The sequence below is a fragment of the Hyperoodon ampullatus genome (assembly GCF_949752795.1).
Source record: "Hyperoodon ampullatus genome assembly, chromosome: 15".
NCBI lineage: Eukaryota > Metazoa > Chordata > Mammalia > Artiodactyla > Ziphiidae > Hyperoodon > Hyperoodon ampullatus.
The window spans coordinates 86954187-87096720 of record NC_136928.1 but is presented as its reverse complement, the minus strand read 5'-3'; positions in this window follow the sequence as shown (position 1 = coordinate 87096720).

Below are 142534 nucleotides of genomic sequence, written 5' to 3'. Positions count from 1 at the left end.
CCACCCAAGAGGAAGATTCAGAGGCCGGCATGTTTTCCCAACGTCACAGAGCAAAGAGGCCAGCGTGGCATCCGTCCTCCGAATCCCTGCCACCTCCGTCCCCCGGCCCACTCCCACCCAGCCCTGCCAGGACTCAGCGGAGGCTTCGCTTCCGCCAGTGAGGCTAATCCGGGCCAGGGGACGTGGCCTGAGCACCTGGGGACCCAGTCTAGCCTCAGACCCGGGTGGAAACCCCCCGATTTCTGAGCCCCCTCCTCTCACTATCTTGGGGGAAGAAGCTCACAGAGCAGGAACCTCCCCTGATGTCTGCAGTCTCTGCGATCGTCACGGTGACCGCCGTGCCCAGCGGCCTGTGCCCCCCAGGCCCCCTTCGCAGTCTCGTCTGTGCCCGGACCAGTCACACCCACTGGTGTTAGTGGCACTGAGCATGGAGAAGGCCCGACGGCTCTGCAGCCGAACGGTCGAAACGCCGTCTTATCCCGCAGGTTCCTCCTCTGTTCACAGGGTGACCATAGCTCCATCTGCACGTGCCGACTGTGGCCTCAGGGGAGGGGGGATTACAATTTCAAAAAAGGGGAGAATAGTAGCAACTGCCCAGGGGCTTGGTTGTACATCACTGTGGGGGAGTGAAATGATGACGGTTAAGACTGACAACGTGATCTATTAGCATGTTTAAGTTTAAAGAGTCATTTCAAAATAGATAGGCTTAACAATCCAGGAGAAAATGGGCTTGAAGCAAAAAACCCAGCAGAACCAAAAATACAAAGATGGTGAATAATAAAGTAGGTCAGACTAACAGAGACTGATTCTATAAAATACAACGGGAAGAATGCAGCCGATCTGCCCATTTGAGTCAGAAATGTACCGGGGTTTGTACTGGACAGAGAACCAGCCATACCAGGGGCACCCGCAGCCAAGGTCTGCTCTGGAACAAGCAGTGGGGCTGGTGACCGGCAAGGCTCTCCGGGGCACGTAGGGTCCACGTGGGGGCCCAGCCCGGGCCCGGACCCCTTGCCCAGGGCGATGCAAAGAAACACTAGAGGACACAGAAAACAGTCCTAGCCGTAGGACAGGCTGGGGAGTCATTCCCAGGGCGGCGCAAGGACGGGGCCGGGGGTCGCTGCTCCAGCCCAGCTTTTCAGGCCATGTGAAGGGCTGAGGCAGGCGACAGGGCAGGGACACACAGCAGCACGGGCGGGAGCCTGGCTCATGGCAAGCGCTCAGACCCCATCATCCTCGTGCTGCTGTCCGTCTATGTGCTGTGAGTCTGCCCTCCCCGCTTCCAGCCCCGACTCCCAGCACCGGCCCCAAATCATCCCCAGCAACAGGAGCTCAGCTGGGCTCATGATTGAATCCTGTCCCCAAGGTATGACCAAGTCCTGGGCCCCGGACCCTGTGATGGGAACCTGCTTGGAAATGGGGTCCCGGCAAACGTAGTCAGGATAAGCCTTAGGGCGTGCCTGAATCCTGGGGCGCGTCCTTACGAGAGGAGGAGACATGGAAACATGCACAGAGGGAAGACGGAGGCTGAGCTGGGGTGACGTGGCCACGAGCCGGGAGCCCCTGGAGCAGAAGGATGCAGGAAGGTCCCTCCCACGGGGCCTCCGGAGTGGGCTCATCCCTACAGAGCCTGCACTGGGGACTGAGTCTGCCTCCCAGACTGCGAGGGAACGAACGTGTGTCTTGTCCCAGCTTCAGGCTCACGTGCTCCAGCTGCCGGGCAGCCCTTACAGACAGGGCCTCCTCGTGGTCCAGCTGAGGGTTTGCTGACCCTTCACTGAGGCCTGGCATTCCTGCCTCTCTGACCCAGGATTTAGCTCAGTAAAACCACCGCCCAGAAAGCAAGGCCTGGCCTAAATGCTGCCCTGGCCGCCTCTGGAGGAGACCCTTTCTCCATCCCCCCGTAGGGCCGTCGGCAGCCACCCTGGACTCCTTCGGCATGAGGAGGCCACTCCAGACGCACCGTCCACTTGGTGCCCTGGCGAGGGTGACGGCTCCCGCTTACCTGGATCCGGCCTCTGTCTCCGTCCTGCTCCCACCCCCAAGCGCACACCTGCGCCCTCCACAGAAGAGCCGGCTCTCCTGACCGTGCCGTCCCCAGGGAACTCACCGTCGGGGCCGCAGCCACCCTTCCAGTCTTTAGCGGTCACACCCTTATAGGGCAGGGGCGGCCCTGTTAGTGAGGCTGCCCCCCCCAGGGACCCACCCCTTGTGTGACAGGAGGTGAAACAGCTCAGGAGGGACCCACGTTCCCACCTGGTGATTCAGCTTCAACTGCTTGAGCCCACGAGGTGGGAGGCCCCCAGGGAATCTCCCAGGCAGAGCAGGCCTCCCCCATCCTCTCCTGGATCTTGAACTCCAGAGGCCACCTTACCCCGCTGCTGTCCCAAACCACTAGGCAGCCCTACCCATCCCAGAAGAGGCCACACCTGGGAGCTCTATCTCAGACGCTGTCCAGAGGCTCCCAGACCCTCCACAGCGCTTCCTGCAGCCTTGGCAACCCCTCCCCCTTCAAGCAGCTCCCCAAGTTCTGGAACCCTATTCAGGGGGCGGGGAGGGGACGAAGAGCTGCATTCAGCAGGACACAGATCGGGTCCCCTAGAGTCTCGGAGTCCCTGCTCAGAGAGGAAGTCATTTTCAGTCCAGTTGCCATCAGCCAGGACTTTCTCTCCTGACGCCCTGGCAGAGAGCTGGGGAGTCACCTTCCGGATCAGGAGCACCCCACCAGCGTCTTTCTCCCCATGGACTGGGGGCTCCCACGTGCCCATCCCCCTAGTGCTGCGCTCACACGGGTGGGAGGGGGTGAATACGGCTCCACCTGAAACACAGCACCTCCACTTTCTTTCAATGGAAATAAAAGAAAGTGCCCCCTCCATGGACCAACCAAGGAAGAGTGACTCGGATCAGAGCCGAGGACAGAGAACCTCCACCTGGGCACCGTCCCTGCGGGCCAAGCCGGTCCCCTCCTAAAATCTGAGTTGAATGTTGAGGAGGTGGGAAGGTCTAACTCCTCCATCACGGGCTCTCCCCAGGCCACCTGGACGTGCCCATCCTCCCATTGTTATTCATACTCTAGATTGTACCTGCTGCATCTCACTTATTTCCTTCTTCTTTTCTCCATTAATTTATCCTCAAATGGCATATTTTAGACACAGCTAAGCCACAGGAAGATTTCTATTACTTATCTTCCAAGATGTAAGCTCCAGATTCTCCCCAGAGCCAGATGTGGGGTGTATTTATAGCACACCCTGAATGGTCTGAATCTCAAACGGAAAATGTACGATACACAATCCTGCAAAGGTATCCCTCCTCCTGGGAGAGGGATGCAGGCTCCCCACCAAGGGTCTGGCCCGGTGCCTGACCTCGAGGACCACAGCTGCCCTCCTGAACTTGAGGTGCTTCTACCATTGCTGGCCTTTGGAATAACCATTAAGAGTCTGAGCTGAGACTGGCCCACTTCAGTGAAGTGTGGATTGTTGATTGAAGCAGATGGAAAGCTGAGTGTAAAAATGTGAACTTGCTCGATATTTCTTCTTCTTATCTGAAGACTACATGGAAACCCGTCTTCACCTGCGCATCCCCACACCCTTCAGCAAGGGCGTGCTCTGAACCCCACAGGCAGTCAGGCCACATCCAGTCAGGCCAGGGTCCTCCCTGGACACAGATGTCCAGTGCAATTCCCGACCCACATAGGTGCTCAGAGTCAGCCCCTGCTATGTAACTATGTGGCCCATGTTTGGGAAGATAACCCTGGAAAGTGAGAAACATCAGCTTTGGGGTCAAGGGATGTTGCATTTGGAACCTCCTTTCTGCCAGAGCTTCACCCCTCTGGGTCTCAGCCGTCTTGTGAGCCGTGAAGGTAAGCACCTCGCTCAGTCCTTGTTGAGATTAACCGCGAGGAAGTCACGTGCCTTCTGCACCAGAGAAGTTCCGTAAACAACGACTCCCTCTCCTTACGGAGAGCTCAGGTGAACACCTGGCCACTCTGGGCGGCATCCCGCTGGATAGAGCCCCTGTCTCAGACTTGGCCCCTTTGCACCATCCTGGTCCATTATGCAGCCCTGAGCCCCGCCAGCCTGCTTAGCCAAGCTGTCCCCTGAGTCCTGGCTGTGGTCCGGGTGCCAGGTGGCCCATTGTCACGTGAAGAAGAGTCTAGAGATCCAGTGAATTAAGTCCTTGGCTCTACCCAAGTCAGCCTATCACAGGCAAAGCCAGAAATCTCAAGTAAGTTAAAAAACAAAACCTTTAGAGGACCAAGATCTGGGAGACTCTGGAGCCACGCTATTAGTCCCTGCAGCTGTGCTGGGTACAGGTCCCCAGTCATCCTCCAGAAGAGAGGACAGATCAGGCTGAGGGCAGCTCAGTGACTCAGGAGTAAAAACTGAAGTCCTGATTAATTCCCCTCTCAATGCCCCTGAATATTTTGACAAGTGCCCCGAACTCTAGGTCATCTGCAAAACATGACTGGAGCCCCCTCTGAGCAGTGCCTGTCCCCGATTAAACTTGTTGTCTGGAGAGAAGCCACACAAGTGAAGAGGCTGGAGAAGCACCAAAAGGCCACCTGCACCATTGTCCACACCAAGGTTTTGTCAAGAACAGGGCTCTTCAGTGACAAAGGCCACCCTTCAGCTCAAGTCACGGTGCCCAGCCCACCATGGGATTTGCTCAGAGGAATCTCCATTTGTTCTAAAGGGTGGCCCTCTGGCCATCCTGACAGCATAAAACTTTTCCTAAAACAATGCCCAATGATCCCAAAGAGCCTGGAAGGAAACTGGTCAATGACTCAGTCTCCAGGGGCCTCCACGCCCAGGACCTGAAGTCACACATCCACCCAGCCCGCAGGGTCTGCCCTGCCTGGTCAGTGTGTTCCCGCACACACACCGCTGCACACACCCTGCCTCACCTGCCATTGGGCTGTGCGTTTGCTCTTACAGAAGCAGGGTCCTTGCCCTCCAGCTTTCCATCCCCAGTTCCCGCCCCGAGGCCGTGGGCTGCCGTCCCCACCTTGGACTCCACACGCCATCAGTGTCCTTCAGTCACACCTGCTGTGGCTCTGAGCTCACCCCAAAACCAAACCTGAGACAGACAGAGAACAGGCAGTTTGCGTGAGGCAAACACGGTGGACAAGCCCAGGGCCGCTGGACAGACCAGCAGGAAGGGGCTTCTGGATGGAAATGGGCATCTTGGCCCTGACCTAGTGTCCCCCTAGCCCTCATTCCAGGGACAGCCTCACTGTCGCCCCTAGGACCAAGGCCCACCATAGCCTGCCCTGTAAAGAGACACGTCCACCTGCCCACCACCACGCCTCCCTTGCTTGGGTCCCATCTGCCACCCGCGTCCGTCCTTTCACCACTGCGGCTGGCCAACCTCCCCACAAAGCCCCTCTCACCATCTTTACAGGCTCCCAAGTGTTCAGAATCGGCCTCAAGGTCACCTCTATGCCTTGCAAGGCTGCTGTAAGTCTGTATCTTCCCTGTGTCCACTCCCTCTCCCGTCACCCCAGATCGAACACCGTCCAACACTGGAGCCAAGCGCACCTTCTTGCTCAGGACACATCAGTGTGCATCACAAAGGTCCTGCCTCACGGAGTTGGTGACGTACTGGGGGTGGCAGACAACGAACCATAAACCAAATGAACATGAACATTACGGCGTTTGTTGGAAGGCACTTTGTGCCATGGAAAAGGAGACACAGAGCCGGCGAGGACCGGCATGCAGACGTGGGGTGACGGGACCCGTTAACTAGGGTGGTCAGAGCTTCCCTAGCGAGACAGCGACACTGGAACAGAGGCTGGGAGGGCAAGGGGCGAGCTGGGGGATGTCAGGACAGGGACCAGGCAGACAGATACCACAAGGAAGGCCCCATGGGGGGCGCGTGGCCTCACAGCGAGGCCAGGGACGAGCACAGAAGGTGAGGGCGGGAAGGTGAATGTCAGGGGCTGGGAGGCCATTACGGGGCTTTGGCTTTGGCTTTGGCTGAGAGTGAAATCAAGGCCATGGAAGATTTTGAGCAGAAGAGTGAAATGGTCTCACTGGCCTTTTAGGGAGCGGTTGCTGTGCTGAGACCAGAACTGTTGATGGGCCAGGGCAGGCAGGAGGTGGGCAGGCTGCTCCCGGGACACGGCATGACACGTTGGAGCCTGGGCCCAGGCAGGGCGGAGCAGGAGGTGGGGAGTGATGGGATCAGTTCCAGCCTGAAGACGGACCCGCAGGATCCCCTCCCGTATCGGATTCCAGGTGTGAGACATAGACCAGGGTGAAGGCAATGCCCCGGCTTTGGCCTGGGCTTCTGGGAGGTTGGCGGAGGTGGGGAGACTGGAGGAAGTGCTCGGGCGGCAGAGAGCAGGAGCTCCTCCTGGGGCACAGAGAGTGGGACACCCCGGCAGAGATGCTGAGAGACACTGGACTTGGCAGAGTGGAGGGTCATGGGAGCCCAGGGAGCGGCTCACGAATCCTGGTCAGAGTCGTCCTTTCAATAGGAGAGGCAGGGGTTGAGCCCGAGGTCAGGACAAGGTCAGAAGGTCCTAAAGGTCAGGAGGGACCAGTGAGGACCCCAAGAAAGGGCAGCGAGGAGGAGGAGGACGACCAAGACGGTCTGGAGTCCTGGGAGCTGGGGAAGGACGTGTGCTGGAGAGGCCTCGGGGCACGACCGCAGGGCGGGCGACCAGACGCCCCAGGGGAGTTACTCCTAGAGCCCAGAGTCCGGTCGGCCCCCAGCAGGTGCTTGGAAACGGGCTGAAAGAGTGACGCTCACGGCCTGGCAGCTTGTGAGGCCTCAGTTACCAAGCAGCCCAGCCCCTGCACCTGCTGCACGAGCAGAACGAACGGCAAGGAGTGAAGCAGCTTGGCTGAGCCAACACAGGAGCCACGGCTCAGACCCAGGCCCCGACCACAGCGTCACAGCTCTGACCCCAGCGTCACGGCCAGACAGTCAAACGCGCGGACCCTCGGCGCTCAAGTCCGACTCCTGGTGTGACGGCTGCTGCAGGGAGAAAGCCTCCCCGCGCTGGTTCCCTGAGGGGGAGGCCACCGCTTCGGACTCAAGGGTTCCTTTGGCCCCAGACTCTGGGGCCTTCGGAATTGGCTCCCCCATCCCCCGCTTCCTTGCTCATCACTTAGACAACGACACCCTCCCTGGCTACTCCCCAGCATCGGGAGAGGATGGACAGAGATAACGCATGGAAATGTCTTGCATATTGTGAGACGCAGAGATTTTTTGAACTGTCTTCTGTTCTCCATCTGCTTTATCTGTGTTCACTCCATATTCTCCTCGGCGGAAAGCCAGCAGTCTCCTTATTCATTTTTAAGTCACAGGAGCTCCTCTTTCCCGCCCCATCCCAAGTGGCTTCTGCGGACGGGACCATCTTTTGAACGATCCATGCTTGGTGACAACCCCGGTGCTCACCGGCTAGGTCTAGACACAGTTCCTCAGCAGAAAGCTCAGGATGCTATTTTCAATAAATGTGCTGATTTAGAAAAAGGACAAACATCAAATAAATCTTGTCTATAATGGCCCATCAAGTAATATTCGTGAAGATTAGCTGCTGGAACCCGTGAATCTCAGGACATGTAAATAACCCTGCTTTTGACAGGCAGCACAGATACATTTTGTTTAAGAGCTAAATGTCAGGAAATTCATTTCTGGGGAGTACAAGGAGACGTGCACGTCAGCATGCTGCTACCTCTGTCATAAATTTGGGGGTGTAAAATGCAGATCCTGCCTTTGAACTTCTCACAGCCTCCTCAGCAACCTGGAAGACTCTGAGAGGGGAGGGTCCTCACTTAAAATCAACCGGGGCAAATCCCTGCAAGCAGCTTCACCTCCGCTGTTCTCTCTCCCAGACCCGGGCCATGAGAGTGGGAGGGGAACGAGGAATGGAACCAGGCTCGGACTTTCACAGGCAAGCACTCGGAAAGGATGGAGGTGGCCTGCGGCCTGCACGGACTGTGAAGGACAATGACAGGGGACACATGGCCCGGTTCCCACAGGGAGAAGCACCAACCAGCATGTGAAGATTTTTCTATTGACCATGTTACCGAGTGCACATAAGGTGGATGTACTAAAAAAAAAAAACACCAAGTGTGAATCCTTTCACCTAACAGCCTTTAATTTGCAAGTCCAGATTCAAATCTCAATCGAAATGGACAGACATAATTCTCAACTTAAAAATTTGGGTAATTTCTAATTCTTCTCATTTTTAAACACTCTGAAAGCTCTAACATCACCCCTAAAAGCCTTGACGTCCCCTCCTTCCTTGGGGGAGTAAAAAGATGAAGGGAATCTACAGAAAGGCTTTTGCAAGACTCCCGAAAGGGTTAATATAGGGCACTTTTACTTTTAGTACGTAGACGTTTTTAAGAGTTGCTAACATGTGGCTTAAGTCACATAGCAAAAGGAAATTAAAGTGATGGATGAACTGGCCAGCTACCCTTCAGGTTTTGTTTGTTTGCTTGCTCTACTTTGTTTTTCTCCTATCTTAAGGAATTCCTTCTTACACATTCATTCATCCATCCATCCATCCATCCTTCTGTTTATTCATTTATCAAACACTTCTCCTACTACTGCTGGTGATAACAGTGCAATTGCCATGTTTGTTGAATTCTTATAACCAGACCTCGTGCTGGCAATTGTATGCAAGTGACCTCTGAGCTCGTGGCTCCTGGGAGTGGGGTCACATTCCCATCTGCTACACGAGGAAACCAAGGGTCAGGCTTGTAGCAAGGCTGCAGTGCAGCTCACCCAGGGCCCTGTTGGGTCACGTGGAAACACAGGGAAGAATGGGCCTGGGACAGCTGCTGGGAAGCTTATGAGGTTGGAAACCACGGCTGCCCAAGGTCAGGGTGGTGCGTGACTCGAGGAGTCTGACAAAGGGTCACGGAAGTGCAGAGGGACCTGCCAGGGCACAGGGGCTGGGAGCACAGAGAGGACGAACTGAGACTGGCGAATATGGAGACTTCCGACCCTGCAGAAGGCTCAGGATCATTTCATCCCGAGGAAATGATCAGAGGTGCAAACACAGACGTGGTCATGTCCGCTGCTTCACATTAGCAGAAACTACAAACAGCCAGTCGTCTGACCGTACGAGGAGAGTTACAGCAAGAGAACAACAGATTCATAGAGAGAGGTTATGTCACAGCACAGCGGCCAGGGGTGGGGGGCCACCAAGACAACAAGACAGCTGCAGCCAGAGGCGGGGGAGAGGCAGCGCGAGAAGAGCACGTTTCAAGGTCAGACGCGGTGTGAGGGTCGGCAGGACTGAGGCTGGGACACACCTGCTGTCTTTACCGTCGTCGAGGACATGGCGGGCTCGGCAAAACGCAGCAAGGGAGCTGCGAGGAGGAAGAAGAGGGTGGCTGGGAGGAAGCAGACAAGAGAGCAAAGGACCCTGCAGGAAACAGGGCTGCGAAGACCAGAGACGGCTGCAGGTGGAGAGGGCCCGGGGACCCAGAAAAGTCCTCAGCGTTCAAGGTGCTGGGGGCCCGTGAGAAACACGATGGGAGCTGCAGGGATGCTTCCGACCTGCGAGCAGGCAGGGCAGGGGAGAGCGAAGACTGGCCTCAGGAAGGCGGCCTGGTCCAGGACGGAGGGGATGCCTGCCCTCGGAAACTGCTCGCCCACCCACCCTCCTCTGCACTCCTGGTGGTGGAGTTAGTGTAGATTCTAAAGTGCATTCCACAGGTAAGCGCATCTGTCTCACACTCCCCTGACCGTTTCTAAGCCCTCGGGTCCGGCCCTCACTGGGCACACCCCTGAGAACCGCCTGCCCCCCACTTCTGAGACTGAAGCTGGCTTTCCAGGTGGAGCCCACCCTGCACAGAGAACCAGGAGCACGTGGAGGGCAAAACCCAAAGGAGGGTCTCAAGGAAACTTTCTTAACCAGGTGAATGAAAAAGAACTTTGGGACAAATGTTAGTAAATAAAACTAACAGAACGACCAAGGATAAACTTGTTTAAACTGGTTTTTCTAGGAGTAAAAGTCAAGAGAAACTAGAAGTTTTGAAATATGATATTGCAAGTAAAAACATAATCATGTGATTTGGATGACCCAGGTGAGCCTCACAGTTGTACCTTCTGGGCCATTTTGTGTGATGGGTGGGACCCTTGGCCCCAGCCCCTCTGGGTTCATGCCCTGTGAGACCCTCCACTCTACCCCATGGAAGATGCTGCAGGTGGGGGGACATCACCTGTGTAAGACTCCTTCTTTCTGGCAGACCCTCTGGAGGCTGACCTTGCCGACTTGAGGGGATGTGGGGAAGGGTCACGTGGCAAGGAGCTGCAGATGACCCCTAGAAGCTGCAGGTGGCCTCTGGGAGCAGCGGGTGGCCTCCAGCCAGCAGCCAGCGCAAGGCCAGGCCACTGGTCCTCCCACCACAGGGAAAGGAATTCTGCCGACTCCCCGAGGGAGCTCGGAAGTGGACTCTTCCACCGTCAGGCGTCGGGTGGGAATGCAGCCCACACACATCTTGGTGGCAGCTCTGCAAGACCCAGAGCAGGAGACCCAGCTACGAGTGGTGGATTTTTGGCCCAGACTCCTGATCGATGGACACTGAACAATAAACGTGTATAGTTTGAAGCCACTAACCTTGTGGCGATTCGTCACACAGCAAGGGAGCCAGGGTTCTCCAGAGCAACAGAACAAGGAGAGAGAGACAGAGAGGGAGGGAGAGAGGGCCCCAGGCACGGGGGATTAGATCATCGGTGGCTCTTTGCCGGGCGAGTGTTCCCTGGAGCACGTGTGTCTCTGCCGCGTCTGGTGCCCCGTCCCGGGAGCCGCACGCTCCTCCAGCGAGGCCTCAGCGCCAAGCGGCCGTGCCCGCCTCCTGCTTGCTAATTATTCTACAGCCTTCCTCCTCCGCTCCCCCCTTGACTCCAGCCGTGCCCCGCCGGCCCCCAGCTCAGGCCTAGTGATGCCCCACCCCTCTCGTGTCCTGCTAGTCTGTGTGACCCCGTCCCACTGTCAGCCAAATCATGGGTTAATATTTATTACTTATTCCCATGGTTCCTCCTAAAAGCCGGGTCCTGTGGGTCAGTGTTTGGGCGGGCAGATGCTCCTAACCCTCAAGCAGCGCTGATAAGTGTCCCTTCTGAGCACGGGCATTTCCTCCCATGTGTCCTTGTGCAGAAGCAGACATTAACATAGGACCTGAGATAGGCGGCGGTGCGGACGGAGCCCCCTGATCTACAAAGAGAAAGGGTTGTGCCAGGACCCGCGTGACCCCACTCGGAGTGGGTATTTGGAGAAAGGAATTACCCTCCGAACCCACCTGATGCAGAACTCCCATTGTCTGAATTTCCCAGACAGCGTCACCCAGGGCGTGGCTCTGGGGAAGGGGGCTGGCCGTGGACCCCAGGGGAGGGCCCACATCAGCCACCCCAGGGGGCAGCCTCAGAGCAGGGCCCTGCCTCCTGTTTCTGGGTTCAGGCCCCACGTCTCAGGGTGCAGTGGGTTTTCTTCCTGCCCCGTCGGTCTCCCCTCAGTGGGGTCTCCTAGTCAGACTGGCACAGCCCGACCCGAGGGTCCCCGATGGCTGATGGGGCCACACAGCTGCTTCAGGCCCCCCCGTGCTCAGGTGCAGACCAGGACGATGCGTCCTTGCTGGGGTCCAGCCCCTTGGACAGGCACTGGGTCGGGAGGGGAAGGTCCTGCAGGCAGGGCCAGGAGCCCCTCAGTGCTCTCGCCTGGGGAACCCAACTGCAGCCTGGGCCCCAATCCGACGGGTGGGCAGGCCCCAGTGCTGAGGTCTCTGGGCTGCCTGGCCCCCAACTCATCACACCCAGTCATTCACGTGTCCCTCTGCCCATCGGCTTCAGCAGCTGTCAAGGAGTTGGTGCTCAATACATGTCTGAGGGATGAGTTGCCACGACAACAGCCAAGGACACGGTTGGTTCTCAGTGATTTTTGAGTCCTTTTCAGTCTCAGCCTCAGACAGGGGGGTGGAGAAATGGGAGCAGTTGCCAGGACCCCACCTGAAACACTGTCTGTCCAAAGCCTTTTCCTTGTGTGTCTGAGCAAACGTCTCCCGGATAGAATCTGACTTCAGCCCCCTTCCTGGGTGAACAGGAGCTGCAGAGACCCCATGTGTGGCCCATCCCCATGGCCCAGAGCCCCGCTCTGAACACATGATCAGAACCTGGAACCCGGCTGACAGATCATTCAGGCACTGGGGGTGAGAACTCTCTGCTGTTAGCCTTCCTCCCCAGACTCAGGCCAGTCCACTGGGGAGTTCTGGCAATCTGCTGGACTGGCCTTTCTTTTCTAAGCAAAACAACGACCTTCCACCCAGGCACAGAAGGGATGGGGAGAAACAGCCCGCAGCGATGGCTTGGGTTTCTCTGCCTGTATCCCTTGGATCAGGAACGCTGCTGGGGAAACAGACCAAGAAAGCCGTCAGTGTGGGCTGAACACACAGGAAAGGAGCGCTCAGGCCCACACGCTCCTGCGATTCTGTTCAACACGTATTCACCGAGCAGCTGTTCTGCCAGGATACGGGCTTTTAGGAGACGTTGCTGCCAAGGCAGCTGTCCTGACACTTCCTTCAGCTCGGCCTCCCTGGGTTTAAAGCAGGAATCCTTCACTTGCCTCCTACACGTCTGTCCCAGAAGGAGAGATTATGTAACAGAACCAAGGAAGGAACAGGGAGGAAGGGAGAACCCAGAAGGGACCAACAGGAGCCAGAGACTTAGGCGAGGCCTCCTGGGAAATTCCTGCTGAGGCCTGGGCTGCTCAGGAAGGCGTCTCCATGGCAACGGGGACACCTCGCGGAGAGAGGGGCCCAACCTGGCCTGTCCAGAGCCCTCCCTCCTCCTCCCCTGGATGGATGCCCTCTCAACACCCAGACCTTCCAGGCCACCGGATGCCACGAGCTGCCAGAAGTAAGACACGGGGTGCAGTTTCCCGTGCGTACCTGTCCTCATCACCCGTGTGCCTTCAGTAACGGTGACAGGTCCCACCCTGCACACACATCTACGTACACACAGATGCCTAGCCTGATCCCAACTGGCTGAGCAGAGTTGGAGCCCAGCAGACACAAGGGCTCTGTCTTTACTCTCTCCCCTTGGTGAAGCACGAGTCCGGCCTCTTCCGCCTTGGGAGGCCCAGGGACACCTCTGGGTTCCAGTGTCCTTCCTCACCATTGCTCTGCTTCAGTACTCCCAGGGCTTTCTACAGCAGCAGAAGGTCCTCTTGGACGGATTCAGCCAAGTTTTCAGCTTTTGTGAAACTTTGTGCAAAATCATTGGTTCTCAGAACCATCCATCATCCAAACCATCTGCACTGTAGGTGGAGACACATCTTCGGCCTGGAACGTCCACTCTCACGTGGGATGAACTTGGAATGAGACGTGTGAATCTTCCAGCCCAGGGATGCCTGATACCAGCCATGGCTGCCGTGAATGACCGCCACACGGGGATGCTGCCTCGTGGCTCTGATGCAATTCTTCTGATGCGCCACTGAAACACTCTGCTGTCACACTGGCCTCTGTCACTCCCAGAGCACAGCTCTGCCCAGATCCCCTCCCACAATCTCCTGAGCCCCTGACCCCAGCCTGTGCCTCCAGCCCTGGACCCAGTGGCTGCGCCTGTCTCTGTCACCCGTATGTCTGAGAGATAGGGCAGCGTAGCTGTGATCACCGGGGCTGGGGTCCCTGCCCAGTTTCAGCACCAGATCTTAAACTGACGTGCAGAGGACAGTTTTCACCACATGATTTCTGATTTCTAAATCTCTCTCTTCACTTCCAACTCAGAATTAGTTGAGAATTTTTCTTCCTTAGATCCGAACTCTCCTATGGTTATAGAAGCCCATCTGCACAGGTAAGAAGTTCTGTGTAAATAACTTTGCATTCTTTTATATCCAATTTTTTCTCGAGTGGTCAAACGCCCTTTAAGAGCTTCATTTCTTCATTCTCACAACATTGCTCTGCATCAGCCAGGAGGAAACATTAGACTTGGATGCAGTCTAATGTCAGCCACTGGGGTCGGCCTGGCCTGTGTGTTGAGCAGACCTGTGACCACTGGAATGGACGAGGCTGGCAAGGCTAAGGCCTCTTGTCCTGAAGCCGAGCGGCTCAGCCTGCAGCCGTGATGTGGCATCAGCAGCTGAGTCCAGGGCATGCGTCGGGCTGGAAGAACAAACATGACCAGGAATTTCCAGTCCAAAGGGTCCAAGAGCACATGGTGGGGCATGAGGGGTGTGATGGAGCCATCCCTATGGAAACCATCCAGTGATGGATTCCCTGGGAGGGGAGCCCAGTCTTGGCCCTGGTGAGGGTCCCAGTCCTCAGGGGAGGGACACGGGAGAACTAGTCGAGGGGTCAGGGAATCGCAAAACGAACAGTGTCAGCAGTGGGGGCAAAGATTCAGTTCCGTGACCTTGGGCTGAAGGACACGTTCGAGGTGGGTGGAACAGAGACGTGTGCAGCTGGGATCTTGTCGCCTCAGATGTCAGGCCTGGAGCAGCTGGTTAGTTCCATGCCCACTGGCTGTGGGGCTGAGTCTCTGATGCCCTCCTGCCTGCGGGGGACAGAGGGCCCCGAGGGGGAGGAAGGGAAGGCTCGTGGAGCTGCAAAACCAGCCCAGGACGCTCTGGGACGAGAGCAGCGTGCTTTAAAAAGAGGAACTGTCTTCTTCACCAATCAAGTTAAAAAGAAGTAATAACACCAGTTGTCACCAATGAGAGTGTAGCAATAAAGACATTCTCGAACATCCCGGTGGAAGTGAAAATTTGAAATAAAACAGTATCTCTGGCAAACAATAGGTATCAAGGAACTCAGCGTTCATATCCTTTGGCCCACTCTTGGCAACTTTTCCTAATTATACAATCTAAACTGAGACTGTAGATAAACCAGGACATTTATCACAGTGCTCCTCATCGTAGTAAAAATAGAAACAATACAAGTGTCCACAGTGAGGGAAACGATTAATTAAATGACAGTACTTGGTGCCCCGATGGAGAAGCAGCCACTGGCTGTCCTGCGGTGGCCGGAGTCTCCAAGCCCCTGGGGATATGTCGGGGCTGGACCCAGACTGCAGTGCCCTCCAGGCTGTAGACACACACACCCACGGGAAACGGAGAGACAGCTCAACACACACCAGCATGTTAATCTCTCCCCGGTGCACATGTGCCCACGGCTACTTTGACTGACCTTGAGCTGGAAGTGGTGGCGTTGGTGGCTGTGTTGTCCCCATGTTATTTCCCGGGTTGGCTCAGTGCTCGGTGACAGCTTCAGACAGACGCTCATGGACACGATGGGGAGAAACCCAAGTGCAGCTCAGAGATTTCTAATTGTTTCCACCACGCCCTTGAGGGGCCCATCACGCTTCACTCATTCCAACAGCTCTTGCACGCCTACTGTGTGCCGGGCACAGTGCCAGGTGCCAGGAGGTGTGAGGCTGTGCCCTCTGGCTTCAGGGAAGCACACAGGGTTCGCAGCTGGCTCTGGTGGCCGGGGCGCCTGCCCAGGGGTCAGAGGAGCCTGTACCCCTACCCCACCCGGGAAGGGATCTGGTCCCTCTGCAGACAAGACGGCTCCTGCCCTCTTTGCACACGGGAACCACACACACAAGCAGGTGCTTATACTCTTGTAAGGAAAATAGACGCAGTCAGGTAAATCCCAGAAGAGCAGAAAATGTTCTGCTCTGTTACAAACCGGCCTGGGGACCCCCCGCGAGCCCCTCCCTGCTGCTCAGCCCTGGCACCCGGCACGCTGTCTGCAAAGAGCCAGGGGAGAGAGCCCTGTCCAGGCCGCTCTTCTCTCCTCAGGCCCCAGACGTGCTGGCCACTCTTTCTCTTCTCGCCAGGCCAGGGAGCTGGTCCAAAGGGAGAGTCCGGCGAGCGCGTCCCCGGCTGGCCCTCCTGTGCTCGGCGCCCACCCAGAGAAGAGCCTAGCGAGCACTGCCGGGACACACCCACTGCACCGCGGGTTCCCAAAGGACACAGTCAAAACTATGTGCAGCTGAAGTGGAATGATTCTCTTTCCTTTTTTCCTTCTGTTATTATTTTTTAATTCTACTCCCCAAGGCCGAGGGCCGTGTTAGTGAGCCGAGGGCGGGATCTGTGGTGGCAGGAAAGGCTGCTGGTCGCCAGGGAGAGGGGACCCCCAACAGCCGGAGCTGTGTCTGCACGTCCTGCTCTAGGGAGCTCCAGGGGCTGCAGCAGCCGAGAGCTGGCCTGGCACGTCCCTCGCCGGCCCGCTGGGGATGCAGGACCGGGAAGTGGCTGGCAGGAGACAGGGCCGCTCAGAAAGGACAGTGGGCAGGCTGAAACCCCCTGGATGCGGCGCAGTGAGCAGGGAGAGCGACCCCCCACGGCTGGCAGGCAAACGGCTGCGTCTGGGTCAAGTGAGGCTGCACTTCACCTCTGGGCGAGCCGGGGGGCGGGCAGCTGGGCCCAATCACAGAGGAGGTCCTTTCAGGAAGACAGCCCACCCACGTTTCCCGCTAGAGAACCTGGGACCCTTGGAGATGTGGGCCTCTCCACGCACGACGCACAAACAGCGTGCAGGCTGGAGAAGGCTGCCGCCCGCCCCCCAAGGATGCAACAAAGCTGAGCCCAGAGGTCTCTCTCAGAGGGTTTCGTGGCGGGTACTTCCTCCTCCACTGCTCCCTCTCAGTCCCGCTTTCTTCCGCCTTAGAGCTCATCTCTGAGCTGCCCTTAGATATGCAAAAAGGGCGATTAATAATTAATAGGACAAGAGCCTCTCGTCTGCATTATTAAATGCCCCAGCATTGGGACAGACCAGCCCAGAAAGTAGCTGGAAACCTACCGATCCTGCAGCTGCACTTAGAGCCTTCTTGAATTCTCTGCTCTTTCTCCTTCCGGAGACAGCGGTGAACCCAGGCGCCAGGCACTGGGGGGCTCGCAGGAGTGCTCCCCGGGAACAGTAAGGGCCTGCCAGGCCAGAGCACAGTGGGGGCCTTGTGACTGCCCCCCGGAGACCCCGCTGTCTGCCCACCTGACAGTGGCCACAGGGTCCCTCCAGCACAGAGGGCTCTCGGTGGGGGGGTGACAATCACTCCCAAAGGCTTCATGCCCTGGGAGACCACATCTCACAACCTGTGAGATCCACAGAGGGTGGGATATTGTTATCTCTCCCATTGAACGGATGACTAAATGGGGACCTAGCAGAGTCTACCCAAAAGGGTGCCGGTTTGCCCCAAAAGCGTACTGCTGGGGAGGTACTTCATCAAGTCCAGGGTGCACATTTTCTTTTCATAGGTTAACCTCAAAGGCATCTCCAGTTTTTGATGCCGTCTTTTTGGAGGAACATAAACTACGTATCTTAGGATTGATGGCGTGAACCAAACGCCACCCTAGGATCATGAGTGCGCCACCTTTCCCCTTCCTAATCTGGTGCTGCATTTACTGGAAACTAAGGAAGCAAGGAAACGTTGACCCTTGAGGTTCCCTCACGCCCTCTGCCCGGAATCCCCCTCCTTCAGGGAAACCACAGTCGGGTCCCGCTGCAGAGGCAGCGGGCGGAGGGAGGCTGTGAACGGAGGCTGTCGGAATCAGGCTGCAGCCGACCTTCCATCACAGGCTCTGTGACGTGGGGGGCTTCTGGGCTCCAGAATTAACAAGAGCGCCTCCCCCTTGGCGGGTGGGGGAAGGCAGGTCCCTCCACGCTGTCTCCCTGCTGCCCCCGGGGGGGCCTCAGGCGTGTTCTTAGGGCCCACAGGGGAGGCAGGCTCCGCCGGGTGGTCTCGCCTGGCCGTGAGCTCCTCGGCAGGGTCTTGTCCCTGACCCTGACGCCAGGCCGCCGTCTCTCTACAGGCCCAGGACAGCACTAACACACCTTGTCCTACGGCTGGGCGAGCAAAGGCACAGGGGCAGCGCTAGGACAGCGTTTCGTCCCCAGGACCCCGCAGCAGCCCTGCGGCGTGGCCTCTGCTCTCGGCGCTCAGCCCACTGCCCTGCCGCTCTCACTGGCACCATCCCCACCTCCACCCACAGGCGTCTGGGGGCTGGGCTGGCTCTGGAGGAAACGGCAAAGAGCTGCCTGAGACGACATCTCCCTTTCCCCGGGGAGGGGCCGGGTAAACAGCGGCCCTGAGGCTGCACCTCAGCCCAGGAGAGCCGGGTGAGGGTCCCAGCTGGTGACGTGGCACAGGTGACCCAGCCCTGATCTGCTCCAAGTCCCTCCTCCTCTGAGAGCGGAGCCCAGGCCCACCTAAACCTCACTCCCAGATGCTGCACTTGGCGCCCCGCTGCAGAGGCCCTGCAGCGGGGACCCGCCCCATCCAGGCTGCCTGGGGAAAGGCTCTCGGCCTGCAGCCAGGGACCCAGCTCCGTCCCTGAGATGAGAGGCTCTGCGCTCGGGAGAAGGGGAGGGCGATGACACCGCCCCGCGGGCAGCTCTGAAGATCACGTGAAGCTCTGAAGATGACGTGCCCTGGCACCTGCTCGGAAAGGGGGCGGCGCAGACAGTGGTGCCCACCGGGCCACAGGGACGGCGGGGCTGTCGACACCCCAGGCTGGGCCTCTGCTCAGCACACCAGACTCTGTGTGTCCCGGCAGCTAACTCGGCTCCCACTGGCTCCTTCCAAGGGTTCTCAGACCAGCCGTGACCCGTCTGAGGCGCTCTGAGCGGGGCAGCTAAGACAGGATGCAGGAAAGCGGCGGCCAGCCAAGCAGAAGTGGTCAGGGGCAGTGTCTCCAGTCCCCTCCTCTCTGAAGAGCCGGCCGTTCCTCTCCCTCCTCTCTCTCTGCCTCCGGTCTCTCCGCCTCTGTCCCTGTCTCTCTCTCTCACACACACGTTTAGTAACAGCTGTGTTGCCCCCAGCGGCTGGCATCTTGGCGGGAGGGCCTGGGGTCCCGGCCAGCAGGAGCAGAGGCTGGTTTGGCCGCTCGCGGGCGAGTATTTCCGACCCCCGTTCCTCTTTCCCCGCTGGGGTCTTCCTTCCTCAGCGTGTGTAACGCTACCGAGAACTAAAGATGAGCCTAAGGTGTGGGTGCAAGTAACATGCACATTTTTGAGTAATTGCCACACATCAGGCACTGCTCTGAGCACCAGGGACGTGGTGGGATTTAATGCTCCCATACACAGACGAGGAACCTGAAGAGCTGCTGAGGCCGCACATCCTTCGAGGAGGAACAGATCCCACCTGGGTGTCCCCACGGCCTCCCACAGGCCCGGCCACCCCGCCGGGACCCCTGATCCCTGAGCGCACTGAGGCCCGGGGATGGGGGCTGGAAGGGGGAGGCCGGCTGGTCAACACCGAGCAACCCCGTGGCTCACAGATTTCACTCTTCTGGCCTGAACCTCCTGCATTCGCAGCCCACGCCCTTGGGCTGAAATTCCCCTTTTCCTCCCTTTCTTTTCTAACATGAGACACCCTCCCTTCCCGGCTTCTTCCTCAGCAGGTGTCCCCTGGCAAGAGGGTGATGGCCCCAGGAGGAGGAGCACCTGACAGGGACCGGGGGGTTTCACCACGTTCGGGCTGAAGCCACCAGCCCTCCAGCACCTGCCTTGTCGTCCTGCTCAGCAGGCGTGTGGGTGCAGGGCCGGCCCGCACGTGGTTCTGGGTCTCGGGGAGACAGCAGGCGCCCTGACACTCAGAGAAGGTGGCAGCTGCTAAGGACGTAGTGTGAACAAAGTGCTCAGAGAGCCAAGCGGGGAGGAGAGAAAGAGATGGCTCGTCTCCCGTGTGGGCCCCGGGCTCCAAGGACACGCGTGTCCTGACACCGGCTCCTGGCACCGGAGCCCTGAGGGGACAATCACACGAGTACCGGCGCTGGGACCCCGTCGGCGGGGCCAGTGGGCAACAAGAGCACTAGTGCGGTCAGTGCCTCGGGGTCAGGGGAGCGAAGCCCCTTCCCCGTCCAGGGCACCACACACGGGTCTGTCTGCACTATTCTCCGAGCTCCTCGAGAGTGGGCTTTGGACGGAGGGTGGGCATCTGGGGGGAGCCATGCAGAGGGATTCTGAACAGGAAAGCAGGGACGAGAGAGGCGCCTCTGGGATCCAGACCTGAGAAGACGCCATGGGGGTTCCTAACGGGCTGGAAGGAGAAAGAGCCGTCAAACCAGCAGAAACTGGTCTTTTGAGAAGCGCTTAGGGAGAAGGTCAACCCCAAAGGCCCGGGTGGAGAGAGGGAAACGGGGAGTAAAGCCCCCAGGGCTAGTGATGGAGCAGCTCCACCATGGAGACCGCACGGAAGAGGTGGGCAGGCGTATGGTAAAGGGCCCCAACGGTGTCCACATCCTGATCCCCAGGACTTGTTGAATATGGTCACTTCTGCGGCCAAGGGGACTTGGCTGATGGGACTGAGTAAGCATCTTGAGGTGGGAGAAGAGTCTGGCTTATCTGGTACCGTCACGGGGCCCTCACGAGGGGGAGGCGAGGTGAGGATGGAGGCCAAGGTGAGAGACACAGAGAGGGAGGGAGAGAGATCTGAAGACACGCCTGGCTTTGAAGATGGAGGAAGAGGCCACAAGCCAAGGAAAGCAGGCGCCTCCACAAGCTGGAAAAAGGCAGGAAACGGATTGTCCCCTGAGGCTCCAGGAGAAAAACAGCCCTGCCAACACCTTGCGTAAGGACTGTGGCCTCCAGACTGTAAGATAGCTTGTGTTCACGTGCTACAGCAGCTGCAGGAAGGTAACACTGAGGGGTCACGAGCACGCTGCTGGGGGCTGTGTCCTGAGGCTGAAGCACGCAGACTGGAAACCCCGCAGCAAGGAGCCAGCACCGCAGCAGTGCTCCTGGCAGCGACCCCTCATAGAGATCCCGGCTGGTGGATGCAATCAGAAGCCCAAGGCCAGGAGGGCCGAGGCTCAGTTGCAGAGCAGGTGGACAGGGAGGCAGAGGTGAGACAGATGGAGCTGGCCGGCTGCGCAGAGAAAAGGCACCAGCGTGCAGAGGGCAGAGTGGGGGACCCACGTGGTCCAGGGGCAGCACCCACCTGGAGACTGTCTGGGCTCAGACCGTGCGGCTCCTTGAATGTGGGTAAGCGTTTAGCCTTTCCTCTCTCAGCAGTGGGACGGCCGTGCATCCTCTGCAGAGTGGGAGTCGACGCCCCACCTTGGGCATGCTGCAAGGAGACCCAGGAATTCCAGGAACACCACTTCTACAGCTTCTGCCTCTCCATGTCCAGCTGGCAGCCTCTCTCACCCAGGGAGTGGTGAGACGGGGAACAGACCTTTCAGTATTTCCCATAATAAGTAGACTCTAAGGCAGCTCCAGGAATCAATGGGCATTTCTTGCAAAGCCATTAGCTATTAGATTTGAGAGCTAAGGGTGGACACGGGGCATGTCTGCAGACAGGCAAAGCCAAGGGCACACTCTGAAGCCCCAAAGAGAGGACCGCAGAGCCGGGGACACTGCCTCAGCCACGCCTGGATCCCCAGAGAGGTGCGACCCACCAACTCTTCAACACCAGGAGGGCAGCCCCCCGAGGGCAGGAGGGATGAAGGGCTCTTCCAGCCACAGTTCCTGTGAGACCAGAGGGTCTGCGCCCTAAGCTCTTCTCCGCTGGTGGCGTGGCCTCTGGTCCTTCTCCAAGCCTCCCTCAGCATGCCAAGCTCGGTCCCCCTCCCCACGAGAGGACAAAGGGCGAGATGGGGCTTCTCTAGGCTGAGGAGCTAGAAACACAGGTGATGATTCAATGGGAAATCACACACACATGCACACGTGTGCACACGCTCATGCGCACACACACCGGCACACACAGCCCCGGGCTGCGTGTCTTCCTCCCCCGGGTCCTTCTCCCACCCTTCCACTGCGGGCGTCCCTATCAATTACTTATGTTCACAGATGTGCTCTCAGCAATCTCACCCTTTACTTGTCACGCTGGGAGAATGGTTAAACGACCCCAGGCAGCTTGGCAGGAAGTGGGGAGATGCTTTGAGAACAACCTCATTTGCATCACGCAGAGTGCATCCCTGTGTCATCGCAGAAGATGAAAGTTTGCCTCTCTCTGCTTCTGCTCCCCCATTCAGACATCTGACCAGGCACCCGCTCTTACAGGGAGGAAAAGAACTACATCAGCGGTCTCCCCCCCGCCTCTCTCGCTCGCTCTCTCTCTCTCTCTCTCTCTCTCGCCGTCTTGCCCAAATATTCTTTGACTGCATAATTAAAACCGAGGGAACAAAAATGCACAAAAGCAAGTGGCACAGATGTTTCCATCACAGGTACCTCAAATAACTCCAAAGGGCCCTAACTGAGTAGCGCCTGTGCATATATTTCATGCCTGGTTCGCTGAGAATTAGCATTGGAAGTCATCGCTGTGAACGCAGGGAGCTGGATGAATTTCAATCCAGCACAGAAACCAGCCGCTTCTGTTGCTGGCTGTCAGCTGCAGTCACATCACTGCAGATATCTTTTGCAAGACCAGCAGAAGCCAGCATGTCATTTTTGACATAGCTGCTTGTCCCTTTTCACCGCTCAGCTGACAGCATGCCTAGCGCCTGCCTGTTGCTCTGTACTGAACAGACCCAGGTGCCCAGGCTTGAAGCTCTGGGGCTTCCCTGGAAGATGTCAGCTCAGCTCTGTGTCTTGGGCAGTGGAGCTGCTGGACCAATTGATCTGCCTGCCAGCTGCACCAGGCGTCCAGGAGAGGGATGGCTGCGAACATCCGTGGAAATCTGATGCATCTTGCAAAGGACAGTCACACCAGTTCTGGGAAGAAGGCGGGTGATGAGGGGGGCGCGGCCTTGCCAACGCTGAGCGTATGTCCTACTGGGATGCCTCTCATCCCTCCTTATCCCCGGAATAGCAGTTGTACCTGGGGAACCTGAAACAGAGTTGCCATGGCTGGTACCTCCTGCTGCACTGTTTTTCACCCTTGCTATGTATTTTCAGATTCTAACTTATTTATCATCTTTAATCGTGTGGAGAAAACATCAGCACAGAGGGAGGAAAAACACTCACAAAATCAGAATCTGATCAAGGATTGAGTCCGCTGCTGACTGGCTGTGTGGCCTCAGGCACATGGCTTGGCGTCTCTGAGCCTCGGTATCTCCATCTGCACGGTTGAGGCAGTGCCTCTCCCTCCCCAGCCTCACAGCATCAGTGCTCTGGGGACTGTGCAGAGGACATGCATTTCAGGAGCAGGACATTTGCTGCCGCAGCCTCCCCTCCCCTTTTCTCCACTCCTGGGAAGTTCACGGTGCTGTCTTTTGCCCGGGCCCAGCTCGGGGAAGGTGCGGCTCGGGCACCGCTGTGCCTGGCCCTCTGTCTGTGCCCCTCCCTGTGACCCTCAGTGTGCCCAGAGCAGCAGCACCTTATCTCCACCTGCAGGGGCAGCTTATGTAGCTCACGGAGAAGCGGTGACGGCAGGTCTGAGCTGGGGGTCCCTCGTCCCATGGCACCGCCCCCACCCCGCCCGCTCTCTGCCCACAAGGCTGACCACACGGACAGCGGCGGCGATGGGCTTCCTTGTTCTCCGTCTTCTCCTTGGGTCTGACCGGTGAGAAGCCCTGGCAGGAGGCCGTGGGGAGAGAGGGGGTGGGGAGAGGGCTTTATCCCCTGGATGCATCCCTGCGAGGTCTCCATGGACACCGTCCCCCGGCCAGAGGCGCCCTTCCCTGTGAAACCCACGGCTTTGACACCTGCTCCTTCCCGTGGTCTCTCCAGGCCCGGCAGCGCTAACCGAGTGCCTTGACCAGCCCTGCTGGTCAACCACTGTCGCCTGCATCCCCCAACACCCTTCTCTATGGCCCTTGGTTAAACGTTCCCTAACGTCTGTGTGTTGTCTGTGTCCCGTCGGCCCCGAGGGACACAAGGAGGGGGCTGGGCCCCTGGTGGCCAGGGGACACTCAGGGACTGTGCCACCCCTCCAAGGACGTCCACGCCACCAGGAGGGCAGCGAAGGGGTCGACCGCGTGTCAGAGGAGAAGCAGAGCCCGGGGCTCAACACTGAACAGCCCGGGCAAAGCCGTGAGCACCTAACATTTCCCAGCCCAGACTCACCTCCCATCTCATCTGTCTCTGCATCTTCCGCAGCCACACCCGCTCCCCAGGCCAGCTCAGGGAGGGATAGCACGCTCAGCACCCCGAGTCCACTTCCCCGTCCTGCTTCCTGTGGCGTCGGCTGAAGGGTGGGCTCCATGGCCAGCCCTCAGGACCCGTCCCTCCTGCAGTTTCCTGAGCTGCAGCGTGCACCCAGCTGCTGCCTTTAGAGGGACTGGATGGCCTCCTTCCTGAGCGGAGCCTCTGGGACCTCCTGCCCATCTCCCTGGTGGGAGCAGTGCCCGAGCCTGCACAGATTGGCCTGCAGGTGTCTGGGGACCTCTGACCCTCCGCTCCAGCGGGGGGGACCTGTTTGCCTTGCAGGTGTTTCAAATCAGCCACGAAGCAGAGAAGAATGGGGTTTGCCATGGATTTCCTCTCTTGGCTGGGAGCAGCTGTGCGTCTCCCCAGGGTCTGCTAGAGACGTTTAACTAGAATTTGGGAGCAACAAGGGAGAGGTTTTGCTGAAAGATGATTCCTGTCCTGTGATGTTACTTAATGAAAAGAGGCTGACGGGGTCAACAGGGGAGGAAAGGGGCAGGGTTGACCCCGCTCCAGCACGGATGCCCTGTTCTCCCTGAGGCCTCCCGGCCTTTGATCCACACACAGGAGCCCCAGCAGAGGGGATTTCCCTCCCAGCAAATGGCTCCCTGCTCCTCCAGGAAGATAGGAAGAAGAGAGTCCGTATCTAATAACGACTGAAAGGAGCCTCCAGGTCGTGCACTGGAATTCCCTGGGGGGACCCCCACCACAGACACGGGACAGAGGCGTCAGTGAGGGGGTTGGCACTGGATGGGACACCGAGACCTTCTCCTGGGCTGAGCTGTCTACACAGGTCAGTGAGCTTTGTACTCTCCCCGGGACAAAGAAAGACTGTGTTTTTGACAAAAGGGGTCTTATAACCTAAGTGAGCCCTGTGCCTTCAAGCCAACCTCTCCATGGGCTCCTGACAGGCAGCCTAAAAGCACGCACCCCCACAAACAATAGCCGCTGCCTGATCCCCGTAAACAGAAGACAATCACCAGCATCACCACCATCCTTCAGCTCAGATGTCAGCCATCTACATGAGCAATCGCAGTGCTTACCTGTCTCCCCCATGCGTCCATGGTCCCCCCCAGATGAGGAGGTACAGACCTGGCACTGTGACCACCCCCCACTCCCAGCCGGCCGCTCTCAGCCCAGCTCTGCTCACCCAGGGGTGTGTGGACCTCCCGGGCTGACGGCCCCTCTCAGGGCCAGGCAGGGGTCAGCACCCCTGGTCCTGGCCGGGCTCTGGGGATCTCTTCCAACAGCACCTCCGATACACTAGGCCCAGAGTTTCCACACCTGGACTCCCCACTGCCCCATCCTGTTGCTCGGGAAGCCCGGGAGCCCCACGTCCTCATCCCGGTGGGTGGACCACTGAGCACCCCCGTGTCTACCCCTACGCACTGCCTCCATGCCTGCTTCTTGTCCGAGTCTCCCGGCCTCACATGTGACGGCCACCCAGAGCCTGGCTGGTGTCCCTCCACCAGCCTCCATCCTCCACGGCTGGCTCCCCACACGGTCAAGAGCCCAGAGGCCCCCCGTCCCTCTGAATCAAAGACCAAGTCTTTGCAATGGACATGGGCTCCATGACCTCCCCTGGACGCTGCTCTGACTTTGGCCCCCAACCTCTAGCTTGCTCCAGCCTTCTGGTCACCCTTTGACCATACACCCCCATCGCTGCTAACAGGTCTCCTTGCCTCCTCCCCGGGGGCCCTCCCCTCATTCCCAAATCCCACCTGGCTCAGGTCGGGGCACCAAAGTGGGCTCACCCCGTCTGGCCAGCGTGACACTGAATCCTGCTGGGCCCAGTGCCTCCAAACCCCGTCCCACCTTCTCTTCTCATTTCCGTGAAGTGTAACTTTGAATGTCATGGAACTAACCTAAGTGCCATGTCTATTGGTCATTGTCTCACTGCACTGTAAGTGCTTGAAGAGTGGGAAACTTTGTCCTTATGTTTTTGAAGCTTATGATCCGCAACCACCAAGCACCTTGCATGAAGTGCTCCATGGATGCTTGTTTGAGGTCAGATGATAACTGGCTGGGCTCCGCCCCTCCCAGAAACAGGAGAGATAATGAGATGAGAGTTGTCATTTCCAGGTGCTGAGCTTTGGGTGGCCTGTTTTTGCAGCTGCACCTCAGTGTCCATGTGCGGGCTCAGCACCACCCTGACCACCTGGGCCCCAGAGAAGGAGAGCCCCAGCTCAGACGGCAGCCCTCGGAGGAGGTGTCTGAGGACGCACGCACCAGCTCCTCCATGAGGTCGATGGGCTGGTCCACGCTGCAGTGCCTGACGCACCTGCCACTGGACCACACGTCTGGTCACCAGCTGGATCTCTCAGGTCCTGCAATTGTAAGAACTTGAATTCAACCGAGTTGCCTTACTCAAAAAAGAAAAATAAAATAGTTAAAGGAATGAATCACTGCTACTTGTTTGTCACCTACTTGGTGGTAGTCGACACCTACAGCTTTGGGGCTGGGGGTCCAGTGTCAATCATCTCACAGCACAGCCTTGCACGGGAGACTCTCGTGATCCCATGTTCCCCGATGGGCTGCTCTTATTGCCCCAAAGACGGCCTGGAATTAGGGAGCTAGAGAAGGCACCGTGATGTTGCCTGTGGGAATCGTTCGCGGCCTGGGTGCTTCTCTCAGCGACCAAGGGGAAGGTCTGGGGGAGTCTTCTCGAGGGGAGACGCCAACTTCTGGTTGAATCGGGCCTGAGCCGGAGGCCGGGGCGAGGCCAGCCGTGGGGCGGGGATGGTGAAGAGGATCTGGGATACGCGTGGTGACGCGGTGTCGGCGGGAGGGCCCGTCAGTGTAAGAGGCACAGTCTGAGCGGACGTCGCTTTCCCGTAGAATTTATGAAGGATTTGTAAAATGTCACCCTGTCACCTCTGTGGTAAGGAGAACCAAGAAAACGGGCTTGAGGGCAGCAGCAGGGCCTCGCGGGCAGCACGGTGGAGGCCGTGAGGGAGGCCAGCGGGGAGGGTGGGGGCGGCACGGCCTCCGATCACGTCTCTTTCCTGCTCCCCAGTTTCCTTAGCCTGCCAGCCTGCCGATGCTGCGTTTTGTCTGTGCTTCACCATGAAAGTGTCCGACAGTTCCTTGTGCCCTGTCAGCCCGACCTCCTCTAGGGCCAGGCCGCCTGCCCCCCACACCCCAGCCTCCTTCCCGACCGAGATGGCACTGCCGTGAAGCATCCCTGCAGCTTTGACCACCTTGGTGGCAGAAGTGTGACACGTCCCACACTGCTGGTCACCACCTAGCAGCTGCTCTGGTCCTACAGCACCTCCCTCTGCAGTGAAATCTCTGAAGGGAAAGCCACCCCAAGCCACGTAGCCGAGAAGAGAATCCAAGGCCCTCAGCTCTGTCGTGTTTATTACGAACCTCAGGGACTCTGCAAGTTAACGTAGTTGCAAAAGTCTCCGGGGCTGAGCTGCCATCTGAACGCGCAGTTGCCCTGACCCACACACAGAACAAAGACCATTCACACTTTACCCTTCGAGAGGGACTGAGCCCGGGGTCCCCAACAGGCCCGGCCCCTCCCCTCCGCCCGGCTCTGGGCCACAGACGCCATGGCCACGTGCCCGCCCTCGGCCCCAGCGCCTTGGACGGCAGCCCCAGCGGGAGCTGAAGACAAGGGTGTGTGAAAGCCACTCCGCTTCCAGAGAGGGGCTTCAGGGAGCATCACGGGGGCCTTCACACCCCGCCACCAGCTTTGTGTCATTGTGTTTCCAACTGTCCAGAGAAGTTACTTTGTCTTCAGTGGTGCGTGATATTAATTAAATAGTGAATCTGACCTAGGGACCAAACAACAGCGAAACTCATCTAACCACTGCCCATGGCCAGGATCCAGCCTCTTTGTTGCCAAAGACCTAATTCTACTAGTAGCGAGGAATATTAAAAATATCCGTTGTACCTGGGGTGAGAATCAGGCATTCCGTGTGAGCAACCCAAACCACATATAACCACGCGTGGCTGAGTGTTCACAGTGCTTCGCACTGAAATGCTCACTGCTCCTTGAAACGTCTCTTCCAGGTGCCCCTTTGGAAGTCCCCCCAGTTGTAACCCAGCTGCAGGTCCTTACACCTGGGGATGGCAAGTCTGTCTCTTGCTCTGGAATACGAGCTTCTAGAAGGCATAGACTGGACCTCCTCATTCATTTTCGCCCAACTGCCCTTCTCGGGCAGAACTCAGGAGATGCTCGCTCGGGGGCTGAAGGCACATCACGCTTTCCTGGCAGAGGCCAGGGTACACTCAGCCTAAGAACTGGGTGGGTCCACAGGGGTCCCGGGAATCACAGAGGCCGTCCTTCCTGGTGTCTTTTGGCAAGAGGCACAGGGGAGCCTCCTGGGAAGAAACTCAGGGTGGAGAGTGGACAGGGTCAGGGGCAGAGACGGGGTCTCAGGATGTGGACTCTCTCTCAGGTGTCCCAGCGCCTGGCCCCTGGGACTCACACATAAAACCCAGGGGGGTGAGAGTAGGACTGGGTAGAAAGAAAAGAGGGGGGAACCTTCAAAAGTGTTCTGTGCCTGCAGCTTCTCCTCTGGGCCTCCTGCGTCATCCTGGGGTCACTGGTGTCTGCTTGAGGGGCAGTGCCCTGGGTGGGCATCAGCAGAGGGGAAGACATTGGCACAGCAAGCCCCAGGGGAGAGGCAGCCACCAGATGGCTGGGAGGGTGAGCAGGGGATGCAGTCCAGACACCCCAGACCTGGTGCAGGGATGGGAGGGAGCTGGGTCTCTGGGAGCCAGAGCAGCGGCCTGGCTGTGGGGTGCACTGCTTCACCCCAGCTTCACTCCCTGCGATGCTGGACTCACATGGCACAGTCCCCTCTCTCACCATTGTGGGTTTCTGCCCCATTTCCTAAGAGACTTTACTCCATCTAATCACGCAGGTCACAGTCTGTGCAAGGTAACTGCAGTCAGCAAAGTTGACCATTTGAGGAGTGAGAGATTGGATTTCCCTTGATAAAATAATAAAAAGAAAAGGGCTCTAAAGTTTGCAAACTGTTTTCATGAGATGTACCCCATTTCATACTAAAAACAAAAGCCTTAGGAAATAGGAACGGTTATCTACATCTTTAAAATAAGGAGATTGAAGCTAAGGGACTTGCCTGGTGGTCCAGTGGTTGAGACTCTGTGCTTCCAGTGCAGGGGATGTGGGTTCCATCCCTGGTCGGGAAACTAAGATCCCACATGCTGCACAGTGCAGCCAAAAAGTAAACAAAAGATAAAAAAGAATATTGAAGTTAAGAGGAGGTAAGTGATTTGCCCAATAACACATATTTAGGTTAGGGGCTATGAGGGGCACATACACAAAATTGACTTTACCTGAAGGAATTCATAAATCCCACTGGAAATGTAATGGGGCAAAACCATGTGGACCCACGACCTCACTGTGGGTGAGACAGAGACAAATGTTATTCACCAAACCTCCATCTACATTTTCTTATTTCTCAGCCTCTTTGCAGCTCCATGGGGACATGAGTCCTGTCCTGACCACTTCTGGTCTGAAACATAGGAAAATCAGCATGAAAGCCTCTGTGTCCACGGCTGCAATGACTCAGAGGTTGTGTCGCAGGTTTAGGGCGCCCCTGAGTCCCAGTGTCCTGAAGCACCCCGTTCACACTTGTGCCCCACCGGAGGCATGGCTCCTAAATGTGCCAGGAGCACTACCAAGTGCACACACCGCAGATTCTGAAGCTGTTCTAGTCAACAGGTGGGTCTGTCCCCCACCCCTTGAATCTGGCCTGGGTGTGTCCCTTGGTTTGACCCACAGGATACGGCAGAAGTGCCGCCTTGTGGGGTCTGCATTCCAGGATTTCTGCTCCTGTTCTTGCTGCCCTGGGTCACCACGCTGCAAAGCAGCCCAAGCCAGAGGAAGAGAGATCAGACAGAGGAGAAACGGGTCACCCAGTCAACACACAGAAGCACCAGCCAGACAATGGCCGGAGTGAGGCCACCGCGACTTTTGCCCCAGCGCACGCCATCCCCGAGATGAACACAGACTCACATTCCAGCCCAGGAGAAACGATGCGAAATCTAAATTGCTGTTTGGAGTGGTTTGTTGAACAGCAATAGGTAAGCGAAGCAGTGCCTCATTGGGAAGATAAATTACAAGGACTTCTTAGAGATGGTACAGGTACAGAATGGTGGCTCTTTCCTTAGCCGGGGACGCTGAGTGCTTGTACAAAGCAGCCTGCTCCCTCCACTGACCTGCAGGGGGTATGAAGCGGGTGACACGCCACCCGCCGTGTGGACGCCACCCGGCAGCAGAAGCCGGTTTGTCCTGGGTGACACGCAGGTCATCTCCCACTTAGCATTAGTCATTGATTTCTGAACATCAGGTTTGTGTGACGACACTAACGAAAAGTTTTTCTTCAATGATTTTAAGTTTTTTTAAAAAACTATGTTACCTGTTGATCCAAAACACCTGATTGATTTTCCAAAGCAAAACTAAAACACAAAAATCTTTTACATGTGAGTAACAAAAGAACATACTGGTACACAAAATGCTTACAGTGTAATTCCATGTCCACAAATGGTGACCATGGTGTCAGCCAGCAGGGTCAGCACCAGTGACTTCCTGAGAAACGCAGGTCTCCTAGGGACACCTGCGCATGAAGCTGACCCCACAGTTGAGACTTCCCCCGGCACATAATCTGTTTGAAGTGTTGTGCTGAGTTTGGGGAAGATGTTTCTATGCAACATCAACAGAAAAATACTACAGTAAAATTGGGTTTTTAAAGACCAAGAGGTATTCTTTCAAGAATATTAACATTAACTGAGGAGGTAGACTGATATCGGCACACAAGATATCAAATACTTTCCAAGGTGCATCACAGGTGACAAAAGATCTAGTAACCAAAGCAGTGAGGGAGCTCAGGGCCGAGAAGACAGACCGGGACTAACGGGAGAGGAGGGGGGCGGGGAAATAGATGTGGTTACGAAGTTCTATTTGCAGCAGGGGAACCGTTTTAAAGGGACTAAAGCTGTACTTAAACATATAAAGTACCGAATTATCGAGATAACCGTATGGAATTTACTACAAGATATAACATATGAAAATGATGACTTTGAAGTCTTAATGGCCAAAGGGAAGAGCTGAGACATTTCTCATCTTCGACCTCACATGCGCCTGTAGTGTTCCTGAGGTTTAACACAGTTATTTGAGCTCGTGGATAACGCCTATTAAGCTCGCCTTAATTACAGTTCTGGGGGATCTGCAGTGGCTCTCGATGTCTGGAACCCTGAACCATGCAGGCTGCCCCATCTAGGGTGTCGCACAAGAGTTAGGGAGAGCCTGCTAGCCTTGGTGCAACATACACATGATGAAGGTGGGCCTTATCCAAGGTCAAAGACTAAGCGGGGAGCCAGGATTGGGATTCATCTTCAAGGCTCTGAAACCCACACTGAATATGACCCTGTTCCTCAATCACATTTCTCTCTTAGAGGAACTCACCCTGAAATTTTGCGTCTCTGAGCATCATTGTCATCCTCTGAGATGGGGCTTCCTTACTGAAGCCCCTCCTGGTTCATGGTTCTCACCAGAGTCTCCCTATTCCACTACCAAAGATTTCCTCTATTTCCCCAGAGGTTTCCTGTACCTCCATTAGCACTTATTTAATTTAAAATAAATATTTCCCACAAAAGAAAAGTGCATACCCTACTTATTTTTTAAAAAGAAAGTATATCACCCATAAACCTACCACCCAATACTGTCTACAGCTTGTCATGAGAGAAGACAGATTGATCCCATTGAAAACTCAAAAATCACAAGATGTCTAGGCCGACACAGTTCCATAGTTGCTAACTAGAGCACCTCTGTTTACAGGATGGAATAAGTGATATATATGACATCATCAATGAAAGGTTAAATTACGTTTCTCATATTCTGTATACAAGAAAGTGCGGAATCCATTTTAGGAATATTTTAATTTAAAATTCAGACTGGGTGTGTGCGTGGGTTTAAGTTTTGCTGCTCATATCGGTAAACTTTAGTTATCTGCAAAATTCAGTTAGTTACAGCATCTTGTGAAGCTGGACAAATGAGGCATTTCCAAAGCAGCATTAAGCAGTGGGATAAATAGCTGTAAATATCACATATCTGGACTCTAATGAAGTGTCAATTATATAACCTTTCAGAGTTTCCATGAAGCTGATTATAATTGTATCTAAAATAAATGCAACGTAATGACTTGTGAACTGGCCTCCGTATCAAAGCAATGATGCTTTCACGATGAGGCTGAGAGGGGCTCAGAGGCAAACGTGTTAACAGAACATCGGGTTGGGTTTTCCATTTTATTAATGATCTGGAAGAAAGAGCAAAGATGCAATTAGTGAAAAGCACAGATTCCAAGGTCATCCAAGAAACCGAAACGTTGAAGTGATGAGCGGGCGCATCTGTAGACGGTCCCCGCTGCTCCCGGAGCATTCGCCCCCTCTTCTACCTCCCTATGCGACCGGCGCCACTGCCCCGCGGAACGACTCTCAGGCACAAAGACGGCAGAGACTTGCCAGGACTCTTTCCCTTCCCCAGAGAGCACACGCCGTGAGAGGGAGCCTGCTGCCCAGTGGGGACAAAGGAGGGGACCACGACCAGAGGTGGCTGATGGGCACAGTCCCAAGTTGCTTTACAAATGGAGTTTATTTCCCATCTCACAACAGCTCGGTGACTGGGTGTTACTACCTTGTTTGCAAGATGAGGAGAGAGGCGCTTAGAGAAATTGAACAACGTTTCCAAGTGAAGAACAAATGTGTGGTGCAATTAACTCGCGCCTGTGTTTCTTAAGAACAGCGCTTAGATGCGGTCAGAGGCCCAAGAAGGGAGTGTGTCTGTGTCACGTGTGCTCCGAGGACTCAGCAAGGCCTGTGCCGACGCAGCAGAACACACCCTGGGCCCGGGCCGCGCCCTCCTCCCACCCAGCCGTGCCATCTCGGGCGCCCAGACCCTGCTCTGTCGCCTGCAAGAGGAAGGAGTCTTTGAGAGAGGCCGGTGAGCTCCAGCGGGCGGCAAATGCGTCCCCTGAGGAGTGGCCGCCCCCCTCCCTCTGTTTCCCATCCCCGGGATGAAGGCCTGCGGTGAGCACCCCATCTAGGGAACCTGGAGACCTCGATCCATGGAGCTCGGCCGTGACCCCAGGAGGCCCTGCCGGCCCCCTTCCCCTCCGGCCCTCGTCTGTCTCCCTTGTCCCTCCTGGTCCGACAAGTTCCCTGCTGGGGTCCCGTCCCGCGCCTGGGGCTCGCCTTAGTGTTCTCCTGCCTCCATGCTCTCCGGGGCTGACGGGTGTGTCCTTCCCTGTCGCCCTCGGCTCCAGCCTTGACCGAGCTGGTGTCCTCGGGCAGGGAGGCGCAGCTGGGCGCACGCTGCCCAGGCGGGCGGGGGAGGCTGGGGGAGGCTGGGCGCGGCTGCCCTGACTCACCGGCCTGGGCCTGCTTTCGGCCCCGGTTCGCACTGTCACCCTGGGGACCCCTCCTGGCCACCGACCCTGTTACGGGAGGGCGTGACAGGGCGCAGCTGACAACAGGCCAGCGCAGAGGAGGCGTCCACACCAGCCGGCAGCACCTCCGGCCCACCCCTCAGACGCGACTCCTCCAGGCACTGATGCAGGAGGGCTCGCGTGGCACAGGCCGCGCAGCTTGCATCCACCTGCTGGGCCTCATTACCGCGAAGCGGCTGCTTCTGTTCGCAGGTCACGGCACACTGGTGACAATGACATCGATGTCCGCACTCAGTGACCTCATCTGTAAAAGATACAGCTGAGACCCAAAATATGAGCGGGGAGGGGAGGTCCGAGCAGTCGGAAGGGAACTAAGCTACGCAGCTTGTCCGTGGAGAGACTCCTGGGCCTGCGTGGAATCCCCGCTGACTGCCAGTTTCCATGCAGTTGTCACACACCTGTGTGCCTGGTCCCCAGGTAGACTGTGCTGACACACAGCAGTGTAAAGACCGACAGACTGACAGCAGCAAGAAAAACAACTGACAGTGGAAGACAGACAAGAATGGAATTGGTGGGGCGGAGGCGTGGGGGAACCTAACCTGGATCCCCGTGGTCTGGGAACAAGTTCTAACAGCGAATGCCCGGGAGCATCACAGATTCACCCAGTAACTGAGGCTCCCAACCATGGTCTCGGACAGCAAGACGGTGAGCTATGACTCCTGCATGCCGTAAAAGATGCCAGGAAAGGGACAACCAAACTTGGAAATCATTTAAAATGGTTAAAGCAGTAAACGGCGCAGTGTGGGTTCTAAAGGGAAAATCCACACCGGTGGAGAAGGTGGTACCTACGTGGTCTGGGATAGATGAAGTGCAGCTTCTGTCCTTCCCGTGTTTAAGAACCCCCTCCAGGCCACGTGGTCCTGGAAGGAACCCAAGTTCAAAGACTTGGTTTGAGTCCTGGTTCTGCTTCATAACTGCCAGCAAGGTTTGATCTTTCCAAGCCTCAGTTTCCTTACTTGTGAAAAGCACAGGCAGTATCTCTTTGTCTACTAATTCCTAAGTTTTTTGGTGAATCGTATAAGGCAGTATCCAGGAATACATTTCGTGTAGCATAAATTGCTTTGCCCAGTAAGGGCTTTTTATAATCGTACAAATAAATGCAACTTAGGCAGTAGATGAAACTAAGTCCCCTCAACACTGGGGTGGAGGCAGCTGACTCCACAGGGTCTCCCCTGACCCCCTCCCCTCCTCACACCATGATCCTATTAACTGCATGCATAATTAACCTGGTATTTCAGCAGCCGTTCCCTCTGTGAAATACAGGGGCATTATCATGATATATTGTGAGATTTTGCCGCTTTGAGGTTACAAAGTGCATAATTAGCTTATGTCACTCTGCGTCATTACCTGAGAATAAGTGGCTCCATCCATTACTGTGTGCAGTGCCATGCCACAGTGAGGAGGGAAGCAAAGACCCCGCTCCATCATTACAGGGACAGCAAGAAGCTAATTGTGAGAGTCCATTTAATGCAGGCGGTTTGGCAAATAAATTTTTCATAAAATAAAACCAAGTGTCCTTACAGACCACCCCTTGGCCCGAGATTCTGTGCAGGTGAAACTGAGACCCGGAGGGCTTGAGTCCCACATCCACGTCCGGGTTAGAAGTGAAGCCGCCACACGTGAACGGGAGACACACGCAGGTAGCACGTGCCAGGTGCTGTGCTACGTGCTGTTTCCTTGCGAGCTCACCTTGTTCTCAGGAGAGGCCTCCAAGTGTGTGCAACGTTGTCTCCACTGTGTGCACGTGCTCCTGGGTGCCGCGTCCCTGCTCTAAAGGGGCCTGGATGCGACTTCTGCCCTGGCTGCAGCTCTGTCCCCACTGCACCCAGGAGGGAGCTGGGTCTCACTGAGAGTCTGTTTCTTTCCCAGATTCTCCCAGAGTCCTAGCAGATCTGAGCCGTGTGAACCCCCGGAAAACCCACTCCCTTCCATGGACCCCCGGGAATATCTCTGGGCCATACACGCCCAGGGTGACCCATCATGTGCCCGCTTGGGCCTCGACAGTAACGCCACCCGACACGGCTCGGTTGTGTCCGTCCTCCTAGTCCACCCCCGCCAAGGGTGCTGGTGTCACTGGGGCAAGCCCAGTGGGGGCACAACGGCTCCACGATGTACAGGGGCAGTGGCTTGGCTGTGACTACAGGTGGCCTTTCTAGTGCTTTGTAAATATACACGGCAGTGTCGTTAGTGACAACTGGTCTGTAATCCCCACCCCAAGGAAGAAGCAAGTCCCTTGTTTTTGAAAGGCTACACTCACAGAGGCTCAGATTAAAGTAAGTTAGACTATCATAATTACTTTAAAATCATACAGAAGGGCAGGGTGGTACTATGGGAAATCATAGGCATCAGCTTTATTATTTTTTCTTCCACTTTTATTGAGCTATAATTGATTTACAGCACTGCTGAAGTTTAAGGTGTGCAGCACGGTGATTAGACTTACGTACGTCATGAAATGAGGACCACGGTGTTTAGTGAACATCCGTCATCTCACTTAGACACAACATTAAAAAAGTAGAACAAAATATATATTTTCCCTGTGATGATAACTCAGGATTTAATCTCTTAACAACTTTCATATATAACATACAGCAGTGTTAATTATATTTATCATGTGTACATTACATCCCTAGTACCTACTTATCTTATAACTGGAAGTTCGTACCATTTTACCCCCTTTATCCAATTCTTGACTGTATTCCCCACACCGTACATTTCATACTTGTGACTTTTATTTTGTAACTGCAGGTTTGTACCTCTTAATCTCCCTCACCTCTTTCACTATGGCAACCACCTGTTGGTTTCCTGTATCTATGACTTTGTTTCTGTTTAGTTATGTGTATTTCTTTTGCTTTTTAGATTCCACATCTAAGTGAAATCATATGGCATTTGTCTTTCTCTGACTTATTTCACTAAGCACAATACCCTATAGGTCCAGCCATGTTGTCACAAATGGCAAGATTTCAAGTCTTTTGTGGCTGAGTAATATTCCATTGTATACATAAAAAACTTCTTTATCCATTCATCTGTTAATGGACACTTAGATTGCTTCCATATCTTGACTATTGTACATAATGCTGTTATGAACATAGGGGTGCATGTATCTTTTCTAATTCGTGTTTTTATTTTCTTCGGATAAATACCCAGAAGCGGAATTGCTGGATTGTATAAAAGTTCTATTTTTAATTTTTTGAGGAATCTCCATATTGTTTTCCATAGTGGCTTCACCAGTTGACATTCCCACTAACAGTGCAGGAGAGTTCCCTTTACCTGATATCCTCACCAACACTTGTTATTTATTGTCTTTTTTACAATAGCCATTTTGACAGGTGTGAGGTGGTATTTCTTTGTGGTTTGGATTTGCATTTCCCTGATGATTAGTGATAGTGAGCATCTTTTCATGTGTCTGTTGGCCTGTATGTCTTCTTTGGAAAAATGTCTATTCATGTCCTCTGTCCATTTTTTAATTGCATTGTTTGTTTGTTTGCTTGTTTTGATGTTGAGTTGTATGAATTCTTTGTATATTTTAGATATTGACCCCTTATCAGATAGATTGTTCACAAACATCTTCTCCCATTTGGTTGGCTGCTTTTTCATTTGTTGATAGTTTCCCTCACTGTACAGAAGCTTTTTAGTTTGATACAGTCCCATTTGTTTATTTTTGCTTTGGTTCCTCTTGCCTGGGGAGACAGATCCAAACAACGATTGTTAAGGCTGATGGCAAAGAGTGTACTGCCTATATGTTATTCTAGAAGTTTTGTGGTTTCAAGTCTTACATTTAAGTGTTTGATCTATTTTGAATTTATTTTTGTTCCTGGTATGAGAAAGTGGTCCAGTTTAATTCTTTTACATGTAGCTGTCCAGTTTTCCCAACACCATTTATTGAAGAGGCTGTCTTTTTTCCATTGTATATTCTTCCCCTCTTTGTCATAAACTTATTGCTCATGTAAGTGTGAGTTCATTTCTGGGCTCTCTATTCCATTCCATTTATCTGTGTGTCTGTTTTTGTGTCAGTACAGGACTGTCTTGATGACTATAGCTTTGTAGTATAGTTTCAAGTCTGGGAGTGTGATACCACCAGTTTTGTTCTTTCTCACGAGTGCTTTGGCTATTTGGGGTCTTTTGTGTTTTCATTCAAATTTTAGGATTATTTGTTCTAGTTCTGTGAAAAATGTCATTTATATTTTGATAGGAATTGCAATGAGTCTATAAATTGCCTTGGGTAGTATAGTCATTTTAACAATATTAATTCTTCCAATCCATGAATGTCATATATTTTTCATCTGTTTGTGTTTTCAATTTCTTTCATCAGTGTCTTACAGTCTTCCAAGTACAGGTATTTTACCTCCTTAGATAGGTTTATTCCTAGGTATTTTATTCTTTTTGATACAATTGTAAATGAAATTGTTTCCTTAATTTCTTTTTCTGATAGTTCATTGTTAGTGTATATAAATGCAACAGATTTCTGTATATTAATTTTATATCCTGCAACTTTACCAAATTCACTGATGAACTGGCAGGCAGGACCAGGTCCTGGCATAGCTGGCTACAAGGTCCAGGGTGTCCAATAGCTGATGACAGCCCTGTGATGGGTGGGACCAGATCACAGGACAGCTGGCTGAAAGGCCCAAGGTGTCCTGGAGCTGGTATCAACCTGATGTTGGGCAGGGACAGGGCCCAGGGTGACCCAGGCTGGTGCTGGCCTGCTGGTGGGTGGACCTGGTCTTGACATGGTTGGTTGGTTGCTGTGGTGGTCCTGGGGCTGATGTCAGCCCACTGGTGAGTGAGGCTGTGTCCTGGGGCTAATGATGGCCCACTGATGGGCAGAGACAGGTCCTGGGTTCTCTGGCTGCAGGGCCTGGTGATCCCTCAGCTAATCCCAGCTCACTGATGGGTGGGGCCAGGTCTTTGGGTTTCTGACTACAGGGCCCTGGGGTTCTGGTGTTGGTGTCAGCCCACTGGTGGATGGGTCCAGAACCTGACACAGCTAGCTACAGGGCCTCAGTGGTCCAGGGCTGATGTCCCTCTGCTGGTGGATGGGGCCATGACCCATCAGGTTTCGGGGCTGATGTCCACTGACTGGTGTGTGAGGTTGGTTCCCAGGACTAGTGCCAGCCCACTGGTGGGCGGAGTGGGTCATGCCTTCTCAGACTGCACTGTTGGTGGATATATAAAATAGAGCAGTCACTGTGGAAAACAGTATAGATGTTCATGAAGAACTTGAAAATAGAATTACTGCAATCCAGCAATTCCACCTCTGGGTATACATCCAAAAGAACTGAAAATAAGATTTTAAATAGATATTTGCACACCTATATTTGTAGAAGCATTATTCCCAGCAGCCAAGGTGTGGAAGCAACCCAAGTGCCCATGGACAGATGAATGGCTAAGTGTGGGCCATCCATACAATGGAATATTATTCAGCCATAAAAAGAAGTAGACCATCACCTTGATACCAAAACCAGGCAAGGATGTCACAAAGAAAGAAAACTACAGGCCAATATCACTGATGAACATAGATGCAAAAATCCTCAACAAAATACTAGCAAACAGAATCCAACAGCACATTAAAAGGATCATACACCATGATCAAGTGGGGTTTATTCCAGGAATGCAAGGATTCTTCAATATATGCAAATCAATCAATGTGATACACCATATTAACAAATTGAAGGAGAAAAACCATATGATCATCTCAATAGATGCAGAGAAAGCTTTCGACAAAATTCAACACCCATTTATGATAAAAACCCTGCAGAAAGTAGGCATAGAGGGAACTTTCCTCAACATAATAAAGGCCATATATGACAAACCCACAGCCAACATTGTCCTCAATGGTGAAAAACTGAAACCATTTCCACTAAGATCAGGAACAAGACAAGGCTGCCCACTCTCACCACTCTTATTCAACCTAGTTTTGGAAGTTTTAGCCACAGCAATCAGAGAAGAAAAGGAAATAAAAGGAATCCAAATTGGAAAAGAAGAAGTAAAGCTGTCACTGTTTGCAGATGACATGATACTGTACATAGAGAATCCTAAGGATGCTACCAAAAAACTACTAGAGCTAATCAATGAATTTGGTAAAGTAGCAGGATACAAAATTAATGCACAGAAATCTCTGGCATTCCTGTACACTAATGATGAAAAATCTGAAAATGAAATCAAGAAAACACTCCCATTTACCATTGCAACAAAAAGAATAAAATATCTAGGAATAAACCTACCTAAGGAGACAAAAGACCTGTATGCAGAAAATTATAAGACACTGATGAAAGAAATTAAAGATGATACAAATAGATGGAGAGATATACCATGCTCCTGGATTGGAAGAATCAATATTGTGAAAATGACTCTACTACCCAAAGCAATCTACAGATTCAATGCAATCCCTATCAAACTACCACTGGCATTTTTCACAGAACTAGAACAAAAAATTTCAAAATTTGTTTGGAAAAACAAAAGACCCCGAATAGCCAAAGCAATCTTGAGAATGAAAAACGGAGCTGGAGGAATCAGGCTCCCTGACTTCAGACTATACTACAAAGCTACAGTAATTAAGACAGTGTGGTACTGGCATAAAAACAGAAAGATAGATCAGTGGATCAGGATAGAAAGCCCAGAGATAAACCCACGCACATATGGCCAACTTATCTTTGATAAAGGAGGCAGGAATGTACAGTGGAGAAAGGACAGCCTCTTCAATAAGTGGTGCTGGGAAAACTGGACAGGGACATGTAAAAGTATGAGATTAGATCATTCCCTAACACCATACACAAAAATAAGCTCAAAATGGATTAAAGACCTAAATGTAAGGCCAGAAACTATCAAACTCTTAGAGGAAAACATAGGTAGAACACTCTATGACATAAATCACAGCAAGATCCTTTTGGACCCACCTCCTAGAGAAATGGAACTAAAAACAAAGATAAACAAATGGGACCTAATGAAACTTCCAAGCTTTTGCACAGCAAAGGAAACCATAAACAAGACCAAAAGACAACCCTCAGAATGGGAGAAAATATTTGCAAATGAAGCAACTGACAAAGGATTAATCTCCAAAATTTATAAACAGCTCATGCAACTCAATAGCAGAAAAACAAACAACCCAATCCAAAAATGGGCAGAAGACTTAAATAGGCATTTCTCCAAAGAAGATATACAGACTGCCAACAAACACATGAAAGAATGCTCAACATCATTAATCATTAGAGAAATGCAAATCAAAACTACAATGAGATATCATCTCACACCAGTCAGAATGGCCATCATCAAGAAATCTAGAAACAATAAATGCTGGAGAGGGTGTGGAGAAAAGGGAACACTCTTGCACTGCTGGTGGGAATGTGAATTGGTACAGCCACTATGGAGAACAGTATGGAGGTTCCTTAAAAAACTAAAAATAGAACTACCATATGACCCAGCAATCCCACTACTAGGCATATACCCTGAGAAAACCATAATTCAAAAAGAGACATGTACCAAAATGTTCATTGCGGCTCTATTCACAATAGCCCGGAGCTGGAAACAACCTAAGTGTCCATCATCGGATGAATGGATAAAGAAGATGTGGCACATATATACAATGGAATATTACTCAGCCATAAAAAGAAACAAAACTGAGCTATTTGTAATGAGGTGGATAGACCTAGAGTCTGTCATACAGAGTGAAGTAAGTCAGAAAGAGAAAGACAAATACCGTATGCTAACACATATATATGGAATTTAAAAAAAAATGTCATGAAGAACCTAGGGGTAAAACGGGAATAAAGACACAGACCTACTTGAGAATGGACTTGAGGATATGGGGAGGGGGAAGGGTAAGCTGTGACAAAGCGAAAGAGAGGCATGGACATATATACACTACCAAACGTAAGGTAGATAGATAGTGGGAAGCAGCCGCAGAGCACAGGGAGATCAGCTCGGTGCTTTGTGACCGCCTGGAGGGGTGGGATGGGGAGGGTGGGAGGGAGGGAGATGCATGAGGGAAGGGATGTGGGAACAGATGTGTATGTATGACTGATTCACTTTGTTATAAAGCAGAAACTAATAAAAAGGAAAAAAAAGAAAAAAAAAAAAGAAGTAGTATTCTAACACAGGCTACAATGTGAATAAACCTTTAGGACATTATGCTAAGTGGAATGAGTCAGTCACAAACAGTCAAAAACTATGTTATTCCATCATATGAAGGCACTTAGAAAAATCAAATTCTTAAAAGCTGAAAGTCGAATGGTAGTTGCCCAGGGCTGGGGGAGGGAGAATGGGGAGATGCTGCTTAATGGGGACAGGGTTTCAGTTTTGCAAGATGAAAAAGTTCTGGAGATCAGTTACTCAACAATGTCAGTGTACTTACCTCTACTGAGATGTACACTTAGACATGCTTAAGATGGTAAACTGTATGTTTGTGTATTCTACTACATTTTAAGAAAAAGAGACCCTCGTGTGTAAGGTTGGGAAAATAATTCCCTGCTGTGCTATCATTTTGGAAATTGTTTAGAACATAATAGGTGCTGAAGAAATGGTTGCCATTGTAATTTACAATAATCAAAGAGCAAGTCCACTGGGTTAAAGGGAACACGTGTAGATGGAGTGCTAATACCTGCCCAGGAGGAGCTGCCAGGAGGTAGCCTGGTCTGATTTGGGAGGCACGTTCCAGAGAAATTACTGGCTGGAGAGATAAATTCACTGCTGAAATTTGGGCAACCTGGACATATCTCATCCCTGGGCTTTTTAAAAAAATTCTGGGCCAACAACTGAGGAAAGCAGAGAGTGTGTACAGAGACATCTGCCCTGTAAGTACACGGGGAACAGTAGGACCTGCAGGGTGGTGACAGGGAGAAGCTTAGAGCAGAGACCAAGACAGACGGGGTCTACACGGCAAAGGCGTTTGAAGTCCCAGGGCCCTAAAAACATAGAGAACCATTCATCCCTCATATATATAGGTCAGTTTTAGAAATAAAACAAAAAAACAGCAGATCCTCTGTTAACAGACATCAGACCAAGAGAGAATTTTGCCACCATGGACAATAATTAACACCAGAGGCTTTATGAGAAAAATGTCCAGGGGAGTCATTAATAATCCTGGAGAAAACAGACTTTGAGCCATGAGAAAAGGTCAGGAAGTCAAGAACCAGCTCAGACATCACACCTGGTCTTGCTTTCGGCCGTGGGGGTCATTACTCCCGTTCTGTGGCATCAACAGTGGCGGCAGCAGGAGATATTTCAAGGGAACTCACTGGTTGTCACAGAGCAAAGTCTCACTGCTCTGGCCTCACGTTTGTGCAGCAATAATGGGAGAGAGACAGACAGACAGAGGACAGGCGTGCTCGGTTTGGGCACCTGGGCCTGACTGCCCTCCATGCAGCTCAGGTGGCTGCAGGCCCACGGGTGGACTGAAACAAGAATGACCAACAAAGGAAGATCTAGACCAACACCAGGGATGGCAGTGGGCAGGGTGTCCAGCCAGAGAGACTCTTAGCACCAAAACCCTCAATTGATCCCCAAGCAGGAGTCTGTGCCAGAAGGAATTCGTTCCTGCTAAGCCTTGGTGTTAGTCCGGGTCTTTGGAGGCAGGCCGTAGAGTCTGTTCCTGCCTCATTTAAGACACAGAATTGACAAAGCATTTTGGAGGGTCTGCAGGTTGGTGAACAGTGTTACACTTGTGTTGATACCTGTGCCTGGTTCTCACTCGGCAGCTCTGCAGATGCAGACATCAGGGGCTCCTCAGGCAGGCCTGGAAATCCTGAGGGCTCTCAGTCAAGTCCTGTTGACTGACGGCTGGGGAATGAGCAGGTTGACCTCAAAGGTCTTTGCAGGGATCTAACTGCTACATCATAGAACCGACTATCTCTAGGACGTAGATTCCTTGTTTTGACTCTTACGCACAGGTAGCCATGTCACAGGGGCTTCTCCCGGCCCCGCCCCAGCTAATGTGTGACTTTGACCCCTTCACACAATTCCCTTCATGTCTCTCAATCTCATTTCTCATCCCTCCCACCTGAACAGCCCATTATTTGCAAAGCCAACCAAAAATGTGGGCAGTAAGATGCGGCAGAGCCTGGATCATGGGGATTTAGGAAGCCTGCACTCAATTCCGGGCACTGCCGTGGTCCCTTGGCCTCTGGCACAGCCAAGGGAAAGCCAAGGACGCTGAGGGACACCCAGCCAGACCTTTCCTGACAAGGGGGCCATCTCTCAGAGGGCAGGGAGACAAATCAGGGACAATTGTCAATAGCAGCTAAGGGTGATTTGCTCCAATTTTCCCAGTAATAATTACTCTGCAGTGCACTGCTAACTCCAGCAATGAATATTTAACAAGAAAATATGTCATCAGTACAAGCCCCCATAGCAAAGGAATTAATATTAATGGGACGAAAATTGAGCCTCCTTTTGAACCCTTGGAGAAGACGGTAAAGGTAGTGATTTTTAAAGAACTCAGCCAGTCTCAGAGCTGACCTTGACCTGGGCAGGCTCAGCAGCAACGAAGAGAGAAGCAATTAAATATTCAGTGTGGGTCTCCCTCCAGCCCTATTTGGGGCTTGGGAGCTCCCAACATCTCGCATTTCAAAGCTGGTCTGCACTGAGGCTGAGAGGCTGGAATGAGGAACGTGGAGGGGCCTTGGAACAGAGCACGAAGCCAAGAGGCCAGCAGGTGACCGATGTCGTCCTGGGCCCAGAGCTGGATGAGGACCCAATGGAGCTGGAGGTTATTCCAAGCCCTCATTGGAGGAGTCACCCATTTCCTCATGCTCTGATGAGGAGCGGTGCCCACACTTCTTAACAACAAGCCCAGATCTTTACAAACGCCTAAAATAGTCCCTGGCACAAAGTGGATGCTAAGTAAAGATGAAATCACTTCTTTACCGAAGTGATTTGAGACTGAGACTTGAACCTCTCAGTTCTTCTGCAAGATAACAGAAGGAGTGGAAGAGCCCTGAGCTCACCCCTTGCAGGAACAGCCAGGCAGCCCCATTGGCATCAGTGGTGTTGGAGGTTCTCCATCCTGCACATGGCCATTCGGACTTCTCCCACTTCAAGTTTTGGTGAAGGGATTCCCAGGCAAGGAGAATCTGACAAATTTGATTTTCCCACACAGTAAGTGCTCAGCAAATGTATGTGTAGTCATTCAGTTATTTATTCATTCAATAAATATTTACTGAATACTTAAATACTTAGATCTACTGGTCTAGAATTCAAAATAGACCAAAAGCATTTTCCTCGTGATATACGGGAGGGGAGAAAAGGAAGGTAATGAATGTAGACTCCTCTTTCCAGGGAACTAGATAAGTGGGGTGTTAGCTGGAGGACAAAGAAAAGTCAAAGGAGGTTCTTCAGAGGATAAAGAAACAAATCACATTTCTATTTTATTACTTCTGTTGGAAATAAGACAGTAAAGAGGGGGAAATTGACAATATAGGAGTTAGAGTGGAGGGTGTCTGGAAAATAACATCTCTGAGGAGGTGACAGATGTGGGGTCTAAAGAGTGATGGGGGGTGTACTTGGCTAAACACATGAAGAGACCACCCTCAGTTGCATGGATGAGCGGGTAGATGGATGGGTGAGTGAGGGGCTGGAGGGATGGATGGATGGATGGAAGTGTAAATGAATGGATGGTTGGATGGGTGATTGGTTAATTATTAATTCATTAATACTCACTTAATTAATTATTAATTCATTTTGGTGGGTTCTAGGACCTTAGCTGTTGCCTCTCACCCAGAGCACACTGAGGGCTCACGGACCTAAAACCTAGAGAGACTGACAAAATGTGGCTAATGAACACCCAGGCAGCTGAAGAGACAAGGGGTCAGGGATCGCCTCCTCGGGTACACTGGTGACATCACACATGAATTAAAGAATGAGACCCTCCTGCACAGCTGCTGTTTTCTGAGTGCTCAGAAATTATCTTTTTAGAACACCAATTTAATCATATCACTTCCCTGCATGAACTCCTTCGCTGGCTTCCCTTTGCCCTTAAGATAAAATATAAAACTCTTACTGTGACCTACAATTCTCACTACTGTATCCCTGTTTCTTTTCCATGTGGATGGAATAGCTACTGCAGCCTAAAAATCTACTCCAACATTCAGTAGATCAAAATAACAACAATCTTTGGGGCTTCCCTGGTGGCGCAGTGGTTGAGAGTCCGCCTGCCGATGCAGGGGATACGGGTTCGTGCCCCGGTCCGGGAGGATCCCACATGCCATGGAGCGGCTGGGCCCGTGAGCCATGGCTGCTGAGCCGGCGCGTCCGGAGCCTGTGCTCTGCAATGGGAGAGGCCGCAACAGTGAGAGGCCCGCGTACCGCAAAAAAAAAAAAAAAATAATAACAACAATCTCTTATTTCTTACTGCATCTGTGAGTCAGCTGGGCAGTTCTAATGAGGGCCAGGCTGGGCTGTTCTCAGCTGGGTTCACACATGAATCTGTGCCGGCTGGTGTGTCAGCTGGGGGCTGGCTGGTCGAGGATGGCTTTGGCTTGTGTAACTGGACCTCTGCCTGGGCTTGTTCACAGAACTGTGGTGGAATTAGAGAGAGAGAGAGAGAGAGGGAGAGAGAGGGAGGGAGGGAGGGAGGGAGAGAGGGAGAGGAGGAAGCACAGTGGCCTCTTGAGTTGTGGTCACTTTCACCATATTCCCATGGTCAAGCAAGGCCAGCCCAGATGCAGGGGTGGGGAGGAAGGGACGCAGACCCCAGCCCTAGAGGGAGAAGCTGCGCTGTCAGAGCAGGAAGCCTGTCCCTGCAGGGAAGGGTGGAGCTGGCGGCGTGTCCACAATCAGCCCTGCAGGCCCCGCTCGGCACCTGCGCCCGCAGCCCTGCCCCGCTGCCTTCTCTCCGTCTGTCTCTCCTGCCACCTCAGAACCTCGGTGCACGTTGCTGTGCATGCCTGGAACACCTCTTTTACATCCTCCGAGCCCCCATCCCTCCTCACAGGACTAACTCTCATCCAACCTGCAGGCCGTGTTTGGACCATCACTTCCTCAGGGAAGCTCCCACAGCTGCCCTCAGTCTGGGCGAGCCCCTGCTATTTTCCCACAGGGAGCAAGATATACATTTCCTTTCCAGAACTTTGCAGAATTCTGCTCACATTTTTACTTGAAGAATGGTGTGTTTCATGTCAGTCCACTAGAATGCAAACTCAATGAGGGAAGTGTCCCTGTGGGTTTTGGCCCCAGCTCTTCAGACAATACCTGGTGCATAAGAGCTCAATAAATATTTTTACTGCAATTGCATGAATTAATAAAGGAAAGACACTTCTTATTATCACAATAGATAATAAGCTCTGCTTCTATTTCAGGCGGTGGCTTGCCCACTATTTTTGTCTTTGCTCTCCTAAATCAGTTCTCACTGGAGAAAGTGAAACATTTCAGCATGAGCCCTTTTTTAAAGGAGTTTATCCAAATCAACTATACGGAGTTGTTCCTGATCTTATACCCCGCACTGCACTAAAAACCCTTAGGTGTAGATGAGTGTAGATGATGGTGGAATTATGCCTTGGAATCTGCATCCCTGGGCTTCGATTCAGATCGGGCCAGTTCCTAACTGTGCATATGGGAGGGGACTGACCTTGCTAACTGAGCCTCAGTTTCTCCTCCAAAGGGAACAAAAATGGCATCTCTCAGAGTTTAATGATGGTTAACTCTTCAATGTGTTAACAAGCCCATCCCATGGCAGGTGATCAGTCAGTGTGAGTTCCCTTCTCTCCTGCTCATCTTTATTTTCTTGACGATCTGGGGGTCGGGGGGAACCCAGCACACAGGAAATGCTCAACTTATGGCTGGAGAATTAAACTGATGGCTCTCTGCTGCGCATCAAAATGGCAGAGCCAAGGGCACCCGATTAGAAAGGACGAGGGTCAGCTCAGCTTTGGAGGCACAAGATGCGGTGAAGTGGGCACGAGCACTGGGGACGCGGGCCTGTGTCTCCAGGAGCAGGTCAGGGCCACGCGGACAGACTCAGAGGGACCCACCTGGGGATGACAGTCGGGTCGGAGAACCAACAGAGGATTTTCTCATCTTGCTTTTCTTGGCAAAGAAAACCAGGACTGGGATGCTCACGTAGCTGGGATGTCTCTGCTCGCCTCTGCGGCCAGTGTCTCCAAAGAAATCCCAGTGAGTCAGGGGCTGACTCTGTTGTCCCCACGATGGGCTCACGACCTTCAAGTGGTGAAGGAGTCCTGGGTTTACAGACTTGGGGCTGCAGGGAACTTCCTCGGCGCTCACAGCTCCGGATGCAGAGGGGAGCACGCCAGCAGTGTGGAGTGAAAGACAGCAGGGGCACAACCGGGGCCACCACAGGCCTCTGGTCGTCCCAACATGGCCTGATGTCTGGGAAGGTCAAGCCGCTGGATGCCCAGTGTTGAGAGCTGGACCAGTCAGAGAACGAACACACCCTCCTTCCTGGGCCTGTTCTGAAAAGTTCAGTGGGACCCCAGGTCTCATCTTTCTATTGTTTTCCTCTCCTCTCTTCCTTGTGTTCTCCAAGCCCAGGGCTGCTCAGGGCACAGAGGAGGCCATCAATGAGAACATGGGGGCCGCGGAACTCTGTTATTTATGGCTGATGCACTGATTCCTCCGTGGAAGTTCTCAACTGGTCACTGTCTTGGAGGCCTCCCATGAGACTTGAACCCGCAGAGTAAGCCTGGGCCTGGCGGCACCCCCGACGACCCCAGCTGCTCTCACTGGACCGCACAATCCCCTCTCTTCCATCCACAGCTGCCTGGAGCACTTGGGGATTTTCAGAGGGGGCAGCAACTCCCCCCCACGTTTGACCTCTTGCTAACCAGCACCGTCAGCCGTGTCCACAGCCGTCATCTGCGCTGCATGTATCTCTTACTCACATCTTATCATAGCGTAAGTCCTGTTCCTCCTACAGCCCCCAATCTTAAGGCTTCAAGGAAAGTAAAAATAGACTCTATTAAGAAAAAGCCTGAGGACCCCGGGTCATGGAGGTCCATAACATGCCAATATCTGCACTGTGATGGGTTCATCTTTTTAATAAACATATAACATATCAAGATACTATGCGAAAGCCAGGGTTCTTTTTTAAATTCCCATTTTTGGTTTACTCATTTATTTTTGTTTCCATTTTTAAAAAGTTTTAGACTTCCAGAAAATTTGTGAAGAGGGCACAGTGTTCCCATACCCACACTCCCCTCTCTGCAGTTTTGCCCTGTTCCTCACATCTGACGTTAGTGTAAGACATCTGTCACCAATGACGATGAATGAACCAATGACGACGCATTATTGTTGTATGGACTGCAGTCCATGCTTTACTCCTTAGTTTTTACCCAGTGTCCTTTTCTGGTCTGAGGTCCCATCCAGGATCCCACATTACATTTACTTGTCATCTGTCCTTAGTCTCCTCTGGATGGTGGCAGTTTCTCCGAATTTCCTTGTTTTCGTTGATCTTCATGGTTTTGAAGAGAACTGGTCAGGTATTTTGTAGAAGTTCCCTCGGTTGGGACTTGTCTGATGTTTTCCTCACGATTAGACTGGGGTGATGTGTTTTGGAGCAAAGACAACTGAGGTGAAGGGGTGTCTCTATCGCATCATATCCAGGGTACAGCTATCAACCTGACTCATCACTGGGACGTTGACCTGGCTCAGGTGTGTTTGCCAGGTTTCCTGGCAGTGAGGTTATCACATTTCTTTCTTTCCACCCTGTCCTCTTTGGAAGAAGTCAGTGCACACAGCTCACACTTAAGGAGTCGGAATTACGTTCCATGTGTTTTGGGGCAGAATATCTACATGAATTGGAATTCCTCTGCATGAGAGATTTGTCTATTCTCCTCCATTTACATATTTATTGAATAATTTTTCATATCCATATGAGCTCGTTGGGTATATATTTCATACCTTGGGTTATAATCCAACACGACTTTATTCTGTTGCTCAAACTGCGCTGGCCTTGGCCCCTGGGGGGTTCCTTCAGCTCCTGTGCTCCTTCGTCACACACAAATCGTCGTCAGAGTCTGTTTTTATTTTTGTTTTTGAGCTTCCTAGCTTTCGGGCTCATCTTGTATATTTCCTGCCTCAGTCCTGGAATGAGCCATTTCTCCAAGGAGCTTAATGCCCTTTTAAACTACACATTTCCTTGAGATTCTCTGGGAGGGGATAAACTGTGACAATGGATGGTATCATTGTAATCAAGGCAATGGCTTCCTAGCTTCATCAGCAGGGCAGCTCTGCCTGGGAAATGTGTAAACGTAGTCCTCTCCAGCTCTGGCCCCGCTCCCCACAGGGCTCTATGGCTGTGCATCCAAGGGACAGTCAGTGAGTCTGCAGCGGGAAACAGTTGTCGGAACTGTCACCTGTTAGCAAAAGTGCACACAGTCTGCACATTGGTGACTCCAGGACGTAACACCGATTTCTTAGAAGAATCAATGAATAACAAGGCTGACCAGGAATTGCATACAATTTTTCAGTAACACAGATCTTGTTTTAAATTATGACTCTGCTGATCACTCATTTTGAGATCTGGCAAATCACCAGGCTTCTCAAAACTATGATTCCCTCATCCTGAAACAGGGGCAGGTGGGCCCGTATCAAAGGTGTGATGAGGAACAAGCTGGAAACTGCGGCCCCTGCACCCAGCGAGGACTCCACACGTCAAGGACACGGAATAGAGGCCCAGTTGTTTTCCTCTGTCTCACACTTTAAAGGAGTCTTTATTCAACACCATCTGTAGGAACTAAACTCAGAGGAGGCTGAGGTGTCTGTGGAAGAGAACCCTGGCCTTCCACCGGGGACTCTGGGTTTACCAGGGGTTCCTGGGCAGATGTACTTCATCTTGGGAGGAGGAAACCAGTCCCCCAAATCCTCCTGGGGTAGGAGCACCACTGCCCCATGGGGCTGGGCGCCATGTTTGCCAGGGAGGAGCCACAGCCTGCAGCCCTGGCTTTGCCCGACCCAGCCAAGGGGCAGGTCAGCTCGCACGGTCTCTCTGAGACTCCGTTTCCCCTTTTGTAAGACGGAGCAATTGATGGGCTTTCTGTGAAAATTGCATCGGCACGTGTGGAGTGCCTGGCAGAGAGGAGACCCTGGCAACAGCGGGGCTGGTGCCCCTCCCCCTGTGCCGCCCACGCCTGGGGCACCAGTCCCCAGTGTCCTCCGCTCCCCCGTGGCTCAGCGGCCTGTCCCGCCTCTGCCGCTGATGACAGCGCAGAACCCTCACAGCCCTGACGGCCGAGATTCGTGAATGCAGGTCCACTTTGCCACAGGCAGGGCCAGGCTGCAGGTTTCTCCTTCAGGAGACTCGTGCAAGGACAGCCCGTGTCCTCAAAACCAGCTGAAGCCCAGCCTCCCCGGCGAGCTGCCGGGGGTCGGGAGCGACGGGGTGGGTGGGCATGGGAGATGCTGGGGCCGGAACCCGGGGCGAGGCCGGGCGGGCAGCGTGGCCCAGCAGCTGCCAGGAGCATCAGGAAGACGTGAGGCCCCACGTGGGCACTCAAGTGGAGCACAGAGCCTGCTCTGAGAACTCGGGGGATGCCCTGCCAGGTGAGGGGAGCTGAGGGCCCAGCTGTGGCCTCAGACCCTCAGCTCAGTCCTCAGGCTCCACCAGCAAGGGCCCAGGCCCCGGAGCCTGCTGTGGAATCGCTGCCACACTGTCAGGGTTCACGTGCATGAGACCTGGGGGCTCATGAGAGGTGATGTGGGGTCCTGCCCAGTCCTCCACCCCGCACATGCTCCACCCTCCTCGCAGCCTGGGGCCAGGTGGGGCGGTCACAGGACCCGAGACCTCAGGAGCGAGTCCAGCCATGTTGGCCCTCAGCCACGTGAGTCCTCCACATCACCAGCTCAGGGCGATGGCAGGGAGCTTCTGACCTGGGCTTCCACGAGGGCTGTACCAGGCCAGGCCGCCCCAGGACCACTCGGGGCGGGAAAGTGGCCGGGCCCTCGGGGAATCAACCCAGATTCATGTGCAGAGTCCTTTCCTCCCTGAAATCCCTGAGCCTCTCCATTCCCTGTCCTGAGGCTCTGCACGGCGTGAGGACTCTGCCTGTTGGAACCACAGTAGGCTTGGGGCTCCATGGCTCTTTACTAGTGAGGGTGTGTGCATATCTGTGTTTGTGAGTGTGTGTGTGGTCAGAGGGTGTCCAAGGCAGACACCGAACAGTCAGTCAGGCTTTATTAGGTGAACTGAATTGCCCAAACTAAACCTAGATGCTACTGTGCTCAGCTGGAAGCTCACCTCATTCAATAAGGAAAGAGAGAAAAACAGAACATGTATGGAGCATTCCACACCTAACTCTTCACAGACATAATCTCATGTAACCATCATACAACCCAGGAAGACACACACCATGTGACCTGTTTAATATTCCTCCCAAGGAAGCAGGCTCAGAGAGCCAGACTAACACGTTGGCAGGTCCCCGCGTGCTTGCGAGGGTGGCGTCAGGGGCTCAGGTCTCCAGGATGCAGCAGATTAATTCGGTGACACAGTCAAAGAAGGCAAGTGTGAGGGGAAGAACAGGAAGGAGAGGGCAGAGCAGGGATGGAGGAGGGAGACCAGGGCACCGCGGAGAAGAGCTGGAGGAGGGAGACCAGGGGCACCGTGGAGAAGAGCTGGAGGAGGGAGACCAGGGGCACCGCGGAGAAGAGATGGAGGAGGGAGGCCAGGGGCACCGCGGAGAAGAGCTGGAGGAGGGAGACCAGGGGCACCGCGGAGAAGAGCTGGAGGAGGGAGACCAGGGGCACCGCGGAGAAGAGATGGAGGAGGGAGACCAGGGGCACCGCGGAGAAGAGCTGGAGGAGGGAGACCAGGGGCACCGCGGAGAAGAGATGGAGGAGGGAGACCAGGGGCACCGCGGAGAAGAGATGGAGGAGGGAGACCAGGGGCACCGCGGAGAAGAGATGGAGGAGGGAGACCAGGGGCACCGCGGAGAAGAGATGGAGGAGGGAGACCAGGGGCACCGCGGAGAAGAGATGGAGGAGGGAGACCAGGGGCACCGCGGAGAAGAGCTGGAGGAGGGAGACCAGGGGCACCGCGGAGAAGAGATGGAGGAGGGAGACCGGGGCACCGCGGAGAAGAGATGGAGGAGGGAGACCAGGGGCACCGCGGAGAAGAGATGGAGGAGGGAGACCAGGGGCACCGCGGAGAAGCGTCCTCCTGCTCGCCTAGACAGTGTCACCAGAGAAACAGGACGAGCTTCTGGATTTTTCTAACATACAATGCACAGAACTGAATGGTAGCAGGAACTCCATATCACAGGGTCAGGGCTACAGGCAGCGGCCAGCGGCGCCCTTTCAAGGGAGCTGTCTGCCGTGAGTGCCTGAGGGCTGCAGACCAGGAGCACAGGTCTGCCCGGAGGAAGGGCCCCTCGGAGGGGCCGCACAGGGCCACCGACAGGACACATCCGGATGCTGAGAGTCAGCGGTCAAAAACAGCTGGGACTTGGGTATCGGATGTGCGAATGGAGCCGTCTGGGAAGGGAGACCACAAGTGAGGGTGGAGGGGTGGGGACGAGGGTGGAGCCCCATTCCTACTAGTTCCGGGGAGTGGAGGCTGCCACTGCTGCCTGAGCACAGTGATGCGGGTTGTCAGCATCTGGAAAACAAGGATGTAATGAGGTATTTACTAACAAGACGACAGAGAACAGGGAAAGACACAGGGGAACCTACATGCGCATCGTCAAGTCAGAGGCGCCAGGCTGCAAAGGCTGCAAACTGCAGGATTCCCACCATATGATGTTCTAGAAAAGGCAAACTGTGGAGACAGTAAAAGATCAGCGCTTGCCAGGGGGAGGGGGAGGATGAATAGTCGGAGCTCGAGCGGAGAGGAAACCATTCTCTATGATACTGTAACGCTGCTCTATGGCACCATGCATTTGTCAAAACCCACAGAATGTACAACAAGAGTAAACCCCAATGTAAACATATAAACCATGAACTTAGTTAATAATGATGTATCAACAACGGCTCACTGATTGGAGCAAACCTAGATGCTAATGCAGGATGTGAATACGAGGAGGAACTGGGGTGGGGATAACGTGGGAATCCTCTGTTCTTTAGACTCAATTTCTCTGTACACTTGAAACTGCTCCAAAAATGAAGTCTATTAATTAAAAAATTACATGGAGCAGAATTTAATTTTGCTGACAATTGAAGTGGTTCTTTGGGAAAATGCAGCCCTTTCCTTCCGTCACTCTGACCACCGCCCACGATGTGTGAAGAAAGCAGCGATTCGGGGTTTGGGGGGTTCTGGGGGTTCTTGTCTCTCCACTTGGCTAAACCACGGTGACCATCAGCCGACCGTCACCTCCTGTTTTCTCACCAGCACCTGAACTATGAAATACTTTTCCTCAAGCGTAGGTGTGTCAGCCTCGTGTCTGCACTACTACAACACTTTTTGTTAACTTCCCTAATTTTCCTGTTACCCTGGAGGAAGCTGGTTCAGAGATCATGGCACAGGTGAGACTCTAACCCCAGGTCTCTACCACTCAGAGCCCAGGTCTCCTCAGTGGATTCCCTCCCACTTCCAAGTTCAGGGTCCCTGGGGCAAGCTTGACTCCGGCTGGCAGCCCTGCAGTGTTTCTGCCTTCTGGGCATCCTGCTTCTCTTGGAATTATTCTCCTCAAAACACTGCCCATCCTACTGCTGTTCACCACGTCCCCATGACCCTTCCTGCCCGTCACTCAGCCGCCCTGGACAGCGGTGCTGCCCGTCCACCCGGCTCGTTCCTGCCTTGCTACCCTCTTTCCACAGAACTCTCTGGTTCCAACACTACGGTCAGCGCTAACTTCTCCTGCAGGGCAGCGGGAAGCCGCCCCTTCCAGGCAAGCAGACGTGGGTTCACCAGTCTCATCTTTTCATCCTGCCACAGTCCTTGAGTTCCTGCAGTTCCTGCAGAGAGGGATGCTAAGCCAGGTGCCAAGAGCGCTGGAGAGGAATGCGATTCCGCTGCCCCCTGCCGTAGAGGCCCTGGCAGACCCGAGGCCCAGCCGGCAGAGGCTACGAAGGCGGCCGGCGGTCTTGGGCCCTGGCAGCTCCCCGCGGCCGTCCACCGCCGAGCCTTCCAAGACCCCAACCCAGGATGAGGTGGGAGATGTGCCAGAGGCAGCGGGGCCTGCCTCCAGGCCTTGGCCATCCCACGCGGGCGGCGCTAAATCATGGTGCCGGTTGCCCATGGCTGCAGAGCAAATTCCCCCAAATTTTAAAATGTCCTTCATTTTTAACTTAAAAATATTATTTTATTATGTCTCATGACTTTGAAGTTCAGGAATTCAAGAAGGACTACTGGTCTGCCCTACATGGCACCAGACGGGCTCAGCCTATGAATTCAGCTGCTCCATCCACAGGCCTGGACCTTGGCAGGCACAGAGCAGGGTTGGTCCTCTGTGGGCCCCTCTCCTTCCCAAGAGGCCCAGTCCTCTGCAGGTGATTCCCAGTGGGTAGCAGGAATTCTTACTTAGTGTCCCAGGGCCGTCAGAGGCAAGCTTCCAAGAGGCCCAGGCAGGAGCTTCAAGTTTTTCTGAACTGGCCTCTGAAGCTCTGGATCGTCTCTCCTTCTGCATCCAATGGATGAAACAAATTGCAAAGACCCGTCTAGAGTCAAGAAGGGGAGAGAGAGACTCCCCGCTGGAGGGAGGAACAGCGGAGGGCCGGGAACGCAGACGTAGAGGCGGTGGCTGCCGTGGAGGGCCGATCGCTGGAGTCGAATACAACCCGAACTGGCGAACACCTGCAGAACCACAGAATCCGCAAGAGGAAAGACAGTGGCCCCAGGGAGTGCCCAGCACCCGGTCCTCCTTCAGGGCTCACCTCCCGCCCCCTGCCCGGCTCAGAGAACAGGGCTGGAACAGCCCACACTGGGCTGCATAGCAAGGACGCTCAAAAGCCCTTTCCTGCAGGGGCTGGAGTGTGTCCCAAATAACAGGGCTGGGGACACAACGCCCTGCAAATCCTGTTTCCCAAAGAGGCCCTGGCAGGCAGAGCTGAGGGTCCAGTGCTCACAGCTTCTGAGAACCTGGAAGGGAGGCCAGGGAACTGGTGGATCCGCCCTGAGGGTTTCCTCAGAGCAGAGGGACAATCTGCTTTCTAAGCCTTTTAGATCTTTAAAAAATTCAGCATTTGAAAGGAAAAACTGGAGCTATATAATGAGATTAGCAATAAAGCATCTAGTAGAAACCACACACTTCCTACAGGTACAAAGCTTCCCAGGATTATCAGAACGGCAGGGACCCGCAGGCTTAGGAAATGCAGCTCCTAACCTCCAAGGCTCCAGAGCCCCGCCCACTCCTATGGATAATCACCAAAGTCCTCCAGGCCCCGCTGTGCCCACCAGACACCACCCCACCTGAGTCCCCTCCCATCCGAGGAGCACACAGCAGCTCACTGCCCACAGCTCTGGGGCAGATCTCTGCGGGGGACAGGGGGCGGGCAGAGGGGGAGGGAGGAAGGAAGCAGGAGGGGCTGAGGAGGAGCGACCAGTGGTGCAGCTGGGCGCACGGGTCACGGCTCCAGGGGGCCCTCCAAGCTGGGCCGGCCCTCCAGAAGTCCCCCAGATGGGGCCAGAGGGCTGGGCCGGTGTACCCCAGCACCTCAGTCCCAGGAGGTGGGCCACCCTGAGGGCGGCTGTGTGCTTGCGGGGTGGCCGTGCTCAGCCGGGGGCCCCAGGGTGCCGAGGGCTCTCCGCTCTCAGCGTTTGCAAGGAGGAAGGAGCCCTTCTCTGCGGGGACTCCGGCCATCCATCCCGGGGCCCGCAGGGCAGGGCCCCAAGGGGCCACACCGCTGGCTGGCATTCCTGGTGGGAGCAGGTCCTCCAGAGCCCCATGGCCCCCCGTCCTGGGGGACGCTGCGGGGAAGGAACCCCCAGGACGCCGCCCCTTACCAGGTGCACCTGCATGTCAGTGGTCAGGGCCCTGCTGGCTCCCTGCCGACTTTGCCCCAGGAGCACCAGGTTCTGTGAGCATCTCCACAAATCCCTAGGACACGAGGCTCCCAGGGGCCCCGTCCTCCATGCCCCCCCTTACAATCGCGGAGTCCTCAGCTTCCAACGTGGGCCTCTGTGGCTCTGGGTTCTCAGGGGTCCCCATCTGTCACGCACCTCCCACCTCAGCCCCGACCCTCAGAGGAAGCTCACACGGAAGTCTCTTCAAGGTCGTGGGTGCTTCAGTGGCTGGTGCTCCTCCCAGGCCTCCGTGGGTCCCAGCCTCGCATGGGACACCTGGCCCAGCAGCAGTGCCTCCCGGGGCTGTTACCCCTGCCCCCGCCCCCGCCAGGTGCGCCTGCATCTCACTGCAGTGAGGACCATCGTCTTTCTTGCCTCTGGGACCATCCCGGTAGATTCCATACCACCTGCCGGGACCCCAACAAGGGGGTAAACCAGGTCAGGTCAGTACACTCTCCTCCACCCGACCTCCTGGACCCAAACCCTTCATGGCTCAGCTCCCGGGCTAGTCCCAGCCCCGCACGTGGTCCTGGCAGAGTCCTGCTGCCCCTGGGGTAGAAGCCAGCCCTGTCCTCCCTACTGGGGCCAGCATGTCCCCAGCGTAATATGTCATCACTTAACCCTCGTCCTAGTCAGGCGTCCGGGAGGTGACCTGGGGTAGACCTCGGGGCACGAGTCATCCATGGGAAGAGGCCTCTGGTCACTCCAAGCCGGGCAGAAGCTCCACCCTCAGCAGGGCGGAGGGTCCGGGAGAATCTGGAGACTCGAGGTTCCAGTGGCATCAACCCTCCTGTGCCGGGGGCCGCTCTGCCACAAGCAGGCCCTGCCCGGGACTCAGCCGCTCCCGTAATGGAGTCGGGGGCCTGAGCCCTCAGCCTCCGCTGTCCTTACCTGCCACTGAGGAGGCCTGTCCCTCCCACACTCGGCATTTGTATCTTTTCAGAGAGCGTCAACTCAGTAAGAGCCCCCGACCCCATGGCCTTCGTCCGCCCTCTCTTCTCTCCACCAGCCCCGCAACCCGCCAGCCACACCTTCCCCTCCACCTGCTAGGAAGTTAGCCGCCCAGTGCACTTGGCGCTGGGGACTCTGGGGCCTGTCCTGCCTCCAGCGAGGGGCTTCCCTCCGCCCGCAGGGCCAGGGGCTCCAGCCCCACGAAGCCATCCCCAGCCATGCTCTCTGGACCACGTGTGACCGCGTGAGTGCCGCAGGCTGGGCTCCCGGGAAGCAGGCTGAGGATGGGCGTGAGAGCACGGGAAGAGCCTGGACCTCCCCCACCAAGGAAAGGAAAGGCCAGGAGGCGGGCAGGCAGGGGCACACAGCCGGGATGAAGCCTCGGGGGAACTCAGTGCCCGGGGGCTGGCAGGCTCCCTTCCTCTTGACACCGCCCACTCTGCGTCTCACAGCCAGGCTCCCACCAGCACCCCTGAGGAACTTCTCCACACTGAGAGACTCTGGTGGAAAAAGGAACTCTTCCCCTCCTGGTTTCCACTTCTGGACCCCATCGAAGGGTCCTAACAAGCCTGTTCCTGTCATGCGTCCACCTGAACTGCCTCTGTCACAGAGGAGATGGGGTCCCGTGACTGGCAGGTGTAGACTAACCTACCACTTCTGGCAGCAGCTAGAGCCTGTGACCTAAGGAGAAAGGGGCGTGAGATTTCTTGAATAAACCCCCAAACCCAGAGCCATAACCGCTGTCCTCAGTGACTTCAGACTGAATGACGTGGGCACGTGGAAGAGGCTGGTGGGCTGGGCTCATGGTGAGGATGTGTGTAGCATCGAGATGCCAGGTTAGAGCAGGATGGTGTCCAGGCGGGGAGCCAGGCTGAATGGAGGGCAACACGTGGGCAGAGAACACATGGGCAGGTGCATACAGAGACCGGCCAGCCCCAGATGGTTACTTGCTATCGGGGTGAGCCCCGTGAAACCCAGGGCTGCAACGAGATCAGAAGACAGAGGGAGTGAGGAGCAGGGGCCACAGGGCCAGGCAGCACCTGAGGGCAGGTGGCCAGGTGAGGGGAGGTGGCCAGGTGAGGGGAGGTGACCAGGTGAGGAGCAGGTGACCAGGTGAGGGGAGGTGACCAGGTGAGGGCAGGTGGCCTGGTGAGGAGCAGGTGACCAGGTGAGGGCAGGTGACCAGGTGAGAGGAGGTGGCCAGGTGAGGGCAGGTGGCCAGGTGAGGTGAGGTGACCAGGTGAGGAGCAGGTGACCAGGTGAGGGCAGGTGATCAGGTGAGGGGAGGTGGCCAGGTGAGGGCAGGTGGCCAGGTGAGGGGAGGTGACCAGGTGAGGAGCAGGTGACCAGGTGAGGGGAGGTGACCAGGTGAGGGCAGGTGGCCTGGTGAGGAGCAGGTGACCAGGTGAGGGCAGGTGACCAGGTGAGGGGAGGTGGCCAGGTGAGGGGAGGTGGCCAGGTGAGGGCAGGTGGCCAGGTGAGGGGAGGTGACCAGGTGAGGAGCAGGTGACCAGGTGAGGAGCAGGTGACCAGGTGAGGGCAGGTGACCAGGTGAGGAGCAGGTGACCAAGTGAGGGGAGGTGACCAGGTGAGGGCAGGTGGCCTGGTGAGGAGCAGGTGACCAGGTGAGGGGAGGTGGCCAGGTGGCCAGGTGAGGGGAGGTGGCCTGGTGTCTCTTGGTGTCCATCCTCTCCCTGACAGCCTGAATCCACCAAAGTGTTCCCCCAGACACAGCACCTGCACATAAGAGGTTTTCAGTAACAGCCTCTTAGTCTCCTTCCCCTGCGTGCTCAGCTAGAGAGGGTGGGATAGTGCAGGGGTCCGTGTGGGTCTGTATTGGTGACAGGATGTGAGCATTTAAAATCAAACCCTGTAACCAGTAGCAAGTACTATGCAGCTTTGGAGAAGTAGGAGAAAAAAACTGTACCTTAACTCTACAATTTTCCCAAACTACCAGACAAAAAGATGAACATAAAACATCTTTTCTGTAAGATAATGAAAACAGACAAAAATGAATACCAAGCCTGTGTGATTGCTAGTTCCTCATCTGACAATACAGAAGCTTATTTTAAATTGTAATATTCATCAAATGTCTATGAAAATACCTAGCAAATAATTCATGATGAAGGCGTTGCCTAAGAGGCTGCACCACTTGAATTTTGGATCTAATCTATGATTTAATCATGTTAATTACACATATACCATTAAATAGCAAGTCATCTCAGCCTATACAGTTTATAACAGGTGGTTCAAAATTGTATTTGTAATATGTCCACAGGCTTATTTGCCGTAAACTAAAGTATCTATTACCAAATAGAGAATGTAGATGTTTAATTGGAAAACAAAGAGAAAATATAGCTGACTTTGCTTTCCATAAACTAAGACGCACACTCACACTCATTACAAAGAGTCTTTCTTGTTCCCAGCGTCAAGTGAGATTCTCCAAAATGCATCACGTGAGTCACTGATCATGAGAGCATCACACGCGTTGCCACGTTTCCGTCACTATTGTGAGTATAGAGTCCTTGCCAGTGCTGCCATTTCCCGAGAAAAATCGCTTTATGCAATAGTAGAACTAAATCCTATTACTGGTGCACTTAGGGTCATGAACAGCAGGTAACTTACTCACGTCAGCGTCGCACCCACGGTTAAGGAGGGCAGAGGGGCTGGGCTTCACGGCCTCCTGCGTGGGGTTTCTCGGGGGGGAGGGGGCCCTGGGCAGGGAAGCTGGCTCAGCTTCTGTTCTGTCTCCTTTTCTGTGCACAATACTCACTCCCTCCCTCGCTCGCTGTGTGACCCTAAGCAAGTCTTTTCCCTCATCTATAAAATGAGGGCTCAGCTTGCGGTCACCAAGTCCCCTTCCAACAATTCCATCCCGTGTTTCTATTTAAGACAAGGAAATGCCCTTAAAATGGGGTTACAGAAAAAATAAATAAATAACTATATGGGAAGTCACTGCTGTGTCTGCAGAACAGAAACCCTCTGCATTTTGTGGCCCATACTATTTCTCCCCTTATCTATTTCTTATCCGCATAAAAGCAATGAAATGTCACCTCATTCAACAAACATGTATGGAGCGCCTACAGTTCTATGTGTCCTCAGGCCCTGGAGAAGCAGCAGAGACAAGGGACAAGGTCTTCACCCTCTCCGGCCTCCCCTGTGCTGGGGGGACACAGGCAGCAGAAAGAAACAAGGGAAACACACAGAGGTTAGAAGGTGTAATGGCTCTTTATCACTGCCTGACAACTGCCACATGCTCAGCAGCTGCAGACACACAAGCTGACCATCGCTTGGCGTCTGTGGCCAGGAGCCCTGGCACCGCCCAGCTGGGCTTTCCGCTCAGGCAGCGATCCAGGTGTGGGCCAGGCTGCGTTCTCATCCCCCTCTTCACCCACTCAGGCTTTGGCAGAACTTACTTGCATTTGCAGGCAGCTTAGTTACCCAAAGCAACCAAGAGTAAGACTCTAAGCTGAGTTTGCAACAAGGCGGTCTCATGTCTGTCTTTTAGCTGCAAGCGAGGCCCCAGCACCTAGGGCACCTTCTGTAGGCAGAGGTGGTCACAGGTCCTGCCCACACCTGAGGAGCGGCTCACCCCAGGATGAGAACAACAGGAGGTGGGCCTGCTCGGGCCTGTCTGCCACAGAGGGCCCGGGTCTCGTGGAGGAAGGCAGGCCAGGGAAGGTGGGAGGACCCACGGGAGGGCTGCGTGTGAACAGGGAGGGCACCTATCGCAAGGAAGCAAGAAGGATATCACAACTGTTACTGCTCCAGACGGAGGGGGAAATGCAAAGCCCTCCCCACCTCCCCCCCACGGGAGAAGCTGCCCAGTATGTTCAGGACAGCAGGTGCCCATCCTTGCTGCAGGGCGCGCCCAGAGGTAGAGGCGTGGATGAGGTCGAGAGCAGAGAGGCCAGACTGCGAGGGCTGGAGGGCCTCGGGGTTTGCTTTGCGTTTATCGTGCGTGAGACAGGAGCCCTTGGGAGGTGCCCCACGGTGCAGTGACAGGACTGCTTGGTTTTTACAGGGTCCCTCTGAGCGCTGGCAGAGACTCACGAGGTGGGCAGAGTTAACCAGCCAGGACACCATCTCAGGCTGTCCTGGCGCTGATGGACATGTTGACCGCGGTGCTGACTCTTGGGCGGGGAGAGATTGGCACGATGGCTTGATTTCAAAGATGGCGCCCGCAGGATTTCTGGATGAATTAGAAGTGGTTTCGGCAGCAGTCAAGACCCTACAACAACTCCGGGGCTTCAGCCTGCACCCTCCTTCAGCACCATAACCACGTCCCAACCACGGCCGACAGTGCCCGAGCCGGCGGGTGCCTGGTCCAGTCAACACGGGCATCTCACTAGTCCCGCTCTCAAGCCTTCTCATGGAAAACAACCCTCACCTCCTCTCTCCTTACCCCCTGTCCCCTCCAGGCCTGTGACAGGCCGTTGTCACTGCAGGGGACGCTATTCCCCAGGAACAAACCTTCCCTTCTCTAGGGCTCCCTCGGCCTCTTTGGGCAGAAGTAGCAGCCCCTGCTGCATCCACTCATCCTGTGCCTGTCCTTCTCCAGGCTCTGGGGGCACCATCTTCCCTCGTTCCAGCCTTCAGGGGGTGCCTGACACAAAGCAGACACACATTAAACATGATAACGGAGTGCCACAAAGGAAAGGTTAATGTCACCCCTGAATGACTAAACCAGCTGACTGGAGAGCTGCGTTTAGGGCCTCCAGTTCCCAGCTGGAGGCAGCAAGCCTCAAAAATTGGACTTCAGTTCCCACCTGGAAGGCCAGTTAGGAACCTGAAGAGGCCACGGGAAGACAAGCTGAGCTGCAGGCAGGGCAGGACAGGGTGGGCCCGACGGGGCTCTGTCCACACCTGGAGTCTGGGGGCGGAGTGTCCATGCTGGGCCGACAGCTGGGACGGGTGCCCCTTGGCCACACTCAGCCCCCATGGGCTCCACGTGCCTGGCGGTGTAAGCAGGTCTGGTTTGCGCTGAGCCCTGCAGGCTGGAGGCCGGGGACCTGGCCCCCTGAGTGCTCCCTGCCTGGGCCTTGCTCTGGGACACTGGTCACCCTCCCCCAGGACCCCTGCCCCTGGGACCTCAGCATGCCTCCCCCAACTGGGGCCCTCAGGCACAGCCTCATTAACCCAGTGAGTCAGAGCGACACCTGGACACCGAGGGCCTCTTAGAGGCCACGCCTAAGACCCTCCTGGAGGGTTCACAGGCCACACCCCTCCTGGAAGGTTCACAGGCCGCATGCCTCCATCCCATGCCTGAGAGCAGCCTCCAGGAAGGTGGAGAGCAGTCACCTCACAGGACGTGGGCAGGTCCTCTGATAAGGAAGCCAGAAGGCCCTGTGGGAGACTCATCCGCCTTCCCCTCTGCTATGAGGATGCCAATAGCCCGGGCGAGATGATGCATTAACCTATTTCTCACTGAGGCGAGGGTCATCCATCAGATCCACTTTCCTCCTGGCAGGGCGAGCCAGCTGCCAGGTGCACGCTGCTCCACCGAGGGGGCCGTCGGCTGTGATTGTGGGCAAATCCCGTCCCCTCCCTGGGCCCCAGGCCCATAATTTATTAAGGGGGGGGTGGATCCCAAGAGCTCCAAGCTCTCTGCCTCCTATGAAGGCTTCAGTTTCGGGAAAGGATTCACTCGCATTTTCTGTCCTGAGACAAATCCCAGGTGGAGATTTTGGTTTTATGTAAAATGAATCCCAGACAGGAGGGTGCCGGCCACACCCTGGGGGCTGCACTGAGGTGTCTGGCCTGCCGCTCTGCCAATCTTTTCCTTGAAATCAGCATTGTCAATCTTGAGAAAGTCAGGTTGGCTGTGGCTTGTGTTACCTGCCCAGGCAGAGGGCGGGTGATGGCCTTTCCATCGGGCTCTCTGAAAGCGTAAAAGCAGGGGATGGTGAAACCCCAAAGGAGACGAGCGTGGTGGCTGCAGGTCTGCGTCACCTCAGTCTCAGGGCACAGCAAGGAGGCTTCGTTGACAAGCCGCGATGCAGGTCCCCCTCAGGACCCCTGAGTGCGTGCGACTCGCTGGGGTCCCGGGATGGCAGGTCCAGCGGGGGAACACAGCGCAGGCGGTCTGAGGAGAAAGCACAGATGGACAACAGCTCAGGGAGAAAGAGCAGCATGTGCCTGTGGAGGCGCCTCTGACGGGGCGGAGCGCACTGTCCTCAGGGTCCAGGCCCCAGGTCCTCTGGAGGTACCCCTCCTGCCCTCTCCACACACCCCACCAGGAATGGCCTCCCACTATGGCCCGAGTTCCTGAGAAAGCTCTGGAATGGCTCTTAGGAGCCTCTGGGCACAGGACCAGGCCAAGAACCTACTCCTGGCCAGCACTTGCGGTCTGTGCTGGCCACGTCCGTGGCACGAATCCGCACTTACCGAGTGCCTGGGGCACGCCAGCCTCAGGGGATGGCTCTTTTCACGCGATCCTAGCGCCACCGCCAAAAGCTGCATTTGTTTGTTTATTTTCATCTTCCCATTTTACAAATAAGGAAACTGAGGCTTCAGACAGTCAATTCCTCACCAGCGTCCCTGTGCTCAGTCATACGGGGCAGGGCTTCCAGTGTCCAGCCCAGGGATTTTGCAGGCAGCGAGAATGACCTTTCTGTTTGGTTGGGGTTCTGCCTGCACACACAGTAAATGTCGTGGGGGAATATGGCTCTGCCCATCTGCATCCTGCCTGGGAGAGCTCCAATGCCAGGGCAGGCACCCAGGTACCCAGGTAGGTTCACCGGGAACCCGAGGCCATGGGGTCCCAGGCCCCAGGCACTTGGTCAATGTCAGGGACACTGCAATGCCCCGAGTGGGAGCCCTGCATCAGAGGGGGACAATCCAACACCCCAAACACATGCTGGGAGAACGGAGACTCACCAGAAGGCAGGACACGCTGTTGGGGGAGGCGGGTCTGTGCTTCCCCCGAGGAGAGCCCTGGTCTTTCCCAGCAGACACACTTCCAGCAGGGCACACGCCGTGGAGACAGGCGGTGGGCACCGCTGGCCCACCGTCACTGTCAGCGGGGTGAGCCTCCACCCCAGCTGCAGGCCTCCAAGTGCTTCCAAGCCCCTCCCCGGCCTGACAGTCTCCTCCATCTCCTCCAGCCTGGGGAGGAGATGAAAGTGAGGTTTCTGCCCGTCTCTGCTTGTTGAAAGGGCCTCTCACAGGAAAAGGCTCAAAATGATCCTTGGAGCCCATTTCTTCTACAAAAAGAAGTAGAGAAAGTGAAACCAGGAAGGCAGGAGGGAGGGAGGGTAGGGGCAGGGGGAGGGAAGGCTGTTCATAGTCTGACTTTGAGCACATCTTTGGAAATAAGAGCCAGGGAAGGTATGAAGTATAACCAGCGCACAGAGACGTACTGGAAACAAACAAATGAAGACCCTTCCCTCAGCTGTCAGAGCCCAGGAGAACCGGGAGGAAGGGGCTGGTCCAGGGTGCCTCGGTCCAGCCCCCCACGCGGCGCGCTGGCACCTGGTGGCTGGGGGGTCTCGCAGGAGCCCGTGAGAAGCAGGGTGGCCGGTGGAGGTGAGCTCCGTGCGCGGCAATTTCAAGAAGCCCTCCCAGCCTCCCCCTCACCGCACGAGGAACCCGGCCCAGCCGCTCACTGGAGCCGCCAGGCCCCTTCAAAGGCCTTCAGAACTTGCCAGGGCTGTCAGGGCCCCAGCCATGGCCACACCAGCCCTGGGGGCTTGCTACGCGCAGTGTCTTTAGTTCATGGTGGTCGGCCTGGCTCCCAGGCTCCCTGCTCCAGGTTCTCAGCACCGTCCCTCCCGTGGCTCCTCCACTGAGGGCCAGACCTCCTGCAGTGGGACCTGCCACTCAGGGAAGACAGCGAGCCCTGGGGGGCAGGAGAAGGGGTTCTTGCCTGGGATCTGCTCTTTGTGTGGCACTCAGGGACAGATGATGCTTTGGGAAAACTGACCACCGTGAGCTGTGCACACGGACACCATTGCTGATGCGCACAAGGCTGCAGGAAGGGGGCTTCCCCGAGCTGCATGGAAGGTTCTGGAGCACCTACCCTGGGGACAGGCACAGGAAGACGCCAGGAAGCAGTGAACCAGCACAGCAAGGGAGTGAGACTCAGTGATTAGACGGCTCGGCAAGGGGGCTTTGAGGCGCAAATCCACATTCCAAGGGGGTCAGAGCTGCTGCAAGGAGTGTGGCTCTCACCCAGGGGGCTTGCTCCTCCTGTAGAAGGAATCCTGGGGGCCCAGCTCCAAAGCCCCAAGTCTAACTGGTCCAGAACATCACTCTCAGCATCTCCCCACCTGTCTTGCCCATCCCAGTAAGAGACAGCCCCACTCTACCGAAGACTCGGGTCAGACAGCAGGGGCTCGCCGTGGATCCTGGCTTCCTCGCACACCCGGTCCCTCAGCCCAAGCACCAGCTCACCCACTGCCCTCAGTGTATGACCGTCGTGCCCCCGCAGGACAGGAGCAGCATCCTGGTGGTCTCCTGGCCTCCACCTTCACCCTCCACAGAAGATCGAGTGACCCTATTAACACAGGTCAGAGCACGCCTCCCCTCTTCTCCCACCATGCCCCTCGGACCTCGCCACCCCCCTCACTGGCCTCCGCTGGAGCACGCACACCGGCCATGTACCTGCCCCAACTGCCGGCAGGCCCCTTCCCTCTACCCGCGATGCCCTCTGCCACCGGGCTCCCCACTCCCCTGCTGCCTTTGTGATTCGCCGTCTCATCAAAGAGGCAAAGCAGTGGCCACCCTTCCCTTTGATTCCTCACCTGATTGGCTGTCCCTCAGGGCTCAAGTGTGTGTGTGTGTGTGTGTGTGTGTGTGTGTGTGTGTGTGTGTGTCTTTTCCGTGCACAGGCTACCACATACAGAGCCCCGGAGTGCAAAGCTGGCTGACATCGGGACTTGGTCAGTTTTGCTCCAGGGTTTTCTGGAAGCACTCAGAACAACTCACAATATCAGCAAGTCCTTTCCAAACATTTGCAGGATTCATTTAAATTAGGGTACAGACTGAGGGTCTGGAGTGAGGGTGAGGGACATGGTGTCTGCTGGGAGGTCTGAGAGCCCTTGGGAAGGAGTTCAGCCTCAAAGGGGGTGAATTGGTGACAGTTTATGTCCTGATCAGCCTCTCTGTGAAGAAGGCCGTGCCAGCCGCATAACAAATGAACCCCCAGGACGTAAGGGCTAAGCTGTGGCAGATGCATCGTTCCCCTGGCCTGGTGGGAAGCTGGTCCTGAGCATCAGCAGTGATCCTCCCACCAGACTTCTCGGCCCAGGTTCCCTCTGTCTTAAAACCAGGACTTCAAGATCATAGTCCTCATCAGCGCCCAGGGTGCACAAATGAGGGAAAGGGCGCCGAGGATCCCACGAGAGGAATTTTATACGAGCCGGACCCCACTCACCCCGCAGTGGCCAGACCTCAACTGTGTGGCCACACCATCCCTCTAAGGGTGGCCTGGCTGTGCCCACTGCTGGTCTAACCAGACCATGAAAGGTCAGGGCAGGCCTGGATCCCAGAAGGGCCGTTGCCTCTTCAGATATGCCATGACGAGTCTGGGGTCTCCTGGGAGACTCCTGGGATCCCCACCCACCAGCGAGGGGCCACGTTACTAGGACAAGAAGTATGGACACCCCTCTGCATTTCAGGTGAGGTGACCCGTTGGTTTTCTGGGCATTTTACATCGATGATCATCAAAGCGGGCAGAGGCAGGTGAGCTGCAGATGCCTGGGCAAGTGGAATTGGCGTCCAAGGAGGGAGGCGGAGCCAGCTGAAGCTTCAGGGGGTGGGGGGGAGATGAAGGGCCTTTGGTGAAAGCATGACAGGGAGGTACCTGGAAGGAGAGAGAGGAGGGGAAATTCTAGTCGCCTCGCAGCGCCCTGGCACCCCTCCAAGTTCTTCCGTAAATTTCACACGTCCAGACGTGAGTGCTCTAGGAGGAGAGGAGGGTGCACGGAGGAAGGTGAGGGGACCAGGTGGTCCTTCAGTCCCTCTCCCGACTCACAGCGGGACGTGACAGCCGCCGGGAGCTCGGGGCAGCCCCCAGGGTGGGCAGGTGCAGGGACGTCCGCTCTGCCGCTTTAAAGGCAGCCCCCCGCCCCCTGACGGAGAACCGACACTTCACCGCCCACTGGCTCCCGGGCTTTATCGCCCGGGGTCCGGCCTGCTGTCGCCAGAACTGCTCCTGGATGGCTCAGTGGCCTCCGGGGCATCCTTGATTAAACTCCAGCCCTGGCAGAAGTGTCCCAGGCAGTGCTGATGGGAAGTAACCATGGCCATTTTAAGGTCTGAAAGCGGCTTGAGCTCCTGTTTATCAACCTTCCTGGAAGGGCCACCACTGAGTCCCTTCAGAGTCCCCATGCCCCACCCCAAAGGGACAGGTGCTTCTCAGGTGACCTCCAAGGAGGGGCTTCACCAAATCCAAGTTCTTCGAGAGGGAAAAGATAACGAGGAGAACGATCTTTTCTTCTTAACCTGCCAGTTTTTGTTGCATCCAAGCCGTCTCTGCTGCCGAGGGGCACTGTCGCCTCCCACCCAGCACATGCAAACCCCAGGGTCACCGTGATGCTTCAGACAAACGCCTTGCGGACCTGCAGGGAATGGGCTGTCTGTGGAGAAGGCTGGAGCCATGCGGGCGGGTGAGGGAGCGCTGAATTAGCGCCACATCACATGGCCCCACACTGTGGGCTTATGCTCCTGGCAGCGCCCTGAGGGGCTCCCCAAGCTCTCGGGGGAGCCCAGATCCTGCCGGGATTCCTGAGCTTCCCGCCCAGGGCCCTGACCCACCCTGCCGGCTCCGGCTCTCCACAGCACGCTGGGAATGCCCTGCCGGCGCCCTGCACCCGGCCCAGGGCTCCCCCCTCCTCTGCACCCTTTCTCCTGCTCCGGACCTGGCCCAGGGCCCGGCCCTGCTTCCCGGAGAGACGGTCTGGGTCAAAGCTCCCTGGACAGCGAGTTTCTCTTGGCCAGGGGTCTGGGGTGTGAGTTCTTGGACCCTCGGGCAGACAGCTGATTCCTGATACATGGCTTGGCCACATCGCGCATCTGAGATGCATCGTTAGCTCTTCTGAGCCTCAGTTTTCCCACCTGGGAAAATGCAGCTACAGCCGGGATTGCCTGAGGACTCAGGGAGTATGAGAAGCACTCCTGGCCCGCGGGAGTACTGGCTTTCCCGCCACCCGCTGGCTGCGCTCCTGGAGGACCTGCGGGCATCCAGACGCCCACGCCGGCACGGGCCCCGGGCCTGGGGGGCGTGGCTGTGCTGCGGGCACATGACACTCGCCCGCGCCCTGCCGGCTTGGCGCACACACAGCGGCTCACCTGGCTCCAGCCCGCATCCGGGCCCCGCCGCGCCGGCTCCACCAGCCTGCCCGGCAGTTCCCTGCTCGCCTCAGCGCACGTCCACCCGCGGGCCGTGCTCGCCTTGGGAAGGGCTGGAGCTCTGGCACCCGGAGCGGCCCAGGCAGGCGCAGACACTGTCTCCCCAACCCAGAGGCCTTGTCTTCCCTCCGCCTCCCTGGCAGCTCGCCCCTTCGCCGCACACCCCACCCCTCCCGGCAGGCTCCTTTTCCACAGGTCACCTGTGCGCTGAGCTTACACGCCCCTCAATCTGCTCCCCATCTGAGGAGACGTGTCTCGTCCACTTTGGTTGCTTGGTCTCCTCACAGCACGTGACAGGTGGTCCGCGTTAAAGGGATGTTTGTGGGATGAATGAATGAATGAATGAATACAATTATTGTACTGGTGGAAATTTCCAGTCTCCAGGAAGGTGATGGGGTGATATTCTGAGCCCCTTAAAATCTCGGCAAGGGCTTCCCTGGTGGCGCAGTGGTTGAGAGTCCGCCTGCCGATGCAGGGGACATGGGTTCGTGCCCCGGTTCGGGAGGATCCCACATGCCACGGAGCGGCTGGGCCCGTGAGCCATGGCCGCTGAGCCTGCGTGTCCGGAGCCTGTGCTCCGCAACGGGAGAGGCCACAACAGTGAGAGGCCCGCGTACCGCAAAAAAAAAAAAAAAAAAATCTTGGTGAGCAAGCAGGTGACTTTGAGGGTGAAAGGCAGGTCCAACTTGTGGTCCCTGGGGCTCTTTACCATCCACGTGTCCAGGGAACGATCCGGACCCATCCGTCTCGGGCAGCGGTTCTGGGCTTCAGCTGCTTGTCATCACCATGCCTGGAGCTGGGCTCCCACCAGAGATCCTGACTCATCTGGTCTGGGTGCGGCCTGGACAGCGGGGAGCCGGGACCTCTCGGATGGTTCTGACCAGCAGCCAAGGTGGCGAAGCACCGTCCAAGGTGACCTCGCCCAGGGCCCGGGGCCATCAGGGGCCGCTGCAGCCTCCCCCAGGTCCCTCCCGCAGGCCTGTGCTTCCTGCAGGCCCCCTTCCCACGTCCTCGTCTGTGAGCAGAGAAGCCTTTGCCCTCGCCGTCGTGGAGGGGGGCAGGAAGCAGAGCGGGGCGGCCAGCGGCCCTGGGCAGGGCGGCCCGGACGGCTGGTGCGCGGAACGGCGGCTGGCGGCAGGCAGTACTCTCCTGACCCCCGTGCTCCCGGGGGCAGCCAGGTTCTCCCCGTCAGCCTGACAGTGAATCCGTGTCTTCCGAGCTTGGCTTCCAGCCACGTCCAGAACTCCGGGAAGACAGCGTTCCCGTTAGCCGCTCTCATGAATCAGGCCTGGGAGAGGAGCCTGGGCTGCACGCACACCGGGGACCACCCAGCACCACCTGAGCCCGCCGTGAGCACAGCGCCTCCACCCTGGGACTCAGAAGAGATGGGAGACGCAGGCTCTGACCTCGAGAGACACCCCGCAAACATCACTGCAGGAGGCAGGCGGGCTGCAGAACGTAATTAGACTCTACTTACTTCATTGCCCAAAACCTCCTAGCGGCTCCCCGCAGCCAGCAGAATAAAACCCAGACTCGCAGTTTAACATGGGAGCCCCTGCCACCTAGCCCTCAGCGACCCAGCTCCAGGACCACCACCCACCCTCCGTGCACAGCACAGGCTCCGGACACACAGCGGCCCGCGGCCCTTGATCACTGCCTGGGCGGGGTACGGATTTTGGAGTCTCAACTGTGTCTCTTGGAATCTGACTTGAACCAGGTCCTGACGGCTCCAAGAGGCCCATCCACACACACACACACGCGCGCGCGCGCGCGCGTGCGCACACATATGCATACATGCATGCACACACACAAGCACGTGCACACGCATGAACACACACGCACATGAGTGCGCACATGTACACAAGCCCACACAGACACATGCGTGCACACTCACCCACATGCACACGTGTGCGCACACACAAGCACACACACGCACCCGTGCTTTGGGGCCTCTGCACTTGCTCCTTCCTCACCCTGAAACACCCACGCCTTCAGGGCTGCGTGCTGTCCCCACGCGCCTCCCCAGTTTCGGCTGGACCCCAGGGCCCCGGGCCCCCGTCACCGACACCTCCACCCAGCACTCAGAACAACACGGCCCAGTGTCACAAGTGCACGTCCCACATTCCACCGTTGCCACTATTGTTTAAAACAATCCTTCCTCCCTCGGATTCTAAGTGCCCTGGAAGCAGGCGGTATTTGACAGGTCCCTCTCCCTTCCCAGCATCCAGCACAAGCTCCCCAAAAACCAGATATAAATAAATATGGATTTAAAACATTCTTATTTTTAAAGAACCATAATTTCATATTACCCCAGGCTGTCTTATTTTCTAATATTAGAGGAAAGAACACACTTTCAAGAAAACCCTTGCTCACCTTGAAGTCTGAATGCGTCTGGACAGGCCTCTTTTATAGGAGCTAAAGGTACAGCCGAATGACCATCTTGACTCTATCACGTTAAGCTCCATCCCTGGACGGCCCCCCAAGAGCTCTAAGCTGGTGGATCAGTGCCTCTACTGATGGGCATCTTCTGTGGGTTTGAACCTGTTCTGAGCACTGCTGTTTCCAGGCCTCCAACAAGGTGGAAGACGGGGTTACTCACCCCAGACGTCGTTGCTGGGACTAAAGTAATTTGGCACTCCATGTAAATTCGTGCTCACATGATGTGTCTCTTTCTCCTACAAGTAGAGGGCAGCCTCAAATGCAGGTTGATGGAAACATCTCATGTTTTCCCAGACAATGGGAGTTTTGGATGTCTTTCTAGTTGATGCGTGTTTACCCCACAGTAACAGCTGGATCCACATTTAATGCAGTGCAGCACACGGTTCCTCGCAGAATCGCTCTACTTGAGGAATCACGCAACAACGTGGAATCTGGAGTCAGGTGTCAGTTCGAGTCCTGGCTCCTCATCGTATTGCTTAGGAGTCTTCGGGGAGACTCAAGCTCTTTGAATCGCGCTTGATCTGTAAAATGCGTCTAAAGACACCTGTTCTATTTATTCCATAGACTTTCTTCAACTACCAAGATAACGCAAGTGAGAGCATTACTGAAGTATCCTCGGCAACAAAGAATCATCTCTAACCGACAAGATCACACAGCACAGAGCAGGTTCTCAGGGACGCTCGTGGTTCCCCCTCCACGGAAAACTTGCGTGGCTGGTACAGGCGGAAAGGGGCAGAGTGGAACCTGAAACCTGGGTTTCGTGGAGCCCTGGGCAGCGCAGAGCAGGAGCGAGAACAAAGCTGGCCACCCTCCGAGCCCGCCCTGTCTCCCAAGGCCATTGCCCAAGAGGCCTCTCGTCAACGGCCATTTTCACCAGTGCTCGCCCAGGGCTCGGGTCAGAAATCTCGTCAGCAATTCTCAGTGTCCCCTTTTACCCAGCCATCCTGTGGTAGAGGAAATATGTGAGGTCTTCCTCCCGGGCTCCTGGCACACAGGACATAAACCCTTGGAATCTCCCGAGAGATGGAGTGTCTTCTATTCCAAGGAGCTCCTTGCCACCACACCTGAGTTGATGCGAGTGAGGCTACTCCCAGGTGGGGCTGGATCACTGCAGGGTGAGACTGTCCCAGGGAAGCTAAGCTTGTGATGAGAGGGCTGGACCTTTCCACCAACCCCCATCCCACAGGAGGGAAGGGGACTGGCAGCTGAGTTCAAGCAGCAACAACAAGCGATCCATGCCTACGTCATGGAGCCCGGGGAAAATTCCTGGGCCAGTGAGGCTCGGGAGCTTCTGGGTTGGTGGACACACTGGTGCTGGGAGGGTGGTGCCCGGAGGGGACTGGGAGCTCTGGCCCCACCCAGACCTCACCTGTATGCGTCTCCATCATCTCTTCACCTGCATCCTCTATAATTAACCGGTCATCACAAGTACAGCAATCTCCAGGTTTCTGCAAGTCGTTCTGGCAAATTGCCCAACTTGGGGGCGGGGAGGGGGTGTTGCTTCGAAAGCCCCTGAATTTACAGCCAGTTGATCAGACATGCAGTGACCCCGGGCTTGTGCCTGGTGTCTGGAGTGGGAGAATCGTGTGGGTCTGAGCCCCGACCCGGCTGGAGGCTGACACGGAGGCCGGGCAGTTAGGTCAGAGCTGAACTGACATCAGCTGGAGTCGCAGAACTGTCGTTGGAAAAGTGCACCTGCACCTTTGGTCCAGAGCCGGGCCCTGCCCACCCGGCCGTTATGGCCCGACTCCGCTGTCACCCTCCAGCAGGCCGCACATGGTTCCACTGTCACGCCGGTGGTCAGCTCCCGGATCTCACAGCACTTCAGTGCCTCCCGCCACCTGCAGGACAAAGGCCAGGTCCATAACGGTCACAACAGTCTCTAAGAAGAGACCCCGGCCTTGGCGTTGGGGTGCAAGTGGCGCTCGGTCACCACACTGGCAATGGCCAGGCCTGGTCCAGGGCTGTGGCCCTCTCTCCTGCCCCCGGGTGTGGTGTGATGGGTGATCTCACGTGTCGCCTTGACTGGCCGCGGGCCGCCCAGAGATCTGATCAGCGTGACTTCTGTCAGCCTGTGAGTGAACTGAGCAGCTGGGCCTCGTCCGCCCAGGGAGGGCCTGGAAATGGCAGGGAGAGCACAAACCCTCTCTGCGCGCACCCAGACGTCTGCCTTCTCCTGCCCTCGGACTTCGCTGTCTTGGGTCTCTGCTTTCAGACTCAGGCAGGGACTTACCCCATCAGCTCCCCAGGTTCTGGGCCCTTGACTCAGACTGCACTGTCCTGGTCTCCAGCTTGCTGACCGCAGGTGGGCCGGGGAACTCCTTGGCCTTCATAATCATGAGACAGCTCCCAAAATGTTGTGCTGGGTCCCGTTCAGGTGGACTTATGTGTATATATACCTCCGGTGGGTTCTGCTTCTCTGGAGACCCCTGGCCACTACACACCACCGTGCCACAGAAAGCCCCAACCAGGTCCAGGTGGTTACAGGTTCAGCGTTTCCTGGGACAGAATCCAATCCATGCAGATTGCGTGTGCTGGGCAAGCAGAATGGAGGACTCGGGATGCTGTGCCCCTTGGTCTAGCTGACTCAACCAGGGAATCCCCAAGCCCAGGGTCCCACCTCCCCGATCTCCATCACGTCACCACGAAGCTGTTGTCTCCGGCCGCTGGCCGCAGGGGAGACCCCTCTCAGACCCCACTCCAGTCTCGCGGTCACGTGTGTCTCGTCTCCGAGGAGCAGCCTCCACGCCCCCTTCCCCACGATGACACTCTCCCCGAGTCCTCAGCAAGCCCGAAACCCCCTCCCTTGCCTGGAAGGTTGTCACGGGCACTGACGGAGTGGACAGGCCCCCGGCCTGCTGGCGGGAGGGGAAGGCTGGGCACAGCCAGGTGGGCGAGACGGTCTGCTCTTGTCCGAGTGGGTTTTGTTCCTCTTTCCTTTCTCTTCAATGTCTTGACAACAGGAATGACCACAACGACTGACGTCTCCTCTGGGGAGGGTCACCTGTCCCCCTGAAGCCCTCACTGTCTCCTTCTGGGCTGAAACACCCAGAGCAGAAATGGCATCTGGGCCTTTCATGACTTGGGGTTCACGGCAACACCGTGCTCTGGTGATAACTCTGTAAAGAACATCTCCAGGGCTTCCCTGGTGGCGCAGTGGTTGGGAGTCTGCCTGCCGATGCAGGGGACACGGGTTCATGGCCCGGTCCGGGAGGATCCCACATGCTGCAGAGCAGCTGGGCTCGTGAGCCATGGCCACGGAGCCTGCGCATTCGGAGCCTGTGCTCCGCAACGGGAAAGGCCACAGCAGTGAGAGGCCCGTGTACCGCAAAAAAAAAAAAAAAGAAAAGAAAAAGAACATCTGCAGTTATTCCTCCCAATCACTGGGCACCCCCCCTGGAGGTGACAGGGCCGAGGGCAATCCTGCCAAACTGTAGGGATTTATCCTTTTAACCGCAGGTTTTCCCCTTGGCTACAGCTCCTTGAAGATAGGGACCACATCTACTTATGTCAACCACAGTCAAACAAACACTCACCTGTTATACCCTGAGTGGGTATATGCTCCACTGAGCATCCTGTACATGTTCTCAGGGTCCTCGTCTAGCAGCCCCAGGGCCTGAGAACAAGAGCGAGAGCAGTGTGCCCAGCGGCGCTCAGCCCGGCAGTGACTTGCCAGAGTTTGAGCCCTGGCAGTCCTGGTGCCTGACGGCAGCAAGTGGGCCACCGGCCCTGGTGCTGAGGGACCGTACAAGGCGTCACATCCCAAACGTGATGGCACCGGCGCTCAAGCATCAGCACCGAAGTTGGAGAAGAGAGCCGGCCTCCACACGATGCTGACCTGGACGGGTTGCAGGTCACCTCCCCAAGGGACGCAAGGCAGCTTCATGTGCCTCAGGGGCGGTGAGGGCTGGAGGTCCAGCCCCAGGCCAGTCTGGATGCGGAGGCAGGGCTGCCCAGAGCCTGGGCCCAGACACCGTGCGGACGGGAAGGGGCTTGGGACTGGGAGCCAGACCAGCCAAAGCGAGGACGGAAGTTAGAGTTTGACTACGCAGCTGCAGGATGAGCCGCCACTGGTGGCCAAGAAGCAGTGGTCCTCACGGCTGGCTCAGCAGCCTTCTCCGAGTTATCACCACCTAAGGGGCAGGTAGAAACGAGCACTTGTCGTTGTTAAGATGACCCTTTCATTGGGCTTATGTCCCCGTGCAAGCAAAGCCCTGCGCGGTGGCCGGGGGTCCGTCGTGGTCCTGCCCCACCTGTGTGCTCCGTCTGCCTTGCTGGGCCCGGGCCCCTGACTGGCCCTGGACCCCACGCTGCTCGCATCCAGTGACCCTGATGCTCGGGGTCCTTCCTGCGTCCACCTCCACACAGAATTCCCGCTGCTCCTGCGCCCACCTCTGAGCTTGTTCATTTTCAAAGTTAAGCTTAAACTTCAAAGCTCTTCTGGAATCCCGCAGACCCCTCCTCCATGCCGAGGAGGCACCTGGATGCACTTCCCCCCTGTGCATGCGGGATTGGGCTGTGTGCTGCCCTGGGGCAGGACCGTGAGAGTCTGAGACCAACACCTGGCCTCACAGGCCTGAAGACAGCAGGAGCTCCATAAACGCGTCAGGACAAAATAAATAAATCACGGCTCAGACTTCCTTTCAAACCCTGGGGCGAGATCAGGGCCTTGTGCTCAGGGTGGCAGTTTTTTGCAAACTCTCTCCTTTTCCTTGGTAATCATTGTTCTCCTGCCCTATAGAAGCTTTTTGTCCTTAAAATAGGCCTACGTGCTGTCAGAGCAAACTCTGGGCCCAAGGAAGCCCAGGAGCACGGAGGGCTGCTGAGTTTTCTGGCAGCTTTCTCGGAGAATGTACTGAAACCACTGGGTTGAGAAACACGCGAACGTGGTCGTGTGGGGCGTCTGGGTTTCATTCAGGAAACATCGCAGGGAAGAGAGGCAAGAGGCGCAGGAAAAGATGGGGAGATGGCTTCGAAAACTGGAATTACAGGGTCAAGGACTAGGGGTAAGAGCTTTCCCAGGTGAGGTGTGTAAGAGGGAATATTAATTCGAAGGAGAGACTTCCTGGCGGATATTTGAGTTTGGGTAGATGCCATCTGGCCAGATACTTGCAGAGGAGGTAACTGTGATCAGAGACACCCAAGGAAGCACCTTGGGGACTGGAATCTGCTCTGAACATCATGGTCCAGGCCACGCACACCCGGAGTCAGCTGATCCTGAGGGTCTTGCGTTCCCTTCGGCTCTTAGTGGAGAAGCCCGCACTGTAAGAGACCACCAGGCTCAGGGTCAGAGCCTGCGTTCAGGGCCCGGGTGGGCCCCTCCTGACCAGGTGACCACCTCCCTACCAGCCTCAGCGGAGGCGCTTGCAGGGCCGACGTGACCTGAGGTCAGGGCTTGCGGGCTGGGAAGGGCTCTGCCAGGCCTTTACTGTTTTGTGAACTGAGCCCCGCGATCGTCCAGAGAACCAGAGACACATTCCCAGCCCCAGGTTCACTTATTCCTTCATCCTGGACTCACCAACCTCATCATTCCCTATTTCCTGATGGCAACCGTGGGGAGGCCGTGGTGTCCCGACAGCAGCGCTCCAGCGGCAGCATCTCCCAGGCGTATGGCTGTTTCACAGTGTGGAAGGGTGAGGCGCAGAGAGCAGACCTGGCTCGAGCCCCTCCACTGTCACGGTGGGACGACTTCTAAAAGGGATAATCGCACCTGGAATAACACATGCACAAAGCTTATCCCCGTGCCTGACGTCTAGGAGACACACGACACACACTGGTTTGTTCCTCTGAACCTTCACTTCTCAGCTCAAAGTGGCTGGGAGTGCGTGGTCATCCAGAAGGGCCAATGCTCACTGGCTCTGGGGAAAAGCGACCAACAGAGGGATGGGCGGCGTGACCCCGAGCCAAGGACAAGGCCCAGTGACAGAAACCTGTGGGAACCAAGAAGCCATGTATGTACTTGTGGTCATGAAGACAGCAACCCAGCCCCTATGGCCGGGGTCTGATGGGGCCACACTGACTCCACGGGCCAAAGCCCATCACCCCTGGCCCGCTCAGCCGCCTTCCATCCACCTTCAGAGCTCGACACCGCCAGTTGTCATGACAAAGCCTCTCCTCCTGGGACCCTGTGTCCCTGTGACCGGCTCTCTCCCCACCATCCTGGCCCCAGGGCTGGGTCCTCCGACCACCTGGCCTCACCCTAAGAAGTTTCCCACTGGGCTGACGGCCCTGGTCTAGAGACGGGACCTGAACTCTCCCACATCCTGAGAGCAGTCCGTCTGGTGTTTACTAGACAGGTCCAGCCGGACAGTCCCTGGTACTCGAAATCCACTTCCAAACTCGGAGCCCAGCGCCCGCGCCGGTCAGTCTCCCACACCCGGCCCAGCTCATCCTCTGTCCGCACACCTGGTAAGTCTCAGTCCAGCCGCCTCACTCGAATTGGCCCCGACTCCGTCTGCCGGCCTCCCATCCAGAAGCTCACCGCCCATGCCTTCACGAGAGCCGCCAGCAGCCTCCACCCCGCCCCGTGGCTGCTTTCTCAACACTGCAGCCAGAACCCTAATCTCGCCAGATCTCTTCTTTTCAGCAAACACCAACACCCTCCTCATCGCCCACAGTGTAGAATGTGGACGTCTTTCCCTGGCCCCCAGGGCCGGCCTTGCGCTGACTCCTTGCCCCCGCCTCTGCCCGTGGCCACCCACCTGGTGCTCCTCCAGAAGTAACTGGCCTCCTGTCCCCCAGCCAATCCCGCCAGCACCGGCATCGCCCCGGGGGCCTTCCTCCCTCTCAGCCCCTCTCGCTGGCCCAACTCTTCCTAGACGTCTCCCCTGCCTGGCCGCCATCCTCAGGAAGCTTTTCCACGAATCCGCTCCAGGGGGGAGCTGCCCCACCTCACCATCACATGCCTGGGCCCACGCCCAACACGTGAGAATTTACCCAACTCACCTCTTTGTTAAGAAGTGTGTGACTCTCCTCCGAGGCCTGGGTGCCTCCCAGGAGAGATGCTGCATCATAGTTTGCACCCTTCCTGCATCTTAGCACCCTGCACACTGGAGCACTAACACTGCACATCCGACAAAGGTGTGCTGAGCTCAGCCGAGAGTGGACAAGAACTAAAGGATGGGCAGGAACCAGAGCTTTGGCCGAGCCCAGATTACTACAGCCTACCTGCAGCCAGCCAGGAACCAGCACTGTGCTCCAGGGCCCACCACGCACCACTGCAAAGATATCACATAACCATCGCCCTGTTCCAGGGCTGCTACTCACGCAGCTGACCCCACCCCCAGATTATGAGCCCTTCAGGGTAAAAGCACCACCCCTGTGGGTGTCTTACTCACCCCCGTATCTTCCAGGAGGGGGACTAGGGACCAGGAAGCGCCCCACATGGATGTGGCTGAGTCAGGTACCGAGGGCGGGTACCGCCCACAGCTGCGCCTCATCTCTCATCCCCGTGGAGGCAAGAGGAGCCTAGCCTTGGTGTCCAGAGGCATTGACTTGGAGCTGGTCCATCAGCAGGGCTCTGCACACCAGTACCCTCGCTGTCACCCCTGCCACAGCCGGCAGGTGGCTGCGTGCAGAGCCCACCTCAGCGACATACCCTGGTCACAGAGGCCTGGTCACCGCTCTGCACCAAGCCCCGCCCCGGGGTCACATAATTAATGTCCTAACACCATTCACTCGCTGACAGACAGTATGCTTCAATTCCAGATGTTGCCACTGACAGCTCAGTCTTTGCAGGGTTCATTAGTTTGGCTGTTCATTGAATCCGCCTAATTTCCAGCTATGCCCTGTCCTGTCGGGAAAAAATGATAATGTGTAATGATTACACAGTTCGCTTGTTTAATGGAAAACAGACGTGTCATCATTCTCCTGCTGAAAAAGCCTTTACCTCCAGACAGCGCTCTGCACGTCCTGTAGTGGCCCTGGTGTGGGGTCCACGGCCCGCCCAAACCACTCATCAGACCCAACATCCCTCCTCCACCACGGGAGCCCATCTCTGAGCACGCTTTTGTTGGGTGTTTTCTGTGGAAAGAAACACTCAACGTGTTTCTTGTTCAAGATGAACCTTCTTGCTCACCAAGAACGTTCATCAGCATTGAGTGAAGAGAGGGTTCCAAGGCCAAGTGTGTGAGAGGATTGAACTGACAATTAAGTGTATGTATTTAACGCAGTACTGGCCCAAGATTTAAATGCACGGTCTCAACGGGGACCATCGGTGAGGGGAATACAGGGTGCAGTGCTCCACAAAGCTCTGTCCCTAGTAGCCCCTCTGCCCCGCGCCCCCCGTTATTGGGGGCCAGCTGCGGGCACAGAGGTCTGGAGAGCATCCTTGCAGGATCAGTGCCCTCTCCTCTCCAGCTCACGGTCAGAAGGTGACACGTAAGCAAAGATGGTGCCACATTCCTCCACGCCTCTGACAGCTCTTCATCCAATCATCCACTGCTTCCTAGCAGCTTCTGTGTGCCCAGACGGTCTTAGGTCGGGCTGTCCAGCAGCCGGCTCTGACGATCCGGTCTGTGTACAGGTGCTTCGTTAAGGAAGTGCCCGCAGAGGAAATCTGCGTGGAGCAGGATACATAAGACAGGAGCACGGAGCCAAGCACGGGGGTCCTCAGAGGGTGTCCGGAGCTGGCCCGGCGGAGAGGGCTCCAGGGGAAGGCATCCCTAGAAGCCCCCACGTGTCAGGGTGGGGCAGCCATGCTGCCACACCAGCAGGTGGGAGGGGAGGGGCTGCAGGACATGGGGTGGCAACGCTGCAGGACTCCAGCTCTGCATCAGCCTCCCGTCTCTCCGTGCACACAGCGCCCTCCCAGCTGGACCTCACCCCCGTCTGCCCCAGAGCTGCCCTGAGCTCTCTGCCATCACGAGTCCTGTTTTTCTAGGACAGTGGCGTCCGCCTTCTCCCTCTGGGTCCTGCACAGCTGCTGGTGGGGCACATCGCCCGAGGCGGACCCTGGGGTCGGGCAAGAAGGGTGAGGGATAAACTCGCCGGGCACCGGCTGTGGGGAGTGAGGACGGCCTGATGAGTCCAAGGAAGCGCTCTCTGCTTTCTGAGGCATCTGAGGAGGAAACCACGAAATGCAGACGACAAGGTTTCAGTGTCGTTTTGCCACGAGGTCAGGGGGACCTCGGTTCCATCATAACTGCATTTCTGAAGCTCTACAGTCTCCAGAAGACCAGATTCGATCATTCAGATTGGAGGCCCTAATGTCCCTTGGAAGCCGAGAGGAACTCACTCAATTTTACCAGCACTTCTCGGAAACCTGCAGATGCCACCAGAATATGTTAGGCTGGTCCAGACCGTCAGGACGGACAGCCCTCTGGAATCCACATGGATATTTCTGTTTTCACAGACACAGCCGTCTTCGATTCTGTTCCAGACAGCGGAGAGCCACCAAATTGAATTCCTGCCCCATGATCACTTCCCAGGAGCAGCTCTGGGGCAACTCCCAGCCCCGCACAGAAGCGGGAGCCCTCAGGGGCCTTAAGGAGGAAACCAGTGCACTGGCCTCGCCCCGGGTCTCTCCCCACTCGCCAGCCCCCGAGCTTTGGGGGAAAACGTGAGCAAACACACAAAGGAGGTGAAACCAGTCGCGTCCCTGGGCTCCGCTGCGGCCCCTACCTGGCTGGAGATGTCCCTCAGATGGGGCATGAAAAGGACTCACGTGGGGCAAGGTCGTACCCAAAACCCAGCGTCCATCTGCCTAGTGTTTTTGACCTCATGCCCAGTGCCAGACACAATTCCAGCCGAAGGGCTTTAACGGGAAAGATGCCACAAGGGCCTAGTATCACCTGGAGGGTGTCCACTGGCCATGAGGATGGGGACAAAACAGTCAACGCAGAGCCTCAGTGTGTGGCTTTGGCGACCAGGAGGGCAGCGAAGGGCCTGAGTGGCGTCTCCCTGGAGCTGAGGTCTGAGTGGCTGGACCCCGCTGGGCCCACATCGGGGCGGATGGCGTCTGCCAAGGGAGCAGTCAGTGCAGGGCCCCGGCTGGGAGCCCCCTGGCATGTCTGAGGGACTATGTAAGCCAGGAAGAGGACTTCAGGTTTTATTTGAGTAAAATTAGAAGCATTAAAGGGCTATAAGCAGAAAGGCACCGTCATACAGTTTATGCTTCCGACAAGCTCTCCTGGCTCCGTGGAGCACAGGTGTGGGTCAGGAGGGGGAGTGAAGGCAGGCGAGCCGGCCGGATGCCGTCCTGGGTCAGGGGAGGGCGTGGCCAGGACAGGAACAAGGCTGAGGGCTTGTGGGTATTTGGCGGAGGGTGTCACAAGAACGACAGATGGATTTGAATTTCAGGGGGACAAGGTGTTTTAGTTTACACAGCTTAGAGGATGCTGAGACCAGCTACAGAGACTAGGGGACACGCGGGAGAGGAAAATTTGTTTCTTGGGGGATCAGGATGTACAGATGTTTTACCGCGTGAAAGCAATCCGCTCTGATTGCGAGGCAGCAGGCCCCTGGCTGTGACCCCACGCCTGGCTCCCCCTGGGTGACCTGGGCGTGTGTGCTCCGTGGCCCCAGCTGGGATGACAGGGGCCGCCCCACATGGAGAAGATGCTCCTTCAATGAGATCATCATCCGTGCCTGGAACTTCGCCTGCTCCTCTGCTGTGCGCAGCAAGACGGGGACCCCGAGACAGGGCTGAAGTTCTGAGAGTGGGTGTGACTCATCATAGTTCACACAAAAGCCTACCCCCATCCACTGTCACCTCAGTTAAGATGGGAAGAGGGGACATAGCCCAGGGAAGGAGAAAGAAGTCCATGGGGACAGTGATGCGCCAAGAATAGAGAAAGAAACGCCAGATTCTAATGGAACGAAGAAATGAACAATAAAAAATGGAGAATCATGAAACAATGGGAAAACAATGGACTAATTCAACAAATGACACTGAGAATTGTCTAAACGGGGAAAATTCAAATGCCAAGCTTTGCTTCACTTCATACAAAAAAAAAATAGAAAGCTGTAAAAACAAAATAAAATCCTATAGAATGCAGGTGGTTGCCGTGTGCTTCCTAAAGAGCCTGGGAGCTAGAGTGAGGTGAGGGTGTGGGGTTCTAGGTCAGACAAATTCAGGCTCCACTCCAGGACCCATTACATGTGACGTCAGGAAGCTGTTTCGCTTCCTTGTGCTTCAGTTTTCTTATATGTAAAAAGAAGAGAAAAGGTATCACAAAGACTAAAAAAATACGCCCTCTAAAGCACCTAGCACATAGCATGTAGCTGGCAGGTTGTAAGTGCCCACTTCATGTCAGCTATTTTTATTACCGTAACTGTATGTATTTTATAAAAATTTTCAACAATAACGAGGAAATTATTATTTTTGCCAGACAGTCCTCAGACCTTCAGAACCTTCCGACTCTCTGATGCCCATTGTGGTATAGTCAGATGAGCTTCGGGCACCCGAACACCCACTGCAGGCTCAACAACTCCAAAGGCAGCCTCCTGATGAAGGGTCCCGTCGGGGGTCTTCGTGGTGACGTGTCAGGTCCTGAGCTCTGAGTCTCTGGCTCTGGCATGAACATCTTGGCTAGGAGGGGCTGGGAGGAATGGGAGAGGGTTAGGGATCCCGTGGCGGGCCCCGTGCTCTGTGATTTACAGACCAGATGCTGCTAAATCTCCATGACAACCCAACCAGGAAGGCACTGCGATCTCTACCTGACAGATGCGGAGGCCAAGGGTAAGTGGGTAACCCATGGCGGGTCAGCGTTGAGATTAGATGCCGAAGGATCCCCGGCAGAGCCTGTTCACTCTGACACATTCTCCTTCATTCTTGGGCGGAGCTACTGCTCCAGTCAGGCCCGGAGCCAGGGGAGCGGTGGGTCGCTCGCACAGAACCTGGGCCAGCAGGAGACACTGGCCCCAGGCAGACCCCTAGACCAATGTTGCAGGAGTGTGGAGATGCTCAGGTGTGGGGGGACGTCAGTGACAATTAGAACTCAGCGTGGGCAGGGTCAGGGAGACTCTCTTTTTAAGGAGATTTTTTTTTTGCAGTACGCGGGCCTCTCACTGTCGTGGCCTCTCCCGTTGCGGAGCACAGGCTCCGGACGCGCAGGCTCAGTGACCATGGCTCACGGGCCCAGCTGCTCCGTGGCATGTGGGATCTTCCCGGATCGGGGCACGAACCTGTGTCCCCTGCATCGGCAGGCGGACTCTCAACCACTGCACCACCAGGGAAGCCCTTAAGGAGATTTTTTTTAAAAAGAAAAAGCTAGGTTTCCTTTAAAAAGAAAATTGTATAGTACATGCAATAAACAGGCTTTTGAAAACCTATAAAGGCTGTTCCTACGCAGGGTGGCATGATCCACCCTAGGAAGCGCCTGGGCCCCTGGGGAGCTTGGGTGGAATGCAGCCCATCTCGAACCCCCAGTTTCTGGTGGGCAGAAATCGAGGACGCCAGATGGGGCGGTCCCCAGGGTCCACGCCTCAATTCCAAGACTAACTTGAATGTGAAATAAGTCAGAGCCCACCTGTGGTGAGGGTGTGCCCGCTGATCTCAACCCCGCTCCTTATCCCCCAGAGTCAGGGTCCCACGGGTCCGAGGCCTGAGTGCAAGCGGTGCCGTGTGAGCGGGCGGGGGGCCCCTGTCCTAACACTCAGAGAAGAGAGCTGAGGCCGGGGAAGAAGGAAGCTGCCTGCGCCACTGTGAGGGGCAACCACGAGACCAGCATGTCAGCCTCCAGCCGGAAGGACGGTACCTTCAACAAACTGATTCTCCAGCCGGAGGGAGCAGACAGGGAAGCGGCCAGGCAGGGGTGGTTCCCATCGCAGCCCCCAGCCGGGACCCAGGCCTTGAGCTGCTTCCCCAATTCCGGCTGCAGGGCTCCCGGTGCGCAGTTCTGTGTTCCACCGGGGTGACTTGTCAGCCTCCCCAGCCCTGCGGTCTCACCCAGGGTGCCTGAGCTGCCTCTGTGCCGGCCGGTACCGCAATGTAATCCGTCCCGCAGCAATGACCTTATTTAGGCGATAGAATCTTAGAACTCAAATAGCCGCAGGATGGCCTATCTGCACAGCACAGATAACGTATTTTCTGTCAACTACACCGTGAACCAGTTTTTCACCTCATTTTTTTTTAGATCAGAAGCAAATGGAAAAGGGGACGACGGTGTAAGATCTTGGTGGCAGCGGTGACTGAGTGTCTGTCCCTCGGGAGGGAGAGCTGATCCATGAGGGCCACACGTCGTGAAGATGTTTGTGCAGGAGGGTCTGGCCCGGCCCATGGGAGGTCGTGGCCTGTGGGAAAAGAATAAAGCTCATGGCAGAACCAGCAGAATCAGGGCTCCCAATTTCCAGGGCATGGAGAGGGGTACGGTGAGACACAAATTCGGAGGAAGGTGAGAAAAACAGTGTATGGCCGGAGACTAAAGGTCCTCAGTGCTGTGTGGTAGCCGCCTAAGGGATTAGCCTCCCCTGAAGTTTACCCCGACTTTCCTCCAGGAGACTGTACCCGTCCAGCGCCAGTTAATGTGAAACATGTCTTTCTGTTTGCAGACGTCTGAAGAAAGTGTGCCTGAGACATGGCCCAAGGCCAGGCCCGGGTCTGGAGACCACGCCCAGGCTGCTTCCGGGGTCCCTGTAGGAAACGGCACGCTATTCCCACCTAACTGCCTCGGCAGCTTCCTCGGGGCCGGCGCCCTGGAGCCACACGCCTGGACTAATGGCCCCATGGAAACGACGAGCCAGAGACGTCCTCTGAGCATCAGCAACCACAACGCACGCTCCGACGGTGGACCTGCACGTGTGGCCCCGACACAGACTCCCCGTGGCCCCGCCGGCGGGAGGGCTCTGTACTGAGACCTGCTCGCCGGCAGGGCCTGGGGGGAGTAGAGGCAGGCGGCTAGTGATGAGGGACAGGATGGATGGCGGGGGATGAGGGGACAAGGGGGCCGGGAGATGGTGCATCTCCACCCAGGAGCTCAGCAGACAGGAGCCCCCGCCCCAGCCCAGGCTCGGCCTCCAAGACGCTCCTCGTCCCCTCGGGCAGCACCTTTCCACCACCCTCTGCCCTCCTCAGGCCATCTGGAGGTTGCGCTCCAGCCCTGAGGGACCCCACACGCCCCGTCCGTCCGGCCCTGCTCACCTTGTCTGGGAAACACCTGCTGACGAAAGCAGCCCTTGGTGCTACCTAAGCCCTGAACGCAGGGGCACCAGCCCTGGCCCCTGGGGTCCCGCCTGCCCTGAGGTAGCCTCTGTCCCCAGCCAGGCAGGTGGGCTGCCTTCCAGAAGGTCAGCTGGGAAGCACAGTGGGTGGTTCTGCACCCAGGTCTACAGAGAGTGCCCAGGTCCCCGAGGAGCAGGGCCTCAGACACTGAGCCCCTTGTCCCCAGAGCCTCATGGGCCCCGTCAGCCCCCATCACGCGCAGGAAGCGCCCGCGCCCCTCCGCGTGGCCCGCGTGTTTGTATCTCATCCCCTCCACCTCCATCCCCATCGCTGTGGCGTTCAGCCAGCTGTGCTTTTGCACCTGCCCTGGCCGGTTGCCAAAATCTGGTCCCCTCCTCCGGATGGAAAACACGTCTATTCAGTCTTCCAGAATCAGCCTGACCATCACCTCCTGACAGGACACCCACCCCACGGAAAATCTCCCCCTCAGGCCTAGAACCCTGCGGCTGGGGGCCTGCGTTTCTGGTGGCAGGTGGAGCCAGGCAAAGTGTGGACTCAAAGGACAACCTGCCACCCTCAGCTGGCAGCACCATGGGAGCCAGAGGGCAGGGACGGGACAGTGCCGGGCAGCTCTGCTGGAGGGTCCCCATCGGATGGAGACGTGCTCCCAGGAGCCCCCATAAGAAACGCACACACTGCGAGTGGAGGTGATCCTCGGATCGGAGCTTGGAACCCAGAGTGGCACAGGACGGTCAGAGATGCACAGGCCACACCCAGCCTGCTGTCCATCCCAAAGGCGTTACCTGCAGGTGTTTTTAACTGGCCCACGAGTGGGTGTTTAGACGCTCCATCAACAGCAGAAACGGGCCAAGCACGTGCTCCTTGACGTAAGGGACGCCATGAAGGAGACTCTCACTCCCGTGGGCTGTGAACACAGGCTCCACTGTCACTCAGACGTAACCTGGCTGGGGCTCAGCTTCCATGGAAAAGGACTCGCTGAGCAAATCGGTACCGGGAGCAAGATTCCGTCACCGTTTCCTCGAAGGCACGGGCACCCTTGTCCCTGCCTCATGTGCCCACTCTTTAAGAAGGTTTCCTGAACAAGCAGATGTTTTAAGAACACCTGGCAAGCCTTATCAATGGCCGCCGGGCTTTATAAAAACAGCTGTTTCACTGGGGTGGGAGGGAAGGAGGGAGGTCGGCGTCCATTCAGTGTTTGAACTCCAAAGCCGGGGTCCCGAGTATTAGAACTGCCCTGCAACGCGGCAGTGCCACTGACCACGGTCCGTCCCTTCCGCCCATATCCACTATCTCCTCGGATCTTCACGGCCGCCCCGAGAGACCAGAGTACGTTTGTATCTGGATTTTGTACCAAAAAAACAAAGCCTGAGCCAGACCATGTGATTCCTCGAGGTCACGCAGCCGGTCCAGGGAAAGCTGGACTCGGGCTCTAATCTCTCCTGACAGCCTCTTAATTCCAGCCCCAGTGCTGCTCTCACGGGGTGGCTGGCAGTGCTCTTCAGAATAGCTCCTATGTGCTATGCACTGATGGATTGATTCGAATCAGTGAGATGCTCCGTACACCAGGTGACCCACACACAGTAAAATCTAAATGCTGGACCGGCACCCCGAGTTCACAAGGTAACCGCAAAACCCACTGCTGAGCACAGGGCAGGGGCCACACACACTCCAGCTGGAGGCTCTCAGGACGAAGAGGAGGAAAGAGGGTTTGTGACAGTCACAGGCTCTCATGTGCATCTGTATGAGGTCCCCTGAGATTCCAGGGAGGCCTGGGGAAGACTCACTAACAACGCGAGGGCAGCTTTGTGCTCGGCCAGTGTCCAAGTCACCCTTTCTTTCTGCTCGGTGACCAGCCAATGCAGAGTTCTGAATCCTTGGGGGCTGCCCGCTGCCCTGTAGGTCACCTTCCTCCATTATAGCCGGGGGGGCGGGCGGGGGGGAGAGGGCAGGCAGAGGCACGGTGCCCGGGGCAGCCTGGTAGCAGAGCCAGCGGGTCCCCGTGCACCTCCTTGACCAGAATGGGACCCAGAGCCTGCGCTGCAAAGGCACCTACCTGCTCCAGTGTCTCTTCCGCCAGGATGCTCTTTATTAGACCAGGAAGGACCCGGAGAGAATGTGAACCTCGACAGGCAAAGCCAGGGGCCGCATCCTCACTGCCTAGAAACCACGCCTCCTTTCCTCCCGTCAAAAGCCACGAAAACTCTGGTGTTTCCTTAACCCCGATTAGAACAAAGTGTAAGCATATGGTCTGCTTGAGTCGTGATTACCAGGACTTCGCCGGTCATTCATATTTTCTCCGCACTCAGAGACACCCAGCATCCCGAGGTTTCCCTGTGTGACCAAGGTCACCACGTGAAGCCCCTGACATTTCCACCTAAAGTACAGAACTAAGGAGAGTGAAGGTCAATTATATTGTTGTTTAGCGAACCTTCACTCCACCTCGCCCTCCACGGGAAGGGAGTGTCTCCCTGCCCCAATCCTGGGCACGACCATGGATTTGCTTTGGCCGACGTACCCTGCTCACCCTGCGTGGGTGAGCCTCTCAGGTCTGGGCCTTGGTCCACAGTGGAAGCTGACGCATGAACAGAGCAGACACGAGGCCCCGTATTTAGGGGGTTCCCACTGCAACTCATGCTCACCTGAGGGCCCTCCCGATGGTGGACCATGCGGCAGGTGCAAGTCTGTGTGCACGTCACAGGCTTTGAAACAGCTAGAAAAAAATGGCAACAGCAATTCACTCATTTTACTAAACAGGATCAAAGAGAAGTAACTCTCATGCCAAAGTCAAGGATATTTATGTCCTAGCATCCTATTCATGTCCGGTTATTAAACTAACTGGACCTGTCAGTCCTAAAGAAAAACGGGAACTACACGCCCATATCTGCGGTCACTGGCCAGTCCCCTCACTCCCTCAGGCCCCTCCCTCCAGAGCTGTCTCCTCGGCATCCCGCTCTGTCCAGCCTGTGGCCATCAGCCTGGCGCTTGGACCTGGCCTCACCCTAAGGGTCTGCGGTGGGCGAGAACTCCTGGTGCTCTGAGCGGCCTTGAGTGCCGCAGCTGCATCCGCAGGAGAGAACTCAAACCAGAGAAGGACCTGCAGCAGGCCTGGCCATTGCAGTGGACACTGCAGAAGAAACAGGTGCACAGACTTCAGGAGTTCCACTTCTGGGAGGCGACGGAGGGAGTGACCAGTTTAATTTAGAGCAAGTTTCCCGAAGACATCGTTGTGCAAAATGTGATAAATCAGTGCTGGCGATGACCCTGCAGACATGAGACTGGGGTCCACATTCTAATTGTGAAGATATGGAAAATGTACATTACGCTAGGTTGTTTATTTTTAATAAAAAATTATGCTTAAAACAGTTCATCTGGTCAGCTGGTGAAATTATTTGCCCAAAGTATGTTCTTCCTCGGTGACACCCGATAAGCACGGTGTCCCCATACGCCCCCCCATGAAGGCTTTTCTCAAGGAGCCTCAGGTCTAGACTCATGTCCAACACCCCTGCCGGGGGAGGAGTGGTGGGTACACTCTCATCAAGACACTAAATGGACCACGCATGTCCCCAGCTTCGCCAAGACTTTTCTCTTTCACTCCCTTCCTCTTTTCTGATCCTCAAGGCATCCACGCTTCACAGAAGGACCTCACGGCTCCTCCAGGCTGTCAGCCCAGGCTCCCCACCCGCTGCTGACACGCTGGGCAGGTAACCCCCATGGGGACTTCCCTGTGCATTATAAGATGTTTAGCAGCGTCCCAGGTCCCTCCACACTAAATGACAACAGCATCCCCCAAACACAGCTCAGGATGTTGCCAAATGTCCCCTGCAGGGCAGAAACGCCCCTGGCTGAGATCCAAACATATTCAGCGTCTTGAAGCAATTTATCAAGCTGGCTTAAGACCATGTTTCACGTATTTTGGCTGGTAAAAAACCTGTATGTAAGTTCCCAGGGCAGGCTGCTAAAAACACAGTTTTCTAGATTCTATCCCAGACCTACCTTGCTGATCCCTGGAGGCAGGTGTGTGAGCAGCTCAATGGTGTTCTGATGGGTCAGAGCCTTTCTGCTGTCCCCCAGGACAGCCCTCGGACGGCGGCAAGAAGTCCACAGCAGTTCTAGATGCCTCTGTCAATGAAACATCCAGAAAGTGAAAATGGGTCCTGGTACCTCAGCATCTTCTTTGCTCTCCAGGGAAAGTCTTTCCGGGGCCCCACACCTCTGGGCCAGATTACGCTACAAATCTGAGTCTAAGGGAAGGACCTGTTTCACCCCTGGGGCTGGGGAGGAGCCCTTTCCCTAGAGGACTGGAGCCAAGCCAAACTTGCATTAAATTGGGGACCTGTGAGCAGGAGGATGAGAATAAATAGAATTTACTTAAGATTTTTTTCAAAAACATCTCGCTACCAGATCAAATTCCCATAGATGGTATTGCTTTGGACTGGGATTAGTTTTTCTTTAATATTAGGCAAAATACAGGACTGGTGAGATAAGGATGTGACGTAAGAAACAGGAAGACGGCACACAAACGCCAGGGGAGCTTAGCTTCAGCCTCCAGGAGATGTGGCCAGAGTCCCAGGACATGAGACATGTGACTCCAGTTTCCGTAAAGATGTGACAGAAACAAGTCATTTTCCGAGTTAATTTTAATTAGGAGAGAAATAAGAATACGTGTATTCCTCCACATATCTTACGTGGACCTGGGTCCCCAGGAGACAGTCTGGGCTCAGGGATCCCCAAGGCTGTTGGATGCTGAGGGGCCCAGAGTGGGGGAGGGGAGGAAATGGGGGAGAAGAGAAACTGGCGGTCTCTGGGGAACAGGAGTTCTTGTTCCTGCCGCTCGCAGGTGAGCTGCTCGTCTGGACACACAGCCCTGGAGGTGGCAGCAGCAGTGTCTCCACTCCAGCCCGACTGGGACCACGTCCTGCACCCACCCTGGACGCCTGTTCCCCTAGCCACTTAGCTGTCCGAGCAAGAGGACTATGAGTCCCCCACCCCTTCTCTTTACTCCTGCTGGGAAGCAGTCGCCTGAGGATTGTAATAAAAGTGTAAATAGCTACCAAGGCCCATGGCACTTGGCCGACCTCCCCGTACAGGGTGGGGAGCCCCTCAGGGGAAGGTCCCCACGGCGGGGACTCTGTGAGGGCCACGCAAGAGGGACAAGAGGGTGGGACAGGCGACTCGGGACTTGATAAACTCCATGCATGGCCTGGATTGTGGGCGCTCGCCGGGACGCTGCCCTCTCCGTAACTGACCAGCCACGTCACAAGCTGTCCCCTGTCACCTACCTCTACTGTGTTTTGCCACATAATACACTGACTGACTCAAAACCAGCTGATTTTGGATGAAAACACTCTTGTATTTTCAGATGAAATAATACTAATTTGGACCATGAGCATCTGATCAGAATTCCCTGTAAATATTTGGATCAAGCGCCCGGGGAAGAGAGAGACCCAGTTGATTGTAATTGATCATGGCAAACCCATTCCTAACAGTGTACATGTCGGTATCTCCACTGGGCTCAGCAACTTAAAAGGCCCCAGGATGAAACCGGCGTAGAGAAGGTGGTGTCCTCGGGTGCCGGCTGACAGTGACAGATGGGAACGGGGACCGGCACGCTCTCAGCCCCGATGGAGGGCAGACAAGAAGCAGGCCTCGTCGTGGGTGGGTTGTAATTCATTTCAAGATGCAGAGCGGCTCAGAGCTCAGAGGTGAACAAAGGGCCAGGGCTGCAGTCCCCAGAGAGTCTCCCCTCAGATCTGTCCCCTTCTGCTGAGTCTTCAGAAGGGCTGCTTAGCCATGACCTCCGCCCTCCAGCCCCGTGAGGCAGCTCCGGGCAGGGATGGGACCGAGCGTCACCATCCTTGGTGGAGAGGGACCCGATTTATTAAACACAGGAGTGACAGGTCTGAACGGAATTGTCCCCTGAGACTGAAGGAAGAAGACCCCATTTGTGGACAGCTGCGCTTCAGACGGGGCGTGCAGGGGGAACGCTGGGATGCAGAACACACGGTCCGGGAAGAGTTCGGGGGCTGGGGCGTCTCCCGGGGAAGTCTGAGAGGAGGAAGGAAGCACAGCTGCTGCCGCGGGTGTGGAGGAGGCCTGGGGAGGGTGCTCTCAGGATCCGTGGTTGCAGGGCTGCAGACACATTCTGTTCCAGGGATGCAGCCCTGAGCCTGGGTACCACAGAACCTCTCCTCGGCCTCAGCCTCCCGTGGGGCCTTGTCCTCTCCCCCCAACTCTCCTCCCAGCTGCACCCCCCTACCCCCTCCTGGAGCATCACCTTCTCTCGCTGGTCCCAGAAGCAGACTTCATCAGGACCCCCCGGGTCCAGCGCCTCCCCTTTTCATCCACTTTTATAGATGAAAACATCTACACACATCAAAAATGCAAGTCAGATCACCACTCCCTTTCCAAAACTCTTCGATCACTTCCAATGGCTGAACCCCCAGTCCAGGCTCAGGAGAAAGTCCTTTAACCCCGAGCGTGTCCCCAGCCCTGCGTTGTCCAGCTTCACCTCCACGGCCACCCATGACTCCACCTGATCATGCGTTACCATCAGGCGGGCGCACAGCCGCCCAGCTTCATACGCGGTCAGTCCTTACTGGTCTGGGATTCCGTGTTGGTACATCCACCTGCTCACCAAGACCTATTAGTGACCTGCAGTCAGCACTCGTGGGGCCTTCGTGGGCATCCTCAGACATCGCAGAGCAGGGAAACATGTGCACATTCAGACCCACCTCCCTGGCTCCCCTGGGACAGGACCACATCCCGCCTTCTCCATCCAGCTCACATGCAAACAGGTGTCCTTCTCATGGTCTACTGAGTGCCGCGTTCTTCACATCTCAGTGATTTTGTTCATGGTTTTCTGTCTAAAATGGTCCCCAAGCATCACGCTGCAGTGCTGTCTAGTGTCCTAAGCATACAAAGGCTGTGTTGGGCCTCCCAGAGAAGCTTCCATACAGCACGAGTTATGGGCTGTTGGCCCTGAGTTCAATGTTAATGCATCAATGATATCTATTAAGTTGGGTGTCTTCAAACAGAAACACATAAAACAAGGTGGTGTACTGTTTGGTGGATGAAATTGCTGTGACCAGATGTTGGCAGGAATCTGTGGTGGTTCATTGTATGTGTCCACTGGGCTGGGCTACGATGTCCCGATATTTGGTTAAACATTATTCTGGATGTTTCTCTGAGGCTGTTTTTGGATGAGATTCACATTTAAATCAGTGGACTGTGAGCAAAGCAAATTGTCCTGCCCAGTGTGGGTGGGCCTTATCCAATCAGTGACAGCCTGACCTGAACAAAACCTGACCGTCCCGAGCAAGGGCGGGGGGGGCATTCTGCAGCCAGCTGCCTTTGGACTTGAACTGCAGTGCCCACTCTGCTCTGGGTCTGCAGCCTGCTGACCATGCTGCAGACCGTGGACTCACCAGCCTCCACCATCACAGAGCCAGTCCTTGAGATAAATCACACTCTGTGTATATGCACATCCTGTTGGCCCTGTTTCTCTGAGGAGCCCTGACCAACACACAGACCCTGTATCTCCCAAGAGCAACGGGCCAGATTCACCGACTCAGTGCTTGGGGCCACTTTCTGGAGCATAACCGCCGTGAGTAACGAGAATAGACTGCGTTGTCCCCGCCGCCTGGCTGCTATTATTCAGGTCATACAATTATCCCAAGTCCCCGTCCCCACCTCCCAACACGTGAAGCCCTCCCTGGACCCCTAGACTCTGGCCCTGGGGTCCCACAGGAGCCGGGGTCTCGCCCCTGTGGCAAACCTGGCACAGAAATGGCACAGAAGTATCTGCGAGTTCCCTTTCTCACCAAATCGTGAGCACTTTAGGATAGGTGCTTCCCTGGAACACGGAGGCTCTAGATGACCCTTTGATGCACGAATGACCCGTGAAAGCAGCCCTCGCGGGAGGATGGTGGTTCCCGACTGCAGCTCCAGGCTGCTTTCACTGGCTATTGCAATTGATACCACACTGTGCTCACAGCCACGTGGTTGAAGGTCACCCAGTAGCCCTCCTACGAAAACTTCCCGGGTACCTTTACAGTGTTGGAGATGCCTGCATCCGCTCTCTGTATTTCGAGGCCTTGATGGGCGCGGTGAGGACCGAGGTATTTTCCGGGCCGGGAGCAGCCGGGGTCTTTCATCAACGCTTCAGCGGTTCAGGTCAGCAGGGCCTTGAGGAAATGAGGAAGGCGTGTTTCCATAGGCTGTAAACCAGACGACGTCATCAGAACTTGGGAGCATCTGGGCGGAGACAGCCCCGCACTGATGCATACTGATAACCCGGGGTCAGTGGGGTGGCAGGGAGGAATCCACACGTGATCTCCTGTGATCCCCGCCACGCGTCTCCTCTCCTGACCATCTCGCCAGGAGCAGAAGACAGGGTGACAGGGCCAAAGTGCTCTGGGGCCAACATCTAGAAGCAGTGAGCTGTGAAAACTTCAAGTCTAGAGAGAACAGCTAAGGGAGAACTTCAAGGAAGCAGATTTGGGTTCACTGACCTTGAAACGTTAGGAAGGTCTGTAACATTCCCAGCCGCCCCAGTGAGGCCGGAGAGAGAGGATACCCTCCCAGAGGAGGGGCCAGGAAGCGGATGGTGCTCAGGAGGGCCCTGGAGGAGCTTTAAGTCCCTCTGCGTCCCTCTAATGCTGAGACCCAGGTCACATCCCTCCTGCGAACCATCAGCTTTGATCTGCTCCCTGGACACTGGGTTTGGACCTCAGAGCCAAGCACTCGATGCCTGTGCCATGCTGCTGGAGGGACCCGTATCTCGGGGCAGGGAGACCATGTGGCGGCCACACAGCTTGGCCGGCTTGCCACCTCCCCTTCCTCCACGTACAGAGCTGACCGCTGGGTGGGAGAGCCCGCAGGGCCTCAGCGCCCCCCGTCCCAGCCAGGCCCTCAGCCAAGCACAAACACAGCCAGCCTGGAGGTCCTGTACTACCTTCTGGGCTTTTCTCAGACTCTGGCCCCAAAGCTCATATTGACATTGGCGACAATTTTACATGGACGCTGACAAGATCTGACAGAGCGTAAAGTTTCAGTGAGAAGATGACACAGCTGCTGTCCAAGCACAGGCTCCAATCCGGGGCCAGAAATGTAACGTCTGCGTGACGCACACAAGCTGCATCATCCCTCTGCCCTCACTTGTCCTTTCTATAAAGTACACGGGGTTGGTTTGCCAAGAAGGGAAGATGAACTCACACCGTGAACCATGAAACACCAGGCAGATGTCTGTTTGTTAACGGTACCAGGAGACGTAACTGTGCTGCCCGCCTCAGCATCCTTGGTCACACCTGCAGCTTCATTCCATGACCTCTGGTCCATGCACAGAACATCTTTTCCTGCCACATTCTCCCTCCACTGGGGACAGGAGCCCAGGGCACAGGTGCCCCTGCTTTTTTCATGGAAACCAGCATCTGTCATATTTCTTAGGCTCTATTCACATCTGGTCAGAATAGCAATCCTGCTGGGAGTTTCAGCTTCTTGCTCTTTGACAGTTTGAAGAATTCAGATGGCAGAGATCTTTTGCTTTTGGGAAGACTTGCTCAATACTAAGCTGGGTTCTAAGGCTGGGTTTTGAAAAATAAAATCCCAGGAACATTCTATCTATTTTTTTGTAACTTTTCGTCTGCCATTTTGGGACCCAAAATGGAGGTGATGACTTATCCCCAGTAGCAGTGTTTGCTGTAATGCTCCCCAGTGTAACAACGGATAACTCTCATTAGATATCACTGGTTTCTGAGCGGTACTGATTAAAATAATCATAATAAAGATGAAGGTCATTGCTTTGAGATGTGAATAGCTATTGGTAAAACTGAGATGCCAAAGAGCCTTCAATGACCTTGAGGTAAAACTGTATTATAGCTCTGATGAATTTTAACGACCCAGTGCACACGACAGGGTGTGGAGAAAGCATGTGTCCTGCAGACTCACGTGCTTTAGGCCAAATCCACCTGCAGCACCACTTACCAAGAATATGGCCTTGAAAATGTTACATCCACTCTGAGCCTGTTTCCTGTCTGGAAAAGGAGGGGGTTGATACCATCACAGAGAGCTCAGTGAGCACTTGCAGACTCAGATGTAGGGGTCCAAGCTCAGGGACGGTCACATCCTCACATGCAACAGGGATTAATGTCCTCCCCCACACCGAATGCAGGGAAATCTTTATGGAAACAAAATTACTAGACCTACTGACTTAGGGCTCCAAGGAAGTAAAACATCTAGAAACGTTGATGACGATGCCCATCGTAGGATGGTCCACAACCAGAGTAACAGGGAAAAGCAAGGGAGACCAGACACCTCACTCTGCACTGAGCCTCCGCTGGACCCTCTGTTTGTGAGAACAGGGCAGCTGGGAGCAGTCGGGTTATCCTGGTGGGTGAGGATTAGAGATCATCGTGCCTGGATTGGAGGATTAATTCTACCACTCACCAGCTGATAACCTTGGGCAGGTTACTCAACTGTGCCAATGCCTGCATTTTCTCAGAGGATCTCTGAAAGGGTTAAATCAGCTATGTATGGATAGTACTTATGAGAACATTCCAAGGGCTCAGTTAATGTTAGTTATTTATCTATGTCAGGACTCGGCAAACTCTGGCCCTCTTCCTGTTTATATAAATAAAAATTTATTGGAACATGACCCTGCTCATTTGTTTATGTGTCATCTGTGGCAATTTGCACCCTACACCAGAAAAGCTGAATAATTCAGACAAAGACCACACACTCGCAAACCTAGGATTTTACTATCTGGTCCTTTATTGAAAAAGTTTGCAGATCCCTTGAAACTGTTAATTTTATGTGTCAATTTGACTGGCCTAAGCATGTCCAGATATTCAGTCGAACATTATTCTGGCTGTTTCTACAAGGGTGTTTTTGGATAAGATTAACATTGAAATTAACAGACTGAGTAAAGCAGATTGCTCTCCCGAGTGTGGGTGGGCCTCACACAATCAGGTGAAGACCCGAATAGAAGAAAAAGATTGACCCTCCCCTGAGCAAGAGCAAATTCTCCAGCAGATGCCTTTGGGCTGCATCTGCAGCATCAGCTCCCTTGGTCTTCAGCCTGCCAGCCCACCCTGAAGATTGGACTCCTCAGGCTCCATGACTGTGTGAACCAATTCCTTAGACATGTATTTTACAGATTCAGTTTCTCCAGAGAACTCTGTTCTCAATTTATCATTCACTGGAATATTTGAGACATCTGAACACAGCCCTGAGATTGTTGTAAAGGATCTCTCATCTCTTTCAGGATGGCTTAAGGAGACATGGGCCTGAGCCAATGCCATCCCAGAGGACAGGACCCCTCACAAGTTGTACTCGTGGGCAGTGGAGGGAGGGGCTCCTGGCTGTCCCCACGTGACCTAAATAACTAGGTCATCAGGCCCCTTCAGGTCCCACCCTCCCTCTCTTTCAATCTTTGGGACTAGCAACTACAATTTGAGGCCTTAAACATTCTTAATTAGCTTGTTTAATTATCACATTAACACTTACCACTTTTTATAAAACTATTTTAGTTTTTATCATCTTTTATGATGTTACTCCAATTAATTGTGTTGGAAAAATGCTGAACCTGAGCTTCCAAGAATAAGGTGCTAGTTTTTGAAGTAAATGTGTTTGATAATGGGGTCTTCTCAGATTTCAGCATCTGGAAATGGGCTGGTGCATCATTTTATGTATTTATATATGCATAACAATATAGATCTATATTGCACAAGTAAATGAATAGACACAATATTATTGTCATCTTATTACTAGTTGACATCTGGAAGTAGCCATTGACATATATTTCTATATTTCTGTTCATTCAGTTAGCCTCCAGGCACTTCTTTATCACTTCTCTTTAGCAAAATTTTTTATCACTTCTCTTTAGCAAAAATCGTAACATTGCGATTTCACTGGAGTCTCCTTCAGAGATCCCTTGGTGTCATGGAGTGAAGCTAGGAACTACTTAATGAAGCAAACTACCAGAAGCATAATGGCTCATACAGAGTGGAAGGTTATGTCTCACCACGTAACAGAGCATGGAGGGCAGGGCCATCGGGGCTCTCATGCTGGGGCTACTCTGCCGTCTTCAGCAGGTGGCCCCCAAGGCTGTCCAGGCCTGTCTCCGTGTTGCGGGGAGGACGGGGCCGTGCGTGGAGCTTTCCCTGGGCCGGGCCCAAGCACTTGTGCTCACATCCTGTGAACTAACCTTAAGTCCCGCTGCCGCACCTCATTGCCAAGGAGGCTGGGAAACGCCGTCTCGCTGGGCGCCCGCGAAGAAGAAAACATGAATTTTGTGAACAGCCGGAAATCTCTGCCATGGCTGCTCAGCGAAAGTGGGGAAACAGAAGTCTTCCTTGAATCTAATCACAGGTGGAAATGAATATTTTCATGATGCAGAGAAGAGCTTCATGAATATTCAAGCAGCCTTATGAGAGAGGTAAATCAATACTAGTGTTTTTGCCGGGGGTAAAGGGGGGACTGTGAGTACATAAATTCAGGGGCTCCACGGTGCTTTGAGGTATCACTGCAGAAAAAAATGAGACTAAACTCCTGGACTGAGCCCATCCCTTTATTCATTCTGACGTGGACCGGCAACCTCAGGGTTCGACATCGATCTACGTGGTAAGGATAGAGGACCAAGTCTCCAACAGCTCTTCTTATACTGAGGAGGACTTGGGTCAAACTGACCCTCAGACCAACGGCAAGCCCATGTTCACTGACACCAGGACATGCGGGCACCTTTAAGGTACCTGCACGCTCAGAGGGAGAATCTGATTTTGGGGAGCTTGAGACCTGAGACGTGAGATGCAGCGGAGCGAGGAAGAGGAACTGGAGCCCGAATCCCTGTCCTGCTGTTACATTTCTTCCATCATTCATTCATTCAACAAGCATTTGTTGTCAACCGCATACTGCAATGCTTCAAAATCAGATCAAGCCCTCTGTTCTGTTGCACTTATGTTCCAATGGGGAGATACACGGTAATAAATAAAACAAGCAAAGGGGAAACGGCAGACTGCTGTGTCTGGTGCAGAGGATGAATAGAGCCGACCTGAAGCCGGGTGTTGTGAGTGTCCACAGCCCCTGCCAGCCCAGCGCCAGTTTGTCAGTCTTGTCACACTCTTCCCTTTAGAGACCCATCCCTCCTGCACTCTTAGTCCTAGCAGATTGGGGGCTGCGTGCTCAGCTCTGGGGTGGGCACACGCCCCAGTACGGACGGTCGGAGCGCAGCCTCACTTCATGCTGAGGCTCCACTCCAGGACAAACAGGCCAGGCGCTCCTCCCGGGGCCTTTCCTCAGGAGAGCAGGAAAAGAGTCACTTTCTACATCAGCTGCTAGTCAGGGGCAGCGCAAGCCTGAAGCCACGAGAGCCCCGGTCCTGAGCACTTGGAGGGAGACCCCCACACCCGCTGCCCCAGAACAGGAGGAAGTCAGGCCCCGCCAAGGGCCCAGCCGACAGGAGGAGAGGGGCGTTCAGGTGACTCCCTCCGTGGGGCCCGCTTCGAACCAGCCCTCCTCTGGCTTCCCAGTTATGGGAGCCAATGATTCCCATTTTCCTCAAGCCTCTTTGAGCTGTGGTTTTGAAATTTGCAAGGAAGAGGCTTCGAATACCCAGCGAGGATGGGGGCGGGGGCCTGGGGGTGGGGAGCAGGGAGGGCCGGCAGTGGAGACTGAGAACAATGTGGTCAGGATGGCCTCTGGGAGGGGACAGCTGCTCTGGGCACACAGATAACAATGGCACAGCTGTGTGATAAGCTGGGAAAAGCAAATTCCAGGAAGGAGCGGCAGAGGAGAACACTTGGGGTGTCTGGGGCTCAGAGCGGAGTCCCCAGCAGCCGAGTAACGGAGCCAGAAGGAGCCGGTGCCCACGTTCCTTCCTGGGGGTAACGGGCAGTCACCAGGGGGTTTTGGGCAGAGAAGTGACAGGACCTCATTTATGTCATTAAAGCATCGCTCTGATAAGCAGAAACAGAGAGAAGGTTTCAAAGACTAGACAGCTGCTGAGGAGGGCTGACCCCGAGCTGGGTCAGGTGGAGGCGGGTGCGGGGTAGGCTTGAGTGGACGGGAGCATCCTTGGCAGGTAGAGCCAGTGGGACCTGTCGGTGGCTGTGCGTGATGGGGAAAGGGAAGGAGGGGTCCAGAGTGACCCCGAGTCTCAGGTTGGTGGGCACGGGGGCCCAGGGATGCCGACTCCTGGGAAGGGACGGTGATGGAGAGAAAGGGCTCGGGAGGTCTGGGGTGGCCACGTGGATTGAGATTCTGATTCTCAGGCCACAAGCTTGATAACTGATTAATCGCTCTGAACCTTAGTTCTCCGAGAATGAAAACGTAAGCTCTATCGAGAGAGTAAGGTTGAGGCAGCGAAAGCAAAAGTGACGGAGGCAGGGCCCACGCACAGCAGGTGCTCAGTGAACGCTGATGGGCCGTGGATTTGTGTGGAATGGGGGTCGTAGAGGCGGGGCAGCCCCGTCAGAGCCCAGACGCCCAGCGCGGCGCCAGTGGTCCACGCTGCGTTGGCTGGGGATTCAGACGCATCTGGGCGCGTGGGGCTGCCTAGTTCTGTTTGCAGGGGGAACTGAGCCGCCCCCAGGGAGAGGGCTCATGCTGAGAAGAGTCCGAGGACGTTGCCGTTCAAGTTCATCTCACAGACCGAGACAGGAGTCCTAGGGTGGGGCGAGGAAAGGGAAGGAGAAACAGAAAAGCCACCTCCCTGCATCTCTGCTCCCCCGTGCCAGCATCCCCTGGTTCTCACAGCCTAAGGGCCCTGGAGCGTCCACGGGGCCCCAGCCAGCTTGGTGAGCTGCCTGAATGCAGGTGCCCAGCAGAGGTGGCAGCATCCGGCCTCTCAGGCAGAATCCAAGTGGATTCCAGAAAAGGAGCAGCGCCCACCCCAGGCCTGGTGGAGCGTCGTGGCGGCGTGCTTTGTGCTGCCAACCTGGGGCCCCCAGCAGACCTGTTATTTCAGATGAGATACCTGCGGGGACCCAGAAGAAGAGGAAGTGCCAGGGAAATTGCGCAGGGAGCAGAAGCTAAGCAGCGCACCAAGCTGCATCCCTCCTCAGCCCCGACCCAGACCACCTCCCCTTCCGGCAGGAGCCTCTCTTGCAAAGGCGGCGAACCTTCCAGTTGCGCGACTTCCTTGGGACGCTTTCGTTAGCCGCCATTGTTCCCGTTCAACAACGTCACATCTTATCCCAGAGACAAAATCATCCGGGTGTCCTCAGCGCTTTGCAGAAGGGTGTGAATAGCCACTTCCGCAGCGATCTTTCCTTTGTACATTTCTTAAAATGTTCACGCATTTTTTTTAAGTTCCTTTGTAATAAAAAAGCTATTTTTAACCAGACATAAACACTGGTCACTTTATTGCTTCGGGTAGAGTATTTTTAAACACATCATAATGATTTGCCCGTAGAAATGCCTCAGCTGAACGCTGGGACCTAGACGGAAGCTGATGGTGCTGAGAGGCACTCAGCCCTTCAACAGGGGCCCACCGCCTGGTCTCCCATTATTGTCACCTCCACAGGACTGTCCCCAGAGAGCTAGTGCCAGTCTGTGCTCCTGAAGTATCTCCCCCGGCCCCCAAAGACCCCTCAAGGGATGAAGTAGGAAGTACCTTGATAAAGCTCTGCTTCTGCAAAAGCCATATTTGCTCGTGGCAGAACGTTTAGGAAATACGGAAAACAAAGCACGAAGGAAACCAAAATTACCCGTCACCCTAAAACCAAAAAATAACCTTAGCCTTTCTGAGCCTCAGTTTCCCTAAGTAAAAGGGGAATAAAGGTGTCACAATCGATCATAATAAATAGGGTGCCGTCCGGATGGGTAGCCCACCTCTTCTGGGGTGAGGCCCAGCTCACAGTGGTGCCCTTTTCTGAGGCCTGTCCCAGAGGTGAGTCAGGCACACGTCTGTGTCGGTGACCCGTGGCCCCGGCCCTACCAGGCAGAGTGGGAACAGCGGCCTGACCCAGTGACGGGGGGTGCCCAGGGGCGGCCCTCTTCTCCACATCTCAGAGCATCGGAGGAGCCCTGTCTGGAGGGACAGACGGACAAGCAGACAGAACAAGGAGCAAGAGGTGAGAGATGGTGCAGCTGGGAGGCCGTCTGTCCGGGCACCATCCTATAGGTTTCCCGGGACCCCGTGCAAGCTCCAGTCAGCTCTCGTCGGCTGCCCTGAAGACTCTCCAGAGCCAGGACAGAGTCCAGCTGTGCCCTGGGTGAGGCCTGTTGCCGTCAGGATGGACCCTGTCCTGCGAACCTCTCTGGGCGGGCGCTCGCCCAGGCCCCACATGCAGGGGCACGGCAAAGCCCTCTCACAGCCTCCCCAAGGGGGATCCCTCCCCATCTCCATGTCCCCACAGAGGAGGGAGCCCGTCCTAGGTCACAAAGCCAGGGAGCGGCTGGTCTGGGACCCAGAGCCTGTCCTCAGAGCTGCACGCTTCACTGCCAAGAGCTGCAGCTCCAGGGACAACAGATGGTACAGGTCTGTGTTCTGGAACATGCTTTTTCTTCTCTCTCCTTCTTTTGGCGCTGCAGCCTGTGGGCTCTTGGTTGCCCGACCAGGGATTGAACCCGCACCCCCTGCATTGGAAACGTGGAGTCTTAACCACTGGCCCGCCAGGGAAGTCCCTCTTCTCATTCCTCTAGAGTTTAGATGGGCTGCCAATTACCTGCCCGATCGAAAGCTTTCGGTGAATTTTGGCAGGAAACTACTCCATACCAATCACTATCCTAGACCCAGGAAATCAGCAATGAGATGGTGCCTCCCTGCCCCGGAGCAGGCAGGGCCCACGGGGAGGGGGCCAGCTGGTGAACATGGCAGTGGAGGGGTGGGAGGGGGCTGGAGGGAAGCCCAGGGGACCAGGGCCCAGGCGAGCTGGCTGCCCCCCACCCACGCACGCACGTAAGCCCAAGACACCCCCTCCCTTGCAGCCCTGCACTGCTCCCCCAGGTGCTGGGCAGGGAGCGGCCACCAGCCCCAAGGCCCCGGCCTGACCTTGGAGGTGCTTCCCTCCAGGCTTGCCGACCCCAAGTCTCCCCGCTCGCACCCCATGTCCCGCCCCAGCACGGGGCTGCCGAGACCCACACCTGTCAGCCTGCCCAGCCTCTGGGGGGACCTGTGCCGGTTCCCTCGGGGACACTCGGAAGCCCGAAGGGATGATCACTGGAACAGGTTTTCTCTTCGTGTCAATATTTTCGGGAAACAGCCCTTTTGCTTGAGTGCTCTCAGGAATATGATTAACATAATTTCCTTCGCTTTCTCGAAATTTGATGTTTACAAGGCTATTTTGGCAAGAGCGTACTGCAGGCTGGCGGGACCCGATGCTGAAACGTTGCTCTTACTTTGCCTGTTGACATTGCCATCGAATAACCTGGCGCTCTGCTGTGCTGTTCCCCGCCACTTCTCGGGGGCATTTTGAAGGGCAATGCAGGTATTTCCTGAATGGAAAGGAGCCCCATGACCTCCGAGTCTGCCAGCGGGGCTGGTTCTGTACACACCTTGGCCATCGAACCCTCTGTCCAGCACTGGGGAGGGGATTTGTTCTTCAAATGTCAGTTCATGCTTCACCTCCTCCAGGAAGTCCTCCTTGCCTTCTTGCTCTTGGCCCTTTGTCAACAGAGTTGAATCATTCTTTCTCTGAGCTACCATTATACCTCCTCAAGATTTGTGTTATTTTGCTCATAACACTATACCAAAAGGGCTCTGCTTATATATCTGCTTCTCATACTAAATTATAAGGTCCCTGGGGCCAGAACCGAATCTTACTCATCTTTGCAGCCTCACGGCTAGAAGGGTACCTGGCACCCAGTCAGCTCCCCTGGCCAGCAGTCTGTAAACTGGCCCCAACATCTCCTGGTGCTCACATCCCTACGTAACCCCCTTGTCCTGCCTGCAGGCTGGACCTAGGGATGCTTCTCTAATCGAGAGAACAGAGAGAGAAGTGACCGATGACACTCCTGAGATTCAGTGACAAAAGGCGGTGACTGTCTTCCTCACTGGCCCCCTGTGGTCCTCAGGGCCCGGCCCCGGGGAAGCCGCCGCCGTCTCGTGCTCTCTAAGGAACAACTGAGTCTCTGTATTAGTGAGACTCCGTAGCATCTCGCTCTGATGGGAGCCTGGCAGCCGGGGCTGGGCTGACACAGAGTGCAAGCCCCCACACACCTCTCCACACGTTTTGTCGCATTTGATTTCAACCGTGCAGTGAACATCATACCTAAGAAGACTTTTGATTATTTCATCTACAAAAAATAGTATGACAGACGGTGAGAAAATGACCTTCTCTTCCGCATCCGAGCAAGAGCTGAGGGTCAGCCGGTACCCAGACCTGAGCCAGGGGCGGGGCTCCGGGGCTCGAGGGGCTGAGCCTTGCCCATAACGAGGGGCGACGGCTCAGTAGGCAAGCAGCACGACGCTGTTTTCCTGAGGCCTTATCAGAGTCCCGCTGGGGTGGGTTTCTAGCACAGCGGCGACCAGGCAGGCGGGGGAGGGCGGCTCAGGGCGTGGATGTCTGGCTATGCCACCACCCTCCTACGCCACTGCCGCCTGGCTGCCAGGAACACTGACAACAGAGCCTCAGGCTTCCCCCAAGACAGAGCTGAGGACCAGGGAAGTCGGGGGAGACTGCTCCTTCCCAGGGGCCCAGGTAGAGCCCCCGCCCTCCAGATTCTGGACGAAGGTCAGTGGAGAACACTGGGGAAGCAGTCCTGACCCGCGTGGGCCTGTCCCGGGCCAGAAGCATCCCAGATCATCAGACTGAAGCACAGGCTGGCATTACATTTCCAAGGCAGAGTCTCTGGGCATGAACTTCACCCTCCGGTTACTTCCTTTCCTGCCAACATCGCGGTTCATCATCGGATAGTAACAAGGGCACCTCCCATCTTCCCAGCACGCCGACCTCGGTTGTCTTTTTGGAGCAGCTGGTGAGTGGACGGCAGGACTTGGAAGCACACGAGGGGGCCGTCCCCATCCCTCCCCGGCTGCCCTCTCACCCTGCCCAGGGCCCCACGCCGTCCGTGGACAGAGGGACCACAGGCTGCCCTGGGGACGGGCCCCGACACTGCTTCAGACGGCGTGGCAGGGGCAGGAGCTCCAGAGCACGGTCCGCGCCTCCGGCAGGGGGTGGTCGCGAAGGGCTCCAGGGGCCTGAGACCCAGGCCTGCCGTGGCCACGCGCCCGGGGCTCTCACCTCTGCCTGCGAGCCTCTCTGCCCTGCTCCACGAGACAGAGTGCACAGGCTTCCAGCCTGACAAAGAAGACGGCCACACACGTGGACCACCTCTGCTTCTCAGAACCGCACTGCCGCCGCGGAAGTTCAAACGGAAGGGAGGCAGAGAGACATCAAGGAATCTCTGGAAGATGCAGACGGTGAGGGAGCGGCTTGACGGAGGAGAAGAGAAGGGAAGGAGGAACACCCGGCGGCCCAGGCCAGAGCGAGATACACAGCAAGCCCAGCCCATCCGTCCCGAGCCCAGGGAGGCCCCGCCTGCCGCGGCGGCAGGTAGAGACAGTGGTGGTCCTGGGGCAGCAGAAGGGTTCGTGCAGAAGCCACAGCTGCTGCCTTCTGGCTCCGCTCTCCACGCTGCCACGTCGGGGAGCACACACAGCCCCTTGTCACCGAGCTTGGGTCCCAGCTGGGAAAATCAGATCATAAGTGAGCAAATAAAAATGTACCTAAAATGGAATGAGGAAAGCACATATGGTGCTAAAGCCCCATGGAGATTTCAAAGAGAGGTCAGAGTGGGGACAGGTTCAGGGAGAGAGTGACCCGCCAGCTGGCTGGGGCAGGACTGGGGTCCGGCCCCGAAGGGAGTGTCGGGTGTTTATTCTAGACCAGTGGGCAAGGGAGCCTCTCCACAAAGGGGACATTTGGGCCAAGAGCGGGAAGGAAGAGGCCAACTGGGTGGAAATCAGGGAGGAGACGCATCCGGAAAGCAGAGATGTGAAGCAAAGGCCCAGGAACACGAAGCAAGACACACTCAGCAGGCTCTCGGGGCCTGAAGTTGGGCCCAGCGTCCAGCAGCATCTCTACACATTTTGCTAAATGAATACCTTTCGAGAAGGTGCACACAGCTGTGGTGCCATGCATGAGGCCGGGCCGCGCGGGCTCTGTGAACCGGGATGAGTAGGCCTCACACCCATCGCAAACCAAACTGGCAGAAGCCACGGTCCTCATTGTGATGGATACTCAAGGTCGTCGGTGGAGACGGGGGTGTGGCTTGACCACAGAAACACACCCTCTGTGCCCTGCAGTGCCTCTTCCAGGGGTCTCTCCCAGAGATGATGTGAGAGAGAAATCGTATTTCCCGCTCCATTCTCTGAGCACACTCTGCTCTGGTCCTCTCTACCCCTGCAGCCCTGGGGCGGCTGCTCCAGGATATTTGGGATGAATGGCCAGGTTTTGCTGGAAGGAGGTCGCTCTGGGGCACACAGCTAGACGGAGAACTTGGCCTGATCGTGGGCCCACCAGAAGCCCTTGGCAAATAGACCTGCCAAATCTAGCAACTCAGCTGCTATCAGTAATCTAGGTGATTTTTGCCTCCATGTCATTTGCTTATTTATTTTTTCATTGTGTTTAGAATCTAGATGGAGAAGGAAGGCACTCTGTACTGGAGACCCCCTCAAAGATGCCAACAGAAGTGAAAGGACCACGACATAAGGACATGTCCAACCATAGATGCTTGTCGCATGGATTAGTAATGCACAAAGGTTCTCACTGTAGTTGTTTTGGCCAAGAATTGGAAGTAACTTGAATGTACATCAATTAGAGAGAAGCTGGAAAAAATGTATTACGTCTGCACTAGAAGCCATTATACAGTCATTAAAAATAATTAGCTGTACTGGATAATTTAAGGGGATTTCCACAAGTTGACTCTGAGCGAGAAAACAAGAGGTTGAAACTACGTATTAGTGATACTATTTTCATAAATAAATCTTGAGAATATGTTGTATGTGTATTATATGGGGGAAATATGAAAAGACAAATCAGTTTATTGAATACGGCTTATGGCTAGGGAAGCAGGTTCACTGATTTTCCCATTTCTTTTGCTCTGTTTTGATAGATTTAGAGTCAGAACTCATCATTTAGAGTAGAGAAATCAAGTAACAGAGACAAAAAGTACATTTAAAGATATAAAAGTAAACAGAGAAAAACAAGCAAATAAACATGTGATAATGATAAGAGGCAGAAAAAGATGCCGACTCACCTGCGGACCCACTTCCGGACCCTCAGCCAGCGGACGATCTGCGGGGGCGCACGGAGCCCGCACAGGACGGAGCACCCAGGGCACCCTGAGCTCAAGGCCACCGTCCCACGGGCACCTGGACACGCTGTCCCCTCCGCATGTCACCCTGGACAGGGCGGAGAGGGAGGCCTGGGGAGTGAGCCCTGCTGTGTGGACCACGTGGCGAGTCTACACCGCACTCCGTGGTGTCTGCTGACCAGGAGCGTGTTATTAGGAACGGAAAGGTACATATTAAAAAGTCTAGGAGAGGGGCTTCCCTGGTGGCGCAGTGGTTGAGAGTCCGCCTGCCGATGCAGGGGACACAGGTTCATGCCTCAGTCCGGGAAGATCCCACATGTCGCGGAGCAGCTGGGCCCGTGAGCCATGGCCGCTGAGCCTGCGCGTCCGGAGGCTGTGCTCCGCAACGGGAGAGGCCACAGCAGTGAGAGGCCCGCGTACCGCCAAAAAAAAAAAAAAAGAAGTCTAGGAGAGGCGGAAAAAGACGGTGCACAGAAACTGCTGCTTCCATGAGAAGCTGTTTGACACCATTGGTGCTGCTGTAGGAGCCCAGCAATCAGCACCCTTCCTCTTACCAGAGCTCTGAGCTGATGGGGCACCGGACAGACCCCAGACAGATGCCAGACAGACCCCAGACAGACAGACGCCAGACAGACCCCGGGCAGGGCAGAGGAAGAGGGTCAGGAGTGAACGGCGGGCTTCTGATTCCCAGACCCAGACTGAGACCGACAGCCCCGCACAGTGACCTGCTCCCACCCCCCTCACGGCAGGGAAACCGACCGCTGCGGGAGGCCAGGCCCCAGGAGGGAAGCAGAGGACAGCTCAAGCCTCGTGGCAAAGTCACCAGCTAGTCGATCTGCTGCCCCTCTCAGAGATGAGAGAGCCAGGGTGACAAGTGCGGGAAAGGCCTCTCTGGGACAGTCCTCCCAGGTGGCAGCAGGAGTGGGGCCCCACGTTTTCCCCAAAATACACAACTTGATTTTCTCCTCTATGCATATGGATTACTTTGCTTTCAATAAATATTAGCTTAAAAACGATGAAAACAGGGCTTCCCTGGTGGCGCAGTGGTTGAGAGTCCGCCTGCCGATGCAGGGGACACGGGTTCGTGCCCCGGTCCGGGAGGATCCCACGTGCCGCTGAGCGGCTAGGCCCGTGAGCCATGGCCGCTGAGCCTGCGCGTCTGGAGCCTGTGCTCCGCAACGGGAGAGGCCACAGCAGTGAGAGGCCCGCGTACCGCCAAAAAAAAACCCAAAAACGATGAAAACAAAGAGACTAGTCAGACCATTTCCTGTCCCCTGGTCACTGGCCTTCCCTGAGTAACTGGGAGCCGTGGGCTTGCACAGCAGGAGCTCTGGCGCCCTCCCGCAGGAGGGGCTCTGGGGGCGGGCAGGAGGGGCGGCGCTGTCCTGCTCCAGACCCCGCCTCCAACAGCCGACCTCGGTCCCCTTGGCCAGGCCTCCCTGATGGTTGTGACAGTGGCCTGCTGCATCGTGGGGAAGCTGGACTTGGAACTCAGTGTCCCTGCCGATGTGAAATCGTGAGCTGAGCCCCCCTCGTAGGGTTCAGAGGGCTCTGAAATGACCACCATGGCGGGCAGCCCCCGGCCCCTGCCACCTGCCCCAGCGAGGGCGCCCACACGCTCGGGAACAAGCACTCGCGGCCCCAAAACCAAGATTGATGAGCAATTAATGTGAAAATCTTGGAGGAATCTTCACTAATTAAAAAGCAGATGGAGTTTTAAGAAAAACCTACCCAGGCTGCAAGCTTCAGATTATTATAAACCCGGGTGCATTTTTATGATACAGAGACAACCCAAAATGTAAAGCAGAACAGAGCCTTCTTTACAGTTAGTTAGGAGGTGCGAACGCCTCACACGGGTCCGGCCTGCAGTGGTGCGGGGCCCGCGTGGTTTCCACACCCTCGGTGGACAGCCGCCCTCAGACCCACTGACTGAGCTGCACGGGGCCCCAGGCCCCGCAGAAGCAGTGGCTCCCAGGGCAGCCAGGGCAGCAGGCGGGTGAGCCCCAGGGACGGCTGCACCAGGACACAGGATCCAGCTGCACGCTAGCACAACTTTCTAAAAAGAAAGCTGCCACCAGCGTGGGTGCCACCTCACGGCTAATCCACCCCCAGCCCTTGAAGACATCCTGGCAGAGGTGGGGACCCCGCAGGGTGAGTCCTGAGCTGACTGGGCGAAGTAGGACGTCCTGTCCCTTCCTGCAGCCTGACCCCAGCCTCTGTGCCCCAGATCCCTGGGATTCTCCTCTGGACTTAACATCTCACATCCGGGCTTTTCTTTCCCTTCACAAGCTTCTCTTTCCTCCCTGGAGTCCACAGCCTGCCCTGCAGTGACAAGTTGCTGTGTTACCTTGAGCCCGGGGGTAGGACACCCCCGAGAGCACCCAGACCTTGGGGTCAGCCGTGGCCCTCGGGTTCCAGGGGAGAGCGGCGCGTGGCCGTCCCCTGTCCGCAGACCTCCCCCCACCCCCCGGCAGGGAGATGCCAGGCGTGATGCCACATACCCCAGGTGCTGCCACAGGAGAGAGCGAGGGTCATCGGAGCAGCCATCTGGGTGGGAAGCGCGGGAAAGCTTATGTGGAGTTGACAGAGGAAGGCCATGGGGCTTGGAAGCTGCGCAGTACAGGGACGGCGGCGAGGGAAGGGGCTCCCTCCCCACTGGGGCTCATCTGCCCACAGTGACTGGTCAGGAGCGACCAGCCCTAAAAGCTGCCCCCACTGCCCAGCCTCTGAGACCCCCATTTTCCACGAAGCTTTCCTCTCTCATCCGACCCTCCCCTGAGCAGAGATCGCCTGCTCTGCGAGAACTTTTCGTGCCTCTGATTTTCACAGCTCCCTCGTGGAAGATGCACTGGCAGACCCCGAAATGAGCTCCGGGGAGAGGGGTGTGGGGGGACGTCCGCAGAATTCCTGCGTTTCCTGAAACTGCCCGCACTCTCTTCTCAGCATCAGACATGCCTGTCCCTGCCCTGTGGTGTAATAAGGCTCCAGGGCCCCGGAGGGGCACTGAGGGGTCCGCGGGGGGCCAGGTCACCCACTGGTCGGAGCCAGCTGCTTCGGCCCCAAGTCTCCCATCTACCAGCTGTGGGCCTGCGGGCGAGTGACGCGGCCTCTCTGGTTCCGCGTTTCCTCTTCTGCGACGCGGGGCAGACACCGCCGCCCTTGAGCTTCCCTGTGAAGCCGTGATGGGCACGTGTCAAGCGCTGGGCTGCAGGCAGGGCTGCCATTCATTCCTGGGTTTTTCCTTCCAGCTGCGCTGCCTGCGAGCCTCCGCGCCCACGCTTCCCGGAGAGATCGCACGTCCCCCGCTCCCCCTGCCCCGTCGCCATGGAGACAGAGACAGTGCGGAAAGGCAGGCTCAGCACAGTGGCTCGGGCTCTCCTCCCCCAGGAGGGCTCCCTGTCAGCTCAAGGCAGTGAAGGCTCATTAGCAGGGGAGCCGCAGGCCGTCTGCCCACAACTTCCCAGGGCCCAGCCTGGTCCCGAATTTCCAGCCCCTCCCTCCCTGGTGCAGAGCTGGAGGTCACCCAGACACCCTGCTTCCATTTCTCTGCGTAAGTCCCTCCCAGAAAAGCCCCGACCTGCGTCTGAGTTGGCCTGAGATACAGCTCAACCAGCCGGAGCACCTCTAAGGGGGGCCTTGAGCGATCGGGGCTCAGATCTGTGCAGGGGTGTGTGTGTGTGTGTGTGCGTGTGTGTTTGTGTGTGTGTGTGTGTGTCTGGCACTCTACCAGACACCTGACATGCGTGCTGTCTTAAAACCCAGACAGCAGGCTGAGGACACAGAGCAGCAGCATCCCCCAAATGGATGAGTAAAGTGAGGCTCTGAGAGCCCAGAGACAGGCCCCTGGTCACACAGCTAGGATTCCCAGTCCAATTCCATCAGCCCAGGAGCACAGTTCCACCTTGAACTCTGACTGCAAAGTCAAGCTTTTTGTTCTCAGGTCCGCAGGCCTCCATTTTGGAGTGAGCTGAGCAATGGTTCCCAAAGATAGCAGGTCCCAATCCCAGAACCTGTGGATGTGACCTTACGAGGGGGAAGGGTCCTTGGAGACGTAATGAAGGACCTTGATGTGCAGAGACTGTCCTGGATTATCAGGGCGGGGCCTAAATCCAGTACAAACATGCTCAGAAAAGAGCAGTGGAAGACTGAAGATCCGAATCACAGGAGGAGGGTGATGTGAAGACGAGGCAGGGACGAGGGATGCGGCCACCAGCCCGGGACACCCGGTACCTAAGAAGCTGGGGAGGCGGGAAGGATGCCCCCGAGCCTCAGGGGAGCACGGCCCCCAGCACCTCACGTGTGGACTTCTGGCCTCCGCAGCTGTAAGGGACACAGTTTTGCTGTTCAGGGCCACCCATCCTGTGGCCATCTGCGGCAGCAGCCACAGGGCAATCATGCCGAGAATAAAGGTGCAGACTCTGAGAACTAGCTCAGGGCGTCCATCCGGCTCTGTCGCCTCTGCCCACGTGACTCGCGGCGGCCAGCCTGCACCCTAACATGACCTGCAGCCGAGGAGCCCCACCTTTGTCCAGTTCAGAACGTTCCTCTGAGCTCCAGGTGCAAATATCCCCAAACCAGCTCGATATTCCCATCGAGATGCATCAAGGACATCCCAGGTGTGACATGTCCAGAAGGATGGACACACCCTTCCCCACACCCACACCTCAAAAACCACGTTTTCTCCATTTTCCCGGACGTGTGGGCCCACTCCCCTCTTCACACCCACTAGTCAGCCTGAGAACAAATTACAGTGATTCCCACTCCCAAACAGGTCTTACCTCCCATCCCCACTTCGAGCAGCCACGTCTCCTCTGAGCAGCCCCGAGACACCCCCAGCCGCCTCCAATCCCCCTCTTCCACCTGGCAGCCGGAGGCCACCCTGAAGCAAAGGTCTGGGCAGACACCCCTCTGCACCGCTGGTAACACTGCCAGCTCCCCGACGCCCTGCCCCCTTCCCCGCCACCCCCGTTATTCCTCAGGGAGGTGACAGCACCGCCTCCCTCCTCGATGCTCTCTGCTAACAGCATGGGGGTGAGACCCTTGCCTCGGGCGCTCTGAAACCACACTGGATGATGCATGCCCGGGATGAGGGCACTGATCCCCAAGGCCTGGGAGACCTCGGGAGGATGGCAGTGGAAGCAGGGTGACCAGAGATCCCAGGGCGATGCCAGTCAGAAAGGCCACAGCCTGTTTGGTTAGGGACGGAGAGGACTCAACTGCCGGCCCGCTCAGACCCTCATGGCCGAACATGAGGACCGCAAAGGGGAGAGGACTCGACCCGCCCCCGCCAGCAGACTGCTCTGGGAAGGGGTGAGCACACGGGCCAGAGGCCTCGGAGCGGACGGCCACACGCCCTGTGTTTCGGGAACAGCGCTCGCTCAGTTTGGCCCCTGTGCATCATCTAGCAAAGACCGTTTTCTCCGCAGACTCTGCTGCGTGAGTGAATGAGGCCCATCGAGCAGCTCAGTGCCCCTCTGCCCCAGGACCAGCCACCGGAAATCGGTGGGGAAAAGCAACCCCTCATTTACCAAGCGCAGGATTGATTCTGTGGGTCGGCATTCGGACCGGGCCCAGCAGGGGGTGCCAGGCTCTGCTCCCTGAGGACTCAAACGGCTGGGAGCGACTGGGATGGCCGGGAACTGGAATGTTCTGGAGGGTTCTTCCCTCACATCTGGCGCCTGAGCTGGGATGACTCACAAGTGGGACTCGGCTGGCCTGTTGACCCAGTGTCCACACATGGCCTTTCTCTGGGGCCCAGGCTCCCCCAGCTTGTAGGGTCCCAGGGGCCATGTCCACACGAGCAGCCCCAAACCCGGGCAGAGCGCCCAGCTTGGAAGGTCACCTTGCTCCCCGTCCTCTGTGGGTCAAAGCGGCCCCACGCCCACCTGGATCCGAGGCAAGAGGCCACAGGCCCCGCTCCTGGAAGACAGACAAAGAGCCGTGGCCATCACTTTAAACTGCCAGTACCAGGAACCCGGAGGTGGAGGCACAGAGGCCTGCCCTGGCGCAGCCGTAACCAAGCACCCTCGGCCCCTGTCCTCTGACCCCTGCAGCTCGGAAAGGCAGGGAGAGGCCCGGGAGCCAGAGATGCCACCTGGATTCAGAGCACACGGTCACAGGAAGCTGCTCCGTCCTCCCACGTGGAAGCGAAGCATTTCACAAGGCCGGGCAGGCTTTTGCCAACAGCTCGGCTTGTGGGATCAGAACCAGCATTCCACCCATTGCTTTCCCAGCGTCCCAGGCTGCAGCACAGATTCTGGGCAGGACTAAATCCGTCCCTTAGCTCCTCTTTTCTTTCCCCTACGAAATGGATACAACGGTTACAACAGTTTCTATCTGGATGTATGGATATCTTCAGGGCAGGAATATAGAGGTGGACCCCACGTTGGCTGGAAATACCAGAGAAACAACAGGATTCAGATTCTGTTTTCCAGACTTAGGACCCTTGCTTGCTTGTCAGCTGAACTGCTTGTGTGGTTCCCAAAAGCTACACATGAAAAGATGAACCATAAGTCAGCAGTACGCCCTAGAAAGATCCTTAGCCTGTGAGCACTGAATTTTTTAAAATACTCATATCCAGAATCTTAAAATGCAGGCTTCTCTAAAAGACATAAGCGCAGCGTGATTGTCTCTTTTTAGATCTGCAAGCACATGGCAGATTCACATGCCCGTATCTGAGCGCAGGCGCTCTGGGGCAGCTGGTCTCCGTGGTGTGCAGGCTGGCAGGGCTGGACGGGAGACAGTTGTGTGCCAGGTCCAGTGCCGGATGCCTGTCAAGCTGTCTGCTGAGCTCAGGCTCATGGAGCAGCGATTCTGCTCTGTGGGGCGGGGGTGGTGGTGGGGGACTCTCCCTGGCACCATCCTGCGTCCTGGGCAAGGGAGTGGAACCTTCCGTGAGGCCCGGGCACTTGTCCACTCTGCCGCCCGCTCCCGAAGGGCCGAAGTTGCCCTGGTTTGTCAAGATCAATCCTCTTCCTTAAATCACCATTGCTTGAGGGAATCCATTACAGCTGGGCAAAATTACAGAGGTCAGTCTTAAAACATTAATTTAAAGCTCTAAAATGATCTGCTAAATTTAGACACAATTCCGATGAGCACCTAATTTCTCTCTTAGAACACTGCTGCCTTCAGCGGGGAGAAGAAGGAGTGGAGAGCTGACGATTTGCATGTGGGGAGCTCAGGACCAGCGGGAGCCTGTCTGGAACGGCGCTCCATCTCAGGTTTAGAAGGTGCCCCCATGAGTGGGAACCATAGATCAATAACTTGGTGACAATTCTTTAGACCTGTGGGAAAGCATGCTGGGTGGTTCTGCGTGATGGGGAAGGGGAATGTCTTCCCAGCTCTGGGGGAGTCGGGGCTGACCAGCAGGATGCCTGATAGAGGTGGGACACGTGGGCTCGAGTGGTGGCTCTGTCACAGCAGGCTGAGCTCTGTGGGCTCTGGGTACCTCGCCTCCCCCGCCCACTCCCGGGCAGCACACCAGAGGTCCTGTACATGCTCGTCTCTGATGGAGATTTACAAGGGAGGCAGGGCCCGGGGACAGGGCGGGGAGACAGCCCGGCCAGCACCGCAGGGCAGGGAGCTGGGGGACGGCTGGACAGACTGACCCTAGGCATCTTCTGGGCGGCACGGGCTCGAAGCCAAGGCTCCTGTGCCCCTGCGGCAGCCTGGGTGTTGGATGCAGCCCAGAGACAAAGGCAAAGCCCGGTATCCTGTCACCTTGCTTCAGGGAGGGAGCAGGTGGCAAGCAGATCTCAGTAAGCGATGAAGGTCGACATTCACAAGATTCAGGTCAGCCAGGGAAGATAAGGCAAGAAATAGAAGTCCATACACATGCCGAGGTCAGTACTCAGGGGCCCACCTTAGGAGAAGCTTACCAGGTCAACACACGTGGAGTCTTCTCACAAGAGGCCCCGGAAGGGAAGTCCGGGAGCAGATACTGGCAACCCCTGCTGTGCCGGGCAGAGCACCTGGTAGATTCTCCTAATGCGGAGGGTTGGCAGAGGGTTGGCGGAGGGTTGGCGGAGGGTTGGTGGAGGGTTGGTGGAGGGAGGGCGACACGCCATGGGCAAAGGCAGAGGGGTCTCTGCACCACGACTAGAGATGCTCCTCAAAGACTGAGAGCTAGGGGAGACCCTGGAGATGGTCCAGCTCCCTGCCACCCAAGTGTGCTTGTGAGAAATGCAGGCTCCCAGTCCCCACCCAGCTCTGCGTTTGGACAGGACGCCCAGCAGCTTCACATGCACTTCAAGGTGTGAGAAGCACAGACCCAGGTAGCCTCTAGATAAGAGGTAGGGCACATGCCCGTGGCCTACAAGAGAGGGGAAGATTGCCCCCGGCCAGCCAGCAGGCCGTGAAGCCCAGCCTGCGTCTCCCTGTGTGATGGGGAACTTGGCTGCAAGAACAGTCAGGGGGACACCACAGGGCTGTCCAGCAGAAAAGGAGCTGGACACCATGTGCCTCAAGGCAGGTGACAGGGACACAGAGCTGTCTATGAGGGAAAAAATCCAACAGTCAGAGCCACAGTGGAGGGAGCCCCCTCTACAGTGGGTTACAGCAGGGGTCCCCAACCCCCGGGCCTCAGACTGGTAACGGTCCATGGCCTGTTACGAACCAGGCCACACAGCAGGAGGTGAGCGGCAGGCGGTCAAGTGAAGCTTCACCTGTATTTACAGCCGTTCCCCATGGCTCCCCACCAATCCCCATCTCTCCCCATCTCTCCCCGTCTCTCCCCGTCTCTCCCCGTCGCTCCCCGTCTCTCCCCGTCACTCCCGGTCTCTCCCCGTCTCTCCCCGTCCCTCCCCATCCCTCCCCGTGTCTCCCCGTGTCTCCCCGTCACTCCCCACCAATCCCCATCTCTCCCCGTCTCTCCCCGTCTCTCCCCGTCTCTCCCCGTCACTCCCCACCAATCCCCATCTCTCCCCATCTCTCCCCGTCCCTCCCCGTCGCTCCCCGTCCCTCCCCGTCCCTCCCCGTCGCTCCCCGTCCCTCCCCGTCCATCCCCGTCGCTCCCCGTCCCTCCCCGTCCCTCCCCGTCCCTCCCCGTCCCTCCCCGTCGCTCCCCGTCCCTCCCCGTCGCTCCCCGTCTCTCCCCGTCCCTCCCCGTCCCTCCCCGTCCCTCCCCGTCCCTCCCCGTCCCTCCCCGTCGCTCCCCGTCTCTCCCCGTCCCTCCCCGTGTCTCCCCGTCCCTCCCCGTCGCTCCCCGTCCCTCCCCGTCCCTCCCCGTCCCTCCCCGTCGCTCCCCGTCCCTCCCCGTCCCTCCCCGTCTCTCCCTGTCCCTCCCCGTCCCTCCCCGTGTCTCCCCGTGTCTCCCCGTCACTCCCCACCAATCCCCATCTCTCCCCGTCTCTCCCCGTCTCTCCCCGTCTCTCCCCATCACTCCCCACCAATCCCCATCTCTCCCCGTCCCTCCCCGTCCCTCCCCGTCCCTCCCCGTCGCTCCCCGTCCCTCCCCGTCCCTCCCCGTCGCTCCCCGTCCCTCCCCGTCGCTCCCCGTCCCTCCCCGTCCCTCCCCGTCCCTCCCCGTCGCTCCCCGTCGCTCCCCGTCGCTCCCCGTCCCTCCCCGTCCCTCCCCGTGTCTCCCCGTCCCTCCCCGTCGCTCCCCGTCCCTCCCCGTCCCTCCCCGTCCCTCCCCGTCCCTCCCCGTCCCTCCCCGTCGCTCCCCGTCCCTCCCCGTCCCTCCCCGTCCCTCCCCGTCGCTCCCCGTCCCTCCCCGTCTCTCCCCATCTCTCCCCATTGCCCGCCATCGCTCACATTACCGCCTGAACCATCTCCCCGCCACCATGTGTGGAAAACTTGTCTTCCACGAAACTGGTCCCTGGTGTCACACAGGTTGGGAGCTGCTGAGTGAGCACACTGAGCCCCATGCCTCGTGGCAGGACAGGGCAAGAGGGCGGTCCTGCCTGTCCTCCAATCGTGGGTCAGGGATACAGGGCGGGAATGGTCATGGCACCAACCACAGGTCAGGGACAGGGAGGCCGTGGAGCAAGCAGAGGACAAGGGTCAGGGAATCAGACACGTTCCCCGGGGCCGCGCAGCTGGGGTGTGCGGGGCGTCGGGACGGGGCAGGGCGGACCCGAGGTCCTGCAGAGCCTGCGGTAGTTTCTGAAGGTCACAGAGAGCCCAGGAAGGATTTCAGGCAGAGGAGCAGAGGGTCCCCCAGGACGGGAGGAGAAGGAGGCTCCACGGAGGCGGCGTGGAGCGTGGATTAGCAGGAAGCGGGCTGCAAGATGGGGCGGGCACAGACTGGGGGCAGAGGCCAGTCCAGGGGTTTCAGATGGGCAAGACCTGAGGTGATGAGCGTGGAGGGCGGAGAGGGAAGGGTACTGGCAGGAGAGCAGGACGTGGGGCTGGGCTTCTGGACTCCAGCGCACGGGGCCTGGCTGAGGGGGACCGTGGAGCCTTCCCCAGGATGGAACGCAGGGAGGGGCGCAAGTGGAGGTGAAGCCAGGACAAGCTCGGGCCCCTGTTGGCTGGTCCAGAGGCCCCTGGGGGGTCTCCTCAGCAGAGAGGTCCAGGCGGCTGGACATGAAGTTCCAGGACTCTGCAGAGAAGTCGGAGGGGTGCGTAGAGACAGAGGTGGGGTCTTTGTGCAGGTGTGACTGCAGCCAGGGGTGCAGCTGAGGTCCCCAGACTGTGCCCAGGGTGCAGAGACCAAGCATCCAACCCCAGGATCAGAGAGAGAGGAGGGAGGGAAGGGAGGGGCGACAGAGAGAGCCTGGTAACTGGAAGCCAGGAGAAGGTTTTTCCACAAGGACGGAGTGGACGAGTGCCCGACACTGCAGGTCACTTAAGATCAAGGGTCCACTGGCAACCGGGTGACACCTGAGGCTCTTCCCGAGCCCCCACCCTCCTCCGCCCTCTTACAATAGCACCCGCGCCTCTTCCCGCCTTCTCCAGCAGCCCCCGCAGTCCAGCCGTCTGCACACGGGGGACCTCACACCTAGCAGATGGTCACGGAGCCGACGATGCGTCTACGCATTGCTTCCTCCCTCCCGAGGGAGCCCTGTAGCAAGCCCCAGCTCCAGCCTGGTGCAGGCAGGCCCCTCGGCTCCTGCTGTGCACAGACCCAGAAGTGCGGGCACGTGGGTCCAGGGTCCAGCTACCCTGGGGGCACGGCAGGGGGAAGGGCCTGAAGCAGATTTCCTATGTCAAGGCCGAGGCAGGCACAGGTGCCACAAGACAACTGCAGGGACTCCAAATAGCCCAGGAGTGTTCCAGTACCACACCAGGTGCCCAGGCATGCATGCACACAGACACGCTTAAACCATACAAGTGCACACATGAACCCTCACATACACACACACACGTGCACACGTGCTCGTGCACACAACGTGGTATGGTGTCCCCCAGGCACGGGGACGTCCCACACACACACAGCCCCTCACAGCCCGGGAGAGCCTCCTGGCTGCCGCCACCGTCCCGGGCGCTGCTCCTGTGCGTGCTCCCCGGATGCGCAGCCCTTCCCGGCTCAGAGCTGCTCTCCTGTCATCTGGTCAAAGAAGCTGACAAGCGAGGGCAGGTGGCCAGCTTGGCCTGAACTCCACTTGGAGGCTGGACTGGCGGATGAATTGGTCCAGAGGCGGGCGAGGAGGGGCAAGCACGAGGGGGGCCCAGAGGGGAGATTTCAGGTTCGGTTTTCCGCTCACCAAGCGTGCGCTCTCCAAGGCTCACAGCTGTACTCCGGGAGGCCGACAGGGCGCCAGCCGGGAGCAGGCAGATGGCACGGGAGGGGAGCATGGACCCAACGGGAGGGGCCGGGACCCCATGAAGATGGGGAGGAAGCTGTGGCTCTGGAGGAACGGGCTGGCCGCTGACCTTGGAGCATCTCTAGAGGCATGACGGCTCATTCTGGCTCATTCCAGGTCATTCCGGTGCCATGAGAGCCAGAGGCCAGAGTCACATCCAGCCTGGGAAGCACTGACCTCTCAGACTTATTGCTGCTCGGGAGAGGACTGGCCCTCGGCCAGGGGCTGCTCGGACAGGCTCAGCATGCGTCCCTGAGTCCTGGGCCTTGATGAATGGATGGCTGGTGCCAGTGTGGCCACTTACAATCAGAGAAGGAACTCGGACAACACAGAGAGGACAGCTGCTGAGAACGTTTCTTCCTGCCGGTCATGCTGAGACGCCGCCCCAGGCCCTGGGTGAGGAGGTCAGTGAGGGCGGGAGTTACTGGGCCGGGTTGTCACATGCACACCGTTCTCACTCCACGGGGCGGGTTCAGTCATTCACTGTTCATCCTCTTGTTGCTTCAGTAAGTCCCAAGATTAAAAAAATGGAACCCCTGCAGGAATGGCTGTATCCAGACACCTGAGCTTGCAGGACGTCACGTGACGGTCACGAGCAGTGATTCGCAGGCGAAGAGTAAACGGTCCGGCTTCTCCTCCCAGGGCTGAACCTCCCACGTCCCCCGAGGTGTGGCCGGCTCTGCAGGCACGGGGGACCCCAGGGCTGGGGGGAGCACGTAGTTACAGGACAGGCTTGGGGGTGCCCCCCCAAAGGGGTCCCTCGGGTGCATCTGCCGGGGCAAGAAGGGCCTGTTTCCACGTCCTGCCTTCCTGTCAGTGCCGCCTGAGCCCCCGGCACATGCGGCTGCCTCTCCTGGATCCTCCGTACCAGCCTCTGTCTTCAGTCTCTTCCCCTGCAGCTCACAGACTGCACCCAGGGGCCAGGAGAGGTCAGGGTGGGCTGAAAGTCTAGTTGGGGCATCAGGACAGACACTCCACAGACAGAGGGATCTAACACCCTGTGTGTGTGTCTGTGTGTGTGTGGTGCCATCCCTTTGGTCCAGGTGCAGATTTGGGGGTGAGGGGTCTGTGTTTACCAGTAGGCACTTCGAGTTTCCTTGAGCAAAACCACTGGAGACACAGCCTGAGAAGACTGGGCAGCCCTCCAGTAGCTCGGCTCCCAGAGAGGGAAATGCCCACAGCAAGACGCACTGTGAGCCACGTGGCGCCCGAGGGCTGGGGTAGGGCTGAGAAACGCCCCCCTGCAACGCGCTGGGGACCTGGGTGTGCCGAGCAGGAAAGTAAGCATGGCACCAGCCCCAGACCAAACCGCCTTCCAAAGCAGCTGTGTTTTCACCATTGACCTCCTCCGGGTACCGATGGCGTCAAGGCTTTTTGGACACGTCGAATCCATTGGGTCATCGTTTTCTTCCTTGAAACAAACGTTGCGGATGGGAGAGGGGATGAGAGTACAGGTCAGGTTGTGGTAGAACCGTGTCCCCCGAAACGACGCCTCCAAGTCCTAACCCCCGCGCCTGCAGGCTGGACCTCGTGGGAAGTAGGGTCTTTGTGGACGATCCCTGGGGCGGCCCTGATCCCCTACGACCGGGTCCTTAAGAGAAGAGCAGACACACAGGAAGGAGATTCCACGTGAGGACACAGACACAGAGGGAAGAGACCGGAGCCCGAGGGACGGCCAGGGCCTCCAGAAGCTGGAGCGGGCGGGAAGGACTCTCCCCAGAGGGGGAGGGCGCGGCCCCCAGCGCTGCGAGGAGATACATTTCTGTTGTCTCAAGCGACCCTGTTCGCGGTACTGTGATGCAGCCGCCCCAGGACACTAATCCAGGGAGCAAATAAAAGTGGGTGGCTGCAGGTGGGGTTACTCAGGAGACAGGGCAGGCCGAACCACCTACAAGCCCCTGTGGGGAGGGGGGTGGACGTCCGCGCCAGATACACCGGATATGCTGGGGGCACTGGGTGAATTAACCCCGCGCTGTGTCGGAGGAGCAGCAGGGACCAGCAGCCGCAGTCTCCACCTCCTCGTCCTCTGAGGGAGAGTCCCCCACCCCACAAGCGCCCGGATGTCACTAAACAGCTCCCCCTCAACCTGTCCTCCTTCTGTGGGTGCCGTCGGCTCACCAGCTGAAGAGGCGCTTCCGGAACGGGCCCCTGTCTCCTGCCCACCGTCCGATCAGACAGGTGAGTGGGCTGCCGTGCTGGGGTGGCCTTGAGATCGGCAGGGAGATCTCAGCCGAAGCCCCAGGCCCGACCTTGCCGGCCCTGAGACCTCGTGCCAGCGGCACTCCCTGCCTCACTCTGGAAGCCACTGTCCCCAACTCACTGGAGGCTTAAAAATATGTGAATCTGCCTCCTAAATTATAAAGCGGGATAAAATACCGATGATCATTTTTATGTGTTTATCAAAAATGCACACGAAGTTCCCCTGAGTTCCCTACGGCTCACAGGGCAACCAGGAGGCAGGCGATTTCACCGCCGCGGAGGGGACGGGGCAGGGGCCGTCGGCCCCCTCATCTCAGATCACACCTGAGATCGCGGGCAGAGGCCGGTGTGCGAGCCCATCCCACTCCCAAGGGCTTGGCCCAGGGAAACGAGCGCTCGGGCAGATGCGGTCTCTATCCTCGAGTTGGGGATGCCTTTAGAAACGTCAGGGACCAAGGAGACTGCCAGCCCTTCCACCCTTGGGGAGGAGCCTCCACGGGAAGTCGGGTCCTCAGTTCCCCCACCTCTGACGGGTGAGGCCAGAGCATTTGCGATGCTCACGGGGCGAAAGCAGGTGCTGCTGTGGACACGCCTCCCAGGCTCATGGACACACAGAGAGAATGAGCACGGCGCTATGTGTGCATCAAGGCAGCTTCCACAGGCCCTGGCGGGTGGACCGCTGGGTTTCACCCACGGAGCACGAGCCAGGGGTCCCCACAAGCACCGTGCTGGGTGTGAACAGGTTTCCTCTCCTGGTCGAAAGCTCTTCCCCTCGCAGGCAGAGCCCAGGCCTCAGCCCCAGGGTATGCGGAGGGGGAGACACAGCAGGAATCCTTGTGCTTCCTGGGGGATGGCAGCAGTGATGGAGATCCTCCGCGAGCAGGCAGACAAGCATGTGCCAGGGGCGGCAGACGTGAGATGGGGAGGCGAGCGGGTGGGCACAGGGGCCCAGGACCGATGCCAAAGCAGGCCTCCTGGATCCCGGAGCTCTTGGGGTCTTGCCTCAGCTGCTAAAACGTATTGTGTTTTAACTCCAAAGTACACCAAGACCCCTGCCCGCCCCTGTCCCTGAGCCTCTCCAGACCGTGTCCTCGGATGGCAGAGAAGCACGACATCAACGGTCAGCTCCCTCGACCCTTCCGTCCTCAGCGGGCTGCCCAGGGCAGGAGAGACTGCGGGGCCACGCTCCCGGGTCCCCAGATCAGAACCACTCCCTCATGTGTACGAGAAGCCCTCAGACCACACACAGGGCAGCACGGCCACGTCGTCCTGGGACAGCTGAGTGGACACCAAATGGAATCGCCTTATGTTTGGAGGGGGGGATGTCGACCCGTCTACACAAGCACCCACGGCTCTGTGCCACGTGCACTGTGAGTGGCACGTGGCAGGTGGAGCTGAACTGGGCAGCGGCATGGCCGTGTCTGTCCGTCCATCATCTCACACTACAGGCGTGCAGCTTGGCCTCCGAGCACAGGGCTGGCGCCCCGCAGCACCATGAGATGCTCTCCCTTCCCTGTCTCTCTCTGTCTCCATCTGTCTCTGTCTGTCTCTCTCTCACACACACTCACACACGCCACACGTATACACGTGCGTGTACTCACACGTGCCATTAGTCCCTGGGGGTTACATCTGTGTGACCACCAGGAACACTTCGGCAGAGCTAAGGAGGGGAACTCTCCTGTCTTCCCAAAGCTTTGATCCATCTTCCTTGTTATGAGTACGTGTCAAACAAAACCCCCTAGAGATCACCCCTTCTCTTTATTCATCTCCCCTCTTCCTCCCCAGGCAGCAAGATTCAAAGGGAAGAACCCGGGTGAAGAAGAAGCCAGCAGGGGCGGGGGGCTGTCACCGCTCTGCACAGCCCACTTCAGGGCCTCCTCTCCCGGCGGGTCTGGGGGACGTCTCCCCGCCCAGAACCTTCTCCGAATGGGGGGCTGTGTCTGCTGGCGTGGCCTGGCGCACTCCTGGTAACCTGCCCCGGGCTCGGTGTTGCGGGTTCTCAGCCTCCGCAGTGAGGCAGGACCTGGAGCTCTTCCTGCCCGCGGCTCTGCTGCCCCTGCCAGGAAGCCTCCTTGATGGAGGAGCCAGAAGCCCTCCTGCAAAGCCACCAGGGAGGATAGACGGGTCCCAGGCGAGCGGGTCGTTGGCCGCTTCCCTTCCTGCGGGCCCTTCACGCTCGGCAACGGGAAGGCTCAGCCCCGAGCGGTGCCTCTGACCCTTAGGCAGCGTCCCTGCCCCCCCGGGGGGCAGTCGGGAAGGCTCTGCCCCGAGCGGTGCCTCTGACCCTTAGGCAGCGTCCCTGCCCCCCGGGGGGCAGTCGAAGCCCACCCGCCCCGCTCTGCTCCTGGGGCTCCGGCCCACCTGCACCGCTGCCCAAGAGCCCGCCCGGGAGGGCCCTGGAGGGGATGCTGGGCCCCGGGACGCCATCCAAGTCGGCGGCTTCACTGCAGAGCTGCTGGGAAGCGGGGGGCTGCAGCCCCACCAGACCTGCAGAGCTGAGATCAAGCGCAGCGGCTGCCGTCCTGCCAGGGCGAGGTCTGCTGGGTTCCCACAGGTGGCCAGCAGGGTGGGGACGGCAGTCCAGGGGCTCCTGCCAGAGACCGTGAGGGGCCAGGGGTCGTGATGCTCTCGGCTGGCTCAGGTCTCAGCCTGGGCCTCCGGGCAGTGGGAGCCGACATCGGCAGCTGTTCCAGAGTCTTCTCCTCACACCCCACCATGGGAGATGCACAGCTGCAGGAAATGGTCCAGGCAGGTGGGCCCGGAGGGCGCAGACCCCGAGCAGAAGCCTGGGGTGGAGGGACCTGGCCAGGAAGCGTCCACAGCGGTAGGGGCAGAGCAGGGCCGAGGGCCAGGGATCCGCCTGGTCTGGGTGGCCTGTGCACGAGCTCCCCGGTGGGCCAGTGGCGGGGCTGACCCTCTCTGTCTCTGTGAGCACAGGAGAGTCACCCAGGTGCCGCAACTGGACCCGGCCCGGATTTGGTCCTATCCCTGCTGACCTAATCATGACCCTATTCCCTACCACACACGCATGCACACACATGCACACACACACACACAGCACACACACGCAAGCACACACATGCACAGACACACACACACACACACACTTGCAAGTTTGGGCTGGAGATTTCGGGCCTGCCACCTTTCCTCTGCCCCTCCGTTGACCTGTGCCCTCTGGCTCCCCTGGGTCCAGACCATGGGGTGAGTCAGGGGGACACCAGTCCCTCAACAGCCTTCTCCCTGAGGGGTCACCCCAGCCCAGGCTCAGGCCAAAGGCACAGGTCCCAGCAAACACCCGCACCCAGGGCTGCCAGCTCTCTGGGTGTAACCGCGCCCTCAGACTTGGGTGGTGAAGGTCCCACCCACAGCCCACCTTCCGGGACAGCACACTCCACCACCCCTCAGGTGGCCGCTTTGCGACGCCTCATGTTTGCTGCTGGCACCCTCACTGATGCAAACCGCAGCTCACTCCTTTCCTTATTTGCTGTTGGGACAACCAATCCTAGGGACGTCAAAGGATTCACCCAGCTCCCAAAGCCGCACAGGGACAGGGCTTTCCCTGTGCTCAGAGTGATTTAGGGGCTGGCCCTCTCTCACCTTGCTGAGAGAGTCCCGTGTGTGTGTGTGCGTGTGTGTGTGTGTGTGTGTGTGTGTGTGTGTGTGTGAGAATCGGAGGGGGTGGAGTGAGGGACAAGGCTTGTCTGAGCTCAGGAATTCTAGGCACAGGGTAAGAGGTGCCTCAGGGGCCCAGCACTCCACCAGCTGAGAAGTGGGGACCAGCACTGGTACCCTGGCCTCCTCCATCACAGGAGACTTTGTAACCTACAGAGCCAATCACATCCCACTTGATCCACAGCAAAGATTCTCAAAGAGAAGTGTTATTTCCATCATTTTAAAGATGATCAAACAGGCCCAGAGAGCATCTGCCTGGGGTCTCCCCGTCAATGAAGAAAGAGGTGAGGAACACAGGAGGGCACCTCCTGCCGGTACCCGGCTGACCCAGGAGTGGTGCGGTCCTCCGGGCGTCCAGGTGTGGGATGGGCTCCCATCAGACAGCCTCCTCGGGTATAAAATGAGGGGCAGATCCGGTGATCTCCACGGCCCCTCCCAGAGCAAAGGCGACGGCAGGACGTGACTGGCTGGAGGTGGAACAGAAGCTCCCGGAGGGGACGCCCGTCCTTGTCGCAACAGAATGGCCAGAGCCCGGCTCGCAGGCTCTCCTCCCTGCCCAGACCAGGCCCAGGGGGATGCCGGGTACCCTCTGTGCCTGGCGGTCCACCAGATGGCCAGCTGGTGCAGGGACGAGTCAGTCTCAGCCCAAGGCCTCGGGCTCGAAGTGTGATGAGCGTTTCCCTCCTTACCCCCTGTGGTGAAGCACTGAGCGACCCCATGCGGAGCACAGGTTCGGGCCTTTGGGAAGCTGGGAAGTGTCCCCTCCCCAGCCCGCCGCGGAAGAGGCTTCTGAGAGGACTGGGCAGCACCCCGGGGTTTCAGTGGGGGACGGCTGCTTACTTTTCCTCCTTCCACAGCACAGAGCCCTGACCAGCCAGGCACACAGCTGACTCTTCACTGTCCAGCCTCCTCCCCTGGCGCAGCCCCGACCCCCTGCACAGAGCCCGGGAGGGAAGAAAAAGAAGCCGAGGAGAGACTGACTCAAAAGCGATTCCCCAGGATGACGCTGAGCCATTAACGAAAAAGAAAAGAAAGAAAGAAAAAGCAGAACACACTGAGCTAGATAAGATCTTAAAACCAAAAGCCGTCGCCGTGCGAAGCTTCCTTTGTATCATAAGCTGACTAGCAAGTTTCACTTCATAATTTCAAACACTCAAGCTTGTCTCCCAGGAAGGTGTTTACAAAGCCGGGCGTTTTGATTCAGAACATGTCCCGTGAAAGCCAGGGCGCGTGGCGGTCAGCCCAGGGGTGGGTGGTGGGATTCAGAACTCGGTGCGTCCCCTGGGAGGGCAGGGCGGGAACCACCCTGCCTGCACCCCTTCCCCTCCGCTGCCCCCTGTCCCCGCCCACAAGCTTCAGCCCTGCACGTGCTCTCCGGAGCCACCCTGGGGATGTGAGATCCTGCTGGCTCCCACGAGAGGCACTCAGCCGGGCACTGACCTCGGGTCACTGCTGCCCCCTACCATTTTTATTATCAGGGCCCCGAGGAGGACGATGATGCAGCAGCGTGGAAGCGGGCAGGTGCTTTCATAGCTCAAGTCCCCGGTGGTCCCCTCAGAAGGAACCTCACACCCTCTGGAGGCCCCCCTCTCTGGATATCTGGCAGGGAGACACTCATGGACCCAGTGCCCCGAGGAGGGCTGCAAGGTCTGGGTACTGTGTGGGCCAGCCTGTCTCCATGCCTGTCCTGTGCCAGGCATGTGGCCTTCACCAGGGCGCTTCACCCTCACAGCAGTGCAAGGAGGTGAGACCTTGCACCCGTCCTGCAGAGAAGGGCACCTAGGCACGGAGAGGTCCCAGGTTCCCACACCCAGGAGGGGTTTGAGCCCAGGGGGTCTCTCCCCAGCCATCAGGCGGCAGGTCCTGCTTTAAGGATTGGCTCCTCCATGAGAGAATATTCTATTTCCCTCTGTGGCCCTACGGCAGGAGCCTCAAGTTAGAAGAAACTTGGGCGATGCTGACAAACTGTTCGCCTCGTTCCAAAATAAGTCCAGTAACAAGTAGAACTCAGCCTATTGGCAGAGTCCTCGGGGGCGTGTGAACATCAAGGATTCACCCAGAGTGGGGAACTTCCGTGGTGGTCCAGTGGTAAACAATCTACCTTCCAATGCAGGGGACTCGGGTTCGATCCCTGGTAGGGAAACTAAGATCCCACGTGCCTCGGGGCAACTAAGCCCGCGCCGCGCCACAACTACAGAGCCCACGCGTCACAACTACAGAGCCCACGCGCTCTGGAGCCTGCGCACCACAACTAGAGAAGAGAAGGCCCACAAGCCACAACTAGAGAGAAGCCCGGCGCTACAAGAAGAGCCCGCATGCCGCAACAAAGACCCAACGCAGCCAAAAAAAAAAAGGATTCACACAGAGGACACATGAGCCCCACCCAGAGAAACACAAACAGTGTTGACGAAATCGAGAAGAAAAAGTAAGAGGGGGAGGCCTTCCCCTGAGCTGTTTTCACTCTGAGATTTCTTCTTCCAGGGGGCACAGGTCGCGCTGGTATTTCCCAGAGCCCTTCTCTTCCTCCAGCACAGGACCCCAGGGCTGATTTGAGGGGAGGTTCTGGGAGCAGAGGGGGGCATCCCCTGGACGCGCTCAAAGCTGGTCCCCGGCCCACCGCGAGCCCACTGCTCGGCCGTCACCGCTAAACCGGCAGTAAAACCAGCGGGACTGCGCCCCAATCCCCGTGCCTGTTTGGAAATTCTACCTGCCCAACAGTTCACGGCCCAGGAGAAAGGTGGGCTGTGATGCAGTGTGAGCGCCCGCAACCCTGCTTGGGAGAGAGGAAGCCCCTGCCCACGGAAGCGCCTGGCAGGTTGTTATCTGACCCGCCTGGAAGGTGGGAGGTCCTAGAGGAGCCCAGAGCACCCTCCCTCCTGGCCACACTCAGCACGCAGCCTTGAGTGCCACCGAGAAGCCCCCAGCGAAGGGCCTGCCCACCAGGAGGGACCTTACCCCGCATGGATACCGAAGCCCCAGGCAGCTGGGGGACAGCACAGCCTGTGCTTTACATGGAACAGGTGAGCTGGTCAGGCCCTCGTCCCTGGGAGCTGCCCCAGGCCCTGGGCCGGGGACACCTCCACCAGGCCGGCGCCAGGAGCCCTACTGTGTAGACAGGCAGGTTCACACAGGGCCGCCCCACCCAGCAGGGTCACTCAAGCACACGTGGGCCGTGGCGCAGTACATGCACGGACACACCCCACCCCGCCCCAGCCTCACGGGTGTAGGTGCACGCCTCACACACCACACGCGCCCCACACCAGAGTCACCAGGCACACACGTGCCCCATGCACGCCACACCCGTGTGCTCACGAGCGCGCCCAGGGCCCGGCCCTCGGTTAGAGGAGCCGGATCCGGGAGCCCCCTGGCTCCTCTGCGGCGTCAGCGCCGGAGACCCTCGCCCCGCCTTCCCCACTGCCAACAGCTGCCCGGCTCGTCTTCCTTCCTCTGTCCTGCGGGCCTGGGGCTCAGAGCCGACAGGAAACCCGGGGAGGAGGACGGGCAGGAGGAAGACAGTAAGAGGGTCAACTGCTGAGACAGAAGCTGGTCCCACGGGCAGACGGAGGGGCAGGGGCTGCCTCTGAGCCGGAGCCTCTGGGGTGCAGCAGTCGGGGGGCAGGGAGGGGGAGAGGAGGAGGGCAGAGAGGGATAGAGGGGGGAGCTGGAAGGGGGAGAACCCGGGGGAAGAGGGGCCACGAGGGCAGGGGGTCCTGAGAGGGGAGCCAGGAAGGGCACCCGTGGCGGCTTGTGTCTGGGACCCAGGGGACGTCACTCAGGTCACAGCCCAGGGCAGGAGCGCTCCCGGGCTGTCTGCTTCCCTCCTCCAAAGAACACCCTAAAGGACACTATGGGACCTGCCCAGAACAGGCCTGGACCCCTGCCCAGGGTGCATCACTGAGCCTGGGACGCCCCCAGGCATGACCTCCACCAGGCCCCCAGCGCCCATCCGGGACCTGCAGGGCCCTCGAAGCATCCTCCAGCACAGCCCCCAGAAGGTCTTTCCCAAATGCTTGCTTACTTTTTAAAGACTTTACCTTTTCGAGCAATTTTAGGTTCACAGCAAAATCGAGGGGCAGGTACGGAGAGCGCCCACAGCCCCTCCTCCACGCGTGCGGGCTCCCCCTTGTCAAGCTCCCACCAGACAGTGCGGTCAGTGAACGGGCACTGGCGCGTCATCGTCACCCAGGGGCCAGGGCAGGTCAGGCTCACTCTGGGCGCTGCACCTGCCGCGAGCGTGGGCGGAGGCCTAAGGACGCGTACCCTACGGTATCTCCTTTCTTTCCTCTCTCTCTCCCTTTTCTTTTTAAAATTTTACTTACCTGCTTCAAACTCCAGCCAGGCCCCCTCTAGCTGCCAGGAGAACCCCCAGGCCCTTCAGGATCACACCCGGGACTTTACCAGCCCCCTGTGTCTCCACTCACCCTGAAGAGCCGATCATTTAATTTATGTCTCGAATCGGGATGCTTTTGCGAGTGAACAGAAGGACCGGCTGCCATGAGTGGCACTTCTGGAGCAACAGACAGAAGTCAGGACTGCCTCAGCAGGCCCGCCAGGCACACCCGACAGGTACACCCTCACACGCCCACGCACCTGCAGCTCTGGCCGTGAACTCGCGCTGTCTGCATACACCTGGTGCCTCCCACGTGCCCAGAGCACAGGCCTCAGGGGAGAGGAGGACTCCGTCTCCAATCAGAGACCAAGGCCTCGCCCTGCCCCTGACTGCCACGCCCCTCCCGCTGGCCGGCTGGGAGCTCGGCTCAGGGCCGCCGCAGAGGTGGCGGTGGAGGGAGCCCGGAGCCTGCCAGGGGGGGTTCCCACCAGCCCCGTAGGTCCTCACATCCCTCCCACCCCTCCTGGGCCTGCTGAGGACAGAGGGTCCTTCGTCAGTAAGTGGCTACTGAATCGTTCATTCTATTTCCCTGTATGAAATTTGTGAGGCAAAAATAACGTCACCATCCGAGGGACAAGCATACTCCGCAGAAGTGGGACGTGGGGTCTCGCCTGTCAGAGCCTGAGCGCGCTGAGTCCCTCGGCCAGCCCTTCTCAGAACACGACAGGCGAGCCGGGAGCCTAGGCCTGCCGGGGTCACACCACCCGGCACGGAGGGACACCTCAGGGCCAGATCGGGGGTCCGGCTCCAGCCCGCGTGCCCCAGGCCACGCGGCTCTCCTGAAGCAGCCCAGCATCCCTCCTGGGATGCGAGAGGAGACCCAGCCTGTGAGGCCGACCCTCCAAGGGCTCCTGCTCAGAATGGGCCTGAGGGCCTTCGTGACCCTTGCCGCCAGGCGGAGGCCGGCGAGCCTGTCACTGGCCGCGCCTTGTCCCACGCGCCTTGTCCCGCGCGCCTTGTCCCGCCGAGGACAGCATCCTGCCCGCACCCCAGGCGCAGCCCGTGTCACTCCTTCATGCTCCTGGCCTCGCGCACCAGCTGTGGGCGCCGCTACCCCATGGGGTCCTCGCCGCACCCGTCAGCACGGCCCCTGGCTCCTGAGTTCACCGTCGCCGGGTGTCTGCTGCGCACAGAGCCGCACAGCACAGTGCGGTCTCGCGGGGGACGTGGAGACCGGCCTCTGGCCCAGAACCGTGAAGGTGGCGTCTCGGGGATGAGCCTTGGCTCCCGGGGCTCCCCCCGCACTTGCCCCCAGGGCCTCCTGTCACTCTGCCGCCTAAATGCCTGCTCCATCCACCGTGCGATGCCCGCAGGGGCCTGCATTTTAAAGAGCTGAGCCTCGGCTAGTAATGAGACTTTCCTTCTGAGCGAGCAGATTGCCATCACTGTGGGGGGAAGACACGGTTAAAGGGGCAGCTCCCTCCACAGGGTCGCACCCCACGGGCAGGCTCCGTTCTGCACCTGTGAGGGCCCCCCAGGCCCGCTATCCACAGCAGGGCGTGGTCAGGACCACGGTGTATATCGGGTCACGGACCCACTTCCCCGACCCCAGCCCCATCTGTGACCGGACCTCGGGGGCTGAGGTGCCCACATCTCACTCTGGGGCCATTTCTCACGTCAATAGGGGCAGCCTCCTGACTGCCTGGCCTCACCTTTGGTCGACCTGCTAATCTACCGAGAGAATTATTTTTAAACACTCTGCTCTCCTTCCTTCAGTGACTCCCCAGGCTGACACAAAACAGAAAGGTCCCCAAACCTGGCATCCGAGGCCCTGAGGGGTGGCTCTCTCCTGGGTCCCGGCCGCTGTCCCCCACGTCCCCCCGCTGCCCTGACAGACTCCGTATCCTCAGGGCCCTGGCCGTGCATGGAGCTCCCTGGAGGCGCCCCTGGAGGACGCAGCAGGAGCCCAGCTGGTCAAAGCAGAGACGGGCATCCCGGGCGGGAGGGGGACCGAGCGGGGAGTGAGGGTGAGGGCGGGTGTGTGGGCGGAGGACAGTGCAGGAGGGGAGGAGCTGCAAGGATGGACGTCCTCCCTGAGGACAGCGAACCCCGACCTCCAAGGGAGGCCTATGCCCTGTTCCAGGCGCCCCTCCTGGATGCCGTCACTCGGCCGCTCCGGGGCCGTGCTGGCCACTGGCCAGGCAGAAGGCCCATGAAGCCAGCTGCGTACACAGGAAAGAACTAGAGAGCAGCTTGGGTGTCGCTGGGTCAGGACCCACGCGGAGAAGGAGACAGAGTAACTGCTCTGAGGTCGCGACGTGGCCGTGCCCTGGCACTGGGCAGAGGCGGGGCCCCAGCGGGGGAGGGACCAGGCGGGGTTTCAGGGGCTGGAAGAAGGTGACGGAGTGGGGAGACTGGATGAAGGGACCGTACAGCGGGGCGGAGAGGACCCTGAGGGCCGCAGGAGAGGAAGGGTGAGGGGCCCTGCCCTGAGCACCGTCCTCCCGGGAGGAAGCGCGTCGGTTACCCGCTGCCACGGGCTCTGCTTCAGGCTGCGGGTCTGCGCACCAGCTGCGCCCCTGCTCGGTCATCCTCCTCCTGCCTGAACCGGGGCTGGGGGGAGGCAGCTGTTCTGGGGGGAATTGTGTCCCGTGCCCCGCCCCCCGGCAGAGGACACGTTGAAGTCCTAACCCCCGTGCCTGCGAACCTGACCTTGTGGGAAGTAGGGTCTTTGCGGACGATCCCTGGGGCGGCCCTGATCCCCTACGACTGGGTCCTTAAGAGAAGAGCAGACACACAGGAAGGAGATTCCACGTGAGGACACAGACACAGAGGGAAGAGACTGGAGCCTCCAGAAGCTGGAGCGGGCAGGAAGGACTCTCCCCAGAGCGGGAGGGCGCGGCCTCCAGTGCTGCGAGGAGATACATTTCTGTTGTCTTAAGCGACCCCGCCCCAGCCCCAGTTCGTGGCACTTTTTCTGGCTGCGCTTCCTCTTCTCGTGGCAGGAGAGGACGTGGAAACTCGGGGTTCTGAAGCTGTGGCCTGGAGCCGGGACCCGGCTGCTCCCACCCACAGGCCCCCGGGCAAAGCTGTCCTGCCCACAGAGAGCGTGGGTGCAGACGGCGAAAGGTGGGAGCAAGCACGGCACCAGCCACTGCTCGGGGCGCTGCTCGGGTCTGTGTGGCCACAACAGAGGCCGTTCGAATCTCCTACATCTCTATGGACACACACGCATACACACTCACACACACACAGGCACACACACGCACATGCTCCAGTTACACAGAAAACAAACAGTTCCATAGCATCATGGGTTTCTAGGACCCCTGCCTTCTCGATGTACAGGACTCTCTCCAGGGCCACCTGCGTGGGCCCAGGGCAGCCCCTCATCTTCTCTTTCTTATTTCGATGCCTTGCCCCACAGCTTTCACTACCTTCCCTCCTGACCCTCCCCCTAAACTCGGAGCGGAACCCACCCTCCTGCCGCCCGGAGCCTCCTAAGTGTCATTAATGCACTTGCCCTGCTTCGCTGCAATCTCTCTGTAACGTGGGTCTTCCCAGCCACAAAATGGCCCAGAGGCCACAGGCTGGGCCACCGCATTTTGTGTTCTCAGCAGTTCACACATAATAGGACCCAAAGAATATTTAGTCAGTGAAATACTGGATAAATGAAATAAAGAATGAATAAATGGATGCATAAATGGATTAAATATAAATTGAGACCATATGATAAACAAAGAGTAAAAGAAAGCTTTGTAAGACAAGGCATTTTAGAAAATAGATTATTTAAAATAGATCTAGGAATGGGTGTTTGGAAAGGGGAAAGTTTTGCAGAAAGAGAATAGATGAATGGGTTCCGAGAGGAAGCCGCCATCCCGTGAGGACTGAGGAAGCCTGGGGGGGATGTGGTCCCACAGCCCTCGGGCTCTCTCTGTGGATGGTCAGGTGTGGAGGGGACCTGAGGGAGGCCTGGGACAGTCGCCAGGTAAACGAGGAATAGAAGGATCCAGGCTTTGGCGGCTGAGCACCCCGAGCCATCGTTGGACACTCATGTGGTCGCAAGCGAGGCCTTCCCCCCGCACCCAGTCCTGGGCTCTGACCTGCAACACAGGCCTGCGAACACCCTCCAGAGTGGTCATAAAACCACTGAAACAACAGCTGAGCGCACGGAGCCACGCCTGTCTCAGGAGAGATGCTCTTGCCTCTCCTCCCCCCAGCTTAGCCCTGGGAACTCAGGGCACGGGCTCAGCGCACGATTCCCGGTCCTCACACTGCCTGAACGACTGGGTGACAATCACACCTTCCATCCCCGCCTCTCGGCGCCAGCGCCAGAAACGCAACGTTGGACGGGGTGGACCTTATGGCCGCTCCTTGAAGCTTATGCTTTTGTGGCTCCATCGGACACTCCGGCCACAGGGCAGAGTCTATAATATGATTTTGTCAGACATTCCTAAAAGGTTGACGGGGATTTCAACCAAGTCGCTACTGCAATTTAAGACTGAAAGGGTGAAGACCGACCACAGGGAGGGAGGGAGCCAGGGACAGACCCTGAGACCCTCAGACTCTTATTTGATTTCAGCTTTCCTTCCAGCACGCCACTGTGTTCTCTGGACCACAGCCACGACGACTTTGAAAACTGCAAGAACTTAAGAAATCTATACCCTTCCCTTTGCGTGCAGACCCAGCCATAATAATTCTCAACATTTTCCACTTTCACATGCAAAAGCCAACTTCCAATTATTTTGAACTTATAATTCATGCTATTGCTAACAGTGCTGTAATTACCTATTGGCACATTCAATTTCCACCACCTTGAACACCAATAAAGCTCTAGGTACCTTTACCTTTAATAAGTGGAAAACAATTCCTGTGTTGTTCTCACTATTTTGTGAAGCAATTGCGCAAAAATTCTGGGGGTCATTCGACATTTGACCACTTTAAACCCTAACTGTGGACGGGGGGCTGTGACATGTTTAAGAAGAAAGAGGAGAGGGCTTCCTTGGTGGCGCAGTGGTTGCGAGTCCGCCTGCCGATGCAGGGGATGCGGGTTCATGCCCTGGTCCGGGAAGATCCCACATGCTGCGGAGCGGCTGGGCCCGTGAGCCATGGCCGCTGAGCCTGCGTGTCCAGAGCCTGTGCTCTGCAACGGGAGAGGCCACAACAGTGAGAGGCCCACGTACTGCAAAAAAAAAAAAAAAAAAAAAAAAAAGTAGCATACAAACCTGCATGTACCATTCCATGTGGAGAAAATTTCCATAGAGGAAAGACTTGAATAAACTATAGGAAATGTTAAGAGTGTTTATCCCTCTGTAGGTGGTTGAGGATGGTTGTTTTTTACCTGCCTTCTTTTTATGTTTCTGGAATAGTCGTGTTCCAATGAGGGTGTACTGGTTAGGTGACCAGAAAGTGAAATTAAAATCTGAAGAAGCAGCACACGAGCACAGCTTTTCCGGCCCAGCTGTCCTGCAGCCTCGCCCTTACTCTGATTTGTCCATAGATCGTAAGCCTTTCCCTCCAAGGGAGCAAGGGTTTGACCCCTAAGAAATGCAGCCGAGGCGCAGATGTCTGCAGCGTCACGCAGGCCCAGGAGAGGTCCTCGCCACAGAGAGAAGGGTGTTCAGTAAGCTTAGGGAGGCCGGCCTGTGGGAAGGGAACACGGATGGAAGCCCAGGCCCTCTCGGGAGACGGAGGACCAGGCTCCAAGTCTGCAGCGGGGTGAGGGCGTGAGCTCCCTGCTCTGAGCCGTCACCGCCACCTGCCTCTGGTTCTCCTCTCCTGGTTGCAGCCTCCCTGCCCCAGTCTGGCAGCTGGAATCCCGGCTTCCTGCCTCATGCATCCTTCCCACTGCTGAGGGGAGATGGGCCCCTTAGGACTGTTCCCTCCTGGGTGCCCAGCTGGCCTCTCCCAACCTCAGGGCCCCCCACAACCAGGCCTCTGCACCAGCCCGGCTCCCCCATGATGTCACCCACAGAGCTCTCCATCCTCTCTGCCCTGATGACCCACCCCGTCCAGCACCAGCCCTCACGCGCTTCACCGGGATACTTCACTGGCATCTCAAAATCAAAATTTTAAAAATAATGAAAAGACCTGATTTCCCCCAATCTGTTCCAGTTTCTGCCTTGCCCTACTCAGAGCCGCTCCCATGCCATATCCCCGTTGGTAAAATGTACTCCCCGCCGCACAGGCCAAAGTGCTGAGAATCATTCCTGATCCCTACATCCCCACACCCTGCATCTTCTTCAACAGCAAACCCTGTGGACTCAGCCTCCATCCGAAACGTCCGGATGTTCTCCAGCTCCCCTCCAACAAGCAAGGCTGACCTGGGTGCAGCGTCTTCCATCAGAATCACCATCACTGTCTACAGACAGGGACACGGAGGTGCGGTCCCAGGCCCCACAGCGGGGTGACCTCCGGTGATAGGGCTGAGGTCCCTCCGAGCAGCAGGCTGGGATCTGTGGGTGTTTGGGTGCAGGGCCAGGGCCGGGACATGGTGTGTCTGAGAGCAGCCTTGGGGAGGGGCCCCTCCCAGGCAAAGGCCACCAGGCTGAGTGTCAGAGTCTCGGATTTCAGCCTCTCCCCACTCCCCGGGCCACAGCGTGTTTCTGTACCTGGTCATACGTTTCTTGTTCGTGCTTTTTATGTGTCCTGGTTTGCAAAACTGCAAACGGTAGGGCCTTTTCCAACTTACAAACCCCGATGCTGCCAGGTCAGCACACAGCCATCGTCAGTAACAGAGGGAGGTGCCCCACCTGCCCCCCCGAAGAGGAAGGAGTGACAGGTGTGTGTGACCCCTGGTCCCTGGTACCGTTCCCGTCCCCTCCTCTGTGCAGATGAGCAAGGACGCGGCCACGTGAGAAGCAGAAGGAGAGACGTGCCACAGGAGGGACCAGCGCATGTTTAAGAAGGAAAGACTGTCGCTCTAAGCCGTGCCCTGCTCTGCACGTTCAGGATGAGCTCCATCCACACACTGTTTCAATGGCATCAGCCGTTTGTGTTCTGCTTTCTCCAGCCAGAATCTAGCTGGAGCCCCCTGCCCCAGGGCTCGTGATAAAGGTACCATAACCCTACGTGCTCCACATGCAGGCGGAAAGACAGCTCCTTCCCCAACATGAGTCTCTGCGGGCCTCCCCACATCAGAGGCTTGAAAACTGGGGCCGACACAGCAAACCTGCCCAGAGCCAGTCAGGGTGCAGAGCTGGTGAAGAGCTTCCTGCCTTCGTGGGCTCAGAGCCAGCAGAGGGGAGAGGAGGAAGTGCCGGCGCTGCCGACCCCACTGCTGCCTTTAGCGTCAGGCAGGGGCATCGTTTGCGCACCCGTTTTACGGCACCAACTCCAGTACATTATACTATTTAACCCTGAAAGTGTCGTTTAAACGTGGTATACTGCTCTCCACTTCATACCCGAGGAAACTGAGGGTGCAGGAGACCATGGAAATTAACTCTACAGTGTGCACTAGAGTAAGCGATGGAGGTGGGATTGGAATTATAAAAGGAACAGCCGCTGCCTTTACCCTGCGCTGACTGTGGCAGTCCCATGGGTAGTGCCCCGTGTGCCTTATGGCATCTGAGCTTCAAAACAACTCAGTCAGCTATGACTTGTGGCAGGGGTGGTGGCCTGTCCATCAAAATTGTTGGTCATTTCCCACGAGGTGGAGTTGGCCACGGAGGCGCCCCCCACCCATCAGGGATGACATATCCTGTGCCCTTATTTCCCAGATGGCTGTCAGGCTAATTCTGGCCAGTGGAAAGTGAGCAGAGCTTTAGAGGAGTGGGTCTCCCTTAAGAGGGGTGGGTCTCCCCTTAGAGGGGGTAGGTCTTCCTTTAGAGGAGGTAAGTCTCCCCTTAGAGGGTTGGGTCTGCTCCACACCCTCTTTCTCTTTCCTCTCTTTTCGAGCAGAGGCCTTGGAGACCCTGGGGCAGCAAAGCCACTGGACAGAGGCCTTTGTCCTCAAATCACTACATGAGAGAAGACAATTCTCACCGGGGCACTCGTGTTGGATGCCTAGTAAGCCGAAACCAAACTGATGGAATTCAGGGCTTTATAGCAACTGTTTTTGCTAATTAATCCAATATTACTGTTCCCATTTAATACATGACAAAACTGAGGTTGGAAGAGTGTAAATAAACTGCCAGGGTCCCACACAGGGTGGGTCACCCACAGTTCCACCAAGACCTTCCCCTCCCCCAGCCCACGCTGCTCACCCTGTAACCTGCTTCCGGGAGGGGGCAGGGGTTTCCTTTTCCACATTCCAGAACCCTAGAGTAAGGGCAGAATACAGTCAAGGTTCTCCAGAGAAACAGAACTATTGGATGGATAGATAGATAGATAGATAGATAGATAGATAGATAGATAGATAGATAGATATAGATGATAGATAGATAGATGATAGACAGATAGACAAACAGATATAGATGATAGATTAGACAGATAGATAGATAGATAGATAGATAGATAGATAGATAGATATAGATGATAGATAGATAGACAGATAGATGATAGATAGATAATAGATAGGTAGATAATGAAGAATTGGCTCACGCCATTATGGAGACTGACAAGTCCCACTGTCTGCAGTCTGCAGCCTGGAGACCCAGGAGAGTGGATGGTGGACATGCAAGGCCAAGTCCAAACACAGGAGAAGCCCACCGTCCCAGCCCAGAGATGGCTGGGCAGACAGCACACCCACCACCTCCACCCTCTGTCCTACTTGGGCCTCACAGGTCAGATGAGGCCTCCCCACCCTGGGAAGACCACCTACGTTACTCAGCCCTCAGGTTCAAGGACTAATCTCCTCCAGACACACCCAGAAATGGTGTTTGACCAAACGTCTGGCCCTCCCATGGCCCAGTCACATTGACTGACACCAACCAGGGACCCTCAGAGGCAGGGACCTCAACCCCCCACAGGAGTTTCAAGCAGCCCCCTGCCCCGGCATGACAGGCTGGACCCTACAGGCTGAGCACGGTCTTGATGTTAAAATGAATGGAGCTGCAACGAGTCCCCAGGAACAGGGGGAGAGCCCCCCACCCCAAAGCCCCTGAAGATGAGCTGGCACAGGAAGAGAGCAATGGGGCCCAAGGGTCCCCAAAGTTTCTATAATTCTGACATTAGTCAGATGGTTACCACCCCCATTCATGGGAAGCCTCACTTCATCACGCCAAATGGCGTTTGCCTATTTCCATCTGATCACAGAATCTCATACTAAGAAAGTTAAACCAGAGCAGGCATACCCCTCCCAGAATCCCTAAGGAACCAGAAGAACTGAGATGCCAAGAATTTGCTCAGGGATCCGACCTTTATCGTGTTTGGCTCAAGAGAACCCTCAGCAACACAGAGGCTGCTCCCACCTTAGGTCCCGGTGGGGCTGAGGAGGGCACAGCGGACTCACCGCGTGGAGGATGTGTCCCCTCCCATCTACGTGCCCTTCTAGCCTCCTGCTGTCTCTTGGGGGGCTGGGACCCACAGGCCCTTGCAGTCAGGTCGGGCTGTGGCGTTCTCGCCAGCAGCCCTAGAGCAGAAATGGCTCCTGGCCTGAGCGCTGGGACTGCACCTTCTCCACGGACATCGCTCTTCTCTGCTCCCTGACTCAAGGCCCCGGGTGCCCTGCAGCCCAGATACAGCCGGGGTCCCTGCACCACCACCCGCAGGAGGCCCGCCAGGGGCCTGGCATCAGACTGTGACATGAGGGCCAATATATGCTTTTCACTGAGCCTCTGGGACTTTGGCATTAATCGCTCTAAACCACATGTCAAATAGAACGATGTCAGATCAAGTCACCCCTCTGTTCAAAACAGGCTCCCATCCCACTCAGGTAAAAGCCAAAGTCCTAAATGTCCTGGGAGACCCTGTGACCACCCCCATCCCTCTTCCAACCTCGTCTTTCACCCTTTCTCTGCAGGCTTCCCACGTCCCCCTCACAGGTACCAAGCATGTTCCTGCCTCAGGACCTTTGCACCTGCTGTGAACCCTTTCTCCAGGTGCCCGTCTGCGTGACTTACTCGCCTGCCTGTTCTAGGGACTTATTCAAATGTCATCTTCTATTAAAGTCACTGTAAACATACTCCCCATCCCCTGTCCCCGAGGAGTCTCTGCCTTAATCCATATCAATCCAATGTGGTATGCGGTTTACTGGTTCTACCTTGTGTCTTCCTCCAGTGGAAGGTGGGCTCCGTGAGGGCAGTGATTTGTGTGTGTTTTGTTCAATCCTATCCTTTTAGTGCCTAGAACCATCTCTGGGACCTGAAAGGGCCTCAATAAACACCTGCTGAATGAATGAGCTGGAATACATGAACCAATATTACAAACAGAGGAGACAGGCAGGAAGTGGGAAGAAAAAAATCAGGAAACTCTTATTATAAAAGGAGAGTCCTTGAGCTAAACTCGAAACTGAGGGCCCGGCGATGGCTCCATAGAGCAGGGACTCCAGGCCCTGCTTGCAGAACAGCTTGCTTCCACCCAGCCTGGGGAGTCCGGAACTTTCCCAAAGTCCAATATCATGCCCAGGTGGGGAACGGCAACAGGACACACACAAGCAAAGGCAGGGAGGTGGGTAACACTGTGCCTGCCATAGCAGTGCCAGGCTGGGATTCTGGCCCCACCAGTAATTTGCTCGGCACTCACCCCAGGTCCGGGCAGGCAGTGGGTGGATTCAGAGGACAGCTGAAGCACAGGGCAGCTGGCGGGGCAGGCGGGCCCCCGGCAAGAGACCTGCTCCCAGCCGACACCGGTGGGTGAAAGGGACCACCTCCAAACTAGCCAGGGATTCAGCGGGGAGTCGGGCGGGACTCCAGCAGAGGTCTGGCGGCACAGACGGTCAGGCGGAGGCCTAGGCCGAGCACCTCCAGCTCAGCTGGGTCAGCTAATGGAGGAGCGAGACAGACAGACAGACGGCCGAGGTCTCCAGTCTGCGGGGCGTGGGGAGAGGTCTTTGAGGTTCCTTCCAAGCCTCTCGACCCCAGCCCCCTCTCGTCTCGGTTTGCCACCTGGCTCTGGGCGAGTGGAGGATGAGACAGGGTTCTGTCCCGCAAGGGGGCTTTCCCCGAACTCGGGGAGACGTACACGGCCTGAGCTCTTGGCAATACGGTTATTCACAACCCTGAAAATCAAATAAAAAGTTGCAGCTTTCCCTGGCGGGGGAAACCACGTCATCTCTGCGGGCACAGTCCCAGAGGCTCGGGTGGCCCCAGGGGCAGCCCTGGAGATGCAGGACCACCCAGGGCCCGGAGCTCTGCTGCCCCTGGCCACGACCCCCGCCCCGCCTGGCAGAGAAATGAAAGGCCTCTCTCCACTCCACTGGGTATGGAATTGGCTTCTTTGTGTTATTTGTTTCTTCTCCTACCAGAAGGAGTTCAAAAGTTGAGAGCTGATTAGTATTCCAGGCACCAGAACTGCTGCAAGCCAGCTCCGGGGCGGGCGATAGAAGCCTGGGCTCACCGCCCGCCCGCCCCGCTGGAGACCCCGCTCCCCGGACTGGAAGAGCTTTCCGGCCGCCCCTCCCCTCCCGCCTCTGTAATCATCCTGCCCACCCGTGCCCTTCCTCCTGGTGATGAGAACAGCCATCCGGGCAGCGGTGGGGTCCAAGGGAATCTCCCACGAACCTCACTGGCTGCCTCTGCAGGCAGGAGTGGGCACAGGATTTGCATACACTTGTATAAGTTATGCCTCAAATACACTTCGCTTTAACATTGCAACCTAATGAAATCACTCAGACAGCACATTAAAAACACGACTTACTCTGGGAAGAGTCTGACCCTTTCCGCGTTAAATCATTTGAATATATTTGCACAAGTGTCGCGTTAAAATGGCCCTCGCCTGGGTTTTCAGAGTTAATGAGGCAACTGGGCCACCTTTGGGGGATGGGGGGACGTGTCCACAGTTTGCCGGAGGCTGCCCAGGGTTCCTGGAACCTTGGGGGCCACAGGCGTCCCCAGCAGGACGTCGGGCACTCCCAGGCACGAGGAAATGAGCTCAGAGAGTCCCCACAAACCCAATTCATTTCACAGGGCCTCGGGTGGCAATAAATCTGCGCCTCTGCAGAGATGTAAGGGTGTGGAGAAGAGTTAACACAAGCAGAGCAGCTGTGGGGAATCCTGGTGGAAAAGGGTGTCAGGGAGCGAAGCCAGAACCCCCCAAGGGCAGGGCTGCGCTCAGAGCGCCTCGGAGACCCGGGAGCTCAGCCCACCTCCAGGGCTGAGGCATCCGGCCAGGCCGCCCTGTGAAGCAGCCCGGAGCACAGCACTCTCCCTGGAGGATGTGGAGGCAGCCTCACTGAGGCTGAAGGCTTCCCAAGGTCCTGCCACTCGGCCCATCCCCTCCCCGCAGAGCCAACGGGATCAGAAGGTTCTCGGAGGGCAGCACGCTGAGGCAGGTCCTGAGGGGAGGGCCCAGGGCCAAGGGTCCTAGAACCCTCGTCACACTTTCTATTTTGCAAAGTGCGTCTTTCACAGACACAATTGTTTTCACTTGCTTTTCATAAGAACCTTCAAATACCAGAGGCAGAAGCTAGTCCATGACGTATGTGACCTGCTCAGGGTACTCAGCTAATAGGGGCAGCACGACCGAGTCCCAGGCAGCCCCTCTCTCTTCCTCAAGGACCCCTTCCTTGCCCGGCACATCTCCAGCCCAGCATCCGCTCTGGGAGCAGTCCCCTGGCTGGAAGCCTTTCCCCCAGGGTACCTTGTCCACAGCAGGAGCTGTGTGGTTGGGCCCCATCGGCTGCTGAGAATTATTTCTTCCCTCAGAGTATGATGGGGAGCTGGCCCCAAGGGCAATGCCCCTGAGACCACCCGGTCCCTCAGAAGAGCCGGCTTTTGTCCTTTAACCGCATGACTCCCGAATCCCTACAGCCCCAGAATGGATAAAAGCCCAGCAAGTCAAAGCTGTGTCCACACTGAGATAGTGTATGTTCCTTGACCTCCCCCGCCCTGGGCCTGGATGACCAGATCTCTGCCCTAGCTGATTCCCACAGAGCAGATGTCTGTGCCTTTCTAGAACCATCACTCTGATGAACTCTCTGCAGATCCACTGACTTATCTGGAAGCAGAACCCTTGCCATCTGGACCTCAGCATCCTAGCCCCCTCCATCTGCACATCCCAGTCTGGCCCACTCATTTCACTCAAGTCAGCAAAGATTTATGGACCCGCACGGCATACAAGCCACCGTTAGGATCTGTGCTGGGCTCAGGCCAGGGGACCAGTGGTATGGGCTGTCGATCAGCCTGTCCGGGCCGGTGGGATTCTCCCTCGCTGGGTTTACTGCCAGGATGGGCAGACGTTTCCCAGCCACTCTAGCCAGAGTGAGTATTTCCTTTGGCAAGATGTTCTCACCATGGCTGCGTCAGCCAGGCAAGCCTCATTTTGAGTAAGAGCAAGAAACTGTTCTTTTCATCTTTGGCTCACCTGTCAAGCATGATTCCATCTCACCCTTTTTTAACACAAAGTGCCAACATGTTTTGGGTTAAAATGACTCATTCTCCCTTCCGAGCAAAAGATCTAGGTGTGGGGAGGTGAGGTCAGAGGCTGCCTGGATCGCTTTGTCCTTGAGTTTCACACATGGTCGCTGTCCCAGAAATGCATATTTCATGCCATGGGATCCTGCCCGTCCTTGACAGGCCAGGCCAGGCCAGGTGCCCCTGTGGTACCCACTGGCAGAGGCACAGCTTTCCAGGGCCACGGGGGCTCAGCCCCAATCCAAGAACACAGGCTGCCAAAGGGAGCCCACAGTTCATGCCCAGTTAAGTGGGTATTTTTTACCAGATGGAAACACAGACTTTGTGCCCATTTTAACTGCTCCGTAGTCACTACAGGACAAAGAATTGACAGCAATTTTTGCAAGAGAGCGTATACTAGGCATTGTATCAAAGAAACAGCACTGTTGCAAATAAAATGATACATAACTAATTTTTACTGTTGGGATGGAGGTCAGTTTCCGCCACGTGAGCTGAGTTGGGATTCCGCGCATGAGTTAGTTCTTTGGATGAGGTCTTCCCCAAACTCAGGCTGTTTATTGCTCTCCCAGATTTCGGGTTGCTCACATAGTAACACAGTGCAGTGCTGACAGAATCGCCATCTGACGGCGGGGAGGCCCTGTCCAGGCCGAGCGCCGTGATAAGCTCTGTGTTTGCCC